Source organism: Parus major, chromosome 6, assembly GCF_001522545.3.
Source record: "Parus major isolate Abel chromosome 6, Parus_major1.1, whole genome shotgun sequence".
Taxonomy (NCBI): Eukaryota; Metazoa; Chordata; class Aves; order Passeriformes; family Paridae; genus Parus; species Parus major.
The window spans coordinates 12,088,255-12,195,454 of NC_031775.1; the positions used below are offsets into that span (position 1 = coordinate 12,088,255).

The following is a 107,200-nucleotide window of genomic DNA, read 5'->3' on the forward strand; positions in this document are numbered from 1 at the left end:
CGCGGGCGGGCACAGAGCGCGGCCGGGCGGGACCCGGGCTGCCCGCGCCCCGCGGGGCTGGCACACACCGCGGCCAGCAGGAGCGCATGGGAGCGCCGCTCTTACGAGGTGGAATTGTAATTGATATTTAATTTTGATCTATAAAATAATCTGAAGGCATTTGGGAAAGCGGGACGCTGGGCTGTGGAGAAGTAAGTTCTGGAGCGCAAGTCCTGGGAGCAGCAGGACAGCTGTTGAGCATGGAGAGGGAGAGGCTTAGGGGAGACCCTTATCACTCTCTACAACTGCCTGAAGGGAGGCTCCAGCGGTGTTTTCTCCCAGGGAACCGGTGACAGGAAAAGAGGACATGGCCTCAAGCTTGGACACTAGGCGCAATTTCTTCATGGAATGGTCGATCAAACATTGGAAGGGGCTGCCAAGGGAGGTGGTGGTCACTGGCCCTGGAGGTGTTTAAGGAAAGACTGGACGTGGTCTACTTGATATGGTGATGTTCAGGCAGAGGTTGGACTCGACGCTCTCAGAGATCTTTTCCAAGCTCATCGGGTCTGTGATTGTGTGAAATACACAGGCCCATTCTCTATGCCCCTCACACAAGCAGCAGGAGCGCACAGAGCCGCAGGGGCCCAGACCAGGCGCTGAGGCAGCACAGCCGCACCTGGACCTTGTTCAGGACAAGTTTTCTGTCAGTGCTGGCTAAGACAAAGCCCACAAACCTTCCTCCAAACATGGACCTACCTCAAAGAAGAAGTCCACAGTAAAAAACTGAAACCAAACAAAGCCCCCAATCCAAAAAGCTCATGGTATTGAACATTGATCCATCAGACGACTTTTAAATTAAAGAAATACAGTAAAAAATGTCAAAAGCTATCATATATATTCTTTTTAAAAAGTAGGGAGGGCTATAGCGTCTCAAAGAGAGACAACAAATAAGCAGACAGAACACATGACATGAGCAGGGACTCCCTGCCGTTGCGTGTCATCCATGCTTTGTAGAATGACACAGAAAACAGATTTCCCTGTTAGCATCATACCTATGCTAAAGCATGTGGTTTTACACATTCTGTCTACCTTCCCTGAACATATTTCACATGGTACATTTATATGAGTGAAGCCTTTCCCAGAGATTCAGGAGGTAGTGCATGCACTGTTTCAGTAGAAGCAAGGTCACTGCAGAGATACAAAAACCCATGCAAAAGCCATGCTTGTATTACACACACACATACAGACCAAAAAAAAAGAGAACCTAGACAGTTTTGATAACACCATATGTTTCTTTCCAGTCACAGCATCTCAGTCCAAAATAGAGTAGCTTACCCTTGGGAGACACAGAGAGGAGACTTCAGCATCTTCAGTTTATTCAGTACTTAAGTCTCTCAGTCAGCAACAGGGCCAAGCAGAGCCATCTGCTGCAGCAGGGTTTGCAAGGCATGCTGTACAAAGAACAAACACTTCCCCAGGCCTGCCAGCTGGCACCTGAGTTTGGCGGTTTAGTTGATGTCCCTATAATTGGCCAGACCACTTAAAATTTTACAAGTGATTTTATTATCTGTTCAGTCCTTGAACTCTAATATGCATCAGAAACACTGTTCCCTTTCCCTCCCAAGCACTTCCTCAAGTAACCAGCAATCTGCACGTATGCTGTTTTCTTCTCTGGTCTCTTCCAGTCTTCAGATTCAGTGTATCTCTCATCCTGGGTGCAAACAACACACACCACAGGCTCACCAGCACAAAATACAGATACAGGGGCTTCATACATTGAAATGCAAGAGGCTGAAAGCAACTAGATGAATCCAACCTATGTGGAACACAGATTTTGGTGGCTGAGCAAGTGCATAACTGTTGGCCTGTAAAAGGCTTGAAAGACATGTCTGCATCCAATTGTTCACCTGCATCAAACAGTAAAGACATTTTAGTGTGGTTCCTTTTTTCCTTGATAGGGTGAGAGTCTTGCAGTGGTTGTTGGTTACTGAGATCCCTCACTAATCTAGCAACAGTGAGACAGGAACACCTGAAACTACAGCTTCAATTCCCCTATCTTAAGTAGTGCAGAAGGGGCCTGAACAGACTGCATTTATAGTTTGGCTCACTTTTCCCAGCTCACCTCTCCTTCAAACCAGAACCCCACCAGCATTAGGCTTTATGTGATAGGTCAGGTCAGAGCAATGAAGTATCTAAGTCTCAAATGGGAAAGGGACTGAAATGCTACTTATGAGCTGCTTTTCTGGGATTCAGATATAACTATCTTTCCACAGCACAAACAATAAATATCCAGCTCACAACCATGGTATTAGGATTCTTTAAAGGCAAAATCCCTCCCATAGAAGAAACTTGGCTATAACATGGAGAGGATGCAGAATTAAAACCAGCTTGGAAAGATGGATCCCTGGGCTGCTTCAGTCCAAGAGTGCGGAAAGAAAATTTGCATGATACACATAATTTGCTCTTCATTTTCTGCCTTATTACAGTTTTACCCACATCCTACAATTCTACTTTATGTTGTACCTGGCAGATGTGAAAGCAGACAAATTCCTCTTACCACATCACAGGTCCAAGGGCACAGCTGCAGTCAGTACCAAGAAGATAGGGAAATTTTGAGCAAAACTAGGGAGCTGTGTGCAAACCAGAATATGTGGCAACTGAAAACAATCAAGCTCCTGAATTTCTTCTTTTGGTTTATCTCTTTTATCCCTAATTTCTTCACCTATCCTTGCCACTATTTTCCTCATTTCAGCACCAAAACCTCCTTCCCTCCTTCCAATGTGAGCTAATACTGCTGGAAACCATGTTTCATTCCAAGAAGAGCAAAGGAAAGCAGCTCTCACTTCACCCTTCCCCCCTGGCTACAATGAGAAAAAGCAAACCTGCTCTTCTACAGATGAAGGAGAGCTGACATGATCAGACAGAAGCTCTACATGTCCTACCTATACCAGAGAGATCACCTAAAACAGATGCTGATTTTCAAGCCATTCCCCCTCTTTCATCCCTGAAAACAAAGTATGTAATGAAGTTTAATTATCTGCCCTGAATGTTATCTCGCAGAATTCCTATCTGTGTCACTCACAGACAACCAGAGCCTTAAATCTGTCTCCCAAGGGTTGGGATATGCACAGAAGATTTTAAGGCCTGGAAGAGAGTTAAACCAGGAAGCTTCCTTAAGTTTGTAAACCCTCAGGCAGAAAAAGGCTGGACATAACTGCTGCAGGTTCACATTGGTAGAAATGAATAGTAGAGCAGAGTACAGCCCCCAAGCTGTCTGTTTTCACTGCAGCCAGCTAAAATACAGCTGGTGTTTGTGAGAGGTGTGCACTGATAATTGCAGACTCACTATTGTTCCAGAGTATCAAGTGAAATGCCTTCCATATTGCTGCTATACTGACCACATGTAAAAGACACAGAACACAGCAATACCACCAATTCCTTCTCTAATTTGAGAGCTCAGTCATGTGATTTTGTAACACCATACCTGCACCCTGCCTGAAAAAGGTTTAAGTACAGTTGGTTTGTGATACAGAAGGTCCCTTACCAGCTATCTTGGGAATTTTCATGGTGAATACAGCACACACAACCCTTTTTCTGTCCTCTTCAGGGAGGGAACAGGAAAAGGAAAGGCATTTTCAAGGCTGTATGCAAGATACATTCTTGAAGACAATTTCTCATCCCCCCCATGGTTTAATAGCAATTGCTAAAGGGGGATGCTACTTTCTGAAAGGTCAGTATAATTGTATCCAAAATGTTATTCCAAGCAGTAATACTTTCACCTGTCCCTGCTGTAATGATCATTTTTCAAACATCTTATTTTCTTTGGTTTTAAAGCATTTTTTCCAGTCAAGCCCTGGTAGACTGTATTGAGAGGTTTGGTAACAACGCTAATCAGGACTTAGTTCCTAAAAGGACACATGTGCTTTCTTGATCAAATGGCATCTTCATGTTGGTGCAGGGCTCCCAAGACACACATCAAAGTTCTTCCCAATGATGACACCTTTTCTTGAAGCCCCAAAGCACCAAAATTCTTCCAACTAAAAAAAAATTACAGAATGCAAAAAAGTCCCTGTGAAAATGATGGGAAAAGTCACCAGAGCTTCAGGGAGGATAAAGGGGATGAAATCATTTGGGTCCCACCTATAAATAATTTAAGATAGCCCAAAAAATATCTGTACAAAGACATATATAAACAGAAAAAAATATCTCATATTCCACAGACGTTGAGATTCAGCGACCTCTTGGTGGCACAGGTGGAGGATAAAAGCTTTCACAGCTTACAGGCCTATAAAAAGACAGAGAATGAAAATGCAAGTGAAAGTAGAAGAAAATAGAGTTCTGGAACAACACATTGCATGCAATAACATCATATATAAGCATACTGTTTCATCAATAGTAACACAAGAAGAAAAACAGGTTGATTCAGCAACAGAGCAGATGCCAAACAGACAGAGCACTGTTCCTGTCCAAGCTATTTCTTCTGCTCTTCTGCTGCAGTAACTCTTCTATTACTGGAAAGAGATTCTGTAATAGTTGGTTGGAATAAAACTTTGTTAGTATGGAGCTTCTCCTGAAATGAAGATGCAATAGAAAGAGATCAAAAGATTCAAAACCTTTTTTCAAGCTAACTGCAGATAAATTCCAGCTATATCCTTACCAAAGCCAAGGCAACAACACAGACCTTGTTGTTGCACCCAGTGGAACAGTGGCAATTGCAGCAGTGGCAATTACTGCTTTAACAGCTGGAGAATTTTATCAGTATCTGTACTGAAAGAACTTTTTGGGGAATAGATTTAATTGACTTGCACTGGTTGAACTAAAAGGAATGTTTACAAGTTACTTAAGTTTATGATCAAAGCAAGGCAAAAGTCCTCAACACCTTTTATAAAATCAGTGCAGTTCTTTCTTTGAGGCCAGTAATACAAGTACACATATATTCTTTGGAGAGATCAGAACCTTGTAAAAAGAAAAAAGTCCAAGAGAATGCCAAAAGGAACCTCCTCCTGCACTACACTTTGTATTTTCCAAGAAGATATTTTCGGGAGGGTCAGGTACTGAATATCTGCCAAGGGCAGGATGCGATTCCACTTGGGTCAGTCTTACTGTGGCAAGCGTTGTGTGCTTCACTGGTGCTGCCCCTTGCTGTGCATGAACCTCAGTGACAAGACTGCAACAGCCTTGTTACCAACTAGGAAACAGATTCCTCCACATACAGACAAGAAACAATGACCTTACAATTCTTAACTCTGCGTGTTGACAGTCTGGTAGATTTTTTTCAAAAACACGCTCACTTTCTGCCTTGTTAACTGCCTTGCTTTCTGTCCAAAGCTTCCATATGGATTCAATGAAAGCACACATTTTAAGCTGCATTTTAGCTTTACCTGCTTGCACCTCGAGGAGGCACTCTGGGAGGCCTTTCTGGGAAAGGAAGCCTCTCTGCTTGGTGAGAAACTGGGCTGTGGCTCCTGGCTGTTTCTGGGACTTCACTGTCCTACAAAATGAAGAGAAGTGTTTACAGAACAGCATAATTTGGTTCTTGGTGTCTTCACAAAAGAAGTGGCTATGTTTTGGCATTTCTCTAAATGCAATGCCAGCTCTGAGCTCTTTTTTTGCATGAAAACAAAGGCATGTAGTTAGGGACAGCAGAACAGTACACAGCAGTACACAGAGCTTACCTCACTGTCCCCTTCCATCCCACTGCTGACACTCAATATACTCCGAGTGCTGGAGCGGTTACTTGCACTACCTGGAGTAAGCAAGACAAAAAATGATTAATAAACCCTGATGGATTTAACAGCAAATCCCTAACTCAGGGCTCTTTCTAACCTCATGCTTAATTCTTGCACACATAATGCTTGTTTAGATTTGTTTATTTTCACTGGCTTTTTTCCTGTGTTCAGGATCCAAATAACAACATTTCATACAACACAAACCACAGGACCAAGCCATTCAATTATGCTTTCTTCCTAGAAGATTTCTGCCTTATCTTTCTTTATCCAGTCTTCTGGTTAAATACTCACAAACCATAATCCAGCTGAAAAGATCCAATACCAATATCATCTGGCAAGTCAGGCAAGTATTTTCACAAGGGTTACACACTCAACACTTACGTACATTTAAATTAAATTATCAGTCCCCATATCTTTAACAACTGCATGAAGATAGATGGCTCTGAGCACTGTCACATATTCATTCCTGGAGTGACTGCTTAAGAAGTTATTGTTACAAATAAATAATTGTTTACTACCCCCTCTTACAACAATCCTCACTCATCACAGGAAAATTTCCTAGTCTGTTCCCAAGCTGAAAACAAGTTTGTTCAAACAATCTTCAGCACACATCTATGTAAACCCATTTAACTGTCATGGATTCAGAGTCGAGATTGTTTTTGCAATTAGTCATGCCAACTCCAAAAGTGACAGCAACTCACACACATATCCTACACTGCTATGGCTGGTTTCAATCATAAATAGATAACATTCTATAGGGCTATGAAATACTGTGACACTAATATTCAGAAACCTCTACACTGAAATGGTGGCTAGAGAGGTTTTCTTCTAAGATGCAGTCCCCCCCTGCTAAGTTTCATCAGCTGGTGCAAACAGCAGCACTTAAGAGTGCTAAATACTGTGGTAGGGTCCATTCTCACAATCACACCATGAGAAAGAGCACCAAGCTGCACACAGCGAGCTCTGCAGACTTGTTAACACTTCTCACATGTACCTGTATGCAAGTTACTGGCTCAGCCAGCCAGCCAGCCCTGCCTCTGACACCTATTCTGGATGTATGCCAGTGGCATCATGCCAAGAGTCACTAACATAGTAACCTCACAGGAAGTCAGGTTTCCTTTCAAAGGACCAAATTGATCCTAAATGATTTCTGCAAAAATAGCATGCTCAGTCTGCAGTAAAAGCAAGAATGCAGGGATTTAATTTGCACAATTAAACGTAATGAAAAGCATGTGCAGACTGCTGAAGTCACTCAAGAGGTCCCACAGTTACCAATGAAAAATGCTGTCCTTTATGTAAAACAATTGAAGAAACAGCACGTAGAGACTGGTTTCCAGCCTGAAATATAACTGCCCTTCAGGCCAGAAGAGCACACAGCCTGCTGGCAGTCACAGCATGGGAGCATCCTTTCCAAGAAGAGAGCAGCTGCCATCTAATAACTGAAGATAGGTGGTGTGCTTTCCCTGAGAAGGCTCAAGAGCATCTTAAGCTCAGCTTTCAGGTTCTCCTCCTGCAGAGATGCAGACAAAAGATGCCCAAACCACTTGATGCACACCTGGACTTGCTTTTACAGTTTTGAGAACAGCTGGCCTGAGGCATGCAAGATTTGAGGTGGCATTGTCAATGCTGGGGTTCAAGAACAGAAATCCTGTCCCCTGGGTTGACTCCAGGGTCAGGCATGCGAAGTGTGTTCCATCCAGCTTTCCTGCAGGGATGCTGACACTCAGAACTTGCTTACTTGTTGTGCTGGATGTGCTTTCTGTTTTCCAGTCTCCTCGTTTTAACTCCTTTTTTTGTGGAAAAACATTTTTCCTGGGGGTATATTCATATATTCCACATTCTGGCTTCCCAAAAGTATTAAGAGAATGTCGAATGGGTACTGTAATTTCCAAATCTGGAAGGGAAAATTAACAGCTCAGAAAGGTCTATGCAATTACAGCCTCCAAGAGCCAGTTCTGCACTTAAGGACAGAGTTAAACACAATTGCATAAGTATAATGACAACTTTACATGAATGAATCAAGATACACTCCACAGATGTGAGCATCCTTTTCTTGGCTGTGAAAGTAAGGAGCAAAGCAGCTTCCCTAAGTTTTTGCCAACTGGCACATGGATGTGTATATTAAAATATCACAGAACCACAATATACACTGACACACAACTGCCTGAAGAGCATGTTAATATGGTCAGCTGCTTCATTACCAGAGAATATCAGAATCAAAGACTTTTACCTGCACTTTTGTCTTTTTTTTGCTTCTCCATTTGCCTCCTGGTTATGCTGTCTCGTAGACGTTTCAGATTTTCCTAAAAACATCACAAGATATTCAGGACTTTGGATAAAGGAAGATGAGAAGCTTTCTGACAAAAACCAGTATTATATTTTAGCTAACTTTTCAGGAAAGCTGTGACAAAGCTTGCTAGACCTGGCTGAAGTCCAAACCATGTCAACAGGTTTTAATCTATTCCTTTCAGAAACCCATGTGTGTCTTTCAGAAGCCAACTTTTTTCTGACGTTCATTATGTATGTTAAGGTCAAGTTCACATACTCATGGGCAGTTGCAGATAAGCAGCAGACTGGGTTTAGAACTCCCTGTATTTTCTGTTTGCATTGCGATACTGGCACAGAAACAAGACCCACAATCAAGTAACTGCACAATGCTTTCTGTACTAATGAATTCTGAATACATGGACAGGAAAGGTTGCCATGCATCCCAGAGTGTGAGTACAACTCAGAATTCAGGATATCCCCAGTGAAGAAATGTAACTGGGAGCAAAGACTCTTCACCATTGTGTGGCAGCATATTACACCTTACAGTACAAAAAGGTAGGGAGAAAAAAGACAACTTTTTTCAGCAGGGAAATATGTACAGATCTGAGACTAGAAACCCCTGGACAGGTAGAGAAGCAGATGAAGCAACTGCTGTACCATGAAGCAAAATTCAGAGCAGAGACTTTAAAAGCTGCTCATGGCATGGGGCACAGAGCATGCCACTTTGTCTCTTCTACAGCGATTTACTTAAGTAGCACTGTGCTCTTCTCTGGTAGAAGAAGGGACTCCTCTGACTATTTCTGGGTAGAGAGGACATTTCCGAGTGAGAACCAGGAGGAGAAAAGCCTTGCCTTTGTTCTGACAACTTCCAAAACCTCATCCACTGGAGACCAGACTGCCACAGCATGAACAAAAGGCTCCAAAAGAAGCAGCCAGTGGTTTTAAAGAGGGAGCCTCACTCTAACATGAAAATGAAAATTTTAAACTGTAACTAATAGTTCCACTAGTCATTATGTCACTGCTGCCAACAAAATGACTCCCTCTTTCTGTTAAGCCACCCAAACATTGTGCATTTACTAACAGCCGTTGCTAGACCTTGTGCAGCTGCAAAGAACAGTCCTGCAGTTATCAACAAACAATTGGAGAAATCAGATCATCTAACAACTAGGACTTGACAGCCAATACACCATCTGGGACACAGAATCGTCACTGATCTGAAATGGATGAGAACCAACAAATTACATGTTCATCACAGAAGTCCCCTGCCACCAGGTAGGTGCTAGGTGACCTCTAGAAAGGTGATTTAGCCAACTGGATTTGATCCAATTCCTTGTATACAGGTCTTCAAAAACTGACAATATTACTGCAAGACAAACAGATCTGTAAAACCAATTGCTGCTTACTGACAACAGCTACCCCATGTCAGGAAAGAACTCTGCTGGCTGGGGAACTATGTTAGCTGTCTTCCTGCTCCAACCAGGAAAAAGATGTACCCACACTGAGAAGCTTGTGACATCTACCTAGAGAGACAGCTGTATTTCTTAAACAGTAGTGTAAGTCTGTACCTGCTGGAACCGGAATGATTCTGATCTCTTTTTCTGGTTCAGTTGCCACTCCTTAAAATGAAGTACAGCTTCATCCACAGTGAGCATGCCCATTTTCACTTGCTCCTGTAATGTAATCAGCTGCCGCTGACCTGGGGTTTTCATTCCAGCAAATGGATCATAGATACTTGATTGAGACAGGTCCCTTACAGGCCTGACTATTGTCTCTGAAGAGAGAACACCAGCAAAAATATTATTAAACTTGTAGCATCTACCTTCTTCACTGAATACAAAGAGATCAAGCACTCTTGACCCAGCAGACATTTAAAAAAAAAAAAAAAAAAAAAAAAAAAAAAAAAAAAAAAAAGTAGTGCAGACTACCTAAGAAGTGTTTTCTTCTTAGGTCATTCTACTATTTCTCAGGTCTAAAAGCCCACCTGAGAGGTAGCCTTTATACAAATATATCCCAGGGATAAGCTCTGCTCTTAAAAATGTAATTTAAGTAAAGAGCATAAAACATATTCCTTAAAGTGCCCTGCTTCATCAGCAATTCACAGGAGAGAGCTTTTACCTTAACAGTCACAAAGCTAGACTCTATCTAGATAATCTATGTAGTTTAAGCCCAGAAACCGAAAACTCATTCTGCTGATGTTGCCATTTTCTAACTCAGTTGTAATAGAAAGAAGAGTTCCCAAGACATGAGATGTGCTCCCCTCATACTCTGCACTTATAAAAGTTTCCAGTGTCACAAAAGGTCAAAAAGACTGTGTCATTCATAGAGGACTGTTACCCCCAGAGCTTTGCAAAACATTCTATTCTGTCATATTTCACACAAAGGAGCTACCGTAACAGATCTGCTTCTGGATTACTAACAGGACTTTCAGGGTGAACTTCTGCCTTACCTTTCTTAACCCTTCCTCTAGGGACATAAAGATTCTCAGGTCTTTGAGCCTTCTGTGCAAAAACTGCAAAAGAAACATTCTTTAGATACTGAAATGCATTTCATGAAGACAGAAATAGCAAGGGTGAAGATGGCAAGCATACACAATTCTGCACCTCATCACAACTTCTGTTGTCCTTCTAAGCCCATTGAAAAAAATAAAGATTTGTACAGTAGAATTCCCTTTTCATTGACCTCAACCACCTCTAAGAGAAATCTAAGAGAAATTCCTCCATAGTCCTGTCACAGTGGGAAGAAGTCACTGAAATTACTCACTCAAATGTCATTGTGGTTCTTGTTAGAATGTCCACAATATATGATCAAGATTTCCAAAGCTACCTAATGAACTAAGGAGAACAATCTTCTTCAATTTCAATAAAACCCCACCTCAGAGGGAGGCATTGAGGTATAAAATCATGTCCTACACAAATGCAGTTGAATCAATGATACCATTACAGATCAGCAATGTCTCAATTTATTAGCCTGATCATGTCCTTATAATATCAGGGTCTTTCCTGTTTAGTTGGATTTGTTTATACCGTTTGGGGGTAATCTGTCATGCTACTGCTTTCACGAAGAGTAAGCTTAGGCCAAGATCTTGGGATATAACATCCCCACATTTTCAGGGTATGTAAAAGATGAATAAACAGATATGGAATTGGATCCCAAAGGCAACCTAACTCCAGAGTCAAATAATCCAGGGATCCTGGTATTTATTTGGCAACTGGAGCCCATGTCAATGCCATTCTACAGTTAACTGGTCTCCATTTCCACTGGCAACCAACTCACTTTTGGAGATGTACAGCTCATTGTCTGGCTGTGGAGAGCTAGATTCTGGTCTTGGAACAGGAACTGGAGGCCTGTTAGCCATTTCCTGTGGAAAAGGGTCTTGTTCCACGGAGTAGTACACATCTTCACCATACTGCTCATGACCTCCTTCCTCAGAATCTGGCACATCCATGCTACCACCTACAACAGAGCAGAGTTTGTCAGAAAGCAGCCTGGCCACTTCGCTGAACACTGATTCCCTCATGTGAACCATCCCTGAATGTGATGCATTATGTACCACATTCTTATCAAGTTGGCCATTTCACAGCCAAAACCATGCACTTTTGCAGTACCTTAAATGTAACAAAGACCTGCATGACAGGACTTGATAAAGTCATTAACATCTAGTAGCGTGTAACAGTTTGCCACTATGCCTGTACCATCTGTTTTGAAGAAATAGTGAAAAATCTCCTAACCCTCTTTAAGAATTTGAGAAACAGTTATTTAATCAATTTCAGTTAATTAACATACTTTAATAGTGAACAAATCAAACAGAACAATGGTTTCCAAAAGCTATGTGTGATGGTCTACACAGTACTACAGAGAACTAGTTTTTTCTCTGAAAAAAAGCCAGTAGTGGACTACCTTCTATCCCGAAGAGGTCATGAAGAAATCTCAGTTGTTCTATTTAATTGCTTTAACTGTGCTACTGCCATCCATCCCTCAAAATAGGTCTCACCTTCTAAAAACTTGCGGAGCATCGAGTCTTTTGTAGTTATAGAAACTTCATCTCCAGCAACTGCAGTGTCTGGCTTGGATTGAAGCATCTCTACATCTGAAAGAAATCCCCAGAAAGATGCACCTGTTAATTATATCATTCAATACATGGAATGATGTAATGTGATATAATAAACTGGACCTTTACTTTATGATGACAATCAAAGAAGCTGGGCGAATCACCAGACGTTTTCCCCAAAAAACCCTTCTAAGTTGCTATGTTCAGTCTACGCTCCACAATTTTTTTCCAGCTGCCTGATGCTTGCACTTGAGTATGATTAAAAATGCTATTGAGAAGTTCTGACTAGGTTTCAAGCAGGCACTGAGTTTTGGCTATTTTTGAGTGTGCATTGGCCAGGTGAAAGTTTTGGTCTCTGTAGAGTGCTCCTGAGAGGAAACTGTGTAACTTGGAAAAACAAGACATTAAAGGTAATTTTCCCATGACACATAAGATAGTTTGTTTTATTTATTGGAATAAAGTCAAAATAGTTGGCTGAGTTAATTGCTTAGATCTGGGAAGTGTTTAGAGGGTCAGATGACAATTCAGTATTGAGGAAAGACTGACAGCAAACAATAAGGTGCTTTGTTAATTCAGCATTTTGACATAAAGAATTCTGATTTTAAAGAAGAAGGTCAACCTCATTGTATGCTAAAACTAATCTTAAAATGAAAAGAAAATGTTAGGTAAGCATGTTCCTATGATCTTAAAAACAAGAGATATAAATGGACTGCTGAGGCTTATTGATATAAGTGAATTTTTGAGGCATATCTATTTCTATGTCATAGATCTACTCCTATGTAAACTAGATAGTTTGGGTTACATGTGAGAATATGAAATAGTTCTAACTCATTACAGTGGCTCCAGTCCTCTGTTACCTTATTCTCAAACAAGTTCCTGCCAGAAAAATTGATCTTGTGGTATCTAACCTTCCTTTGATCAGCCTTGGAAAAACTGTGGTGGAAGCACGTCTTGATCACAATAAAGGGGCACACTGCCACAGTACGACTACACCAAAATTAGCCCTGGTATTATCCTCTACACCACAGCCATATATACTCACATAAGGGTAATTCCTAGAAAAAGCACTTCAAGAGAAATTAATTATGATTTTCTAGTGAACCATCCTCACAAACCTTCAAGTCAGTACAAAAGCTTAAACCCTTTATTTGTGATGGCAGCTCTAAACCAGCCAGCACTGCCATTAATTTCATTCTGATTCACAGGAGGGTTTGCCTGTATGCTGGTATTCTAAATAATATTGAAACACTTTCAGTTTGAGAGAATCGATCTAAGTGCTGAGAACTGTGCCAATTTAAACTTATTTGTTACAATATAGGTAGATTTTAAGCACTGTTCAGACAAACTTGCTAATACTCTTCAGGCAAAGGCTAACAGACCAGGTAAGGAAAACAGAGAATTTGAATAAAAGACTCCTGAATAGAAGGCAGCAGAGCTTTGTGTGTAAAGGCGACACACTAGAAGTCCATAAGAAGCAGGAAAGAAAGGCTTTTCAGAGTCCAGTTCAAAAGTGCTAAATTAAAGGGAGCTCCATTTCCAGGAAAATTCTGTGCATAGTTTCTGGGAGATCTGGGCATTTCAGACCTCGAAGAAGGGAAGTTTGGTTTAGTAGTGTTGAGCTTGTTTTTTAACCCTCCACAGGCTTAGTGAATCAACCCCATTCAGAAGTGCACTGATGACAGGCAGACCTACCAAGCGTCTAGAAACTCTAACTTTCATTACTGCAAACAAAAGCAGCTTTGTTCCATACAAGTCCAACCTGATTTACTGCTTATCTCCACCTGAAGGCAGAATAATCCTGGTCTTGATAGGAAAACCATCCCTGCAGTGGCCAACAACACTTAGCAGGAAAGAGTTTATGATTTCAAGGAAAGAACCAACACAGTTATCTGGACTCCATAATCAACAAAAATGTGTTTTATAGTATCATTTAATTGAAAAGAGGAGAAAAACAGCCCAAGACAAATATAGCCCATAAACACAAGTGTTTCAAAAAGAAAGCCTTTTCACTGAAGCAGTAAACTTAAAAACTGCAGAAACACTAGAAGTCCTTAAGTACCTTAAGGAGGTACTTAAAATAAAAGAAGCTAAATTTGATGCTCATTATGGGAATCATAAAACAGACCAGTGGGATGGAGTCAGACCAAACAGGTGAATAAGAACAGCAAATTTACAATTGCTTAACATAGGTACTTAATCTGATATTTTCAATTGGCCTCACTGAATATCAATGCAATAATGAAAAGGTTAAACATATGCATATTTATCAGAATTAGCTCTTTATTTTTAGCAATAAACCAAGGAGATTAGTATAATGACTTTTTCATTTATAATCTTTTGGGTACACATATTTCTAGATGTTTGCTTTCTTTTGCTCTCAAGAGATAGAACCTCAGCTCTTGTTTTTCAGTTTCCCAGTTGTCAGTAAAATCACATCTTACATAGTGTTTATTTAGTTATTTAGCTGTCAGTGTCAGAATATGCCTAGGTACCCAGTCCTCAGGAGGAAAAAGCAGGACATGGTAGAAAATTTAGTCTCATTTCCATATGTTAATTTATTTGCTCAGGGTTCAAGGAGTCCTTGAAACACTGAAGAAATAGCTCTTGATCTTTTACACTAGTAATTAAAAAAAGGTATAGAGCAATTTTATCAGTCAGCCAATGTTAGAACTGCAGCATAGTTTCCTTGTGGTGAGAGCAGAAAAGCTGTAAGTGAGGCACTACTATGTATAAGAGAGACAGGTCTCTGAGCAATCTGATCTAAAGATGTCTCTGCCCATTGCAGAGGGCTTGGAGTAGGTGATCTTTAGAGGTACCTTCTAACCCAAACCTTCCCATGATTCTGTAATTCTATGAATATACATACAAAGATCTTCTGGGGCACCGGGGGCAAATCCAGCCATGGATTCATAAAGCTCTTCATCAGAGCCTGGATTCAAGGAACATTTCATTAACAGATCAGTGGACAGATGAGCCATGGACTCATAAACAGACTCATCCTCCTCGCCTTGCATCAGCTCTTCCTTAATGTGACTCTTTAGCATATCTGCAGTTTCCTGGAGAAGAAAGAGGGCAAGAAAAAAAAATCAAGTCTCTTTTAAATAAATAGTCTAGAGAATAAAAGCAAGCAAAATATACCTCTCTTTTTCATCAATGATGGAAAAAAACTCTGAAGACAGCTCATTCCCAAAGATTAAGGTTTCTCAAGTGACTTAAATCCCCACTACAGCTATCTGGGACAAACTTTGGAGATCTATGTTGTATTAATAAGTAACAGAGCTGAAACAAGGGCTGCTGACACATTCTGAGTAGCCATTATAGCCTCTCACTCCATCACATTCATGTCCTACCCAATGTCTGCAAACTCCCAGAACATAAGCACAGCTCATTCTAAAAATACAAATGCTTGTCAAAGGCTATTTTGGGGCACGCATAGCTAACCATAAGGCGGAAAGCTTATCACATACAGAGCACCTGCAAAATAGCAAAGTTTTAGCTTTGATGTAGATTTAGTTTCAGTTTCTTGGCATTAGCAGCAGCAGGTGACACCCAGAGTGGGAGCACACAGACCCCTTTCTGTGATATTAACAGGAAACCTCATAGCAGGCAGCAGTTCATGTAATACAGGCAACTCCTGATTCCCAGGAGAACAGAATGCTTTCTTATGCATTTACAACACAGACCAGGGCGGGAAGGCAGAGCTTCACCAAATCACACACAAGGAAGCAAAATGTAAAGCTTCATCCCATCCTCCTTCCCAAATTCCAATTATGTCACAAGCACAGCCATCTTAACAGTTGCAATACAACGAGATATTCTTCCATCCACAAATGTCGACTCATGGGCCCTCAATCCACTGGGCACGTGTGCCAAAGCTGTCTACACATGCTTCCTTCTGCAGTCAAAATGGGTCAGGCCAGCAGTTCATGCAACAAACTATTCTTACAGAGGTGCAGAGGAACCTTTGCCAGAGAGAAAATTAGGTGAGTAAATGGGTTTACTGTGATTTTCAGACATCCATACTACTGGTGATAGTGGTCACTGCCTTGCAGTGGTCACACTGTTGCAGATGATTAGTGTGCTTTGTACTGTGCTGCACATGGTCACTAAGGAGGACCTGCTCTTAACACAGCTCTGTCACTGTGCTGGTGGAGAGAATATAAGAGGAGCACAGTACTGCAATGAGAGGTTGGAAGGACTTTATGCACATCTCTCACTTACCCCGATGCAAAGATTTTGATCACACAATTTACAGTTTCTGCAGCCCTCCTGATCTCAGAATATGGAATTACTTTTATTTATCTCTAATGTATAAATTCAAGAAGCAAGGCCCAAGTCCAGGAACTACCCATGCCTCCTAAAATAGCTTAAATACTACAGTAACTGGCAGGCAGAACCACTCTAAAGCAGGAAGATCTATCACCCAGCACTTAGACAATGTTAAGGAAAATTAAACACAACTTTTCAACCTAAAGCAAAGGCAAGTAGAATTCATGTGACCTGAGTCAAGGACTTCCTTTTTATTTTGAAGCATACAGGCCAGAAACAGCTCAAACTGAAACAAAAGGAGAAACTCTATGCCTACCCAAGTACTGCACAGAAACTATTGCTTAGTGCAGCTGGAGTCAGGTCTGTGTCATAATCTGGAAAAGTCAGAGTTCTGTTTTCTGGGGGTGGGGTTAGCTCAAAGAGAAATGAATTGTCAGTTTGGATCCCTGAAAGAACAAATAGGGAATGGACAACTATACCAATGCAAGGAGAAATGGCTATCACCTGAAACAGATACACAGGCAGACTACACAGATCAGCTGTGAATGAGCTTGTAAGCAATCCTGACCATACTACAACTAATAAGAGAGCACCTCAAATTGTATCTTCCCAAACATTTTCTCTTCTCATATTACTCCCTAAAATAAGCTGGATGAAGGGGCTCTTTTCCCAAGATCAGAACTAGAAGAGTACACTAGGCACCAGCCACACCCCTGCAGAAACTTCATCAGATGCGTGGAGGAATGGAAGCCAGCATGACAGTCTCTGCTTCCATCTTACTTGCTCTGTGCAATAGCCCCAGGAACTTCCCTGGTTCCAGAGACACAATTAACCCTCCAGCCTGAAAGTTTTCAGTGTGGCTGGATGCCTGTGCTCTACACCCTACCACAACACACTTTATCATCCCAACACTCTTGCTGAAGCAACACTAAGTGCCAAGCTGGTGACAGAGCTACACCAGGTGTGGGACAAGGCAGAAAGGCTGCTCAGCTTCCTCTTACCACATATTCATCAATGAATTGGCGGAGATCCTTAAAGCCATGCTTTTCTGCTATGGTGTTTGGATAGTGGCCATACTTGTTGGCTACGCTGTAGGCCTGCAGTGCTCCAGGGCATGTAAGCAGCAAGGCAGTAAGGTTCTTCAGCCCATATCTTGCAGAGAAGTGAAGCAGTGTTGGCAACTCTTCATCCCTCTGATCTGTGAGAACAGAAGCCCATTAGCACGTAAGATTTTCTCTGGTAGCAACAGATCCAGTAGGTGAGAAACAGACACAGCAAACACAGAGACCAAAGCAGCCATGAAATCGCTGAAAATATATATATATACATTTTCAGAATCGAGTTAACTGCACAAATTATCTCGTGCATCTCCAGGCTTAAGTCCTATAACCTTTTAGTGGGGAATGCGGTGCTGTAATAGCTTAGAGGTATGTAGGATCACAGACTTGTAAGGGCTTCTTAGACCATAATTACAAAAAGACAGCATGCCAACCCAACTTCTCAGTGCCCACTGCGTATCTTAGAGTTATGGGGTTTGGGGAAAAGGACTGGGCTGTGGAGAAATGGCACATGAGACAGAGAAGAACAAAGCAGAAAACGTGGGAGACATTTGAGAAACATCATCCTTTCACTCTGTTTTGAAGCTGTCCACATAGCATCTGCCACAGTGCAGGGAAGTGAGAATGATACATGTAATAAAAAAAGGGTCACCTGACTCAAATGGCAATCTCCTTTCTATAGATATCATCAGAAATTAAGCTTTCTGGCTGAGAGCTGAGGTTTTTGAGACAGCCTGTGCAGGTACCACACACTGTAGCATTAAGGTGCGTCAAGGTAAAACAACTGATGCAAAGAAAATATGAAAATAAACCAAGATTCTAAACTTACTTGCTGTCATATCTTCTTCTTCCAGCTGGTTGATTCCAAACAGGTGTAGACCACTGGCAGGAATGTTCTTCTTGAGTGACTCAGTCAACAGTTTGTCCAGGGCTTCTATGCTATATGGCACAATTTTAAAGGCCTACAGATAAATGGAAAGCACTTTTGTTTGGTTGAGTCTGGAGATTCAGTCAAGGTGAGACTTATACAGTGTTTTTATTATTTAACACAATCAGAAAACAGTAGGTACACAGAAGGTAGAAATGTTCACATCAAACAAAGAACTTGGATAGCTTCCTGGTGCAGAAACAGAGTTATCATCAAGCTCAGTAGATGAGAACTGTATACTCCACAAGACAGAGTGCAATGAGAAAGTCATTCATGTAACAGGAGGCACAGAAAACTTGGTTCCTACTTTCTTGGCAGGTACATACACTTACTCTTGAAGCTGTTCCAATGAAATGTCACTCCTGCTTTAATTATACACTAGTCCATTTTGAATTGTTCTGGTACATGCTCTAGGTTTGGCTTTTGAATGGGTTCTTTACCACTGGGAAGCAGGCATATTCCCCAAGCAGAGGCATCAACCAGTACCAACTGCTCCACAACTTGAACTAAAAAGCAAGGGAAACACAGGCTCCCCTGCCCCAGGTATATTGGTGACTAACAAGACTACTCTGTATGCCTACCCTGTAGGCTTCCATTACATGGCAGATCATGGGATCAGGAACACACAGGCAGGCAACAGGCAACATAGCAGAAAACTTCCTTGTGCAAGCTTTACCCCTCTAATAGGGTTCAGGTACCCCAACTGAACAAAACAGAATAGGAAAACTGAGTGGTTGTATTGAAAAAGTAAGTGTTAAGAATCAACATATTGTTTTATGCTACTCTGCTTCCTCCAGCTAATAGGAATCATTTCTACTATTTACATTTTTATTTTTTTAATAACCCCTAGGTGCAAATTCCAAAACAATTTATTTCTTTGTGGTACTTTCTGTTATATCAACTTCTGTAATTCCAATCTTTTGAAGTCATCAAGGTCTAACTGTGGGTGTTGATTGACCGCATTTTTTTTTCTTAGTTTGATAACCTGACTCACCTTAGGCAGCTATGCACTCCAGAGATAGAAAAAACACCCATGCTTTCAATAAAAGGGGATATTAGAGTTAGGTGAAAATCCCTAAATAACCTTGCATGTCTTCATTTCAGAAGAGCTACTTCATGGTAAGCACTTTTGCTTATGCCTACTTGTCTAGCCTCTGAAAGAGCTGGTTTCCAAAGCAGCTGTTTGCTGAAGTCCTTACCTGGCACATGAACTGTACAGGGTTGGCTGCATTAGCCAACAGATTGCTGATTTCCTCCATGTCAGTATGGTAAGTGACACTTGTTTCTCCCACCATCAAGTCCCCTGAATATATCTTCAGGGGCACTGTCCCAGAGGTTAAATCTTTGAAAAGAAAGAGCAAAAATCACCATTAGCATGAACAATGGGCATGAGATTCCATGATATTCTGAGAGGACAGGAGGAGTTTGGATAGACTGCCAGATGGGTATCAGAACAGTTTTTACTATATAATCAATTATGATGTCTTGAATTAATGAAAAGTCAGGAAAAGAGTCATGATCTTGAAACACTAGGTAGGAAAGTACTTTGGAACTACCTTCGTTATAGCTATGTCAATGCACACAACCTGCCAGGTCCTCTGCTAGCAGTAGACTGGATCACTAATGCTAAAAGTACTCCACCTTGAACTAGAAAGCCTCACATCTCTCCACCCCTGGCTTCCCTGGAGCGGTCCATAAAGCCATACTACAAATACAAAGGAGCTGGGGAAGAAGAGGAGAGAAATCAGAAAAGTTACTAGAGATTTTGCAACCTCTGTTAGCCTCACTAGTCTCTGAGTAAAATCAATTAAAAGGAATTTCAACTTAGCAACTTTACCCATGCACAGGGTTATTTTCTACCTGCACTTTGGAGCTTCTTGATGTTTTGTCTAGTATGCACTTGTAAGTCTGAACTTTCTCTTTGAAACACAGGTAATTTGAATCCCACTAAAAATAGTCTTTCCCTGTTAACAACTCAGGAGGTGATAAAACAGTTAATAACATAAAGGAATTCAAATTATTCATCTTACTCTTAGAAACTTCAGAGCTTACATTGTATACTCCATCAATGTGAGGGCCATGTTTATAATTCAAAGTACAAGTTAGTTTCCAGGTCAGTGTTTATATCATAACTCTTGACTTAAGACAGATTAAATTAAGCCTTTATATGTTCATGAGATCACCTTCTTTAAATCAACCCACTTCACTGACTTTGTGGTAGTTGCTATAATGACTATTAGTCTCTATTCTCAGGGAGAATGGCAGAATGACTCTTCAACAGGTCAGACAAAATAGAATAAATAAAATAATGCTGGGAAAATAATATCAATCTTTAAGGGTCTGAAATCATGCCTTTAAAGTTCAGTGAACCTAAAATTTAGACAACCTTCAGTTTTGTAAATGTAAATATTTAGAGTGACACAACATATCTAAATTAAAAGGCAAGCCAGAATAAATAGTTTCAGCTATGATCACAGAGATCACTACACATTAAACACATGCCGTTATAGTCATGTAATTATTTACCGGCACTTACCTTCTCTCTTGGTGCCCTGCCAATGCTAATATGGTGGTCATAACACACAACTAAGTTCAAAGTGCTCCACAAGCTGCAATCCATTCTCAGAACTCCCACCAAGGTGTCCCTGCAACACTACTGCTGCTGGAGGGAAAACAAAGCCCACAAGCAGCAGTCTCTCTCAGTTCCTCATCAAAAGTATCATGGGTGAGAATGCAAGTTCAAGATTTCCTGGACTCAAGCTTTTCTGCATTGCAATCCCTTTATCCCCCTGGCAGCTCTCAGGACAGATAGGTCGAGATAGAAATGAAGCAATGAGTAAGGAGAGGGAAGGGAAAAAAAATCTCAGTCCATCTTACTTGGAGCCTTTACAGAGATTGTGTACTCATTCTCCATCTCAGCCAGCACACGCACAGAGGATGCATTCTCTGGAGAAAATTCAACTTCAGTTTTCATTTCACCATCTAGTTTACATTTCATGATAATATAAATTGTTGTCTGCACCTAAGACAAAAGACATTACAACACACAAAACAAAAACACTTAAGTCCATTTTCTAGGGATTTTGTTCTCATTGCAACTAACATATCAATTACCATCTATCATTTTCACAATTTTGAATGGTTTTGAGGAGCATCTTCCAGTCACAGACTAACTGGGCAGATGACTTCTGCTACAGCTTGTACCAGTATAGATACAAGCATTAAACTGATAGACTTCCAGATTTATTAGATAGATTTATAAACTGATTAGGGCTAGATTTGTAAAATTATTTACTTTCAACTCAATCCATCTCTTCCCTTAAGCAGCACAGCCACATTCTAAACAGAAACAAAAAGAAGAAACTTGGACTCTTTCCAAGAGAAAAGTATAGCATATCCTCTTTCTGAGGATATGCTATACTAAAAAGTGCTAGTTTTCAGACAAGAAGCCATGATCCAAGCTTTTCAGGGTCACTTGCAATGCATGCACCACAATTGTCATATTAGACTGGATGCTGGCTGTGGAGTTAGTAAGTTCATTAGATTCAGCTTACTGCACTTTCCACCAGAACAGAGGAAGGGAAGAGTGTGAACCTCACAGCACCCAAGCCAAGCAGCTATGTTAATGAGACAGTCATTAAGTGACACCACAGCCTGGACAGCTCTAAGCACTGCACATTACCAAGCTACTCCTGGGCCAGGAGAGCCAAGTCCATGAAAGATGAGACATGGAGGACAGGCGGCTGAGCAGGAAGGTGACAGAAGAATAATTCAGGACTAATTTCCAGGCCTGTAAAGCTGACCATTACAAAGCAGCATAATGAGTTGCACCAGCTCACAGTAAGAACATAGCCCAAGGAGTGGACATACAGTACCCCACATTGTATGCGGTTGGGCTGCACCAGTGGACGGTCCCCAGTGCTCTTGGATGATTCATGTTCTTCACTCATGGCAAGTCTGTGGGAGTCAGCTGGATTCTTCTCGTCTTCTGTTTCTGTATCAGTCACAGAGTCACAGCCTGAGTCTAAAATAAAGTATACAGAGTTCTGTTGCATCACTCCCCTTAGCTGAAAATGCTTATCACACACATCCATCCTGAAAAACAGCCATGAAAGTGGTGGGGTGGAACTTGCAATTCCGCTCAAAGTAATGCTCAGAAAAGGGGATCTAGTTGAAGAAAGGGAAACTACAGAGTTTCCTCCTTTTCTCCCTTAAGCGGATTCAAGGGGGAAACTCACAAAGACATAAAAGCAGTAGAGTAGCACTGAATATGCTTACAGAACAACAGTAGCACTCTTTGCTGAGCTGGATATTCCCCTCATGTTAGACAGGAAAATTAGCATGTGAATGTCTAATAAAAGAATGACCAGTATCTGAACTCATCTGACTCAAGCAGCACTCTAAATACACTGTAGGATAGGCAGCAGCCTTTAGTATTACATTCCTAAAGTAAAACGTGAAAACCAATGTTTCTGTCATTTCAGTAGCATCGTTAGTTTTCTCAATGCTGCTTACCCCAACTCCCAAGCTCAGTATTGCATCAAAAAAACCCCAACGTAATAGTAGTTTAAAGAGGTTCTGTTCGTTGAGCAAGAACCATAAATTCCAGTATCTATACAAGAGTGAAATTGAAAAGTACCAGAACCTTTGCATTGAAAAGTAACAGCATCTTACGTAAACAGAATCAAGAGCAGAATAAGCACATGTAAGCCTACAATGCATGTGTAGACAAAACCATGCTCTCACTCTCATTTCCAAAAACCATCATGGATATTGACAGAAGTGCAAACAAATAAACAAAAACTGATACCACTGGCTGAAAAAAACCTAGCCAGAATGAAAACAGATTATCTATCCCTGCCAGGAAATACATTTCTCAGCTAGAGAAAGGAAACAAAAGACAAGTACGTAGCTACTTTGTACAGAACACTTTTTTAGCTAGTTTCTACTTCTTGATTCACATGGTTCACACCATTCCCGCCTCCCCATCTCCCAGAACACAAGGTGAAACTCACTAACTCAGTTTTGTCAGAAGACTACCATGACTTCTTAAAACAATCTCCTGTAGTCTGAATTTCCCAAACTGTGTAAGCCCGTGAAGCAGTCAAGGATTTAAGACAACATTTTGGAACTTACGTGTTTTTTACTACTTACTATAAAACACATCTGTAAGGAGTAGTACAAATTACTTACCAGATAAAGTCTCAGACTTGGACTGTCATTGCTCTTATATTAATAAGAAATATTCAGTTTAAAATGCTCAGTCCTGATGAGAAAGACCTAAGTGATGTACTGTGCTGCCAAACCTGTGGCATCCATAGGGAGAAGCTGCCAAGAATTCAGATTTCATTCAGAATGCCCCAATCTCAAAGTACATCAATTTTCCACAAATCAAGAGAGCCAAAATAATTATAAGTGGGGCATCATTAGGAGTTCATGTCTTCCTAGTTTCAAACTGAAGCTAGAAGTCAGTCAGGAATTTTAATGTAGATTTCATTATTATTGTTATTATTATTATTACCACCAAAGACTTGAACTTGGGATACTTGAAGTGCTTTGTCACACAATTCTTTAAAAGGTATTTTCAGTACATTTAAATGGGATTTTAGGAATTATATTAAATGAACTTTGCTCCCAGGAGACAAGTTTTAAGCCATGAAACTTTAGCAAATCATTCAGCTAAAATGTTTTTCACAAACTGTGGTGCACACACACTTTACCAAGTATGTGAATCTCCCCACATGGCAAATAAGCCTACTCACTTGAGTACAAGTAGATTGCTGCTTTAATGTTTGCTGTAGAAAGAATAGAGCCAAAAACTTGCAACTCAGAGGTTCAAGTAAGGCATGACCACTGATATCAATGTTTCTTAAACAAACCTAGAACAGTACATGTAATTTAGCAAACGGATTTTCATACTGGACCAAATCTGAAGATTTTACTAAGCAACTGCTTTGACGCAAGGCTGAAGGCTGTACTGGAGGTCTTTGGGATTTTCAGACTGGTACCAAGTATTAGAGAAACATTGCAGAGGCATTATATTCCTTAACTCAATATTTCAATCAATACTGTTCAAAGTCATCAACTGCAAGAACCATTTTGGGAACCTTTCTCTTAGAGAAAAATAGACTTACTTTCACCTGGGAGTGCCAGGCAGTCCTTCTGTATACAGGAGAAAAAGCACTGGTCCCACATCCCTCCCTTATATGTCAGCTATCAATTCAGGTGTTCAGTTTATGCAGAGCTAGATGCCATATCTTTTGGGGGAGAAGAGGTAACTGTTACTAGAATAGGGTCTCTGTAATCTCTGTTGGTTATTTCCAATATGAGTAAATCAGAAAGTCTAAGCTCACAGCAGATGAGAGAGATAATGATGACCAAAACACAGCAACACATTGATGCTCCTGCAACGTACACACAAATGGACACTTGCCAGCATCCTGATCCTCAGGGCTCCATCCCCAACCCAATACAGAATCACTACTGTGGTAATTTTTACCTCACTTGGCCAACATGCAGTCCTTGAGAACATGTAGTTCCTGGAGAAAAATCAAACCAAAGCTGTGGATCATAGTTACAACATACACAGCAAGCAAGGATAAATGGCAGGGCAAGAGAGAACAAGCCCCCTGGTCTTTCTGTTTTAACAGTGTTGTATGATACTAGAAACAACTTACAGAATAAAGAATAATGAGAGCTTTTAAGAAGTTCTGGTATTGCACTTCTGCATTCTTGTAACAGAATTGACTGCCTGGAGGTCATGTGAACAAAGAGCTGTTAGGTAATACAGGAAGAAGCACGCAATGTTAATCAGTAATTGGATTAATAACTGAAGGAACTGGCACGCAGAGTTTCAGGTATGAATTATTCATTTATTTTTTCATTCAGAAAATACTGAAATTGCAAAGTATCAAATTCCCACATAAGCAGTGAGGTTATCCTATGATTCATCTTGCAAGTTCCAGTCATGTGCTAGTGACTGACTCATGAACATGCAAGCACTGGAAAAGGAAATCATCCCATTACATGTGATAATATCCATGCTCTAAAGCATTGTTAGAGCAGGTTTCCCATGCACTAAGATTCTTGAGTAATGACAACCTATTTGCATATACAGATTCAGCAGTTATAACATTGCAATAATAGCCAGCCTAGAGAGGCCATCACTGAGGAGATTAACACTGATTAAAGTTAAGTGAATACCTGAATTAAGCTTCTCCATGATTATGTGCTGTAGGTCAACACTCGTGGTTGTAAGAGGCTCTTTTCTGTTCCCTTTTAAACAGAGGCTACCTCAGGCCTCACTTGACAGTCTGTGAAATACTTGTGAAAACAGCAGCAAGGGGAGGAGATGCGGTCCAAGAAACCCAACCACATTTCCCCTTGAAGAACATGCCCCCCTCCAGGACGCACCAGCAGCTGAGCTGCTGACAGCAGCCTCATGCCCTTCTTGCCTGCCCTGCTGGGTTCCCTGCACAGCTGTCCTGCAGACACTCACCCCAGGGAAAAGCCCAGGGATGTGTACTTCAAGAGCCATTTAGCAGCTTCAGAAACTCATATGAAGCAGCCAGTTATTTTGACCTGCTGCTGTGGTGCACACACAGCTTGCCCTATCATCCATTTCCTCCTGGCAAAGCTGGAGGGCTATCGGCATGGAGCCGACAGCTGTGGTTTCTCACAAGTCAGCCCTTACACCACAGGACATGTGAGTGCATGGAAGAGCTCAGCAGTCAGTCCAGAGCACTCTGTCACCCAGATATTAATGCTAATGGCACAAGTGGGCAAGTTCTGTGTGTGGAGACCAGCCCCTCTCTGACATTTGTAAACACCTCCCATTCTGTCCATCAATCAGTTGAGACAATTAGCTCTCACAAGGCCTCAGACTTTCACTTCACTATGCTTAGAGCAAGAGGGAAGACCCTTAAAGAGAGCTCCTGCTTTTACCTGAAGCTAGCAACTGGCCAGTATCCTTTCTCAAGTACTAACAAGGACATTAAGTCCCCCAAAGCAACTCCAGCTGCCTTTGCAAGAATCAGACAAGGTACTGACAAGTAGTCAGGGGAAAGCAGGGAAAGTTATCTTTCATCACACTAACATCAGAGCCCCTCCTTTACCAACGGGATAAATGCACATCAGAGAAACACCTTGTGATAAACCCTCAGAACTGGGTGATACTGTAGCAACACTTCCCGTTTCAACTGAGTGGAGAGAAGCATGCAGAAAAACAGCAAGTGAGAAGAACAAAACACGGGAAAATTTAAGACTTTGTAAAGTGGTCCATACAGAACAAAAAAAGTATGGGACATCTCCCCCTTCTCTCCAAACCCCTCACCCCAATAGCTCATCTAGAAGCACAGCACCTACAAACAGATTTTCAATTCTACAAAGAGCATAGTCATGTTTCATATGTTGTCCAAAGCTTGAAACAACAATAAACTATTTCTCATCCTTCATCAAGGAAACAAGGTGTATTTTACAATGTCAAGTTTTGCTAAGCTTTTTGCAGGTCTAGTGTCAATTTGTGACTGGATCAAGTGTATAAACCTAAAGAGCTAGCTGGGGTGCACAGGAACAGGACACAGATAGGGAAGACATTGAGGAAGAAGCAGGGTTCTGGCCATGCAGACAGCAGATATTGACACGACCAAAATCTCAAGCAAGAGAGACTGGAATAGTTCACTTCCACGACTTTTGGCAGAAAGAGACAACACATACTGACAAGGCATATGCATGCCTCTTACGACTTTCAAGGGTGCCAAGAATCACATTATATTCATTACTGATTCAAGTCTTGCTGAGAAGCCGCAGGTAAGAAACATGAACATCCAAACTGCTAATTCATTATCTCCTCTTGCAGTACCTTCAATTTAAGCACAATGCATAACGCTTGCATGACAGAAAAGACAGACCCCATCAAAACCTACAAACATGGAACTCCACCTCAGAGAGTTGGGCAGCTGTTTGGAAATATCCCACCAGTCACTGTTTGACTGAATGTGCGGTTCTATAATTGATTTCAGTAGATCTTAGACCACATAACTACTGCAAGGGCAGTCATGCCTGCCCTCTCCTTCAAATAATTTCTCTTAGAATACCACCCTTGCAGTCCAGCGCCACACCCAATCATCCAGACAGATGAAAGGTGGAGAATAAGGCAGACACTCTTTTGCAGTATTCCATGCTGAGGTCAGCCTATGACACTAGTCAAACTTCCTCCTGGAAAACTCAAGATACACTGTTAATCTCAAGTCACTTGAGTCAAGTCAAAAGTTTTCTGAAGTAATAACAAACAGCCATGAAAATCTTACAAAATTCAACCCTGGAAGCAAAACAACTGTCCAAGTACACATGCAGGGTCTGTGAAATAACCTGAATTCTATTCCATACATCACTTCAGACCCACTCTGTAAGACATCTTTGTCTTGACCACATACTTCTGCCAAGATTTTTCAGAAATTACTTCAGCTGCTCCAGACTTGAATGTGATCAGTGATGGCCACTGGTCTCTTACTTTAAGCAAGTGTCTTAAAGCCTTGCATCATTAGCAGATACCTAGAATTAGTCTTAGACATCACCATAAAGCAGCCTGTGAGGAGATTGTCAGAACCACAAGCCACAGAGAAATACTATTAGTATTTACAAGGTGTATAAAGACTATTATAGTCTGAAGCTTCTTAACCACAACTGTTTATGTCCTTCACTATTTCTGGGCTATCATTTCATTGTCTCTGTTTAGAAAGTTATGCACCTGTGCTAGCACTGCTTGAATTTTATACTGCCATGAAAGAAAACCCATGAAGTACTGCTTTTTATGTAAATAAATTGGGACTTTATGAAACACCTTGATGACAAGGAATTAATCAATCCTACAGCTGGGAAGATTATTTTAACTACTTGATTCCATATGCTATAGATGGCTAAGAACATCCATGCATTTCTCTCTGAGAACTCTCACTATCACTTGGGGGCTTAGTTAAGGTTTCTCCAATTGCTTTAACCAGCCCTATAAAGTCTCTAACTTTCCAGCATCAGCCATGTATACTCATGCATGGAGAGGCATGCTACCAGCATGTTCTCTCAACCTGAACTCCTGTGCAAGAGCATCACAATTTCCTCTCCTTGATAGGCAGTGAGAAGCAGCCAGGCTGCTGAGCTCCCATATAACAAAGTGGGCTCTCATTTGCACCCAGAGGGCTGACTAATAGCTCACCTGCTCCTCTAAAATGAGCAGGGTAAAAGAACCTCATCTTATGTTTAAACACAATAGGCAGTTTTAAGAATTCACTTAATTTTACCCCTTAGGTAAAATTAAGAGGAGGGAGAGAGAACTGCATGCTACCACCTCATGTCTTCGAGGCCACTTCAATAAGCTGGAAGAAGTTAATACTGGATGTAATTTGCTGAGATACTAATAATTTCTGAGAACTACTCAGCAAATATTCCTCCACGGAGCACTGAGACCCAGAAGTAAACACCACGTGGCAGTTCTTGCCAAACTTAAAAATACATTGTGAATTTAGGTCTCTAGCCCAAAGTGGCAAGTATTAGCAAAAGCAAGCAATCAAATAATTACAGAAGAATAAAGCTGAAGGAAATCTCACATGTACTACAACTTCACCTGAGCTGAGAAACAGTTGAGAACATCTGTCCAACATGATCTTAAATTCTGAGTAGCTTATTGCAAGGTTGCTTTATCTTTACAGCTTGAGTCCAGCACAGGACCATAAAGTTGATTAAGGAACCACGGCATCTTTCAGAAGAAGAGAGGCTACAAGAGCTGGAACTCTTCAGCCTGGAGAAAAGGAGACTCAGGGGAATCTTATATTGACAAGATAGGAGAAAACGAGAAAGAGGGAGCCATACTCTTTTCCACAGTGCCCACTGACAGGAAAAGAGGCAATGCACACAAACCAAAATGCATGAAGTTCCATCTGAACACAAAAAAAACGTTTTGTTACTCTTGAGGCTGGTCAAACACTGGAACAGGTTGCTCAGAGAGGCTGTGAAGTCCTGCAGAGTCTCCACCTGCAGAGACAGTCAAAACCCAACTGAAAATTGTCTTGGGCAACCTGCTTTATCTAACTGCTTGAGCAGAAAGTTTAGATCATCTCAAGAGGTCCCTTCCAACCTGGAAGATATGCTCTCAAGTTTCATCTGTGGTTTCATCAGCGCAACGGAAGAAAACCAGGAATTTAATTTAATTTCTTGACATGAACAGGAGGAAGAGTTATACAGCTTATGTAGTTTTTTTATGCCATTTCCCTCTCAAAAAAAGCTTACTGCCCTGGTCTCCAGCATCTCTCAATGAAGCCCTCAGAAAATGGAGTAACATTTCAGCTCTTCTGATCTACAAAGCTCAGTTCTCATCTTCCTTCTTACTGTCCAAGGCCCTCCATCTTCACTGTATGATTCCTTACACTGACTTCTGACCCTCTTATTTCACAAAGAGTTTATTGGTACTCCCCTTTCATTCTTGTCCCAGTGCTGAAGAGCTCTGCTCAGCCAAGGCAGCACTTGCCCTTCGGCAGCACAGTTCACAGCTGCTGAACTCAGCAATCTCAGGCAGATATGGACTTCCCTGTGCTTTTACCCACAAGAGATGGCTTGAATACAGAAATCTCAAATCCACTGATTAATTAGAAAATGCTTTGGAAACATCAGCTTTTAAAGTGGGAAATTTGAAATGTTTCAAAGCAACATAAGTAGGGAGAAATAAACTGGAGCAATTGAAATGTCAAGTGAGCTTGAGAACACATGAGGAAGAGAAAGATCACTGACTCCTACTGTGCACCTCTGACTCCCAGCTGCTCAATGCACACAGCAGATCTATCACAAGCCAGGCAAGAGGGGTTAAGCAGCAGGCTGGTCACCGCGCCCTGGCGAGTGACGATACCCTGCTGGGCCTGAGCTGGTGTGTACAGAGACATCCTGAGCAAGACTGTTTAATCTAGAGAAAAGAAGATTTGGGGGGGAACTTACTGCTTTCTACAGCTACCAGAGAGGAGGCTGTAGACTCTCTTCTCCCAGGCAACATGCAATAGGACAAGATGAAAGAGCTTCAAGTTGCTTCAGGGGAGGCTTAGATTGGATACTATGAAAAATTTCTTCACTGAAAGGGTGGTCAAGCATCAAAACAGGCTGCCCAAGCAAGTGGAGGAATCACCATCCCTGGAACTGTTCAAAAAAATAATGTAGATGTGGTATGGAGGGACATGGTTTAGTGACAGACTTAGCAGTGTTAGGTCAGTAGTTGGACTCCATCTTGAAGATCTTTTCCAGCCATAATAATTCTTTGATTTCAACCTCCCCTTACCACAGTTATTGCATAATCTGAAAAAGTCCCCACAGATAACAGGAGTACCTGTAAATGCAAACTATCATGTGCTCTGTAGATTTCCAGAATTGAGAAACTTGAGAAGTAAAAATACCACATCTACAAGAGAGCAAGAGCAGGACACAATTGTCAAAAAGACTAGATTAATGGTTCCTCATTTCTGAATTCATAGTAAACTAATAAAAATTAAAATAGGTTGCAGCATGTGATGTCTGGAGGGTGTCATGTTCCCATGATGCCCTAAACAAACCACAGCTAAGAGCTGTGCTAGAGGCAACATCACAGCCTGCACAGGACCAGTGTGAAGCCTCTGGAGAAGAATTTGCCCTAACCACGTCCTGTACCACGCCTCACTAGCTCAGGATTCGGCAATTAGGAAGCTAAAGCTGAGTCATTTCAGCATCAGGCCCAGTTTTGACACTGCTGTTAGAAGTACAGACAAGTGCATGTGAAGAGAAGTATTTCCCAGAGGAAGACATCCAGGCCCAAATCATTTCAAATATGGTCATGAACTTTTTCTGCTAAGTGCTGTAAGAATTAAGGACTGCCTTAATCAGGAAAAATTCAGATTTAACTATGACCAGAGCAGAGGCTGTGTTTCTTTGTGGGAGAGGTCTGCTGTCACAAACATTTTAAGTTACTCATGCTGCAACCAAACCATACAGAATATTTTTTTTTACCAATCAAGAAGAAAGTTTTCACAGTTTCACCCAAAAAAAAGGAACTATCTACACCTGGGGCTGTCTTCAGGGAAAACATCAGAACATTTGCATTTGAGGCCATTCACAAAACTTGTGTAGAATCACAACATAGAGGAGGTCACAGAGTAATTTTTTCCCCACACAGAAGTAGTATTTGATATGTTCATCCAAATACTTTGGCCATGAAGGTAGCCCATCTTAAATAGTTTCTTCCTTCACAAGAATCAGAGTGACAGCAGAGGGCTCACCTTTGCAGCTGCTCTGATGTGCACAAACCAAACACCTGATATGGCATGCAGGTGACAACCACATCAGCTGTGACTGCCATAACAGTAACAGAAGTCCAGAAATTCTGAACCTTTGTGTGCCAAATTATCCACAACATGTTACAGCAGACTCCACAGCAAGTGAGTTTACTTTTATCCCATTTTTTCTCTCAGTCAAGTAATTTCCAGACACGCTGGAGTCAGCTTGAGATCAGTGTATTCTTATTAAAGCGAGAAAACAGAAAACAAGCTTATTTTTTGTTATGTAGAAACAGCAACAAACTCCCTTTCAAAACACCACCTACATAAAGCCAAAGCACAGTTTGTTTCAGCACGTGCTAATTTGCAGCACAGATGGAGAAGATCCAACTGTGAGAAGTCAGACTCTAGAGCCTTACCCTAAGTTTTGCAATAGATGTCTGGCAGCCAGCCAACTAAAGAATCAGGAAGCCCACTAAATTGCTGCTCAGAATGCAGCAAGCTTGGCAGCAAGGCTGGCAAGAACTGCCTCTGGAGAAAGACTTCAGAATCAACATACCTTTGTATTCTCACACACTCTTCAACTATACTAGAATTCACTCCTAGTCTGGCCTAAAATAACTTTGACAGTCCGTGGGTATGTTTAGTAACACTATTAACACTAATAAATCTCCCCAGTTTTGAACAGAATATTTTAAATCAACAAAATATTGGTTCTGTGTTCTAGACCTAAGTTTGGAAGAAAACAGTACCTAAATTTTGCTTTTGACAGAAACTGTCAGAAAGGCTAATTTAATCTCCATTTGGTTTTATTTTGCAGAGTATAAAAGTTCAGCCACTGTTTTCTGTCTTCTTTCAGACTGAAAGGAAAGGAGCCAAACTACTTAAGCTCTAGGTTGGGTTTAGCTCTAGCATTGGGAAAACAAGATGTTTTAGAAGTGTGTGAAAGGGAGATGCAAATTTCACTTTATGATTTTTAAAACATACTAAGAATTATCTGTTGCGACCTGGTTACCTGAGTGACATCTTCAGCATAATTCCTAAATAATCTTTTTTCAGGGAAACTGTTTTGGCCAAGATCATACATTCAAAATTTATTTTTATTGTGATAAATTTGTCATCATGATTATTGCAGTTGTTGTATCCTGTCATAAGGCATCTTTATGCACACAACACTAGACACACTGCCTCATTTATGCCATGATATAGAGATAAACCAAGATGCAACTGCAGGATTCCAGTCTTCCTGAGGCTGACAAAGAATACTATAACTGTACCTATGGTAATGTCATAAAAATACACAGAGCAGCATGACTGCCCAGAGCTGCCATCAGTGCAATTCTTTAATCAATCTCTGCTTCTCATTGTAAGTAACAAAGTGATCTGTTGCCAGTATGGTTACATCTTCTACAATCTACATTCTCTTTCCCAGTGCTAGAGAATATTTATTAGACTTTATTTTGGTTCTGATATGACAAAAACAAGTCAGAAGAAAAAGAGAATTATTTTCCTTAAACTATATAAATATAAATAAATTTATATTTTATATAAATTAAAGACAATTTTCCATTAATTTGTCTCAATAAACTGCAGAATACAATATTTACAGGCAGAAATTTAAACATAGAAAGTTTTCATTTGCAATTTGCTTCAAAAGCAGGCACCCAAGAAAACCTCAAATTCAGAAGTTCTCTGTGAGTTGCTGGTAATTTCTCCTGAATTAGGGACCAACTGACCAGGCATAGAAAAAACATGTTTGCATAACTTTCTAGTTTACAAGGGTTGGACAACTTGCTTTAGTTTAAGTAAAGCACATTACCAGTGTTAAAATAAGAATAAACAGTACCATGTATCTCCCTCCTCCAACCAGAAAGCACAGCTCCTAGCTATAGTCTTACCTTCTGAAATAGCCTTCTTGACAGCTGCAAGGTAAGCATCAGGCTCATCATCATTTGTGAGTTCTTGCCACTGAGACCAGTCCTTGAAAAAGGTCGAATAGTCGTCACAGTCCGTAACACCACAGAACAGCTTGACTACTTTGTACGGAGGCCATAAAGCTTCCTGAAGGCTCTGCAGGATGTGAGGAACATAAAAGCTCTGCACCAGCTCAGCAGAAAGCAAAAGGATGATACTCCGACTTCTGCTGAACAGGGCCAGCTCCTGGTGGGAGATGGCAGAGTCGTCTTCCAGCTGGTAGCTCAGAATGCGATGCTGTCGAACATGCCAAGTAAAGAGGAAGAGGTTCTGGAGGTACTGACACCATTCAGTGGCATCACTCGCATACACAATCAGCACGTCATATTCTCCAGGGGCTCCTGAACAGGTGCAAGATGACCACAGGAAAAAGGATTAAATTCAAACCATGAACTGACCCACAGCTTTGCAACCAAAAAACCCACAGCACTGTCTCTAATTCCTGTCAGAAACTACAAAGCATTTCAAAAGAACAGTAGATCTATCCAAAGTGAGGTGTTCACAGCCACAAAGCAATTCTTAGGGTGAATGAACTTGCATCTACTCCATTAAATTTAAGTAGTTTTTTCATTCTTAAAAATGAAAAAAATTAAAATGCTCTTCCTATAAATAAGAGCATTTCCTATGTAGTTTCAAGTGAAATAAACTACACATAGGGATTTATAGATTTAAAGTGTTCTTATAGGAAAAAAAAACCACAAAAACCAGACCTTCAAAACAAACTAGCTTGAAAAGAGGAGTTCACTCTCACACTAAAAGTTAAAATAATTTTAGGCAATTATAGGGTCTCTGCAACACAACTGCAGATCATTACATGCCCAAGTGGAGCAGACACCAAAAACAGCACACCTAAAATAACAAAATCCTTTATTTAAATGAGGTCACACAATGCTTACAGGAAGTCACTATGGCCCCCGTGGTGTTAGATATTTGCTCTCATTGCAGCAGAAAGCAAACTGCCTGCAAAACATGCATGCAACTAAGGGAACATCAGCCCCAGTGCCCACACCACAGCCACTCTGTCCTTCAGGCTTCAGACATTTCACAAAGCCATGTTAGGGTTCTTTCTCTAAACTGTCACAGAAAGTTTTCCCAACAATTTTTGGAATGACAAACACTCTCTTCAGAGGGAAAGAGCTAATACAATAGTGTTAGTCATAAGACAGTCCAAAATATGCTCACCAAAGTTGACTTCTCCCATAATTCTCTAGAGACAGCTTGTACCTACACACTCATGCATTTCTGTGCACTGGCACAAAAGCACTTAAAAATGTTAACAGCTTTTTAAGACTAGATGCAAATTGAACCAGTGTGACACGATGCAGTGCTCTTCCACCAATCTCAAGGAAACTTTCACGTCTAAATTTAATTTTTCCATTTACCTGTGAAGAAGTTTACCCAAAATTGAGGTTTACAGCAGAGGCCCATGGTAAATTCCAGAGCTGAGCATTTAAAATCTTGTTAACAAATTGTCTTCTAATTCCAGTTTGACTCTTCAGAAATGTCAACATTTCCAACTCATCTCCATCATGAAGCAAGCAAAGGCAATTTTTTCCAATTAAAGCAGAGAGCAATGCCTAAAATTTGGCATCCAAAAAGAGGATGAGAGAACTGAAGATGACAGTTTTGCAGTCATCTTAGAAAAATTCAACCAAAATTGCACAGTCTCCAAAGACTTTATTCTATCACCTTCCCCAGAAACGTCATTAAGACTGAAACGATGTCTAGGTTGAGGGATCCCAGCCCTAAACTATAAAATTAGCAGCTTTAAACTGTAGTTCAGCAGCAGTGATATGATTGAATGGAGATGTGCTCGGTGCTCGACTAATAGTGTTATGGCTACCTGCATAAATAAGGAAGTCTCTAGCAGTGAAAGGATGATATCCTAGCTATGGAGAACATGGACAGTGCACTGCTGACATTCACCAGGACAGCTGCATGTTTGTGTGTGAGTACAGCTCCTGAAGCACAGATGGGGGCTTGTAGGAGACAGCACTCCCAAAGGAGAGGATCCAGCAAAACTCATAAAGCAGAGTCCTCGGGACTCAAGACCTTGGGACCTTTAAGCTAAGAGTGCAGAACTGCTGTGAAAAAAGATGGCTTTCACACCAGTGAGCACACCACCACTGCCAAAATATCACCAATGGTGGCTGAACACCACCTGGCAAAGACAACAGAATTACATGAGCAAAAACATGAAAACCAAGCAGAATTCAAGTTTTAGTCTAGAAAGGGAGATGTACCACAGACTTCTGTTTCCACTGCCCTGGGCTGATTTACATGCAGTACAGTGGGAAAGGACAGCACAACTGTCTGCTGAGAATGGAGCCCACACACTGCACCATGGCCAGCTGAGCCCGACCTCAACAGATGGGGAGAGCACACAATGATTCCCTGAGGTGTGCCCAAAGCTCTTAAAGTCCTACCCTGGTGTCCTCTGGCATCAGCCCCACTTCCAGTCTCTGGAAAAACCAGTAATGGCCTCCTGCACACTTTAACATTCTGTAAAATGGAACAACTAATCCTGTCATTCACTTTTAGGAAGCACACAGCTTCCACAACTATACTTGTGGGCCAACAGGTCCTTCTCCAGGCTTTCAATGTAAGTAAGCAGCTGTGCACAGAGAAAGGGTGGAAGAGCCATTGAATTTAAACGTGCCTTGCACTGCAGGGGTACAAAGTATCAAAGAACCCCTCCATTCACCACTATATAGATAAAGGATGCAAACTTGACAGACTCACTGCAAATTCCCTGCCAGAGCAGTGCAACCTTTGCATCCAGCAGGAAGGAACTTTCTCTGGTGTTTAGGAAAGGTATTGATTTCCTAGCTAGCACTGCTCTATGAGAGCACCATTCCCCTGAACAGAGCTGTACCAGCTCTCCTCAGGCCTTCTTACCTCAGCTTCTACAGCCTTTTACACATACACAATAAACTGAGGAGCAATGCTCCTAAAACAAGAAGTGAGAAATAAAATTACTGACTCCACTTGTGGAGACAAAGTAACATCCCATGTTCATAAGCAAAAATACTGGAAGTGGGTCTTGCAGAGCTTAAGTCAGCATTGGGAGTGTTTAAAAAAAAACAAACCAAAAATCTAGAAATAATTTCAATTGCAACATTCTCCTTTAAAAGAAGAATGACACAGGACTCTCCTTCCTGGATCATGCTATTATTTGTCTAACCAAATAGCTGCCTTTCCAGCATTAACTACTGTCCAGTGCTCAGGGAACAGTGTAAAAAGAGTACAGAACACTACAGGGAGGTTTTTCACAATTCTTCAAACATCACAAAAACTCACAGAGCACAGTTCAAAACATAATATATACTCTGCCTATTGTACACATATAATATAAGGGGAATCCTTTGATGAATACCTAACATTTTATTTCCTTAAACCTTGCTCTTAGATGGATGGTTTGACAAGCTGGTTTTGGAAAAGTCCTCAATTTAAGGAAGAAATATATGAACACTACATACAAGATGAAGAAAAATGGTTGGCTGGCACAAGCATATCTTTCACACTCTCAAGTGTGATCTAGTTTAAATTTTAACAATACCTTGTTACTGAAGTCCTAAGTTTAAAGTATTAAAAATACTCTTACCTCTGTTTACAAAATGTTGGCACTACTAACAATACTGCAGGGCATGTTCATTTATTTCACAGAAGATCATGAAGATGCAGTTCTGTTGCAGTTTGCAATGATAAACCATAACCTTTGAACTGCTTTCCAGCTGTAACTGCTTCATTAAGGTTTAGCTGCACACTTCACTATACAGCAATGATAACAGACTGACATTACAAACCAGTACCATAGAAATGCCTAAAACCTATAACTGAAGTGTAAGCCCCCCAAATTGAAGAGCACAAACAACATGATACAAAGGTTTCCCTAGCTTACAAACTGCACAGAATGGAAGAGGATGAAACAATTCAGTAAAAATCACATATGCTCATGGCAAGAGAATAGAAGTATGCATGACCATGTCACATCTTCACAGCCCCTCTCTGGGAAGCAAATAAATCAGGCTCATCTTCAAATTATGTCTGCAGGTAGTAAGGTGATGATCTTCAAGTTCAGCCCAAACATGTAATAGTGGTTTATGGCCATATCATAAGGTTCTGATTACCACTGAAATAGCTAAACAGTACTGTGGGAAGCTGGAATATCAGCTCTGGGTAAGACTGCATCTTACATTATCAACTGTTACTACATTATTTCATTCCATAAGCCAAAAGGTTTGACCCTTTTTCAATTTATATATAATGAAGTTTGCTATTGTACTTGTGGGCCCCATGAAGCATATTCAGGGCTTGTAGTAATACACATCTTTTCTGTGTCATCTTTCACATATCCCTATAAGTAGATCATGACTTCTCATTGTTCACAGACCAGGTAAAAAAACTGAGACTAAATCCTTCACTCCAACTCAGAGGGATCATATGCGGTGGCATATTTTCATCTGCTAGAAAAAAATCCATCTCCAATTCTGACTGCATAAGAAAGGCATTATGTAACCTATCCCAGTGTGTTTTGCAATTCATTATATGTATGTAGGATACAGAAATATTGCTGTCCAAAATAATAGTCCTTGATAGATAGGAATTCACTCTTCATGAAAGACAATTGTCTATGGTATAAAGGAAACACAACTCAAAGTGTCTTAATAATCATATTCTTAAAAGAGAGAGCACTTCCAGGAGGTGATAGAAACTGCTATTAGACATTTAAGAGAAGTCCTCGGCACCTTCCACATTTCAGTATGTGAAGTGTGTGTATTTAAGTGATGTATGATGAAATAAATACACCCTCTGCATACATGGAATGCACAGTAATAGTGATCACATGCAATAATTATTAACATCCAAGTAAGACTTCTTATTTCGACTGGAATAGAAAATCTTCACTTTAAATAAAATACTGTGGACAAGCGAGAGGAAATGGCAGAATCAAAGCAGATAAAATTTCTGCAAACCAAACTTCACAGAGAGGAACAAGGGATTTGCATTATGATACATTAATCTAAAGTTGTTCTCTTTTTAAGGGTCTCTGTGAAATCACCTTGTTTATAAGGAGAAAAGTAGTTTTGCCCACAAGTCTCCTGAGGCCGACGTTTAGCTTATTTTTACCTCACAAGGAGATATGCGTCAATGAAACTCAAATGTTGCTTCACACCCTGAGAATGGCACGTTTTTTCCTTTTTTAGATGAAACCCATACGCTTCCCTGCAAGGAGAGGAACTTGCAAATCGGGCATTAACAAGACTTACACAATACAGGCTAAACCCCTCTCCCCTTGAGTTTGCAACTCTATTTTAGGTACTTTTACCTGCACATATGATAGCTAAAACATTTTAAACTATGGCAAACTAGCTCAGCTTGTGATCCTGCGCCACTGTGGCAAGGGCCACCAAGTCATAAATCCAAAAGGAAATGGTGCTGAAGGATAAAGACGTATTTAGAAAAAACTGACTTCTCTATAAAATATCACAGAAGAACATGCAAGTGGTAAAGGCGGACAGGGGCAAATGACACTACAGAACACTCTCCCTCAGAGCTCGCTGATCGGCCAAGCCGAAATGCACTTAAGCCGCAGAGAAAGTCTGCCAGCAGGCGCCCTGAACTCCAGACAAGTGAAGCAACAGCGCTGCAGCCCGGCTACGAGTGAAGGAGCCGCCGCTGCTCTGAAGGGCGCCAGGGTTCCCTGAACGCGGAGAGCGGACCCCCGTTCGCCAGCAGCGGGGCGCCAGGGGCGCGCAGAGCCCCGCCGGGGGAGCGCCCCGGGCCCCGCTCCGCTTGCCGGCACCTTGGTGCGGGGCAGCCGCCGAGAGCCCCGGCCCGCCGGAGCACAGCGGGGCCCCGCGCAGCACGGCCGGGCGGAGAAGCCCCGCCGCTTCCCCTCAGTTCCCGGGACGACAGCCGCGGTACCTACCGGGGGGCGCCATGGTCCGGGGCTGGCGGGGAAGGGGCCGCTCCCCTTCCCTCACATCGGCGGCGCGGCAAGGCGGTGCATCCCCCCGCGACCGGTCCCTCGCCCCCGGCACAGGACACGGCACAGGACACGGCACCGCGCTCCTCCCGGCCCCGCCTCCCGCCCGCGGCGCCCCCTGCAGAACCGGGCACGGGGCTGCTCCTGCCCGGCTCTGCGTCGCCTTCCCGGTACTCGGCGGGACTCTTTCCCAAGGAGAGAAACGGCCTTTTCCAGCTACGCTTTCCTTAGGTGGCCGAGGAAACAGCGCTACAACGAGGAAAAGTTGTGTTAGTGATTCAACGGTCTCGACAAACCCGGCGCGATAGTTATGGGACAGAACAAGCGATACCTGCTTTATCTTTAACTTAGGTTTTATCTTCTGGGAGCAAGGAAAACTCCTAAGGGGAAGCAATGTTGTTCCCTACAAAATAAAGTAGCTTGATGTTCTGTGTTTTCCTCTAGAAGATGCTGTCTTTCAAAAAAGATTTATCAGTTTTTGTAAGACCATGCTCATGTTTGACTACAGAGACAATAAGCAGCAGAAGGACACTTACTGTTCACAGAGGACTCAACTGATTAATTTTTGTTACTGAAGACAAAGTAACAGATTCTGCCTAAATTATTCAGCCTATTCCTTTGCAAACATAAAAAACCCCACTTGTACAGGTGAGATCTTTCCCTGATGCATTTCAGCACAGCAAAAGCAAACCCCTTACAATCTGGCTTCCCAGTCAAGGCAGTCCTTCCCAAGCAGTCAGTGCACATTCTGTATGCAGCTTAATGTCACCAGTAATGCTAGAACAGAAGTGGTTACAAGCAGAAAGGAAGCAACTATTTTTCATTCATCAACTCCTACAAGCTGGTCAAACTCTCTTGTTACCTTCAAATCTTTACTCAAAACCTACTTCAAGCTTACAAACCGTGTGCCACTGCCTGTCTGCCAAAACCAAGGTGTTTGTTCTCTCAATAGGAAAGTACTAGGACAAAAAGCACTTCCTGATGATAGAGCCTTGTGAGTAACTCCAGGTATGCAAAGAAGAACCGTAACTTTCCCCTCTGAATCATCCCAAAAATATACACTAGAATAAAGAACACATGGGTACTGGAGAAGTGTGCAAATACAGAACCAACATGGGATTTATGTGAAAGACCAAAGTTAACTAGTTGAAAAATAGAGCCTCTAAGCAAATTATTTTACTATTATGGAACAGCAAGTATATATTAAGAACTATTAAAACAGATGAATAACCACATGTATGACTTTATGACTGCTCCACATTATTCCCCTTGTAAAGCTGTGTATCTTCTAGCTTCCAGTATAAAGTTAAAAACAACCATCTCTCTGATGTTAGATGAGAATTTCAACATGCACTTATGAAATGAGTTTTTAAATTCTCTCTCTTTAAAGCCTTGCAGTATCACAGAAAGGGCTAGCCGAGTCAGATTCCAGGAAAACCCACAGGGCTTCTCCATGTCTGTCAGTGTCACTTAGGATACTCTGCATTTTATTTAATCAATGCAAAGCCCACAAGAAACCTCTTTAGCATTTAAACTTCCCAAGTCTCTAAAGTGAAATTAATGTGCCTCCACAAATGAGCTTAAATAAAATAACTGCTGGTGTTGTTTCAGCAACCTCCAGCTAAAAATTCAGATGACAAATTGAGGCAAAAGCCCCTTTGCTCCCTAGAACAGGAAGGCTTAACAAACACAAACCTCCTAAAGAAAAAACAAAACAGAGACAGAAAATGGAGCATTTTATTCTGCCTTGCCCAAAATTGACTTTAAAAGTTCTTCCTCACTTCAGTTCACTGCAGCACATAAGCACAGCTGCATTTGCAGATTATTCTCAAGGGGGTGTCTTATCCCTGTCCAAAGAAAACGACTAGATTGCTCTTTCTGGAGCCAATGCTTTTCTTGCTTGGTAGTTACAGGCATTAACAAGGAAAGGATTGAGTGTTTGAATATTCACGCTCTCTTCACTTTTTCTCGCTCATGAAAAGAGTGGAAAGGCCAGAAACTTCTCATGGAAATGTTCTCTTTTGAGACAAGCTGGGAAATGAGAGAGGCTGGAAAGCAGTGCTGCAGAAACGGACCTAGGGGTCCTGGTCGATGGCAAGCTGAACAGGAGTCAGCAGTGCCCTGGCAGCCAGGAGGGGCAGCCGTGTCCTGGGGGGCATCAGGGACAGCATCGGCAGCTGGGCAAGGGACGGGATTGTCCTGCTCTGCTCTGCACTGGAGCTGCCTGACCTTGTGTGCTGGGGACAGTTTAGTCACTGTAATATTAAAAAGATCCCATGCACAGCTCTCCTTGCAGCCTTAACAACAGAGATACGGCAGCCAAGGGGAGGACTGAAAAGAGTTATGAGGAGTAGGTGAGAGGAACAAAGGAATTCACAAGCAGTAACACAAATGAGTTGAATTTGCTTGCTTTTTAGATCTCAGGATCTCCCACTACTCTTGAGGAATACATGGACAAAACAGCTTTCCCTGCCAGTTCATCTGGACAGGTGCAGGCACAAGGGGAACACACCTAGAGAGACGCACACCTTTGAAGAGAAGCTGCCACACAGCACAGGGAACAGACCAAACTGAAAAGGCCAGGCAGGAGAGGGAGATACTTATTAACCAGAGGAGAAGCAAAGTGAGCCAGTGAAGCAAACACAGTGAGAAATTTCCCTGGTTCGTCACAGAAGTTATTTCACAGAGCAGGGCTTAAAGTAACCATAGTTTATCAGCAAAAGCTGCATCTTTTCCTTTCCAATGCAGGCAAAAGTACAAAAGTTAACTGAGCTTTGCAGATGAAGGTTTCAGCTGTAGGTTACTGTAGAGGGAAACTACAAAAACTAAGAAATACTAGTTCCTGGAAACAGTTTCCTTTCTGGAACACAGCCCCATATTCCATACATAAAAGGGCAGGGCATCCCAAAACCAAGTAAACATATCTAACCAAACCTCAGCTGTACACTCCTTTTCTGCTACATAGGCAACAGCACCTGTACAAAATGACAGAATCTTACAGTACAAAATACCACAAGAGCTGACTTCTTTTTCCCCATGAGTGCAAACATGGAGCCTTCCAGAAACACCAGCAACAGGCATGCTTTGCTGAGAACAGAGCCCACCCAATTGTGTATGTTCATTAGGCACAAAGGCAGAGAACATCCAGACAACACAGAAGAGCAATATTTAGAAAGGGTTAAGTGAAGAGGGCTAGGTAGGGGAAAAGTAAAAAGCAAAACACTGCCTACCTACCACTGTTTTTTTTTTTTACCCTGGCAGCCCTAAATCTAGACTCTAAGCACAGGACTCTTCTTCCTCGGCCATCAGCAAGCTTTATAGCACACACTGTTGAAGAAGAGTGCCATCCATCACAAAGGCAGAAATAGAGAGCTACATCCAAAAGAGCAAATCTCCAGTTTTACAGGAAACAAACTTCCCTGGAAAAGTAACTAAATCCGCAGCAGTATACAACAGGTGAATGAAATGTCATCCTCATCAGGGTTCTGAGTACACTAACATGCTAAGCTTGTCCTGCTCAGCCTCGTCTGGGGGTTCCACATCCACCCTTCTGCGTAGGTACAAAAGCTCCATTTAAGCTTTTTTAAGTCCAAGTCTTCAGCATTTACTTGAGCTATACCTGTTTCATATCCTACCTCCAACCTTGAAGCCCTTCAAGCCTATATTGTAGATAGCCTTGTCCCGAATTCCTTTTCTGTCTCTCCCTTATAGGCTGCCACGTTAGGATCATGGTGCTATTTTTACCAACTCCCTTTGTTCCTGTATGAATTTAGTAGGAGTATACAGCGTGTTCCTGTAGGGGTTCCGATGCTTCACATCTCCTGTTTCCTGAGCCTATCGGTGAACCCTGCGAGCAGCGCCCAGCTCTCCGCGGGCCGCGCTCCAGCCGTGCGGGGCTGTGCCGCGCTGCTGAGGACTCTGCCCGCAGCTCTCAGCTGCTCCCCCCACAGCAACCCAACTCCTGCTCTCCGGCATTCCCCCGCCTCCTCACTCCCGCTCCCCAGCGCTGTCCTTTCAGTGATTTAAAACGGATTACAAGTAGGAGTAAACTGGCGAGGCTTAAGCGGACTTAATTCTAAGTCTTCCCGCTTCCAGAATCGAGTGGGCACTGCCGAGTTCCCAACCCCTCTCCTGCCTTTGCACCACAGGCATCCGTTCGGCACTGCGCGTTGCCTTGACGCAGGCACCAACGCTGAGGGGCATTTCCCCGTGCCCTCACGACACAAGTGTCCCCGTCCGCGCTCCGTCCGCGCCACCACCGAGCCCCGTGGCGGCGCGGCTCGGTAACTCAGCAGCGGCACCGGGGCGGCCGCCGACGCACGCACGCACGCACCACGCAGGCACGCACGCAGGCACGCACGCACGCACGCTGGAGTCGGCGCGTGCGCGCGCGGCACGTGTCAGCGTGGGCATCATGGCGGAGCGGCGGCCCGTGCCCAGCGACCTGTTCCCCCTCGTGCTCGCGTTCCTGCGCGAGAGCGGCTGCCAGGGCGCCGCGCGAGCCTTCGCCAGGGAGGCGGCGGCGGTGAGCGGGACGGGACGGGACGGGACGGGACAGGGCGGGATGGGACGGGACGGGACGGGAGGGGAGCTCAGTGACCGACCGACTGACTGACTGTCTGATACTGGCTGACGCGGCCTCTCTCGCTTTAGAAGGAGCAGGACCCCAACGCGGCCTCCCTCCTGGACATCTTCGCCTACTGGCTGCGGTAAGTCCCCTCGGGATGCGGGTGCCCTCCGCCCGGGCCGCCCCCGCAGGGCCCCGCTCAGCCCCTCTGCCCACAGGTCTCCAGAGGCCAGGAAGAGAAAGCTGGTCCCGAACGGCGCCCAGGCGAAGAGGAAACCGTCCGCCAGCAGCAGCTCCAGCTCCAGCGAGGAGGATGAGAAACCCCCGGCCAAGAAGCCGGGTAGGTTTATGGGCGGCCCTAGTGCAGACCGGAGTTGTGTTGGGCATTGGCTTTTCACGTGCTTTTAGAGCTCAGCTTTACTAGCTCTTTTGAGTTCTTTCAGCAGCTGTAAGGGATTAAGTTTGTATTGACTGATCTCGGTTTTGGCATGGCCTTTTGCCCATGACATGGAAGATTTGTTAATTTTACTGAAGGGTGGTCTCTATCTTGTTAAAATTTAGGCACAGCAGAGTTTGTATCCCATAGGTTTTAGCCATTCCAGAGAAATGCCAGGCATCCCTGCTCACCTGCTGCTTGTGTGAGGTTGCTACCCTTTTTTTCTTTCAAGCTCATGTACCAGTGCTGTCAAAAAATACATCCCTGTGCTGCACTTTGCTATGTGGTGAGCTAAATTTTTCCCTTTTATCTGAAATTGTTCTTGTGTCTTTCATTTATCACTATACACAAGATTGTGTATGTCTAGAAGTAGATTTGCTGGAGAGAAGGAATGAATGAGGAGAGGGAGAGACACAGTAAGAAAATATGTCTTCAACTTGAGCCATCCTAAAGCTGAATTTGAACTTAGATCTGATTTTTATTTGATAAGGGCAGTTTTAAATATAATATGAAACAAAACTATTTATTTTACTCCATGTTATTAAAAAGCAATCAGTAACCAGGGAATGGATTTGGCTAAAACACATTTAGATATCTGGAACCTTAACATGGCATTGCGGTGATTCTCTTTGCAAGCACCAGTCTGTACTTGTTCAGCAGGTTTCTTTAAGCCAGAAGGTGTGCAGACCCAGCTAATATTATCTCAGTTTGGGGGCTGCTCTTTCTTTGTGGGCTGTCCTTTTGGTGATAGAAGCCTGCACTTAAATTAGTGTGAAACAAAGTCTGGAATTGCTTTTATCTTTTTCCTTACCCATTTTGGAGCAGTCTGCCACACACTGCTCAAGAAACAAAGTAAGTATTATGAACTTCATTCATGGTTTAATGACCCTAATATATCCTTTTGCTCTGATATCTGCTAGTGCAGGATATAGGTACATGAAAATTGTGAATTAACTTGTCATCAATGTATGCTGTCTCTTATTTGCAGCTAAAGCATCAGCTGTGCCCAAAATAAAAGCAGTTCCTGCAGCCAAGATGGCAGAGAGCAGCAGTGAGGACTCCAGTGATGATTCAGACTCGGAGGAGGAGAAGAAGCCAGCAAAGGTTGGCTTTTGTTTCCAGTATCTTTAATGCACATTTGACAGTGATCAATAATAGCAAATTTTACTAGCAGAATTGCATGTGAAATTTGGCTTACTTGTCCTGAACTGTGAAGTGCGCAGGCTGCTGCAGATGCAAAACAAAGAGACATTTCTGTAGTGCCATTCAGACTGGTCCCAGGAAAAACTAATTTTTTGTCCTACACACACTTTGTTTCATACCCAAATCTGGTCCTTACTCTTATCCTAAGACTGCTAGGGCTTGTTTCTTTTGCAAAGAAAGATTTACTTACAGTTGTTACTATAAGTTTGATTTTATATATATATGTGTGTTTATGTAAAAAGAGAATATTCTCTTTCCTTTTTCTTGCTGCAGTCATGGTCTTGAAGTGGAGGCAAGGAAGAATGATGTCAGGGAAGGAAGAGTGATAGCATTGTACACTAGAGGAGACCAGCTAGAGTTGCCCAGTCAGTATTTTCAGCCTTCAAGCTAGTGTGATCTGTAGAAGGAAGAGAAGTGTGCTAGCCTCAGACCTGCCCCATTTTGAGGAGGCAGAACTGAAGACTGATGTGCAAAGGAGGCTTCCAGTGCATTTCTGGGAGTTTTTCTAGAGCAAAGCTGTTATCCCAGGATTTTGAGACCCTGAACATGAAGCAGAGTGGTGTTTTCAAATCTCTGTGAAAGAGAGCTGTACACTCTCTGTATGTGTCTATCTTACTAGCCTTGTTTTCCCCTCATGACTTAAAGGGTTAATCAGTTTTTCCTGCTGTTGTTTAGAAGGGTGCAAAACCTGTGGTGAAGCCAGCTGGAACCAAAATCCAGCCTCAGAAGAAAGCAGAGAGTTCCAGTTCTGACTCAAGCAGCTCAGATGAAGGAGCACCAAAGAAGCAACCACCAAAACCAGCAACACCTAAATCAGGTACCTGTTAATGTCTGTCATGAAAAAGAGCAAAATCAAAAAAGCAGAGGAGGAGTGCTGGGATCTGTACCTATATATGTATTACCATAGCAGTCTCAAAATCTGCTTTCACTGCCATTTGCACTGCAGTCTAGTTTGTTCTGACATAGAGGTGTAGAACTGAATGGAAATACAGCATCTGGTCCTGAACACTGCATTGTTTGAGTAACTGTTTATGTTTTGCTTTTACCATGGTCTTCCCCTCAAAATTCCCAGGAGATCTTTACTAAGCCTTTAGTTTTGGAATTTCCCATAAGTTAGAAGACACAGTTTCCAGAATACTTCCTCTGAGGTTGCAGTAGGATAAACCAACACTTTTGCAGTACTGCCTTAATCTTTTCTATAGGCTTCTGTGGTTCTTTTCTCTCTGAGATAGTCACTGCTCAGTGTAATTTTCCCTCATCTACCATAGCATGTTTTGCAATGTCCCTTTTTACTTCTCTCAAAAGGAAGTAAAGCTGCCCAGGCAGCCACCAAAGTTGTCAATGGAAAAGCAGCAAGCAGTAGCAGCAGCAGTGAAGATTCTGATGAGGAAAAGGCTGCACCAAAAAAGGTACATTAGACTATGAAAAGCTTCATGAACAGTGTAGAAATCTAGTAAGACTGGTTGTTATCATCTTGCAGGCACAGACTACACAGAAGCTGTGCTCGACATACTTACACCTGCTTCTCCTTCATACATTATGTGTTCTAGCATCTCTCCATGTACTGCTTTCTTCCCTGATCCCTCCCTACTGCTTTCTCTGCTCCTTCCTTTACCAGGAAAACATCTTCTTGTGCCATAACGACATTGTGCCTCTATTATATAAAGTTGCTTTGGCCTGACTCTTTCATGTTTAGCTGTCTGTAAATTTGAGTTTTCCACTAGTGAGTGTTTAAAAATGTTCCTGCAACACATAAATAATCATACTTGTTTTTAATCATGTGACAGTTGCTAAATTTCAGTCAGTCCTTGGCCCTTTTGTCCAGGGGAGTTCCTTCTTAAGGGTTCATGGAGCAGAAAACAATAGCAGAGGAGCTAGAAAGATAATGGTGCTATACATTTCTTAAAATTCGCATTTGAGAATCTCTGTTAATCTTTTTCCCTTTGTCTTGAGAATTTGCTCTTAAGTGAGGTGTGGAATTAAGCAAGATCCACATTCAGTTGTCCTCACAAGATTTCTGCAATTTCGTTTTTTAATGTATATTTCTTTTGATAAGGTTGTTCCCAAGAAATCACCTCTGCCAAAACCTGCAGCCACTCAGGCATGTCCAGGGAAAACCAAACGTGCCAAGAAGAGTTCTAGTAGTGAGGACTCATCTGACAGCTCAGATGATGAAGAGCCACCTGCAAAACAAAAGCCAAAGTCTGGTATGTAAAAGATACTAAATAGGTTTTTTTTGTGAAGTATCCAGGGCCATTCAATTGCAGTCCAGCTGATGGGCTAAATGGGCCTCTGTTCAGTGTGGTATAACATCTTTAGGATTCCAGTAGAGACCTGGTGTGAGTATAGGGCCTATATCCAAGGTCAGTCTGACTCTCTAACCAGAGGATTTGAGAAGGCAATAAATGAAAACATTCAAAAATTGACATATCTGGGTTTGTTTATTTTTTTTCTGAAAAAGTTTGCTGATAAGCTCCTGTTCTTCTAAAAGTGCAGAGAAAACTTCTGCAGAGATGGTTGGGTCAGCTGAACCCCAAGAGGAGAGTTAAACTCAAAGAGTAGAAACAAGGAGGTAGCAGCGGGGTGGGTATAATCTTTCAAATTAGAAGCTAGTGTTGGATCTTAGCTACAGAAGGGGAATAAATGGAAGTGAATAGCAGAAGTGCTTTATTCTAACTAAAACTTCTTGTGCTGCTCACATTATCATGCAGGCATCTGAATGCTGTGTTTCTCTTCATAGGTCCATACAGTGCTGTACCACCTCCTCAAGGAACACAGACAAAGAAGGGCCTTGCTAAGGCTCCTGCAAAAAAGGCTGAGAGCAGTGACTCTTCAGACAGCAGTGATGAGGCAGAGCAGGTGCCCTCAAAGGCAGAAGCAGGTGTGTTGTGAGGAGGAGAGGCTGCAGGGGAAAGTACTGCATTGTGCCAACAAGGTTTTTGCAAGGTCTTGGTTTCCTCAGAAGAGCCATTTGTCTTTGCTCTATGTTGCTATTTGCTCTTCTGGATGCTTCTGATTAATTTGAAGGTTTCACAAACAAAACTGTGTGCAACTCGTGGATCTGAACTGTGGTCAGGTTGGATTTGCCCATGCTGATTTGAAAAGTCACTGGGATCTAGTTTAGTGGGAATAAGCCAAGTTCTTGAATGGCTTCCAGTGGGCTGGCTGAGTGGCTGGTGTAGTGAGAGTGGAGGTTTTTCACACCTGCTAAAGTTTGGATCTTGGGACAAAGGTTTGGTGTGGATGTGACCTATGAATTTTAAACTTGCTTTTGCAGGCAAAGCAGCAGTAGCTAAAACAATTCCTGCCCCCCAGAAGAAAGCTGTGACTAACAAGAAGGCTGAATCCAGTTCTGATAGTGACTCAGGTAATTCAAGAAATTGAGCTCTGATTCTTTTGTGTTAATATTTTTACTGGCCAAGTTGCCCCATAGTGGTGTGTCTGAGAGCCTTAGCATGTGAGCTTAAAAGCTTCAGAGTCTCCATGGCTAGCAAGATGTGAAATTGGAAACCAGCAGCCTGCAATTCAAGGTGGAGTGTGACCATGAGACAAGACCATTGGCAAGTGCAGAAAAGTCCCCATATTGCTGGATGAAAAGGGCAGGGAATTGTGAATCAGCTTTCTCACAGAAGTTTAATGGTTAAACTCTTCTGGAGCTTCTGTGTCTTGAGATTTTTGGGATTTGTTACTCCATTGTGTTGGGAGAAGCTTCTGAAATAAAAATGTAGTCACCATATGAAGTTCAAAATAGACTTAGAAGATGCCTGCCTTCTCCTGATGTGACACTACAAATGGGAGCAGTGTACTTTGTCTCTCCTGTCGATCAGGTTTGAGTTTTGGTATTTCCCATCTAAGTTCCCTTTGTGCTTCAATTTCCCTCTGAGTTCAGGATGCTCCTGTGGCATATCTCAGCATCTCTGGTGCCATGGCAGGAACTGGGTGGCAGCTGCCAGTCTGTCTGCAGTCAGCTAGTCCTAGCACTTGTATCACTTGTGTGACACTCCAGTGAGTGTCAGCAGTTCTGTGTTTTCTGGTTTTGTTACCTAGTTTCTCTCAAAATTGTCAAGTTTTTGATTGCTGTTTAAAGTGTTCAGAAATACTGGAATAGATCAGGTTTAATATTCCAGATTCATGTAACACAATACAGAAGTGTATTTGTACTCAAGGAGTCTCCGTTTTCAAGCTGCTGCTATCTCATCTGATAGAGGAGGTAGCTAAAATGAGATACTGTGCTCTTGCTGCCTCACTTTTTATGCTTTGCCAACTCTATATCTTAATTTTTTATGGTTTTTTTTTTTTTATTCTTACCACATAGATTCTTTTTTCAATGTTTCTTCTCCCCAAGTTTGATGATGCTGGTACTTTCTCTAAAGTTCTTTACTCAGTACCTCTTCTACATTTTTCTCCAAATATTTACTTCTTTGTGTATGCATTAGTGAAGAATTTAAACTGTTAGTTTCCACTTTCTCACAACAAAGAAGATGTGTGGAAAAATGAATGTTTTCCCCTTGCCTTGAGCCACAAGCCATTTTGCTTTTCACTTACCCATAAATTACATACATGTTACCACTAAAGTAACTTGCACATTAAGCCTATTAACTTGCAGAACATTTCTTGGTTTTTTTTAGATTCCAGCTCTGAAGATGATAAAAAGAAGGTAGGGAATAAGTTCCCTGCTAAGCAACCTGTGATAAAGAATACTTCTAAACCAGCAAAAGTAGTTGTCAAGCCTGGACAAGCAAAGAAAGACTCCAGTTCTTCCTCAGACAGCTCAGGTATTGGGATGGGAGGAAAGGAGAATTTCTACATGCATGTTGTTCTTGTTTAGACCTTTCTATTTCTAGGAGGGTGCAGTTGGACAGGAATACCCACTGAAGTGTTGTTTCAAGCAGATGTACTGTGTACAATGCTGAATCTGAATGTTAGCCTTGTGTTACAGGAATGGGACTTAGTCGTGATTGCTGTTTTTCTTTCCATTCTAGATTCTGATAGTTCTGACAAGAAGGCAGCTCCTGTGAAGCCCACAACTAAAGCAGCAACCCCTGCAGCAAAGAAGTCACCAGCTGTCACAAAGAAAGCACAAAGTAGCTCTGATTCAGATAGCAGCTCCAGCAGTTCTGAGGATGAGAAGAAGAAGAAAGGCCCTCCAGCTAAACCAGCTGGCAAAGTGGCTAAGCCACTGTCCAAACCTTCTACTCCAGCTCGCAAAGCAGACACATCTGACTCTGATAGCTCAAGCAGCGAAGAAGAAAAGCCAGCAGGGAAACCAGCCACCAAATCTACCGGGGCAGCAAAGGCAGCTGTGGGGAAGAAGGCAGCTGTGGGGAAGAAGGCAGCTGCTTCTAGTAGTAGCAGCAGCTCATCAGACAGTTCCAGTGAAGAGGATGGGAAGCCCAAAAAGGCAGTGAAGGGGGTGCAGAATGGTTCTAAAGCCACTGCCTCCACAGAGAAAGCAAAAGCATCTGCAGTGGCTGCAAACAACACGAAGTCTAAGCCAGCTGGTGGCAGCAGTAGTAGCAGTGAAAGCAGCTCTGAAGAAGAGACTGGAAAAGTCAATGGAGGTATTACCAGCAGTCTGGGAAGTGGGTCTGTCAGGCAGTGTTACTGAGCTAAGCATGAATGGAAGACTTTCTGAAATAATACTCATTCTAATTAATCTCTGTGTGTTACCGTGCCATCTGGTACAGTAGTAAGAGGGAAGGGTTAGTTTTGAATTTGGTGGGATCCCTTTTTGTCTGTACTGCATAGCTGCTGGCAGTGAAATTTATGGTAATGTGAAGTACATTTCAGTGTAGTTGTTGCCAGTTGCCATCTGGCCATGCACAAGATTTAGTGGCAGCAAAGCAGACTGCTGGAGGACCTTATCTGTGTGGAGTGAGAGACCACAGTTGATGCCCCAGTGCACAATATCAATCTTTAACCCTCCAGGAGAAAAACAACTAGTGATGCACTAGTGATGTGCACAAATGTGCTCAGATATCACAAAGTGATGTGCATGTGATATGAATCCAAAATTGGCAAATTTTGACCAACAGAACTCTCTCAAGTATGAAAAATCATTCATATAGAGATACCCTATTGCATAAAATTTTATGTTTTAGGATAGGATGGGGAGGTCTTTGCTGAATTTGTTAGTGTCTGGTACAGCAGTCTGTTTTCTGGGTGAGGTAATGCAGGCACCAGTTCTCACACCTGACTCAACATTGGGTTTGCTTTCTGGGGAACAGAAGCCATTGCTTTTCCCAACGCTGCCCTTAAAGTTCTGCTGCTGTACATCTAACAGGCACAATCGGGAAGAAAAAGAAGAGGGAAGATGATCAGGAGCCAGAAACACCACACAGTAAAAAAGCAAAGATCAAAGCCCAAACACCACACACAGTTCCCAAGGTGAAACGGGTGAGTGAGGGTGGATTGTGGCAAATGCCTGAAGAGGCATCTCTGCCTTCTAAACAAGTAGGCTGTTTTGGGGTTTATCTGAGTGGTTGGGCCTACAGGATTATTTGTATTTTTACTCTCTCCTTAAGCACTTTAACCATGTCTGTAGAACTCTGGGAAGTGCACATAAGAACATAATATTATTCTGGCCAAAGTTGTTGGATATACTTGCACAGGAGCACTCATGAGCTGCCTGATCTGAGGCAGGGAAAAAATAATGAATCTGAGAAACACTCAAAGATTGAGATGACATGACCAGGGTTCTGTATTTGCAGGGCAAGGAAGGAGGTTATTACTAAAGGAACATTGTGTGTTTGTATGTGGTTACTGCATCTCGTTTTCTTTTTCAACAGGCGTCCTCTCCATTCCGCCGCGTAAGGGAAGAAGAAATTGAGGTGGATGCTCGTGTGGCTGATAACTCATTTGAAGCAAAGGTAGGGCTAGGTGGTGCCAGAGTGCTATAACAGTTGGTCTCTGGAAGTACCTGTCTGCAGAGCAGCCTCGGTGTGCTTCTGGGCAGTAGTTTTGGTGAAAACTTCTTCCACCAGGAGGCGCATAGCAGAGTGGTATCAGCTCCTGTGTGAATGTACTGGGCTTTTCTGGGTCTGGTGAACTGTGGAGCATTGCCTTTGCTCTCTTGGGTACTGACTTGAATTTCCTTTTCTCCCCCTCCATCCCTCACAGAAAGGAGCAGCTGGTGACTGGGGTGAGAAAGCTAACAACATCCTGAAATACACTAAAGGCAAATCTTTCCGTCATGAGAAGACAAAGAAAAAACGAGGCAGCTATCGTGGGGGCACTATATCGACCCAAGTCAATTCCGTCAAGTTTGAAAGTGACTGAGAATATTGGAGTTCATAAACCATCTGCTCACCAGAACATCTTGGATGGGCATATGGACATTATGGATGTCAAGCCTGCCTGGAACGCTACCTCCCCTAGCTCCTTGTGGGGCAGGCAGCTCCGGTGTAGGGATGTGGGAGAATAGTTGGATGTTTCCCCATTTTATTTCTAATTTTGTTGTAGTCTCCTAATTTGAAACCATCCTTAAACTGGTGTTATTTGCACTGCTAGGGTAACCGCCAAGACTTATATTTTCTACAGTCTTATTTTAAAAGGCTGGCAGTGATGTTTACTTTTGGTTTCCTGCCCATCTAGTAGAAGAAAGAAATCATTGTCCTGTGTTTTAACCTCCCATTTATTTTTCAGCCAGTTTAACTCTTATCCCTTTGAAAAGGCAAGTATTTTCACTTGCCTCTGACTAGTTACTGTAAGAACAACTGCTTTGAGCACTCTGGCTGTAATACCCAGCCCGACCTGACATTTCAAGTTTACCCTTGTAGTGTGACAGGGTTCCTTTTCTGTTTTGATTTGTGGTTTCACCTTGCAGTAAATACCTACTTTCCTCTTCCTTTCACTCCTGTGGAGGTCACTAACCAGAGTACTTGGAGAAGCAGTCTCCAAATATGGTTTTGTAGTTGAATAACAGTATTGATTGCACTTGCAGGGTGGGGGCTATTGTCAGAAAGACCAAGGTTTAGAGTACTGCTGTGGCACTCTAGATAGCACTTCCATTAGTAGCTGGGGAGTGAAGTTGTTCAGAAACTGCATGGGGGCTGTGAAGTTTCACTTGGTGGGGAGGGAAAGAGAGACTAAGGAGATAGAGGCCTCTTAGAAAAAGGCAGAGGTGGATAAACTTTTTGTTTCAGAGGTTCTGGCTGCAGTGTGAGCTGCAGCTTATTAGGAGTCAAGATGATTGTATCATTAATGCCTTAAATTTCTTTTCTGAGTTGGATTGCTTGGTCTTTGAGCTGTCTTCTATCTGTTAAATCCCTCTTGGGAAGTAAAATACCCATTTCCCCCTAGCACAAAGGCAAACCCTGGGGCTGTAACGTTTGAAGTACCAGCTACAAGTGTATATTCTGTAAGGGGAGCCACAAAGAAGTTGAGGAACTTGCAGCTTAAACTGAGATTTCACGAGCAACTGACGGTATAATGGTGTGCTGGGGTGGGCTTGCATTCACTCAGTTGTGTGACTGCTTCCTTACTTAGGTGCAGCCTGCATCTGGCAGAAAATATTCCCCCAAATACTCTGCCCTCTGTTGGGTGAGTAAAGTTAGTTTGAGGAGCAGTGAGTTAAGTCCACAGCGAGTGTGAGTTGGATAATGGTAGGGCATGTTTAGGAAATGGAGTAGTGGGCTGTGAGATATACTTACCCAAGTGATGAAACTGCCAGCCACTGAGGTGATGCAGGGCCTGATTTCCATGTTTCCATTCCCTCCCCAAAGGGTGCTAATGAGAAGAGCCTTGTTACAGGAAGCTATGTTTGTGTACAAAGCAGTGTCACCTAATTGAGGGTTGGATGAGACTTGATGAGCCACCCCCATGTACATGAGTGGCAACTTTTCCCAGTGAGCATTTTTCAGGACTTTCCCCCAACTTGCACAATCACTGGGGCCTGGATTCAAGGCTACAGTGCAGAAGGGCCCAGGAGACCATGGTTATGACAAAGTAAAGGTTAGAGACCAAAGGAAGGTGGGAAGAGTATTTTCTGCTTGGGAATTTGAACATCATCCTTGTCATTTGCCCTCTTTTTTTCTGTTTATCAGAAACTTACATTTGAAACTCTTTAAAATTCTTTTATGCTTTGAAGTTTTTTAAAACATCTGTAAAATGTGAGAGTTAACCATGTCCGAAAATAAAGATTTGCTGCCTTTGTAGTCTGAGTGGATCTGGTAGTTAAAGATAAGGAATAGTGGATGGGAAAAGGGAGGGTACCAGTGCTTGGGGGTAACTGTCTCTACATTAGTCTACAACTACTTCTTGACATCTTCCATAATTGTGGACATGTAACAGACCTTCAGAAGTGAAAGGTAGCCTGTACAGCTGGCTGGTGAGTGACTGAGAGATCTGGGTAAGATGCTAGAAGCTTATATCAAAAACCGAGGCTGTTCAAGTCCCTTCCTTTCAGAATATTTCATTAGGTCTCAAATATTGCTGCCAAAGCAGCTGTATGGCAGTTGGCCAGATAAGCACCAGCATATAGGAACAAAAAATAGGCATAACTGAAAAAATCCTATATAGATCTAGTTAAAATAACTGATTTGTGTGTCCCCTTAGATTTCTTTCTCCTATGTGTGTAAGGAAAATAAACTTGATGATAGGGCCTTGTGGGGCTCTTGAGTGCCGTAATGCTCAATTTTACCTCTTGCACCATGGTTCCCATTATGGTGGGATGGTGCACCACGTGTATTGGGCTCTCTGTTGCTCTGTCACCAACACTGCCACAGTTCCACCCTGAACGTGATGCTTCTCCTGTAGGAGAGGATGTAAGGCTGTGTGAGGTTTCAGCACAGGATGTAAAGAACGTCCTTAGCCTTGCTGGGGATCAGCACCTGACTGAGCAAGTGCAACAAGCGGGGTGGGAAATGCTTGGTGACACTCTCAAAGTGACGTGCTTGACACTCCTGGGAAAAACTGGTCCTTTCACAAGATTTTGCAGCTGCTAGACATACTTAGCCTACATATCTGCTCTATCACTGTCCTGATGTAGAGGCCTGGTTTCCCTGTGCAACAGTGGTGCAGTTACAGCTATTATTAGTGCTGGAACTGGACCAACAGGACCTTCCCCTCTGCCCTGTGCTAGAACACTCCCTCACGTCCCGATTCCCTTGTGCACCATCCTTTCCCTTTTGCTGTCCTGACTACCGTGTTCCTATTGCTCTCCTCTCAAGGGGGTTCTGGCCCCGGGGGTGTCCGGGCAGCGGTCGCTGGGCAGATGCTGTGACAGCGATCAGACGCACCGGCCGCTCCAGAGGCACAAACTGCAGCTGGCGGGCGCTGCCCCGCTGCCTGTCGAGCTGCCAGGGCAGCAGGTGCGGCTCTCTGTGTCCACCCCGTCCCCCTCTCGCCCCACCTTCATGCCACAGCCCCGGGCTCGGCTCGGCCCGGGGAGCGGCCCGTGGGCCGGGGCTGCGCCGCCCGGCCCCACCTGCGCCCGGCGGCTTGAAAGGGGAAGGCGGGCGGGTGGCGGCTGCATCCCTCCCTTCCTCCCTCTCTTCCCTCCCACTTCCCGCACCGCCGCCTCTCAGTCGGGCCGTGCTCCGCCGGGACTCGCTGCAGGTGGGTGCCGGCACCGCGGCGGAGGGCGGGGGCGGCCGGCCCGGGAAGAGCCGGCTCGGCAGCACCTGGCTCGGCAGCACCTGCGGCCGGTGCTTCTCGGCCCGTCCCATCGGGCCAGGCTTCTCGGCTCCGCGGAGCGCTGCCCTGCTGCCGGCTGCCGTGTCCTGGCCGGCTGCCGTGTCCTGGCCGGCTGCAGTGCACGCAGGGCTCCTTTGGCCCCGCGGCGTGGCGGGGTCGGTGGGCTGCGGGCGGGGGCTGCCGGCCACGCTCCGGGTGAGCGCTGTAGGGCTGAGCTGATGGCACCTGAGCGCTGCCCGGCCGGGGAGATGGGGACAGGGACTCGGTCTGAATTCCCAGCTGTCGGCCTGGTCCCGGCTCTGCCCGGACGCCTGTGTGCAGCCCGGCTCGCTCCAGCGAGGCCGCTGACGGGCGCGAGTTCAGCATCTGCTTCAATGCGCAGGACCAGAGACTTGGCACAAAGACGCGTTCAGAGCGCTTTTGTGTAACTTGCTTCATCTTCCTTTAGAAGATTACATCTCAGGAATATCTTCGATCTCCTGTTCTGCCTCCTCTTCCTATGCAACCCTCTTCAACCTCTGTTTACAGCAGCTCAGCCAGGTCTCATTCTTCTGGCGTGCTCAGAGCCAAGAAGCTCTTTGGTTTGCTTGTGGGTTTCTTTTACAAGAGGGCGTCAATTGTTTCATTGAAGATAAGACTCACCCCTAGCTTCTCTACTCCTGTAACTCTGTCAAATGTGATCAGACTTGTCTGTCAGGACTTTATCAGTCCCCATAGCTTTCTCCACAAGATTTCACAACCTTCTGGGGTGTTTAATAACTTTTCTTTAAATGCGGTGCTTCTCTGCAGAAAGAAGCTGAAATGACAAGGCAGTAAATGGGAAGACTCATTTCCTCCTCTTGACTGCTTCTATAAGGATTAGTGGGTGCACCTGTGTCTTCTGAGTTTTTTCTCTGCCATCTGAAGAACTTATTTGAGTGTCATACAAACATAATTTCTTATTAAGACCAAATAGTTCTCTGCCCTGTCATGGGCTCTCACTTTGAGGTTTATGGCTCACATGACTACTTGGAAACAGCCCCAAGCTGTTCTTTCTCTTTCATCCAGGAATTACAAATAATGTTCTGACTTGTTTCCACACTGCAGACCTCAGACCACTCACAAGGGGCACAGTCTCACATCAGCTGCTTCTGTCTTGCAACCACGTTGTAAGCGAGGGAAAAAGGTTGTCTGGAAGAACTTGTTATTGCGGAGCACCCTGGTGTCACAAACCATCTCTGTTCCATTCAGAAGACAAACAGGAACCCTGTGGACATTGAATGGGGGAAATCTCACTTACTACCTAGACAGATTTATTGTATGAGGAGAGGTCAGGTGGGGAAGCAGATGTGTGGTGTCTGACACCATCCCTCAGCTCAAGATCTTGAAGATGTGTGTAGTTTCAAATACTGAGTCAAGCTGAGATCCAGATCTTTATTTGTTTTCTCAGTTGTTGTGAACCAATATTTCCTTTGCTGTCATAGTTCGCTGGCAGTGATCTATCATCTGGGAACCTCCTGCTAGCCCACCTGTTCCCACCTGTGGAACTTCCTCAATATAACTCTAATGAGACAGGAAGGATGTTGAAGATGGTCCAAAGTACCAAAAGTTAGGAACTGTTTGGGGGATACATCAATCTTTGTCTAAAACAGATGAGCCAGAGCACTTCTGGTGTTTTGTGACAGCGGCAGCACCAATGTGGTGAAAAGTATAAATCATTCTGATGCTGACCTGATCACTGCTGTGATTGTTCCCTTTGGCCCTTTGGGGATCTTGACTTCATTCTCTGTGTTTGCAGTGGGCTGCCATGAATATGTAGAAGGAAAAATGCTAGAAAGGTATGTTGTTTTGAGCAGACCATCTTTGCACTATTCAGTCTGTGTGCAAACAATATTTTAAAAAGCCCTCAGGGTTGTAGACTTCCAGGGGATGCTTATATTTGAAGGATTGTGGTTTTTCCTTTATAATTTTTTTCTATACTAAAATACTGATTCTAGTATTGGTGTACTGTGATATAGTGCTAATATGAATGTTTTAATGTAACTTACCCTGGTGACTCTGGTTAAGTCAGAGTCTGTAATAAACCAAAACCAGAGCACATAAGCCCACCAAGCACTGGGCTGGATATGATTGATGGTTAAACTTCCCTGTTTCAACCTGTGCTTTGTTTGTTTTGTACAGTACTGAATCCCCTAGGTTTTTACTAGGGATTCTCTTGGCAGCCCCTGCTTGTAGTGCAACATCCTCCTGCAGTGACAAAGTTGCTCTTGGAGCTGCATACCTACCTGGTTCAGAGTCTTGGCTTCGATAAATTAGGTGCAGCTAGGCTGGCTGTCATCAGCATGATGGTAGCTGATGGTCCTGGTTTTTCTGGATCATACTCAACAGATCAGGCACACTTCAGTATCTTATTCCAGGAAGAGTTTAGAGCATCCAAGTGAAGATATCTTTTGCTTTTGGTTTTCAGTTAGTTCTGCTGCTTTGTTAACTCCTGAGAAGTTTGCAGTGAAAACATTTCTTACTGTGGGCAAGAGCTGCATAGAGACTAGGATGCAAGAGGGGAAATAATTCAGCTCCTTGTATGTGGGCTTCCAGGTCCTGGGCAGGAAGTAAGTAATACAAAAAAGTGAGGGAGAGGTATAAATGGCAGCCCTTGCCTTTGAGCCTGTTCATAGCACTTTTTTTTGTGGGTTCTTTGCCTAGACTGCTTGCTGTCAGAGGTTTTAGTACTTTAGCCTAATAAAAGGCATCCAAATTAAATCAGAGCTGTAGCTGTTCACTTATTTCACTTAAGTTGATCGGTGTAATTTTCCATCAATACCAAAGCCATACCATGTCAAACACTTTAAACATTTTAAATCATGGGACAAATTTCAGCCCAGTAAGAGGTTTCTGAGGAGCATTTCTGAAGGCTGTGCTTTCTCTGCTCCCTTCCTGCTGCTTCACTTTTCAGTGCCAATGCATTGCTGTAGCTTTGAAAGCAATCTCCCAGCAGCTGGATGTGGACAGGTGTGCAGGGTAGACAGGTAGGGGGGATGCTGCTGCTTGCAGTGAAATCTTGCTTTCCCAGGTCTTGCTCTTACCGAGATGCCTGCTTTGCCCTGAACACTGTAGTGGTGAAACTTAAAACATTTGTGGTGTGGGCTTTTCTAACAGTTCCCTTGAACCCTTACTCTGGCTGCCAGTGTTAATTGTGATGTTAGGGGCATTGCTCTGTGTAAATCAGCCAGCTGGCATGGCACTGCCAAGCACTTGTCATGAAAACAGGGAAGGGTCTATTCTCTCTTTACAAACCTTCCTCTTGCAGTGACAGGGTTATTTTTGCAGTATTTATGTGATGTAGCCACTAGGACTTCCAGACCACAAACAAGGAGGTGGTTCTGTCTACTGTGCTCTCAGCCCTAGTGTGGATTCTGTCATTTACTTTTTGTCATTTACTGGATTTTACGCCTCTGACAAGGCACAAGTTGTGAATTTACCTTCTCAGAGAATCACATTCCCATGCCCAGGTGTTTGAAGGTTTCTGTTGAAGACTGCCTGTCTGCATCCTGCAGTAGCTGAGCTGAGTCTTGCTGCACTGGCCACAGCAGCTGCCCAGGCTGGGGGATCCTGCTGCAGAGCTCATGTACCAGCTTTTTTGTTCAGTGTTAGTAAGAGGTAAACCAGCAAGGTGAGCAGGTGGATTTTGAGCCTTCCCTCAACTGGGCCATTTAGCCCTTGTCTAGGTCTGGGACTTCCTTCCCCTTTGCTATCACAACCTGAAACTGCAACAATGACTAGTTGGTGGCACTAGAGGGACAGAGAGCCCTTGTGCCCTTCTTGCTGGTAGTTAGCCTTCATTATATTCCAATAGCACTAAAAATCAGGGATATGTCTGGTGTATCCAGCAAAGCTTTAGGGCTGGAGCTATGACCAGGATACCTGTCTGGGCACAGACAGAGCAGAGATTCTCTGGTGGTATTGAGCTGAAGTAGGAAAAAAGGTCTCTTCCTGCATCCTCTCACATCTTAGCAAGATTTGTAGCCTTCCTTGTTGCTTGGGCAGGGAGAAGAGGTTCCTGAGCCAGCACCTTTAGTGATTGCTCCTAATTTTTGGAAGAGATGAAACCACCAAGAGCAGTTTGCAAATCTCACTGCATCAGCACCTGCCCCTGACCTGAGGGCTGAGGTTGACATCTTACTTGTCGTTTGGATTTTGGTAGTCCCCAGAGGGGACTGGCTGAGCTGAGGGTCTCGGCAATGTCTGGCACGCAGGTCCATGGCAGAACACAGTCCTTGCTGAAAGTGGGTGGCAATTTTTTGCTTTAAATAACTATACCTTTTACCTGAACTATTTCTTCATCTTTTACTTGTTGCCCAATGAGAAAACACCCTACCCCACATATAAAACCTCTTCTGTTCTTCTTGGCATACTTCTGTGCATGTATGACCCACTAGGTGCCCCAGGACAAGCGTATGCCTGATTCTATCCTTGACTCCCTGCCATCCCAGAGTAGATCAGAAGTGCATGGCTGCCATCCTTCCCTTGCTTCCTGGAAGCAGCATGTGCTCCTGGATCTGCTGTAAATGTCGTAGCCAAGTGCTTTACCTTCCCTGGTGTTGGGCAAGGAAAGTTCCCTTTGGGCCTCTCAAGTAATCTGAGCGGCTTTGTGGGCTGTAGCTCTGTTGTGACCAGTACTTTGTCACAGCCTGTTTCCTGCTGTTAGAGAGGCAGGATGCTTACTTCCCTTGCAGAGCTTATGCTTTCTTCTCTCCAGCCCATTGCCTTTGCATTCTCCTGGAGCTCTTTTTCTGTGGGTTCAACTACCTTCTTGGTGTCTGTTAGCTTTTCTTGTGCTTCTTATCACACCTGCAGGCACAGCCACACAGTTGACCCTGGGTGGGAAGGGTGGGAGTCCAAGCACTAGCAGGAATTGTCTTTGAAATGGGAAGGTCCCAACCAGCAACTGCTCTGTTTCTCTCCCATGTCTGCACCTGTATGTGCTTCATTTTGCCAGAGAGAGACCTGCTGAAGGTAGCCTGAAGACTGTATTTAGCAGAATCTTGTCCATGCCTTCCTTTCCCACCTCTTAATTGATCAAGCACTAGTGGAGAGGCTGTCAGAAAATCTTGTACCAAATTCCACTCTACCACATCCCTGCAGCCCCACCAGGGCTTAGTGTGTGTGGGCCATCCAAAATCCACTTCCAATTGTTCCCACTGTAACTTCTTCCTCTTCCCACTGCTGCTTCCTAGCATGTCTGAACTGAGTTCTCAGAACACTACTCTGCTTCTGACTATTCCCAAACAATTATCACATAATTCTTCTCCCAAAATAATGCTAGGTGTGGGTGAGGCGCGTTCGCTTCCAGTGATGTAGCAACATCCCTTACACAACAGAAATCTTGGGTGTTTCACTAAACTGAAGAGGGGATGACGGCTTTAGGAGTGTGACTAAGGGGCGTCAGTGTGCCACAGGTGTTGCATGTCATCTCTGGGATTGCTTTCCGGGTTTGCCTTCTTCTAGTGGATGAGTATCCTGGCACCTGCTTTCCTTTCCCAGCCCTTCCCCCAGAGCCTCCCATGACTGATCCATACTGGAGCAGCTCTCTGTCCAGACCATTGCTGTACTCTCTGGGATTGCAACTCCTCTCAGTGGGTCCTGCTGTGACCTGGACTTGCTCCCGCCCTGTTTGTGCTGAGCAAGGTGCCTTGCCAGCCATGTGAGGGCCAAAGCCAGAGCACACCTCTTGGCATTTCCACCAAGCTCTGCAGGCCACCCAGTGAGCTTGCACAGACGTCAAGGGCTCAGAAAGAACCAGCTGTTCTGGCTGGACAGAAATAAAAATAAAATCCAACTGAGCTGGTTCTGTAGCGGTAAATAGGGGCTGAACTGCAAGTGTCCCTGCTGGTGCTGTGACCCAGCATAGCTCCTCCAGCCACTCACCCTTGGAAACGCTCTGCGAGTCAGTCTGACAGTTTTTGAGCCTGAGGAGCATAGAGAAGAGGTTTTCAGGAAAACTCCCCTGATATCTTACTTTGGTTGTTGCGATATTTTTTGTGGGTTTGTTTCTGTTGTTTTTTGGGTTTTTTTTAGGGCAAGGCAGAGTGGATGGGGATGGTTGTTCCCCAGTGAAGAACTCCTGACTGCTCTCCTTTCCCAGCTCATGAGTCCTGGCTTGCAGCTACAATTGCGACTGTTAGGTGCTGGGTGCATGTCAGAGATGCTACATTAATGGCGTGTTTGTCTCCTTGCAGTGATGAAGATGATGAAGGTGCTACCGTGCCCTGCTGCTCTTCTTTTCCTAGTGACTGCATTCACTGTGGAGCCATCTCACTGTGCCAAGGTGCTGATCATGCCCACCATAGTCTTTGACAGCCACCTGCGAGTCTTCATGCGTGTGGCAGAGGCACTGACTGACCGGGGCCATGACCCTGTGCTGCTTCTTCACGAAGGTCGGGATGTGGAAACCTCCCTGCCCGGCTTCCGCGTGCAGAGGTACTGGGGTACCTTCAGCACAGAGAGCGCAGATGCCTGGGTGCAGGAGAAGATAAAGCGTGTCTTTCAAGGGAAGATGACCTCTCTGGAGGTGTTTTCATTTTTGGAGAAGTACCTGGAAAACTGTGACTTGGTACTGGGAAATTCTACCCTTCTGCAGAAACTCCGCTGGGAGCACTTTGACCTGCTTTTGGTGGACCCCAATGAGATGTGTGGATTTATCCTGGCCCACATCCTACACATCAAATATGCTGTGATTTCCACTGGTTTCTGGTTCCCAGCAGAAATTGGTGCCACCTCCCCCATTGCCTATGTCCCTGAATTCAATTCCCTGATGACAGACAGAATGGGCTTTTTTGGTAGGACTTGGAATCTCCTAGTCTACATAATCACTCGTGTGGCTACAAAACTGGTCATCCTGCCCAAGTTTGAACGTCTCATGGAGAAGCATAGGGTGGAGCCCAAGACATCCATGTTGGACCTTGTTCATGGAACTAGTCTTTTCTTCCTCTGTAATGATGTGGTGTTGGACTTTCCCCGTCCAACACTCCCACATGTCATTTTCACAGGGGGGATCCTTGCTGAGCCTGCAAAGCCCCTTCCAGTGGTAAGTGCAAGAAAACTTTGATCTATGTTTGCACATCAACTGGGGAAGCTACTAAATACAGATCTTCTTTGGAAGAACCTTGTAAAAGTTCTGAAGTGTCTGGAAAGCTGCTGTGTTTTGGTGCTTGTGGGTGCATTGGCGAGACAGAGAACACTGAAGTCTGCCGGGCTGCAGGGAGGATGTAGAATTAAGTGGTCTGCTCTGAAGTGGGGTTTGGCCTTACTGTCCATGTAGAATGGTGTGTGGAATTCCTAAGATGGAAGTGTTGCCCCTGGGACTTGATAATGAATAGTTTGTTTGCTCCTATGCTAAAGTGGAAATGGGAAGAACAGTTAATCTTCCTTGTTTCATCACTGATCTGTTAATCCAGAATTTCCTCCTTCACCCTATTTCTCACAGAGCATTTCTGCCCTTCGGCTTGTAGTCTTAAGAAACCACAGGGGAGAGCTTGTTCCTTCATTAAATTCAGTGCAGAATCCCAAAATGTAGAAAAATGAAGGGTATCATCCCCTTTTTCTCAGGGTTCAGTCCTGACAGGTCCTCTCAAGGCTTTGTCCAGCCTATGCCACACTAATCTGCACTAAATTCAGAAGGACATGCTCCTAAAGCCTCTGGCTGAAGACAGTATTGGAACAGAGTAGGACTTGTCTCACCACTTTCACAAACATTGAGGGGAAATAAACCTGGATTATAAAACTTGGGCAGTCAAGTGGCTGGTGGCTTGACTAAGGTCTGAAATGGAGATAAGAGTTCAATTCTCAAATTATTAGAGGCCTGTCAAGATCCCTGATGGCAACTTTAACTGATGCTGTGGATGCCAATATGTTTGGGTTAAAAAAAAAGGAGATCAAATGCCTTAAAAAGCAGCTCTCCAGATGTGTCTGACTGCACATGAGCCTTGCCCACATGGCACAGCCTGCAGGTAATGAAACACACGTAGGGTGCTCCGAAAGCTGTGTCAGAGGGTGGCTGCCTCACAGCTCTTGCAAAACTCTGGCTCGGTCCAACCTGGCCACGTACACACCTGCCTTATAAAGAAGGGAGTTGTTTGCTACGGCATTACTCATGTGCTTCACAGCTTCCAGAACAGATCCCAGGTCACCAAAGAAAAGAATGATGGAGATAAGTCCAGAGCCCTGCAGTAGGTGGTGGCTGTCATGCCAGCAGGTAGGCATGTCTGTGTCCACATCATGGGATGCCAGCAGGAGAGAGGGCCTCTGGTGTAACCTTAAAGAATGTCCCGTCTGAAATTTAATTAAGTGTTTATTTCCTCCTATTTGAAACGCTATGATTTTGATTGCTTCTAATTAGGACTTGGTTAAATATAGAGAGAAAGTGAGAAGATTTGGTGGTCAACCATGCCTCCCTGGCAACTTCAATGCTGTTTCTGAAAGTTAAATGTCATGGCCCAATTGTAATGGATGACATAGTCATCTGGTTTAGGAGTCATCATACTTTTATTTAGAAAAGGAAAACCAGTACTTTCTCTTCTGTAGCAGTTTCAGTGGTTGTACTGCTCAAAGGATGTGAAACTCAAAAGAATGGAGAAACCAAAATATCTCTGTTGCAAACTTTTTGATTCTTGGATTGTTTTAGGGCACTCTAAGCATTTCTGAAAAGATAGACTTGAGTCTCTGAAGCATACAACAAAGGAGAGATATCCCCAGAGAGTAACACTGAGATATGCTTTGTAACTCTTCCATGCTTTGATCCCCTAACTTTTAGACTACAATTAATATTCGGAATTAATCACTTTAGTTTTCTCTTTTAATAAGAGGGTTTTAAAATTTTTTTATTAATATTCTCCTACATGTTTATTTTATGAAGTATCTATATCAAAGATATATTTTTATTAAACTTCCCTAAAATGCTCCAGACTGGGATACATGGGAAACTTGAAGTAGGGCAGAATTCATAATGAGCAACAGACTCAGCCCAGCCTGGAATACGAGGGAATAGTCCATGTTTGCTTCACAGATTTCTTCTCCCTACTACCTTCTGGCCTTGGTTAAAAAAAGTACAGACTCTCTTCTAGATACAGACTTGTTTATGGAACATTACAGGTTGCCTCTAAATGAAGGACAAATAATTGTGGGTTTTACTGGATCTGTAGCTACCTCTCCGTCGAGTGATCAAAAACTAAATCTGCTGTCTGCAAGTAGCTATCAAGGATGGGTAGAAGCCTTCTGTCAAGATGGCAAGACCTTATGGCACCAGGAGCCTTTGACATTGGAGAGTTTGTAGGAACTCTCCAGAAAGTTGTTCCTGACTGTGTGATGTTTTGTCTCTTGTATCAGCCTATGTCTGGAGACCCTGACAGGCCTCCTATCTTAGTGGTAATGGGAAAATAGCCTTCCTCTTTTTACTCTAATTTCCTTCTCTGCCCTGACTGTTCCTATGTGGCTAGTCTGTTTCCAGAACTTTTCTTGTCAAAGAGTAATGATCTTACTCCAGTGCAGGAGATAATGCTATGAAATGCAGGTTTTGGACATGACCCTGCAAACTCCCAAGAACAGCAGGTGCACAAGTAATTTCTACCTGGCTGGGTGCAAAAATCACAGTGGTTTTAGAGTTCATTGCATGGTGAAAGCTGTGTAGCTTTGTGCTCTGGGTGGATTTGGCTTCATCTCCTCTGTGGACAGCTTTCTACTGACAGAGGCAAGAGTGGGAAGGGCCTTTCTGCAGCAGTACTTCAAGGCAGCTCTGTGTGTTTTGCCCACAGGGTCTGCGTCTCTGGGTGGAAGCAGCAGAGGCAGGAGTCGTTGTTGTCTCCTTTGGCATTGGGATCCGAGCTCTTCCAAGCGATTTGGTGGAGAAGATGGCTGGTGCATTTGCTCGCCTCCCGCAAAGGGTGGTGTGGAGGTGAGAAGGGAATGGGATTAATTTTCACTTGAATTAAATGAAAAACAATGTTGAAGGGTGGTTCATTTCAAACCACAGAATCTGCTTTCTGTCTCTTGATCTGATTGAATTTATTATTGTTCTCTGTGTGTTTCTCTTCTCCTTTTTTCCCTTCCTCTGTCTCCTCCCACAGATATTTTGGTCAGAAGCCAAGAAACCTGGGTGAGAATACGCTGATGATGGGGTGGCTGCCCCAGAATGACCTGCTAGGTAAGGCTGGGTTCTGTGTATGTGTGTGCCGCTAGCAACACCCCTGGAGTTTGGCCCAAACCACAGCAAAGGCACATAGGGATAGCAGCACCTGTGTGGATCTTAACTCTGTTGCTTCTTGTGTGTCCGATCTGTACAAAACATGGTCCTCATCTAACACCTACATGAAGCTGCTTGGCTCCTTATCTCCCTTCTCCTCCAGGGTCTACTCAGCAATTTTGGGCTGCCAAAAGCCAGTTGTATTCCCCAAGGGCAGCATCCACTCTGCTCAGCCTGCCTGTTTTTCCTTAAACATACACCAACTTTGTGTGTTGAGGAGCCCCCTGTTAGCCCTGTTGCAACATGGAAGGGATTGACTTGCCACTATTTCTTTACCTGCAGGCCACCCCAATGTGAAAGCTTTTGTCAGCCACTGTGGGATGAATGGTGTATTTGAGGCAATTTATCACGGTGTGCCAGTGGTGGGATTTCCTTTCTATGGGGACCAGTTTGACATCATGACCAGAGTGCAGGCGAAGGGCATGGGTATCCTCATGGACTGGAGCAGAGTAAAAGAAGAGGAGCTTCACCAGGCTGTCATCACAGTCATCTCTGACCCCAGGTGAGGCACCTGGAAGCATCAAGCTCTTCCTTGGTGCAGACAATGTGTAGGGACCAGTGTGTCTTTGTGTTGACTCCTACACCTCCTGTGATGGCTTCTGTACCAAGCTCAGTTGCAGGCTTTGCTCAGCTGACCAGATGTGTCAGTGCCTCAAAATCCTCTAGATGCAGTTCAGGAGGAGATACTCCAGCATTTGCTGCTAAGGAGTGTGATTTAGTCCTGTTTGACTGACTGTAATGTTCTTAGAAAGTTTTCTGAGATACTGGGGAACAGATCTCTTCTCTTAATGCCAGCCTGTCATCAGGGAGAGTGAGATCACATTCTCCCATTGGGACCTCTGTGAACTTGTCTAAAAAACTTTCTGTAGAAACAGAGAGGGAACAGCAGGTATTGTTCCATCTGCTCCTTCTGTCAATCACATACTCTTCTTTTTCCTAGAACTGAAGCAGGAACAGAAAAGTGGTACAGGGCTCCTGTTTTCTAACAGGACATGTGCAACTGCTGGTTTTTGAAATGCTCTTTGAGAGCTTGATTTTTATAATATTTTGTATTTCTTACTATTAAGAGGTGTTGCAATTTGATACCTGGAAGGGTTTGGCCACTCCTCAAGTGTGTAACTTTTGCTTGATGCTGGGTGAGGTCTTAGGGTGCAAAATCCCCTCAGAAAGCATGTACACATGAACTCACTGAACAGGTGCTTTGCAAGTCAAACTGTCAGTGTTGTTAACAAAACATAAAGTAAAATACACTCTGTCTTGTGCCTTCATGGCTGGCAAGTGCCATCAGAGTGGCTTTCAGAAGAAGAATTGAAGAACTTTGCCCTTCTCTCATGGTATTATTTGGGACTTGAAAGCATCACTGGATGTCTCAGGCAAATTCTCAGATATGAAGTTTCTGTCAAAAGGTAAATGTCTTGTCATCTTCCCTTGCAGCTATAGAAAAGCAGCCCAGCACATCTCAGCTCTGCACCTGGACAGACCAATGCATGCTCTCAACAGGACAGTGTATTGGCTGGAGTACATCCTTCGTCACAATGGGGCACCCTACCTTCGCCCGGCTGTCTACGACCTCTCCTTGTATGAGTACTTCTGCCTGGACATACTGGCTCTTCTCCTGCTGTGTCTGGCCGGCATTGGATTTGTTCTCTACAAATCTGTGGTGTGGTGCAGAAGGAAGAGGGCCAGCCCTGTGTATCAGAATGGCAATTGCATGAAAGGCCACTTCACAGATGAGAAAAAACTGCAGTAGTGGCCAGTGTGTTCCAGGGCATATCCCATCACTGTGAAATGAACTGCTGCTGTGCCAAGAAATGTATGGCATGCAGGCACAGAGAGAGGTGAAAGATCCGCAGGTCTGGATGAGAAGAGAGTGGGGAGGGAGGAGTATTGCAAAGGCCTGTGTCTACACCTCTGTGTATAGCACCTGTGGGCGGGGGGGTGAATTCAGGCGTGGGTGGGAGCACTTGGCCAGGACGCTGGGAATGGGGCATAGGTAGGTAGACTTCCAGGGAGGAGTGCAAGTTGTTCCTTTTGTATTGCACATTGGTTTATATGCTGGTGTTGCTCTTCTGTTTTTTTGGATCATGGAGGCTCTGGATATAGGAACAGCATTTCATGTGCAGCAGACACCATTTCTCCTCTCCCTTGTTACTAAGAGCCTCAGGAGTCAGGATACCCTTACGTGCAGATGAGAACCTGAAGCAGAGCTGTGGACAAGGAAGGGCACTGAAAATATCATCTACAAGAGAGAAAAATTGGTCTGTCTTAAGTTCTGTGGATAAATATTGTTCTTTCTGCTTCAGTCAACACTCTGCAATCCTGTTTGTGTTTGAGCTAAATTATTATTTTTTAAAATAAACTTATATTCTTTCTCCTGTGTGGCAGTTCTCTGGTCTTGGTTTAATGTGAACCTGTGCTTCTTGTAAAAGGAAATGGTTCAAGCAAGATTAAAGTGCTTTTTCCTTCTCATTACTGCTGCTATGGTCTCCACATACCTCCGTTAGCAATTTTTGGCCTTTCTGCAGCATTTTATGCATGCCTTCCCTCCTCTGCCTTCATGCGGCACACACCCGTGCCCATAGCATCTCCAAACCTCTGATGAAAGAAAAATCTGGAACAGCTGCAAGTGGCAGGGCCACAGGAGCAGCAGCCAATAGCTCAGAGAGCTGGTCATAGGAAGTGGGCCATACACATTTATAGAAGCAGTAAGCTCTGCTCATTTCGACATGAACAGGCAGTGCTATTGCCCCCCTGGGCCATGGTATGGAGTGATACCAAATGTGTTTTTACTCACACTGGACTCTAAGGTGAACCTAACTGGAGTGACGCTGCCCACAGCGTCATCCAATGGTCCCACAGCCAGTACCCCACACTGAGGAGCAAGGGCTCTGCTCCATGCTCCCACTGGGGCCACTGCAGTGCCAGCAGGAGTTGGAGAGTCACCTCACTGCCACAGCTGCCCTTGCTGGTGGTTTTAGGCTCTGCTCTTGCTTGCTTTTCCATGTGTTTTTTTTTCCCAGATGAAAGATGTGTTTCTACTGTACCTTGTGAAGCAATAGTTTGGTTGGGCTGCACTAGGTTGGAATAGTGCCTGGCTCTGATGTGGAGAGTCTGCTGAAGCCAGGCAGTGCTGTCTTCCCTCCCCAGTCCTCAGCTTGCAGAGGGGCTAAGGTGAGGGTGACTTTGGATGACCCATCAACCTTGCTCTATAGCAGCACTTCGTGACTTAATGCTCTCTGACCTGAGGCTGTGGACCCTAATAGCCCTAGTGGCAGGAAGAGGGAGCAAGGTGCTAAAAGATATTAGAGGGGAAATGTGCATTGTAGATAAGCAATAGGAACACTGTCTACCTGACACCTTTCTGTCTGCAAGTTGAAATTAAGGGGTTGATGGGATTTGGGGTTTATTTTTAGATAGAAAAGATATTTCCACAAATTTTCAGCATTCCTGCTTGTTTCCAGTTGCACTGTGTTGACCTTGTTGTCATCTCCAGATGAGTTTGGACAAGGTGGTGGAGGTGGGGCATTTTGTCATCTCTGAGGTGGAAGGAGATCATTACTGCTGCCTACATGAGAGTTTGGATGTTTAGATTAGGTTGAATATAGCAAGAGAATTGGCATGCTTGCAGCTTGGTGACAATGTTGGATTGTTTTGAACTTGAAGGAAAAAGAAGCAGAGGACAAACACATCATGTTTGCAAACTGGTGCATCAATGGAGGCACCCTGGCCTGATGAGGACAGAGACCTGTACATTGCTTTGTTTGCAAGCAAAGGAGGAAACGGAAGTACTTGAGGCCCAAGAGCCTGTGTGGACTTACAAAAATGTGAGCCTATTTTCCTATGCTTCAGCCTTGCTATTCACAATTTCAGAAAGAAGTTCAAGCAAGCACCACAACCAGCATTAGCATATTGTCTCCTATCAGATATGTTCTAAACTTCTTGAACTTCTCATGGCTGCTTTCATTCCCAAAAGTATTGCAGAGTTAGGATGCATGTCTATCCAGGGAGTCAAGATATATACAGTCTGTTAAAAAGTGATTCCACAATTTGGTGACAATTATTTCTAATGGATTAAAGCACTAACCTGCCCAAGGACCCTGTGAGTAAGAAGTGGACATTCAAAAAGCACCCCTGAAGTAAAGAGTCTTCCCTGGGAAAAGCTGTGTATCAGCTTAGAAACCATCAGAAGCCATTCTGTAAGTTATAAGGTGCTTTTGTAGAAGTATTTGAATATGCTCATTAAATATGAAGGCTCCTCTAGCTTTTCCAGCTTTATTTCTGTCCTCTGTAAATCTTCTCCTAATCAACACATAACTTTCTCTCTTTACTTTTCTCCTTGTTATTCCTTCAGTATTGAATACAGAAGAAAAGTATAACATGGCATTAAGCTAGTTATTAAGTTAAATTAGGACTAATGAGCAGCCTGTCACACACATTAAAAGCCATGGTGGAGGAAGGGATGTAGGTGAGCTTTATCCTTCATGCAGCTCTACCTTCAGCTTGGCGCCTGATCTCAGGGCACGGTGCCTGCAGTTACTAAATGCTCTCCCTGTCATAGGTACTGAGGCAGGCACGCAGGGCTGTGGTGTAACTTGGGAAATTAAAAAATTGAAACTGGGGTTTATGAGGCAGCAGGCAGGGAGCAAGCTCTCTTTTTGCCTTTTCTTTTTTCCCCTCAAGGAAAAGTAGGACATGAGTCAGTACTTTGCAGAAGACTGAAGAAGCCTCACCCAAGAGCTGCAAGCCCAGCTGAGCTGTGCACAGGGCAAAGCTGTCTTCTGCCCCTCTGTCCTGTTCCTGTCAGGGCAGGGGCATCATGGGCGGGGTGCAGCAGCACCTGCAGGATGCAGCAACACCCCCGTCTCGCTGCTGTGTGCGGATCTCCCTGCAAGGGCCCAGAGCACGGCGGGGAGGTGTTCGGGGCACGCTTGAGCCAGCTTTTCAGGTTCACCCGGCCCCACAGCTCCTCACAAAACTACTCTGCGTGAGGCACGGCAGCCCTGTGATTGGGAGCCATCCTGGCTTGGAAACACCCTAGGTTTGCAAATGAACGTGTTTTCCAGGTGATGGCTGCGCAGCTCTGCCCAAAGCCTGGGCTGGGGGCAGCTGCTGTGCTGGGAGCTGCTCCTGGTTGGGAGGAGGGAAGGGGAGAGGCCACACGCTCGCATGGCTCCTGCTGTGAGCGCTCAGCCCAGTGCCGGCAGCTGCAGCATCGCTGGGGCACACAGCGGGGCCTGGCACTGCCTCGGAGCCTGCTCCCCTCAGGGACTTTGTGACCAGCTCGGAAACTCCTGCTGCTCCAGCCCCAGGGTTGGCTCTGGAAAGGTCCCCGCACACCCCTGGCAGCATCTCCATGGGATAATCTGGCTGTGGGCTCCCGAACAGCCACATCCATTCCCCATCTGGTTTTTCCAGCCTAGTAAGGCGGCGGCACCAGACTGTGTCAACAAAATTTGGCTAATAAAGAGGAGCCGTCTCCCTCTGCAGGTGAGTGTGAGATCGCGCCATCATAGCAGAAGAAAGCGTAGAGAGGACGATTTTTTTCTTACCCACCGTTTAATAACAGTAAACAAAGAGCACTTCTATGGCACGACCCCCTTCCCTTTGCCATGGCTCAGCCCCAGCCTCTCATCTCTGCCTGTGGGTATCTCCCTCATGGCCCCCATGCACCTCTCTGATGCTCCTGAGAGTGTGGGCAATGCTTTTCTCTGATGCTTCAGGTTACAAATATTTCCCACATAGGAAGGCAGCAAGCCAAGCTCTGCGAGCCCCCGGTCCCCAGCCGTGGCCATTTGCCATTGAGAGCACTGATGGAGCAAGCCAGTCGCTAAGTGCCCACCAGGGCCTTCTGAGGGCTGTGTCATGGCAAATGGAACTGCACAGCAAGCCCTGAAGGCAGTGCAGTGGAAAGAAGCTTTCTCCCAGGTACTCAGACAAGGTATGATCTCAAAACCAGAAATGCCCATGGTACCACCCAAGCTGTGCTTTTGGAAGGGCTTCCCAAATCCTTGCAAAACCAAGCAGAGATTACACACCAGGCAGGAGCTGGACACTATGCCTTTCAGGACAGCTGAGGGCAGCCAATCACTCCAAATAGCTGCTGTCTCAGGATATGGAAAGCTCCTCCCTTCTCTCTCAGCCTCTTCCCTCTTTTTCAGGGACTGCTGCTAAGATGCTTCTCCCTCTCCAGCTGAGCTCATTTACCCCCATCAGGACCACTCTACCAGCTGCTGTAAAAGACTCTGGGTGAGATGCAGCTGGAACCAGCTGTTTTTCAGGTTCTTACATCTACTCTCTGTGGTGTCTATAGTAGGAATGGCTGTGTATCAATGTTTTTAATGAAAACTTTTGAATTATTATTTAGTAATATATCTGTGCTAGCACCATGGTAGTAGTGCTGCTGATTAACCTCATCCTGTCTCCTTTGAATTCAGTTATAAGAGATTCTATAAGGCAAGTTCTTCCAAAATCAAACCATGTGCTGATGTAAAACTCAGCTATTTTAGTAAAGAGCTTTGCAAAGTTGAGTTTTCTTCTGTTATTTGCAATCCTTGAAAACCAGAAGGATCCTGCTTTATTGTGAAGAGATAAGTGTGGTTATAGTCATATGCAGAACCATACCTCTGTACTTCAAAGGAATTAGGTTTTGAGAAATCCAAGATAACAAGGAAAGCTGCAGGAGTTATTGAAAACAGAATGGTACGGTTCACAAGGGCAATGCAGCCCCGCATAGCTAATGTTTGCTTTTAGAAAAGTACATTGATAAATGGAAAAATAATATCCAAACCATTATTGAAAACAACACAGATTAGCCTGTGTATCTTACTGGGGAAAAAAGAAAAATAAACAACATTACACATTCTGCAAATAGTAAACTCTGTGTTATAATGCCAACAGGGTTCAACAGATGCTTTGAATGGTGTTGAACCTCAGTGCCCTTCCTGCAAAGCTTTGGGTCATCTATCAGTTCAGGCAATGGTAATGCTGGAATTTGGGCTCTAGGCAGGGAAATATTAAAGGCTATGTCCCGAGTCCACCAAGGATCTACATGGACTGCTATTAAGAACAGTCTTTTTAAAAGCAAAACTAACTGAGAAGAAGAGTTGAATGGTTAATTTTCATTAAAACTAAGCAGGTAAGAAGCTGAGGGCTGTGGCAAGAATAAAAGACAAAACTAATAAAAGCTGATCTTAAAAACCCTGCCTGTTGTTTGGGTTACAAAGTGGGGAGGAGCTGAAGAAACAACTGCAGACCTTTTGGGCAGCACAGAGACATCTTTCAAAGTTGTGTGTTTGGATTACATCCCATCCACCTTTCTCCAGGACTGCCCAGTAGCAAAAGGAGTCAGCACCTATACTGTAAGAAGAGGTTGTGTCTGATCAGGGAAGTTGCACTACAGTAAGTTTTGTGACAAATCAATTGAAAAAACCCCAAATGCTGAACAAAGGCTTGAGGACTCTTCTCCTTGCAGGTCATACCTTGCTAACCAAGGAGTCCTCTAACTGTATCAGTTCAGAGCTGGGTAAAGGCATGTGGGTCCTCATTATCAGGACTTTCCAAAAGTGTTTCAAAAGGGGCTCTGCAAAAAGAGTCAAGTAACGGGTGGTGGCAATCCAAGCTTTACTGGTGATCAAATTGATCTCAAGGCAGAAGCAAGTAGAATGCATGCTCACTAGTTGAGTTTTGTTAAAAGGCAGAAACAAGCACTTTCTTCTAGGGTTAGAGGAATAGCATTTTAGTCCCATTTCTGTAGCCAGGGGGTTCTACAAAGCCCAGTGCTGAGCTTTGGTTATGTGCTCTCAGTGTCACCTGGGATTTGCAAATTTACCTGGATTCTGCAGTCTTGATAAACTTCAACCAGAGGAAAGAGGGGATGTTTTGTGCGTGTCTGGTGTTGGTGTAACTTCTGCTAACTATGACAGCAGATGATTAAACTGGGGACTGGAGCACAAGAATGATTAAGTGGAGAGCGGTCAACATAAAGATCTTGGCAAAATCTGGCTGTGAATGATCCTGGGGCAATTTTGCTTAGTTTAGCAAAGCAGAAGATGCTTTGTATTTTTGAGAATGCAGAGTGGAGAGCTCTTACACACCATGACCAGTGTAGGCAACAGCTCACACTGGCAATTTTGTCAATGCAATAATTGTTATTGTGCTGTGGTTATCTTACTCTTATTTAAGGCACAGGACTAATTCTGGTTGAGAAATACTGAATGTTTGTACAAAATCTCTCTCTAATAAACACTTCAGAAAGCACAAATAGGTATGTGCATGCATGCCTATGGGTGTTCTTAAACTCAGCCTGAGCTTTGAGACTTCTGTGATAAAGGCATAGCTGATTGGGTTGTTCAAAGGACACCTTTGATCTTAATCAGAAGTCCTTCAGTGAGACTTTTGTACATGCATTGGTTCAAGAACTTGTTAGTTAAGATAGTCTCCACCTCTAAATTTTCAGCTGTGAAAACAGACACCAAATTAAATTAGAAGATTCTCTGCTAATCTCAGGTTTTCTGGAGTCTCTATGTGTATCCAACTATTGTTGTCTGAACAAAGCTTGAAGACATAGCAACTCCAGGCAAAAGCCCAGATGCCCACTCAACGTAGTTGTTTTAATCAATGTTTCCAAACACCAGTGGGCCTACTTACAGGCTTTAGAGAACAAAAGGGTTTGTAAATGATAGGGTATCAACAAAAGAGCTCCTAAGAAGTGATTTGCATAATGGATGTTTTACATGGGATTTGTAATCCTGAGCTTAGAGTTGATAGCATTATCGTGAAGGGTCATTGCAGATTATGACATCTTTGGGTTAATAGCTCCTGATGTCAACACCATTTCGTTTAACCCTTAGGATGTTTAACTCTTAGTCCCTTTCATATTTTTTATTCAAAGATCTTTCAAAGTGGTAACAACTAGGTCAGAGATCAAGAAATAACTTGGCCACTAGTACGGACTCCAAGTGGTCCCTTCTTAGAGGTCTCATATTCCCATCCAGGGCACCTGCTTTGGGTTTTTTCATGCTTGGAAAACACTTGCATGGCAGAGGCAAGGCAAACACATCCAGAACACATCTGTGTTCCCCAGAAGGCATCTTTAAAATATATCCATGAAGGGACAATACTTTGTCTTCCTCTATGCAAAATTGTTCTTAAATGCCCAAATTTCATGATCATCATACACATCCTTGAAAAGGACCATGCCCAAACACTGTACAGTGAAGGTCTGATAGAGATACAAGGGCTGCTGATTATGGCTGTATCCTGCCAGGCTACAAAGAAGAGATGCTATTGCTGAGCTGTGTCTCTTAATGGCCTCTAATCAAACATCATGCAGGGAGATACAAGGAAGGATTGTTTCCTCTGATACTGTGTGGTTGTTAAACCCCAAACTATTTGTACCAGCCTGCTTGGGTGACTCTTGCAAGGCAGTGAAGTTCATCTGAGGCTGGGGAAGCAGAAGGAAGACCGATGGACTGCTTGCAAATAGCAGGGCATCCTCTCTTCCTCCTGGGCCTGAGGACATGTTTCACCAGGGCAGGACAGCTAACACCTCCAGAGTCAGGAAGAAGCACAGCAAACCTCCTCCCTGCTCTTGTTTTTGGGTCTTTGTTCAGGAGGTGATGTCTCCCTGCACTTTTGCAGTGTTTTCTCCTCTCTAATGGCCAAAGATCTGAGAGTCCCTTGGTGGAGACCTTGGTGTCACGGGCTGTGGTGGCTGGGGCCAGAGGGTGCCCTGTGCTAGCAGACCTGTGAGGCATTGAGCCTCAGGTCCAGGCATGCTCACAATTACCCAGCACTGGGGTGGGGTCTCCCACAGCTTTTCCTGCAGCTCTGGTTGCTGGTTTATCCCTGTATTCTCTTATATCTCCAAAGGAATGCACCTCTGCCATGGTGACTGGGAGAAAGGGTTATAGCTAAACTTTACAAAGCAAGGCAGTGAAGGCAAATTGCTAAATCTGAACAGGTCATAGTCCTCCCTGAGTCAGTGTCTCCTGTCTACCTCCTGACTGAAGCTCTTTGTCTCTGACACTTGCATTGCAACTCTTCCTCTCCTTGTAACAAGTGATGCCCACTGCCTGGGTTTTACCCAAGCCAGCTCTTAATAATTTTCTGCAGACTGGTTTTTATGAAGCTTCAATCTATGCAAAATTGTGTGTTCTTGTGTGCTTGAGGCTTTGGTTTTCAAACAGCTGTGTTATTTTTTGTCTTGCGTTACTTGCTGTTGCCCTTTCTAAACAAAAGCTCATCAGAGCTGCCCACATGTGAAGTGCCAGAAAATGTAAATAATATAATATAATATAAATGTAAATAATATCTCATTTTGTATCAGCAAACCCCTAGCTTTTCTATCTAGAGGTTGTCATAGGATATTTTGGTTTGGAAGGGACCCAAACATCACCCAGTCTCAACACCCCTGAAATGAGTTGGTACATATTTAACTAAGTCAGCTTGATGAGGGCCCCATTCAGCCTTGAATGTTTTGAGACACAGGACATCTACCATCTCTGGGCAATTTGTTCCACTGTTTCACCACTTGTGTGGGCATAAGTTTTGTGTTAGCTGAGTGTAAGCCTAATAGCTCAGGGTAACTCCTCCAGCAGTTTCTGTCAAGCTCTTTGCTGCAATATGTGTTAAAACCAGGCTGCTCCCCAAAGTCAGGGAATCAATCAAGGGAGGTTTGTTTCCTTATCCTTACCATTTCTTCTTACCTATTAACCTAATTAAAACAAACGGAGATATGTGTAAAATCATGCCTTACCTGCCATTCCACTTCTATTGGTGCCAAAGGAGTTAAAAGATAATTTGATCGAGGTGGCCCCTGGGAGGGCCCATATATGAAGGTATATTCTCTGCAGTCAAGAGTGTCATATGGAATCAGGTCATTGTCCTAAGTTTTGATGAAAGCTTGCAGTGCTTGTGCAAGGAGATCCCTCCATGTGTTTCACTGCTCTGATGTGTAAATCACAAGTAACAATCACAGGCAGTACAACAAGCTGATTTGGAGGTGGTTATGTGCAATAGCCTTGTATCGTGGCCAAAAAAACTCTCTGTCCTCTGCACTGTGGGGGATGGCAGTGTAACTCAGACCAGAAAGGTGCAGCTTGGGTGAGACTGACTCTGTATGTACTCTTGTCCTGCAAGAGTCTCATATTTAAGGCAAATCTGAACTGGCATATCATACCTATAACTAATTTTTAATTTTATTTTTTTTTTAAATCAGCAGCTCTGCCTCGTTTCCCTGTCCCCACCTGTGTGGATCAGGCAGGTAGTTGGTGGCAGTACAGTGACAGTCAGCTAGCCAACAGGCAATTGAAGATTTTAGTGGCCACATTACCTCTGACCCACACGGCTATAATATTTTGCCCTGTTGTAGTTATTGAAGCTCATGTCTTGACTCCTGCTGTGTACCCACTATGTTTAAGTCCTACAGACTTCTCTGTGTCATCTTTTTTGTGTCAATTGCTATGGAAGTGGTGAGGCTAGGAAGCTGTGAATGCTTGTTCTTTATCTTTCCTAAAGCTTTGGTTTGTTAATTTGCAGTATTCTTAGAAAAGAAGTTACGCATTCTGTCTTTCTATAAACCACTTCCTGGACTTTGGATTGTACCAGCATTTGGCATGTTGTTACTCATTCTGAATGGTACCTGGAGTCTTTCACAAATATCTTTATGCTCTCAAGTCTTGACAGAAGGCAAATGTGCTACCTACCACAAAAGTAGTCTATTTGTTGTTTACTGTCCTGTTACAGGAAACTTTTTTCAAGACTTGAGATACAAAATGTGATTTTGTGCAAAAATCACTTCTCTTGTACTCTTGACCACAGGGCAAATAAGAGTGTAGCTGATGCTCAGTCACCATATCAGAAACTAGTTCTCTCTCCACGCATCAGTGAAAAAGTGAATCTTTACCAGAAAACTGAAGCTCTTGTTGAAAATAGCAATTTAAGCTTTTAGTGAGAATTTAATCTATTTAGGGCTACTTCAAAGAAGAATTATTTCTGGAATTCTGTAGAAGCAATCTAATGGGACCCAGCTCTCCATAAGGATCCACAATGTTATTTCATGGTCCTCACAAAATTTTCTTTTCTTTTGAGGTCCTACCTAGCCATTTTGGGCTCAAAATAAAGGCATGAAGGCTTCTGTTCCATAGGGTCTCTGTCTCCTTCCCACTCAGTTGGAAGACAGAAGAATGAAGTGCTCCCCTCCCATTGATTCAGGACTGCAGCCCTGATGTTCCTGCTCTGTGTGAAGTGTTGCTGGGCCTCCACTTCCTCACCTGCAGTGGCTGAGCTTTGTGCAATTCACTGTGATGTGTGAAAATAAGCTCATCTCTTTATTTACAAGTCACTCTGAAGTCTACATTGCATGTCAGCTTCTAAAATGTTCTGAGTCCAACAGTGCTTCTGACCAGGCATTGGACATGGCAGCTCTCTGTGTGCTAATCCACCCAGATCCAGGAGTGCAGACAGATGTATTTGACAGTGGGGAGAAAAGATGATAACAAGAATGTCACAACTGCATCTGGATTGTGCAGGTGAGGTTTCACTATGTGACAAAGCCTGCCTTATTAAGCAAGAAATGTGTCTCAGCAGGGATGAGGCTCTTGGCATCCTCTATCTGCTTCTGTTCTTTACATGTGTTGTTCTTGTTCCCATCTGCCAAGGAGACAGCCGGGGAGGGCTGCCAGCTGCCTGCTCAGGTGGTACCAAAGAGCTGCAGTCCTGAGCTACTTCTGTAACTGTACATTCCATCACCTAAGAGATGGATGGACAGACCTGCCCTAGGAGAGGCATTGTTCTTGTTCATGTGGCATGAAACAGTTTCAAAAGGAAAACTTTGCTGAACCTATAACTACATTAGGAATAAGAAATTATGTCAATATCAGGAAGTTTTCTACTCAGCTAATCCAACTCATCCTTGCATCTCTCAACAAGTATTTAAAGGTCTTTTCTTTTCTTGTATGGCATCTTACATAAAGAAGGCCTTGCTCAACAGTTGCTAAAACACAGGTGAAACAAGCAGATATTTTGTACTTGTAGTGCCTCAAACAGCTAAAAACTGCACTCTGTCTAAGAACAGTGAATCTACAGACAATATGCAGGCAAAGAAGTCAGCAGCAGTGAGACCAGTGTCAAGAGCATGGAGAGGGATACATTTATAAGGTTCCCAATATGGCTTTGCTGCTAAATAGTGAGACTGAACATCGACTTGTATGCATTAGAAGTGCAAAAGGTTTGTATTGTTGTGCTGCCTCTTCTCTGCTCTTACCCTTGGCTTTATTGGTGGTTGTACCTGTTCTTGTGGCATACAGAAACCCTTGCAACAGATTAAAGTTTTCTTCAGCATGTACCTAATATTCTGCCAGGTTATGTTACTGCCCAAAGTAGGCAATGAAAGATGAAAGACAAGTGACCTAGGAATGGAGACTGCACAATCCCTGCCTGCAGGCCTTTGGAAGGGGAAGGGCCTCCTTGGAGCTGGAAATACTAAAGTGAGAGCTGTGCAAGGTATAGTGGGAGCTCATGCTATGCAGAGGGCATTTTCCCTGTGTGGGGTATGGTAAAACCACTGCTGCTGACATGTGTAAGCTGAACTTTCCACAGATACATGCAAGTGTTCTGCAAAATGGGAAGTGCAAGTCAGGGGTGGTACAAAAATCACCAAGGGATTTTAATTCCTACATGTCAAATTTGTTTCTGATTTTCTCATACTACTGCATTGCCAAAACCAGAGACAATTGTGGATGCCCAAACCCTAGAAGAGTTCAAGGCCTGGCTGGATAAGGCTTTGTGTAGGTTGGTGTGGTGCAAGATGTCCCTCCCCATGACAGAGGGGTTGGAACCAGGTTATCTTTAAGGTCAGTTTCAACTCAAACCATTCTACAATCCTATGAAATGTCTCACCCAGGTAAATGTTCACCTGTTTGAAGAGGCAGCATTTAAGCAGATGACTTGTGTGCAGGTGCAGTGATGCCTGCATGAGGCAAACCCTCCTAAGTCTGTGAGCTTTGTAGGGTTTAGCTGTTGCATGTGTGTAAAGACATGACACTTGGGAGAGACACCACCATGAGTGAAGTGACCGGGGGTGTAATGAGATATGCTGCATTCAGGGGTCTTTGTGCTGGAGCCATTTTCAGCTACAGGAATTTAAGTGGGAGATTACCTAGATGCTTCAGCCCATGGTGAAGAAGGCACAATACCTAACCGCAGTCAGGGTAAGGGAATTTCTGCCTGCTGCTGGTCACAGCGTTGGAATCACCTTGCCCAACTGCTGAGGAACGAGCTGGGCTGGATGGGGAACGCGAGGACCTCCCGCTCAGCCTTGCTGGGTGACCGGAGCCTCCCCCTCCTTACCCAGCACAAGGAACGGGAGGCTCCGGTCTCCCTGTCGGACCGGGCGGCTCCCAGTCCCGCCCCCGCCGCGGTGCAATGCTGGGGCGGAGCGCATTCCCGGGGCTATATCCACCGGTGAGGCGTGTGGGAGTGCCTCGTTTCGGGTCGCTCCCGGGGATGCTGAATATGGAAGCAAACGTTGACCCGTCGGAGCTGCAGCCGCTGGGGGAGTATGACTTCGAGAAGAACTTCAATCACCTGGCAGCCAGGAAATGGATGGAGGAGAATTGGTGAGAGGAGAGGAGGTTGCTGACCTGGTGCATTCCTGACCCTGGGTAGCCCTGTCGGGTTCAGCTGCTTTTAGCAGATCAGGCGTGAGGAACTTCAGTTCCGAGAAAGAGAAGGTTGGGGGTCGCTGGCTGCATGCCTGAGGCTGTGGAGGATGGGATGCAGCAGTACATGTGGCAGAGCAAACAGTGGTCCAGGTGGTTCTGCAGCTTGTAGGGAGACGGTGACGTGGCAAGAGGACCAAGAGCACCCACGGATGGCCACTGCAGCCCTGGCGCTGGCAAATAGGGCACTCAGCCCTGCCGTGCTGCACTAAAGCCTTGGAAGGAGTGGGATGTAACACAAGGCACTTGAGTCTCTAGCTTACATGAAACTGGCCTTTTCAGACATCCTGTACAGACATCTTCTACCTGTAGAGTCTCATGTGTAAAAGGATAAGGTGCATTGATGTGTTTGCTTTGGATCCTGCTCACAGGCTACCAGAACCTGCCTCATCCCATCAAGGTCTTGTGGAAATCTCCATGATGTAGCAGTTCGCTTTCTTTTGTACAGTCCCCAGGGTTCTTGCTTGGTCACTGTCAGGGCAGGCTTCTTGTGACCAAACCCAACTAGAATAGGAGATCTTTTGTTTCTTGCTGAGAATACTTTTCTGGGGCTACAGAAGTCTGGATAAAAGTTGGTCAGTTTGGGCCTTTTCCTGACTATTCCTTCTTCTCTACTTGCAGGCAAAAGTCTTTTATTTTTGCTGTTATTTATTTCATCCTGATCTTTGGTATCCAGCATTTCATGAAGGAACGGAGGCCCTTCAATCTGCGTACACCACTGATCCTGTGGTCCTTCAGCCTGACTTTGTTTAGGTAAGAGCCTTTGCTAAATCTGGAGACAGCTGTAGACCTTCCCTCAGAACTAGATTGATGGAAAGTTCTGGTTATCCACTATGTCACTAGGGAAATAAATTTTTCCTCTTGAAGGCCCTTTCCACCTAGGGGAGTGACCTGCTTTATACAAGTCATTTATTTCTCACCAGAAATACTCCAGCAAGTCCAATGAGTTTCAAAAGGATCACTGGTGAGAGTACTTGAAAATCACTAGTGGGTAGATTTGAAAGTGAAGCCTGCAAGAGCAGACATTTTCCCTCACTCAAAGGGTGCCTGCCAATTAGAAGTTTATTTGAGGTCTAATTCTCTTTAAAATTTAGATTTCTTTCTCTTCCCCTGAACCCCCCACCCCCCATTTCTCTAATCCCATTGTATAGGAGGTGGGGAAAATTCTGCCACACTCACAGAAGTACAAAAGATTAATCTAAAATGTGTTTTCAAACTGTCCAGTCTTATGGTAAAGGTTTCCTGCAGTGGCCATGAAAATGTTTCAGCCCATGCTCTGTATTTAAACAAGCGGATGTCAGTTTTAGAAAATTCCCCTCATCTCCACAACTTTTGCTGTATATTTGGTGGGAAAAACTAGATTACTGCCTTTGTAACTCCAATTGGCTTTGACAAGGTCAAAGGGACACTGGTTGTCCTCTGTCAGGGTAGGGTATGGCAGTGGTCTGTAAAACCACATGCTGTGGGAGAGGGTATAGCTGTTCATGGTCTGTTCAGAGACAAGCTTGTGTGAATGAAACATACAGGTTGATAACAAAGAAAAATGGTATTTATTCTCATAAGCTGTAGGAGTTACCTGCCACAGGAGGTTATAAGTGCTCCCTGGGCCTGTCCTGTGGGCCCGTGTCAAAAGGTGAACATCACCAAAATTGTCCTCCATTTTTCATCAGGGAGGGCAGCTTCTGCTCTTGTGCCTCTTCAAGCAGGGGGTGTAATGAGGAAGCACTCTTCCATGCTGCTTTGTCTTGCAGGAATAGGCTTTAAATCCTGGATAAAACTTGTTAGAAAGTCTAAGAAGGCAAAAGTTTGTTTAAATGTCTCTGAGATTGCCCTGAGCATCAAGATGGAGTCAACTGAATATCCGTGGATGCAGAGCTGTCAGAGGCTATGTTGAGGCCCTGGGCACAGTGTTCAGCTCTCTTCTGGTTTTCTTGCAGTTTGATTGCAGCCTGTCGGGTCTGGAAGCAGATGGCCTTCCTCCTCCTTACCAAGGGATTTAAGCAATCAGTGTGTAGTCAATCTTTCTACATCCACCCCGTTTCCAAGCTTTGGATGTATCTATTTGCACTGAGCAAACTTGTCGAAATGGGTGAGTCTGAAACTTCTCCTTATCCCATGTGTTTATAACCACTTTGCTTTTACAAGCAGATTTTCTTTTGTAGAAACATCTGTCCAAATGTTGCTTGGAGAAAAGAGCTGCTTAGCCTTGCATATGTCACTCATTTTGTTGCTCCCTATTGCTCAACTCAGATGATACGCTTGCTCCCCATGGGGTTGCAGCCTGATGTTACTGTTGTAGCTTGATCCCCAGGCCAGTGCCTGGACTAGGCAATTCTGCACTGGAATGACCATGGTGAGGGGACAGCAGACAGGCAGGGAACTGTGCTTTATGCACAGTTTTCATAAAAAGAAGTAAAGAGCCAGTTGGAAATGCAGTGCAGGTAGATCTGGGAAAGCAAGCCTGGGGCTAGGGGCTCTTATACTACAAACATGCCAGAAGGTAGGGTGCCCAAATGGTCTTTTTCAATACAGATGATTTCAATGGGAACCTAAGTTTTGGTGGGATCAAACCACATAATGGCTTCAGCATTGAAGCTTGCTTGGTCTGTTTCATGTGAAAACTCGTGCAACTGCTGTGCTTTCACTTGATTAATGATACACCTCTCCCCCAACCCCAGGTGACACTCTGTTCATTGTTCTCCGGAAAAAGAAGCTCATGTTCGTCCACTGGTACCACCACTTTTCAACGATGATTATGAGCTGGTATGGCTATAAGATTATGGCCATTGGTATGGGGTGGAATGCAGCCTTGAACCTCAGTATCCATTCTGTGATGTATTTGTACTACACTGTAACAGCCATGGGCTTCCGGGTACCGCGCTCCATCACCATGCTAATCACCACTTCACAGATGCTGCAGATGACAGGATTTGTAATAATGAACATCTTTATCGTCTTCTGGATGGATGATAAGCTCTGCCAAGGTACCTGGGCAATGCTTTTCCTTTCATCGAGCTTGTATACCACTTTATTGGCCCTCTTCTTCAACTTCTTCATGAAAGCTTACCTGAGTAGCAACCAGAAATCAAAGTTAAATTAAATTAAATTAATGCTTAATTTAAGCAGCTCTGTCCGCAGAGTATGTCAGGAATTGCCAATTGTCCCAGCCCATGCCCAGTCTCATGGGCTGGGAGTCTCAGAGTCAACTTGTCTCTGGGTGCATCTTCCACTGGGTGATGTGTTAAAACAACTAATAAATACTGTCATGTATTGATTGATTTGATGCCTTTTTCATACTTGATCTTTGTACAGAATTGTGAGAGGACTGCTGCCTTCTCTATCTTGACACTGTGTCTTCCTGAGGGTTAGCAACATGCCCAGCAGGCTGTCCCTTTGTGCTCACCCCTTCTGCAGGCATCAGCCTCTTGTGCTGAGTGCGTTTGCTCACCACTAGGGAGCCACAAGTGAGAGAGAGAGATGATAAAAAATTCAGGTTTTTGTTTTACCATCTGAAATGAGCACATCAGTGTGCTTCATAAAACCAAGATGTGCCTCAGAGCCTCACTCTTAGGGTCCAAGCCTTTAGGTGGGTGTTGGCTCCTACCTGGCGAATGAGATTTGGCATTTTAAGGCAGGGGACTGGAAAGTTACCTCAGGGATCTGGGCTGTACTTCCAATGCTGGGAGATGGCAGCAGCCTTTGCCCTGTCCAGCCTTCCCTGACAAGGGCTCCTGCTCTGGACTTGGCAGCACGTTGGGTAGTGGTGTAATAGCACCTTTCTCAGCTGTGGGAAAGGCAGGAGCAGTCAGCTGAAGTACTGGGGAATAAACTGGCTTCCACATTTAGGTCTCTTCAGAGAGGGGATGGAGAACATATGGGAGTAATGGGGTAGTCTCTCTCCTGTATGGTGCTATTTGGGGCCCTTTCTGTAACAGCTGTGGTCCTGGTAAAGCAACTGCCAGCTCTCCAATCTGTCTACAGCTGCCCCAGGCATGCTCCCTCAGCTGTGTTGGGCATCTGTGCTGAATCACACAGAATCACAGAATCATCAAGGTTGGAAGAGACCTTTAAGCACATCAAGTCCAACCATTCACCCAGCACTACCACTGTAACCCCTAAACCACATTACTCAGCACCAGGTCCTGATGCCTCTTAAACACCTCCAGGGTGGTGACTCCACCATGTTCCTGGTCAACCTATTCCAATGCTTGACTACCTTGACAGTGAAAAATTTTTGTAATATCTAATCTGAGTCTCCCTTGTCTCAGCTCTAGGCCATTTCCTCTTGTCCTCTCTGCAGCCACACAAGAGACTAGTCCTCACTTCACTGCAACCTCCTTTTGGGCAGTTGTAGAGAGTGATGAAGTCCCCCTGGAGTTTCCTCTTCTTGAGACAAAGTAAACACAGCTGCCTCAGCCATGCCTCATATGACAAGTTTTCTAGATCTTTCACGAGTATTTCTGGACATGCTCCAGCACCTCAGCATGCCCTTTCTGAAGTGAGGGGGGCAGAACTGAAGGCAGTACTTGAGTTGTGGCCTCACCAGTGCCAAGTGCAGGGACACAATCCCTTCCCCGGTCCTGTTGGCCACACTCTTCTTGCTATAGGCCAGGGTGCCACTGGCCTTCTTGGCCACCTGGCACATTGCTGGTTCATATTGAGCCTAAGTCCTTTTCTTCTAAACAGCTTTCATGCCACTCCTTCAGGAGACTGTAGCTGCACCTGGAGTTGCTGCAACGCAAGTGCAGGAACCAGCGCTTCATCTTATTCAACCTCCTGCAGTTGTCCTTAGCCAACTGATTGAATCTGTCCAGGTGTCTCTGCAGAGCTGTCCTACCCTAGAGGACATCAACACTCCCACCCAACTTAGTGTCATCTGCAAATTTACTGAGGGTGTATTCAATCCCCATGTCCAGATCATCAATCAAGCTGTCAGGACTGGCCCCAAAACAGAGCCTCAGGGAACACCGCTAGCAATTGTCTACCCCCTGGATTTATCTCCATTCACCACAACTCTCTGGGCCGGCCAGACACAAAACATTGAAGAAATGATGAGTTCACAGTTGCTCTTTTTCTACCTAAACTGCCTGACATGGTCTTGGTGCTTCAGAGGTGATGCTCTATGGCATGAGGTGAGCTGTCTAAGCCACCTTGCTCTGCAGGCACTGCCCCCACTCAGCAGTGCAGAGCAGGGCTCTGGAGGCAGGGCTCTGCATCTCCAGAAGGCTTCAGCTAAGACCTCTTTGTAGATCCTTCCATCCAGGCTGCTGGAGTGGAAAGTACCTTTCAAGGGGCAAGAATCAACCCAGTAGAAGGAGGGTTTGCAGAGAGTGTCTTGCAGGAACCCTCTCTTCCCCTCCAAGAGGCATTGCAGCTTTCCAAATAGCCACATCCCTCCACACAAGATGAGGATACTGCCTTTCCAAATGCTGTCAGGCCTTATCCCCCCCGTGCCCTGTGCCTTCTCCAGAGAACGCTCACCATCAGCCAGCCCAGCATCAACCTCTTTGGTCTGCTGTTCCCTCTGGCAAAAGAAGAGAGAAATAAACTTCACAGACCTAGCTAGGCAAATCTTTCACATTGTTGTTATTTGGTAAGTTGTCTGGAGTGCCTACCTGTGTGTGTGAGGAAGTTGGCGGTGCTTTCTGGAGCTTGGGGGCTAATAATAGCACCCTTCTTTCCCAGGTCAGTGCTATTTCCCTGAAGCTTCCTAGAAATGTCTTCTCCTGATACTCTGTGAAGAAAAATCCTTCTTATGTGTGCTGGTGAGCTGACAGACAGCAGGCCTACTTTGGAGGGGATATATCTTGAGGTTTTGTCTATTTTTGTTACGTTGTTTTTTTGTTTTTTTTTACTTCGAGGGCACAGAGAGAAATCGGTTGCCTCCCGTGGAGGAATCATTGCTCAGGGGGAAGCCGTGGTCCCCGCTGAAGGTGTCTTTGAGGACCCTTGCACAGCTGGAGCAACTTGTTTTAGGGGCGGATGAAGGGATCCGCAGGGAGTGCGGGATGCAGGGGTGCAGCCCGGCGGCTCTGTCACGGGCCGGGCAGAGGACGTGCTGCAGGCACGGGGATGTGGCGGGGGCCGGAGCAGATGGAGCTCCAGGCTGCGAGAGCCGGTGAAGCCGGGCTGGGGAGTGGGTGGGAGCGAGTGGGCTGGTTTTTTCCCGGAGGCCGTGTGGGTGTCCCGCTAGTGGGAATTTTTTCCCGGAGGCCGTGTGGGTGTCCCGCTAGTGGGAATTTTTTCCCGGAGGCCGTGTCAGTCCCGCGGGCGGGAGCGCGGCGCCACGCAGCCCGCCGCTAGGTGGCGCCGCCGCCCGCGCTGAGGGCGCTGCAGGCCGCGACGGGCCGGACCCACAGTGCCGGCGGCGCCGGGCCCTGAACGGCGCCTGGGGCCGAAATTAGAGCCACTTCTCACGGTTGCGGACCTATCTGAGCCCAGCCTTAACATGTACAGCAGCGGCTCGGAGTGCGCATCCACTCCGCGCTTCGGGGCTCTACTGGCAGCACGCACCGAGCACGAGGAGCCGGAACACCCCCCCGTGTGAGCAGGACGCGAGCCGGGAACGGTGCCTGCTGCTTCTCGGCTGAGGGGAAGAAGCGCGGCAGTGCTGAGGACACCCAGTGTCGGTGCGCTCCGTGTTAGCCTTCAGACACAGCTGCGGGGGAGTGGAGAGCACAAGCCGTGCTGTTCATGGGGGCTAAAGCCTGGCCTTGAATAAAAAAGTGCAAGGAAGAGAGGATTCAGATAAACGGGATTTTTTCAGACCCTCTCCGTGTGGCGAGCCTCATACAAAGCAATCCGAGAATTAGTCATTGTTATCGATGAGAATTCCCGAAGAAGTTTCCCCTCTTCAAAATGGGGACTGAGGCCAAAAGCCAGGAACTGCACACAGTTAAATCCCCCACTCAAAAAAAAAAAAAAGAAAAACTCCACTCCTCCCAAGCAAACACAAAACCCCACCAAAAAAAACCAACAAAAACCACCAAAACCAAAACAAACAAACCAAAGCAAAACAAAAAAAACCCCACCAAACCCACAACAACAATAAAAACCCCACAAAAACAAAACAAACCAAAAAACCCGTAACAAATAAACATAAACAAAAAAAACACCAACCAACCAACCAACAAAACTGGATCAAATTATCTCACTATGTGTAAGCAATGGAGATGAGCGGGAGCTCTGTGGACATATTAAGAACAGAATCTGGTCAAAATAATCCAATTTTCCTCTCTGCCAGAGAAAGACATGGTGACGGAGAGCTTTGGCTGCCAGTCAAGTGTCTTTTAAGAATGATCAAGATGGGATTTGGGTTAGTACAAAACCCACTGGATAATTATACCCAGAAAGTTATCCACAGTTCACTGTTGAAAAGGAAGGGGTCTGTTGAGTGAAATTCAGGGACATCTGTTGTAGGTCTGTTTTTGCTCAGCACTTCCATTAATGATCTGGATGATGGAGGAGAATGTGCACTTGCTAAATCTGCAGATTGGGAAGTAGCCAGTGACAAAGTTATTTGCCTAACAGGTCTCGAGAATAAGTGGGATCCTGCTAAAATCACATGCTTGGGGTTGCAATATCAACATCTGGGGAGCTACTGGGGGCTCGTGAGAGAGAAGTACTGGATCAGGTCTGTAGAACACCTGCTGTGTTTGTGCTGGACCGGAGAGCATGATGTCCAAGTCCTGGCCCCATGGGGAAGAAGCTGAACGTGAGAGGCTGAACTGGTTTAGCTGCACCAGGCAGGCAGGTGGCATTTGTCAGACAGGAGACATCTCCCAGAGCACTCTGCTGCCAACTTGCTCAATTAGTTATTTGCTGTTGCTCATCTCCATTTTCTGTAGATATTAAGGTTTTTCCCATGGTTGTGTCTCTTGTTAGGTACCATTGTGCAAAGTGCTCTCAGCCAAGAGCTGGTGTGTGGTTTGCCATCTGGTCTGGATTCTACATGGTGCAATACCTCTGACTGCAGAAACAGACCCCACCATCTTCTCCATACAGCATGGGAAGGAAAAACTTGAGCCAACTCGTCAGACTGCAGAGCCACTGGCCACATGTACCAGTTACCTTGTGTGGGTACTGAGTCTGTCCTGCTCAGGAATGAGAGGTATGGAGTAATGTTAATTTAAATGACTGCATGAAAAACCTCAGGAAAAATCAGGACCTAAACTAGGTCTTGACTTTTTCCCACTGGCTCCCAGAGGAGAAAATGAGAACCATGTACTGGAGTTGGCCTTCTGCTTGGCATAGTTGGACATATCTTACATCCACTGAATCCTGGAACAGTCAGCAGCCAAGTCTTGTACTGCTTCCCCCAGCCAAACATCATCTTCTCTGTGTGACAAGTAGAGTACCTTCACAAGCATCAGAGCAGCACAGAGAACCACCAAGCACAGGGTGGAGAGGCAGTGTGTGTGGAAAAGGAGGAGGGGAAAGACCAAGTGTGCAAAGAGATCAAAGAGATCAGCTCTTCATCAATGCAGTGGGAAAGGATTGTGGCACCACACCTGTCTTGGGTTACCAGGGAGAAAAGGTGGACTCTGCTATGAGTTGGGTATTAGAGAGAAGCCCAGGCCCTTCTTTCTTCCCCGAGATGGAAGAGTCATGTCAGAGAAAGGAGCTAAGCGCAGCAGCACCAAGATGAGGTGTGTATTTGGTGGAAAGGTGGCTGGATGTCAGTTCCAGCACAGAATGGAGATTAACCACTGAATCTACTTCAACAGCACTGGTGTCCAGCAGCAAGGTAGGATCTGGGTTACAATGAGACATATGGTCTGGGATGCACTGTGTTTATGTTTTATATGTTTACATTTGGTCTTTGAACCCTTCCACAGGTAGCTGATTCAGTGCAGGATATTTTGGCTCCCAGGTTTTAGATTAGCTCAGAGCAAAGAATAATTTGTTACAGTGAGGATGGGCTGACACCTGTGACTGCTTTCAGCATCTGCTCACAAATACCTTCAGAAGCAACTGCTCCCTGTGGAAGAGACTGGCAAAAACTGAGTAGTTATATGCTTGGTTTGTGAGAACCTCTCACTGTGTCCTGGTGAGGATCCATTCTTAGCAAAGAACCTGCTTTCTCTCTGCATGCTGACGACATTGCAGAACATGGGTTGTGTCAGATTTGCCTGTCCTTTCTGGCAGGACTGTTTGTTGTGAGGATACTTAAAAGATGTGGTTTTTTTCTATCTAAAGAGGAAAATAAAATATTGGAATTGTGTCTTCCCATTAGAGCTTGTGCTTGATGAAGGGAAAGGTGATTGCACTGGGTAAAGATGTCCTGCTCCCCTGCTGCATGTGGAGCTTCCTTGGGCCCTTGGAGGGATCTGCTGCCTCGCTTTACACTGGCTGAAGCATCAGCTTTTCTAGGTGCCTGTATAGCTTGAGAGGGCTGCCTCTGTTTTACAGCTTTCCCAACAGAAACTGAGCAGGGCAGATTGCTGCATCTGCCATCTCCCCTGGGGACCCCTGCTCAGAGCCAGAGTACCTGATGGGATTCCCCTGCCCTGGGCTGTGGGAGCCCAAAGGCACTGGCCCCACCCAGCACAATGGCAAACCCTGAGCCAGAAGAGGCTCAACCTTCCTGCTGGACCGGGTGCATGAAGACAGGAAACAGGGAGGGGGCTTGTTTTCCTTTTCCTACTCTCTGTGTGGACTTCTGTTGTTCTGAGGAGCCAGGCGTTTGATACGTGAGAAACATGAACTACTCTTCCAACTTCAGCTCCTGTTCCAACTCAGATTGCCTCATGCTGCTTCTTTTAAGGATGCTTACCTTTACCTGGGCTACTGGCACTTGATTTCAGAATCTTCAGATGCAGATTTGTGCTTTCAATAAAAACCACACATGCAGAAGCTTAAAGGGTTTGTGCCAACTTTTATTATCTTTTTTTGGAAATGGGATTTGGGGAAGGGAAGGAGATGTGCAAGGAGGAGCTGGTTGTTGCAGATGGGGATGTTTGCGATGTATGCTGGCAGCAGTGTGTCTGACCAAAATGACTGAAGCAGTAAAGCATGACAGCCAGGGCACTGCCTCAGTGGATGTGCTTCCTTTACATGGTTTTTGGTTTTAAGGTCTACTTTGTAGGTTATTTCACATACAAAACAAGAAAGCATATTTTAATGTCTCTATATGTATTTGTATATATATATAAGATATATATACACACACACACATATTTTATATTCTTACAACCCCCAGCTCCTAAAGGTTTCAAGTCTGAAGGGCCATGTGTATATATGCATTATAAAGAGAGGCTAATTGACTGAGACAAGGCTTCCTTACAGGCTGTGTGATAAATAAATGGGCAAAATATCTTTCGTTGAAGTCTTGCACGTGTGCAGAGAATATGGTTCAGCCAAGCACCAACTGGCAACCCCCTTCAAGCTGTCCTGTCTCTGGCTATTTCCTGCAGGGGTGGTGTGAGGCTGCCTGTGCTGTCCCAGGAATTTGGGGGGGCTCACCCCTGTGGGGCTTGGAGGCGCAGACTGAAACATAGTTGGTTGTGCTGCCCATGGGTCAGGCACCCTGCATGTTGGGGCTCCTATTTCCCCATGGGGCTTCCAGTAGACTCTTTAGGTTTATTTTACCATGGAGGAGAAGGTTTGGTGGGCAAGAAGGGAAGGGGTTTTGAAGGGGAAAGACAGTCAAAATTCACCATACAATAGACAAATCTTCATAAAGGTTCGTCTGCCTGCTCATCCTTTTCTCTCTCTCTCTCCCTGTCTCCCTCTTATGCTCTCAAGTTCACTCTCATTCTCTGCAGGACGTACGCTGTTGTAGGGCTAAAGGTCTCCTTTCGTCAGGCTAAGGTCAAGTCCCTGGTTGGCAGAGGGCAGCCCTTCATACGGGCCTGTCCACAGCGTACTGGCAAGGACTCAGGTTGGAAGCTGCTGTCTGCACCGCTGGGTAGGTGAAGTTGGCGTGCTGCTTGGCCTTCAGCCGCAGGCTGGCCAGGCTGGAGTTGCATGTGTCCCTGTACATGTAGGGGCTGGCTGTAGAGGCGTAAGGACAGGCACTGGATGACACAGCAGAGTTGAGGCTTGGGCTGTTCAGATTATTGATGTTTCCCAGGTTGTTGAGGCTAGGGGCCGGTACTCCGGTCACCGCAGTAGGGACCATGGATGAAGGCATGGTCATTGAGGTGATGGAGCTGGGTGGGGAAAACATGGGCTGGGAGGAGAGGGGACTGACGTTCATGGAGTTGAAGAATGGAAAGCTCTTGGCCGAGAGTGGACTGCTGGCAAGCCCCTTAGTGGCCCAGTTGTTGTAGGAATAGCTGGAATACATGTCATCATAAGGCTGCATCAGTCCATTGAATTGGGCTCCAAAGCTATTCTTGCACAATTCGGCCTGTTGGTTCCTCTCTCGTTTCCTCCACTTAGCTCTGCGGTTTTTGAACCAGACCTGCAAAAGAGAGAGAGAGAGAGAGTTGCTCTAGCTGACCTTGTAAGGGGCCTTGCCCTGGTTTCTTTGCCCAGAAAGACAAGAGCAGCTGAAGGGCTGGTGATGCTCCCAGGGAGATGGGAGGCTGAGCATCAGGAAAGAGCTGCAGCAAGATGTCTGGGCTTCAGGGTCATCTCCCAGCAGGAATCACGAGGTGGTCCTCAGTCAACAAACAAAAACCCAAACCACTGCCATTTCACAACACACAGAATAACCCACCTCACTCAACAGATGCCCTTTATACAGGAAAAAGAGAGGGAAATACTTGCTGTATTTCCAAGTGACCACAGCCAGGAGGAGGGGTTGGGATTCTGTGACTTGGGAGCAAAGTATTTGGGGGATGTGGCTTGAAAGCTACTGAACAAAGGAAATAACTTCTCTTCTTTTGACTTTACCTCAGGACTGCCTTGGAGTAGGATGTTGCAAGTCTGTCTTCTAACAGGAAAATCTGTTAGTGTTAGAGGGGTTCAAACAATATAACTTCCTAGAGAGCATGGAAGCTACTGGAAGGCTATTCATGGTGCTGCTAACTCATATTTCTGGTAGCAGAGAGAAGCTCTCACTCCAGCTGGAGCACTGCCACACCATGCCTGTGACTGCACATTGGTTTGGGAACCCAAGAGTGCCCTCCAGCAAGGGTAACGTTGGGGAGTGATGGTACTGCAAGGAAGGGGTCTGCTGTGTCGAGGCAGTGAGCTGGTGGAGCTCTGTGGGGCAGAGCCTGAGCTTTGTATCTACCTGTGTAATTGCAAGGTGGCCCTGGATGGAGAAGGCACCAGCAGCAGGTGTGCCTTCCTGTATGTGGCAGGATGTGTCAAATCTCAAGTACAGACCCTGGTGAGGTGTTTCCAAGACAGGGACATTTTCTAGTGCTCCTAATTCCTTCCTTGGTCTGGGAACAGCTTGGCTTCTTCCCCACAAACTCAGGCCCAGGAAGGTGGAAGGGCTGCAGTCCTACCCGGACTCGTGCCTCTGTTAAGTTGGTCCAGACTGCAATCTCCTCCCTGGTGCTCATGTCTGGATAACGGTTTCTCTGGAAAGTGGCTTCCAGCTCTTGGAGCTGCTGGCTGGTGAAGTGTGTCCTCTGCCTCCGCTGCTTCTTTTTGAGCGAGCCGTCTTCAGGGTTGGAGTCGTCCGTCTGGTTTTGCTGGGACTTCTCAGTGTCTGTGTGAGAAATAGAAAGATGAGAGATATCCCCTGAGTTAACTTGAGGGCTTGGATGAACTTGGGGAGCCTATCCTTGGGGCAACCAGTGCATGCTCAGTGAGGTCCCCTTCCACTGCAACCACCATGAGGGAGTGGTCCCATCTCCCTCCCTTGTCCTTGCAAGCAGGCATCCACCTAGCACGAAAACCAGTGTCCCCTTCATGCAGCACAACTTGCCTTTGTTTATCTGCCATAACAGATGTTAGCTTCCAAATGTCTGGATTTAGATTTTCTGAACTTCCAGTATTTGGGTTTCATTTATCACAGTTCACATGGGGGATAGTGGCAGAACTTACCCAGATCAGAAGGTTCCTACTCTGCTTAAAACTCCCTGCCTAAGGTGTCCTTTATAAAAACTGAACAGAAATTGACACCTATGACACAGCAAAAGATCCACTCATGTTTCTGTGGACAAGTGATGGGAAAAGGCATATTGCAAATTGACACCAAGCTGAGGCTCTTCAGTTAATTCAACCTGAGAAGCACAAATTTTCACTCCCTGTCGTGCTTAGGTGCACATGTTTTGATTTTTAAAAAATAGGGTAAGGCCTCTCTTAGACCTTACCATTAATCACTCCAGCATCTCCCTGTCTTTCTGCTCCTGCCTTTCTCCTGATTCACAGATCCCTCTCCTAGAGGCAGTGTCTTTCGTTTCACTGCCCATTGAATGAACATCTCAAAACTCTCCAGTGTTCACACTGATATCTCACTGAAATGTATAGCTCAGGCTCCTTCTGGGTGTCAAGTCCCAGAAGCCAGCTGCTTCCCTGTGCCACAGCGCAGGGAATACAAGCAGGCATAATGCAGACATGGGGAGAATGTAAATACAAATATCTTCAAATATTTAGTTGTCCTCCACAGAGCGCCCAACTGCTCAAATGTGACACTTTCTTTAATGACGGAAGAAAGCTATAACTTGTGTTTAATTCTGCTGGGAATCAAGACAAGTCATCATAGAGGAAATTTTTTCCAGTGAAAATAAATAATTTCTGATGTTCAACTCCTTCCTCTGATCTAGAATGCAGGTGAAGCATTTCCAAATGAAAATCAGGTCTTCAGCAGGGAGAAGAGTTGTTCTTTTACAATGGGAAATAGTCAACTAAACTAAATAAAAAGTTTTGCAAATAGCTCCCAAATTGTTCCACTTGAAAGAAGAACCTTTAAAAAAATCCTGGCATCACTCTGCTAAAATTGAAATTTTTGTTTGGTTGCAGTTCTTTGAGTGGAAGCTAGTTTCAAAGGCTTCAAAGTCCAGAAAAATCTCAGCATGAAGATGTTTGGTACAGCCCCTTAATGAGTAGGGATGCAAGGAGACAGCATTCTGGAATACAGTTGAGTCAGGGAAAAAAGAGATTCCACAAGTCAAATGGATGTGCTCTGGAATAATTGGCTCTGTCTTTTCCATTTAGTTTTTATGGGGGATGCAAAAGGCCTATAACACCTGATCCCCCACAGAGACTGCTGCAGGAAAGTGCTGTGCCAACAGCGGGTGCTTTAGTGGGGCTCAGACCTGGAAGATGCTCCCATCTCAGGAACCTGGTGCCACTACTCTGTTCCTATGACAGCCTGTTAATTCAGAAATATTTTCCTTCTGTTCTTGGAAAATCCTCCTTGTACTTGCCTTTCTTCGAAGGGAGCAATGCTGGAGTTGCAGAAAGCATTTGCAGGAAAGGTGCTCGCTCTCCAGGGATGAAACCCTGGCTGCAGTCAGTGGTTTGTTCCCCTCCAGCCACTTCTGCTCCAGTAGCATGTCTGATGCTATCCACCAGCAGAAATGTGAGTGCAAGGACAGTGAGATGGCCATTGCTCACAGCAGTAGGGTGTAAGTTGGTTCTTCTGAGCAGGAAGGAGCTATGTCCTGTCCTCAGCATCAGGACCAGTTTGTGTTCCCATCCAGGGTGTACCTGCACAGGAACTTTGCCAGCACACTCTTGAAACAAAGCCATAGGAATTGAAAAGTGGAATGAAAGAGCTTGGTTGAGGTCTTGCAGTACTCTTCTCATTTTCATGAGCCTCTTTGTTTGTGGATCCCATATTCAGCAGTACTCTTGGAAACATGCTCTTAATGTGGATTTTTATAGTGGTTCTTGCCAAGGAGATAAATCTGATTTATCTAGCTCAGTGCTCTAAACCAGTATTGGATGCAGGAGATTCCTGTACTATCCATCTCCAAAAGAGATTAAATGGGGAGTGATTCCACCCATCTGAGCTAGTTGTTAGGAATGGCTCAATACAGATGAATGGGCAACATTTGGTTTGCTCATCTGCACATTAATTAGGAGTTAATTAGGAGCCTGATGCATACAGGGAATGTGTTCTCACCGAAGTCCCTGACAAATATTCATTTCCAAAGGGACTGCTGTGAAGCAGGAAGCTAAGTCCAATACCCTTCTTCACTCATGAAGGAACTATACCAAGAGGGAAAGAAAATGGAGTGAAGAACTGGCTTACAGGCTGCATCTAGGTGAAAGAGGTCACAATGTATCTTGTTTGGTATTTGTCTTCTCAACACCCTCTGGTATACCTACTTTTCATAAATCTTAAGTCTAAGGAGAAGTAGGAATCCCAACTTCGAGCCTTGAAAAATCTCTGCAGTTCATCTTGGTGTCCTCTTTGTTTCCATACCTGCTACCTGTGTTTCTTCCTGTGTGTCATCCCTTTTCTGTTTCTTCTATAAGCAGGGAATAGGTGTCCTCTGTAAAAGGTACAGAGTTTTGACTGATTGCAGTGAGGACCCAAACTGTAGCAATACAGGGAAAGAAAGGAGCCCACAGAAAGGACGTGGGTGCCTTGAATCCATGCTGAGGAGCACAGTATGGGGAGATGTGGGGCAGTTCTTTACCTGCCTCACTTCTCATCCTATCCCCTGACCTGTGCTACCTGATGAAACCTAACAGAAGGGGGTGTCACCAGCCATGCCGTACAATTGTAGGACACTTGAGACCCCTGAGTGCTGAGTCCAGACAAGCAAGGCTTGTGTTCACTTCCTCAGGATCTCTTACTTGTGTGGATGAATGAAGCAGGGCCAGGGAGAAGTAGAGAGGCTGCTCTCTTGAGGGGAGTCAAGAAGTGCCAGAAGTGAAGCCCTGCCCCTGTCTCAGGAAGCCCTTGTCTATTCTGCCTGACACTGATGATGCATGGCTGCCATCAGCCTCTGGTGCAAAGGCACAAGCTGCCAACATCTGCACACAGGTAATGCTGACAGTCACCTCCCAGAAACATTTTATTTCTACACTGCTTAAGACAGTGGGGAGTGATGTAGCCACATGTCCAACACTTATTGTCACCCCAAAATAGGTTGTAGAATATATCTTGTACATGTTCGCCCACTCAGTGAAACTACTGTGGCCATAGCTGGAATTAGCTGCTCAGGCCTAATGGAAAGAAAAGTCAATGCCTAAATTGGCACTTCTACCGCATGCCAGGGTGGGCTCAGTTGGGAAGGCCACTTGAATGGAGACACTGCCATGCATCCAAAGCAGCTGACAAGGAGCCACTGAGCTTGGGGATGTGCCCAACTAAGGTACGTGTGCAGTAGGGAATTTGTCGGGTGGATTCTCTGACTCTAGTTATCCCAGCGTAACTCCCTTCATGATACTTTCTCTGGGGAATTTTAATCTGCATCATTATCCTTATTAGCTTTTGAGTGCGGGTGAGCCTGGAGGCTTTACACGGAGAGCAGCGGGCTGTCCCCGGCCTTCACTCCCTCATGCTGGCACTGGCAGAAGCAGCTTTGCATTGTCCTGACATCCAGAATGACAAGAGGTAGAGTGGTAATGGGACAGATGTAAAATCCAGCGGAAACCATAGCATTTGGTAGATGATTTCTGAACAGGTGTGAATGGTTTATCAGGCTTCTTATTCAGAGCCTGATGAAGAATTCAGCCTTTGGGAATGGTCAGAACCACCTCTGTGGGAGAGCAGCAGAGCAGTGCACCAAGGCACAGGTGAGGAGAATTTTTCAGTTAAAGCAGGAGCAAGACAGTGCTTCCCTTTCATCTTAATGCTTGAACCTGGAAAGTTCAGCCTAAGGTTTACCTTTACCATGGAAAGTTTAAACCCAAACAATTTAAACAGAGGTAAAAAAAAAATAAAAGAGCAGTTTAAAATTAGGTGTAGTCTTCTGTGCTTTGAATACTTCCTATGTAGTGGGAGAGCTCTTCTGCTCTGGGGAGCCTGCTTAGGCAAATACAATAAAATCTTAATTGGGCTATGACCTGACTTGCCTGGCTCTGGCCTGCCATGGGCTTGTACCCTTGTGAGCAGTGGCTTCCTGCAGCCAGGGCCAGATGTCCCCACCACTGGGTTGAGGTTCTCACCCTCCCAATAGCTGTCATTGCAATATGGACCCTTACGCCTTTGCCCTGCTTGTTGGCACAGCCATGCTGCTATGGCATTTTGCTGGCTCCCAGTACAACGGGAAACTGTCCCTCTGGGAGCACTGCAGCCAGCTCCTGCAAGCCATTGGCCACCCAGATCCCCCCACAAGGATGGCTCAGGGCTTTTCTCGTATCTTGAGCCTCGCACTCACCGCTGTGGTCCTGCCCTTTGCAGCTGTGCTCGTGTTGAGGAGTTCCAGAGTCTGAGAGAGACAAGGCTGGGCTGCGAGCCTCTGCGTCTGCCAGCAGGTTGAAATCCATGGGGCAGGGATTGGTGGTGGAGAATGAGGAATCTGAAAAACAGTAGTCACAGTGTGATCAGAGAGATCAATGTGTGTGTGACCTCTCCTCATCACCTCCAGTAGGGATTTGCCTTGAGGAAAGGTCTAGGAAAATGAAAGGATCCCAGTGTGATCCTTGGACACCTTTGAGTTTCTTGGCTGGAAAATGGACATACTGGGCTTTCAGCTGAGCTTCCCTATAAATCAAAGATCATCTAGTGACACTTCTATTTGCAGCCTTCAGAGAAAGAGCCTCCAATTTATAGGTGACATTCAGACTGAAATAGCAACGCCGGGAGCATGCTGTGTAATGGAGATCTGAGGAAGTGGTTTTGGGCCAGCCAAGGGCTGTTAGCACCTTCCCCAGTCATCCCACCTCTCCCATCCTCCCTGCCCAGCTTCCCTCCTCTTTCTCCCTTGTTTCTCCACAAGCTGGTGAAGCCTAAGTAAAGCTGTTCAGAGAGTACTACATGCACACATCCCAAAAGAAAAGTATTCCTGTGCCTAGCACTGATAGAAAGGCAGATCTGCCTGCACAGCCACTGCTACAAGCAGAGACCCAGGCAGTGCAAGTAGACTCCTTTGAGGTACACAAGGACCTCTGGAACCTGAATTAACATGGGAATCACATTTCACACACTTAGGTGCCTGGGAACGAGTGGTCCTGGCTGCAGCAAGAGCTTGCTTCCAGCATTAGATCATCCTGACTGGACGCTCCGCATGTCCCCTCAAGAGACTGGCCTGTGCTGGTGAGCCATCTTCCCTGGCTGAAAGTATCCCAACTGGGAAGCTGTCAGTGCTGCTCCCCACGACTGCAGGAAGCATTGCGACTCTTCTGCCACCTCTTTCACAGCTCTCTGTCCCAAAATCAATTCTTTTCATCATTCACTTCCCAATGGGACCCTGCACCATCTACCTGTATTGCCTAAAGGAGCTCAGCTGAGAGCACCACTTTGTTCTGGACCACATTAGATGCTCATGAAGAGGCAGGCATGAGGCTTCAGTGTTCCAAGCCTGGCTACATCCCCTTGAAAAGGTGAGCTGACCCTGTGTTAACCCCTATTATGAATTTTGGATCATAATCCAGCAAAACACAGGATGCTTCACTGCCACTGGTGCACAGTTTATGAAGGCTGGATCACTTTGAGGGGACCACAGCAGCTTCTGAAACTTTGGCCACTCCCAGCTGACACCTCACCTTCCCAGCTAGGGATCCTTTTCCTCTAAGACACAACAGCTGATACACTGTGTCAGGATCTGGGACCTCTGGGTTTAGGGAAGTTTGGACCAGGTATTTGGGATTTTCAAACTTTAGGAGGAGACCAGTTGAGAAGGCTAGATCCTGGATGGTGAAGGATTGCCCAGCCCCTCAAATCCATGCGTGTCAGGGAGGGAACGTGCTGAAGACAGTCTGGACCATGTTAGTTTTTAGACATGTAAACAAAAGATTAATCACATAGCTGTTGTACCTCATTTGGAGGTGGATGACAGTGACTAAGAATGTATTTTCAGAGCTGTCTAAAGCCTCCTTCAGTCAATTTGCACAAGGCTGCTGCCAGGGCCCTTGTCAGGGCTGATCCCCATACTTGTAGTGTGTTTTCCAGGCTGTGATGAGAGGGAAAGGAGCCATTTCTAATGGTTATCTGGCTGGCTTCTGCAGCAGATCTCACTCACAAAACCCCTGCAGTTTTCCTTGCTCTTCACTTTGCTTGACCTCCACTGCCTCTCCCAGGTACTGGTGGGGTAGTCTCAATACTAACCTCAGTCAGTGCTCTCCGGAAGCAGCACAAAATGAACCAGGATGTGGTTCTGGATTCCCAGAACCTTTGCCTTGCTCTGGGCTTCTTCTTTCCTATGGGAGAGAAATGGCAGGACTCTGGCTTTGCCATGAGGCTGGTTTCCATTTCCACTTTGTGGCAAGCCTGACCTTTGATGTCTGCTGGCTGTGTTAAGCTCCTGGCAACAGCCAGGCACAGCCCTGTTGCATTCTGCCATGTGTACATACATGAAGTGATGTGACAGAGGCTGTGTTTTCTTTAATACCTTTGCATGGAGTAGGAGAGTCCATCTGCTGCTGATATTGCCATGGCTTTTAGCATTGCTCTCAGAATTATGCAGAAACGCGCGGTGAATTAATTCCATGGATTAAGTCTTGATTAAGATGTGTGTCACTTTGCTGTCTCAGAATTTATTAAGAGCCCTTCTTGAGTCTGCAGCAGATGGAATTTCTGCCCAATGTTTGTAGATGATAATTTCCCCTCTTCTACTGCCATTTGCATATGATTGCATCTGTCAAGCACAATTTCCTCTCTTCTAGAGCCTGACTCTCTACTGGACGATTTAAGGAGGAATTCAGATCCTTGCCTTGCTGTAACTCAAGGACAGTGTCCTCCTGTGCAGGGTCCTGTTTGCTCTTTTTTCCACATCTCGCATTGCTTTCATCTGTACAAACTAGAGCAAAGATAGGAAAACCCAGGGGGGAGTATCTTACATAGACAAGGGTCCATAGGCATAAATGACAACACAAGGTACAAGGCTCAGGAGAGCCTAGTCCTGGTATTGAAAATTTATGCCCCATCCTGGATTGCACCAATGCAGTGGTTGCAAAGTTCATCCAAGCTGCTGGACACAACATAGCATGTTTGGCCTGCCTCAGAGATACAATGGGCACTTAGATTAAAACTGGTTATGAAGTGTGGCCAGTATTCAAGTTTAACCTGGGACTTGTGGCTGAGCACAAGTTTGCTTTGTGAACTGAACTAAAAAGCAGGAGGATTTCAGAGAGATGTTGTATGTTTATATGTAATTGCATAACCTATTACATGTGCCATATGTGGTGGCATCAGGGAATGTCTTCTCAATTTGCTCTGAGCAGGTCACAGAGAAGCAAAAGCATGGGGAGAGAGGGATCTTCTCAGCATGATTATAAAAGTAGGGAAAATCTGCAGTGGTGGCTGCATGTGTATTTACCCAAAGGCAACCCCATGCTACTGACACAAAAGGCTGTAAAGTATTCTTCTAGATTATACACCCTTTTGGATTTTAAAAAAAGGAGCTTTTGTCCACATTGGCTAGATCTTGCTGTAGGCAGAGACATTAAGAAAGTCAACGCTAACCTTCATGGCATTTCTACTAAGTTGTTTGCCTGGTCTGAATGAATCAGTGGAATTGGCACCTCAGAAATATTTTTAGATTAAATCAAATTTACCATCTTGATCTGACCCTTCATCTCACTTTCTTTTAACATAAAAGAACAGTTTCTTTAGGGACAGCTCCTGTATTAGCAACAAGCAGTCAGGCTTGCTCAGAGGCTTCAGCTTTGTAAAACTAGCCATGGCTCCCAGTCTGCTCCAGCACCAGTAACTCCCTCCATCGATGTATGCTATTGCCCCTGAGATAAAGGTTCCCAAACCTGTAACAACCACATCTCTTCTTCCAGTCACTGCCCATGTGCACCCTCTCCTTGGTGCCCGTGTGAACTTGCTGTGGCCACCTGTGCAAGACCCTTCAGCCAGCCAGGGAATTGCCATCTCTGCTCCACGGATGTGGTGGAGGGCAGGGGAAGAACAGTCCTGGCTCTAGGCCTTTTCTCTTTTAAAAGGATTCCCTTTCTATTTCTGTGTCAGTTCCTGACTTGCCAAGCTGGGGTCATTTAGGCAGTAGAAGAAGGACACTTCTCCATGAGGAGGGCAACCTTGTTTATCTGAAAAGAGAAACAAGGGTCCCTGTGACCCACCTCCTAGTCCTCAGTAAATCACTGCTCCATCACCTGGGAGCAAAGAGGTTTTGCTTGTTTTTTTTCCCTTTGAAGGGGTGGGAAGGAAACATAAAGGCTGACTTCAAGCAAAGTAAGGCTAATTATAGGCGTGGCTTTTGTGATGTGAGTCTTGTCCATGGAGAGCTGCCTAGAGACTGACTTTCGTGTGCTGCTCAGCTCTCTGCACTGCCATTGGCAGCAGCCTTCTTGCTGGACTTGCTTTGGCAGGTTGATCTGGAAGTGAAAAGCTGCCTCTTGCATTGTTTCGATGTTATTTGACTTCCCATGGGCACACAGGGGTGCTTCAGCAAGGACCTGATGCTTCAGGTTCCAAGATAGCAGCACAATGACCACTGATGGCCCAAGGATAGGAGGGAAGCTCTAAGCTGGCCTCTCTGGAGCAGATCAGCACAGCCCTATGGACCTGTGCTTTTCTTGCCTCCAGCCAGGGCCAGAGTAGCTGAATCTTCTGCTTGGAATTGCTGATCTCCACAAAGAGTTACCCCTCAGGCTGAAAGGTGCTCTGCAATCATCTGGGGGGAAGTGTCCTTTCATTCTTGCATCCCCTGAGGTGAAGGTATGATGTTACATTAAATTCTTAGGGTCAGAGCTGTCTCCTCCTGCTCCATCAATCGCAGAAGTCAAACTACTGCTGATTGCTTGACTCCTCCCATGCTTGTGTTCCCTGTGTGCCGGCTTATTTTCACAAGAGACAAACATTTGGGACTTGTTCATGGAATTTAAATGTGCATTTTCAGGAAGATGATCTGGCTCTGTACTTTGGTCCCTGTGAGGGGCTGAGGTAAGGTGGAACAGGCCCTGCCTCTCCCTCTGCTCCTTGTCAAAGAAGAAATGATTGTGAGTGTGCCTGTTCTCTTGTGGAAGAGCATTTTGTTCTCTGGATACATGTGTTTGTTCAGGCGATGGTGCCATCAGAGTGCCTGTGGGCTGGAATTACAAGTGCCACATCAGCACAGCACATGAATCGTTCAGCAACCAAGAGTCAGATTCTCTGCTGGCCAACACAAGTGCTGCCTGTGAGGGGCTCTTTCCCCACTGCTAGAAAGCAAGAACAATGGGGTGCAAAATGAGTTAATATTTGTTTCCTTGAGACTATAGAAATATAACTATGGGGAGACCAAGGTCACCCACTGCTAAACATCTCAGTGTAGCTTTAAATCTCTAATCTTAATGGAATTGCAGCAGGAACCAAGAGCAACCATTAATCACTGGAAGATAAACAGCAGCAGCCAACTGGTGACCCGGAGCGCAGGGCCATTATGGGACAGGAGAGCAAGCTGCCTGCCTCCAAAAACATCAGGCTGTGCACAGCCTCAGGCTGCCTGAGCAGTGGTTTCGGGTGCACACTCAGAAGTGGATCATCGACCTCCAGCAAGGGCTGAGTCACAGGTTATAATAAACTTTATTTCTCGATTTAGTCCCTACAGCTGGGCACTAACCCCTGAGCTCCTGAGGGTGGCTTCGTAGCGGTGTGCTGCTTTGAAGCTTGGAACACAGTTTAGGGATTTTATTCCTCTCATCAGTAGGAATTGCCAAAGCTCCCTGAGGCACATAGTGGCTTTGTTGTCAGAACAAGTTGTCTGGCACTGCCCCACACATGGATTGGGCTGCAGAGCACTAAGAGCTGTGCGTGGTGCCACTGAACTGCAATAGCCCAGGCTCTCACTGCCAGGCTTCCTGGCCACAGCCGGCAGCAAGGACCTGAGAACTGGCAGCTCTCTGATGAGGGGTCCACGTTATTTCTCTTTTTGTGCATGGCTCTAAAGAGAAGTTCCCAAAAATGTGAGGGGGGAAGAGGGTGAGGAGGTAAGGTGCTGCCACTGACTTGTCTTATAATGTAGGTAAAACTATATGACTGATCTGGGATTGTACCCTTCATCTCAGAAATCACATAAATGAGCATATCTGAGCTGGTGGAGGTAATGAAGTTAAATTATTTTAAGTGCTCCCAGATCCTCAGATAAGAGGTGCTAGGAAAATGCCCAACCATGCTGGACACTGCCTATTGCATTTCCTGGGGGCTGGAGGCAGCCTGCAAGATGAGATCAAGCCACTCACTTCCCTCACTTTGACATAAACCTCCAGCTGCAGAGGAGGATGATGGCTGAAACCGCTGCTCTGGGTAGCAGAGGGTTAATAAACTGCCTGTATTCCAGAGGATTATCACAATGGAAATGTCCCAAGGATTGACAGCTCCATACCCATGTCCACAGCAAAAAAAGCCCACAATGGAATGTGTCCTGTTCGCTTATTTGATGGGCTGCACTGTGCCCCTGTTGTGTGGAAGAGCCCTGATGTCACCATGCCCCATACACAGTGCATCGTTCTCCACAACAGGTGTGTCTGCAGTCCCCTGGACTGGTGCAGACCCTGCCAAGGTGAAGCATTGGGTTCTGCAGAGGCAGGGTAATGTGCTTGGGCTTGGCTTAAAGCAAATTCTTTGCAGTATTATCTTTGGACCTCAGTGCTACCCTTAGCATACCTGGATTGTTTCTGAAATAGCGCACAAAATTTGGGAAAAATAGCTAATCTTAGCATAAAAGAAAAGCCCTGCCAGACTTTCTGCAAAGTTGTTTTTTCCCCTAAACTAAACATTCATAGTTCTTGCATTCTTGTTAGCATTGTGCTTCAGGTCTCACTGTGTCCAGCTGTTTTTCCAGTGTCCCTTGAGCTCTATGTCGCTGTGGGGTGTTTGGCACCTTGGATCTATCAGCCAGAATTGGGATTTTCTTTCTGACAGATGTGCAGTTATATTAATAAAGCTACGCTTTGTTATGGCTTACTTTGTTTGTTAGGCGTCTGGAACAAAGTAATTCAGTAAAAAACTCAGTTTTGCCCAAACAACTTTCCATCTCACAAAGTTGCTGGCATGGTGTGGATCCATCATGCAGGAGTGCTAGGAGTGAGAGCATGGTCCCACGGTTATGGGAGAAGGAAAGTCATTTAGGGAAATTAATACCTTTGTTTTGGGGAAGGGAGAAAAAAGACTGATTTCAGTATAGAAATTACTGGAAGAAGAAATGCCTGGGAAAATCTTGCAATTGAAAGAAAGGATCTTCTTAAGTAGAGTGTCAGCACTGGCCTGGCCAGAACATACCGACTCTGTTCATCCCCACCTCCCCCTGCCCACTCCTGCAGCACCATCGGGCTGGCTCCAAAGCAACTTGTGGCACTACTGAGGGATCTGTCTGTGTCTGCATGAGAGAAATAGCTGCACAGACACAGTGTACAAGGGATCGTGATCTGCTCTTGCAGAGCCAGGAGCAAGATGAGACAGTTGCAAGCCAGGATCCCGGGCAGGAATGAGAGGTGCAGGCAGCCTGTCTGCAGCTCAGCTGAACATGCGCTCCTCATGCAGCAGCAAAGGCCACCGGGGCCTGGCATCAGCAGATAGGTATGTGTTGCTGTATTTAGTTAGGAAATTGTATAAATTTGACTAATTATTCTGACAGTCAAAGGAAACTGGCCTGATTCCTATGGGGGCTGTGCTTGCAGAAGCTGAGCAGGGTCATTTCTGTATCTCTGTGGCTGTAAAGTTGGCTCATTTTAGGGAGGCCCAGATAGCTCTGTGACTCCAGCTGCTGTTAGGAGATTTGTATGCAGATGAAGGGCAGTGGATGAATTAGATGTTATCAAAGATGTAAATTATTCTCACAATTAGTAAACAAGCTCAAGAAAGTTCCTCATCAAGTGGGTAATGCAGGGGGTTGAAGGTTGGGATGGATACTCTGCCACCAGCATGTCACACCACTATGGCTGTCTGACCTCCGTGCTCTGTAGAGCTGCCAGTGTCTGCCATCCATCACCAGTTCTGGAAATCCTTTCTGGAGAATTTCAACTTGATCATAAACATTTGTTCTATGACAGAACTCAGCAAAGCCAGCAGCTACAAAGAAGCTTTTTTGGGGGAAGGGGTGGTACTAGATCGTTGTTTTAAAACCTGTCAGAGTGGGTTGCAGAACTGCAAAGGGAAAAGGGGTAACTGCCAGGAGTTCTGTGATGGCCCCACCAACCACCGTGGCCAACAAGGAGCTCTGTTGGTTAAGGAAACGAGCCCAGAAAGTGCTAGCTTGCTCCGAGGGATGTGTTGTCTCAGTGCAAACCCGCAGTGCTGGAGAGAGCTGATGTCTGCCGTGCTTGGCTGTAAAGTTTCCTGATGATTTGTCTTTTTTTTCCCCCCCAAGTAATTTGTATTTAAATTTTTTTTAAAGCTCTCTGGCAGGCAGCTCCTTGCAGAATGAAGACTGCCGTGAATAAAACAAGTGGATGATCTCAGCTCAGAGTATCCCTCCCCTCTTCCTTTCGATACTGCAGCTGCTAGGGCTGGGGCAGGAGGGGGATGGCTCCGGGAGGGATGCTGGAGCTTGCTCCCTCTCCACACTCTCCATCTTTATGGACCTTGCAACATGCCCTGAAGGTCAGCCTGTTTACCCAGACACTGTTTGAAGGGGCCGAGGGAGGCAATTAGCAAACACACGGGGCCGATCCCGCAGTGCTTCGCACACGGCCTGTGCCGGCAGGATCGGGCCCGCGGATCGCCCGGCTTTCCTGCCGCGGGCGTTGTGCGTATCGGGGACGAGGAGAAGAGAGGGCGGCTGGATAAGCAGAGAGGGCTAGCAGCCCTTCTCCAGGAACCTCTCGCCCAGAGGCCCCACTCAAGGCCGCGTGTGTGTCGCGTCCCTAAATCCAGGACCCAGCAGCCACTGCAAAAGCAAAACCAAGAGGTTTGACTTTGGGACTCCTGAAATGTGGGA

The 107,200-nt window shown here is 44.8% G+C and overlaps 5 protein-coding genes across 9 annotated transcripts in view; 3 read left to right on the top strand and 2 right to left on the bottom strand.

Moving 5' to 3' along the window:
- Window positions 1–1,338: 1,338 nt before the first annotated feature.
- On the bottom strand, window positions 1,339–43,798 carry PIK3AP1 (phosphoinositide-3-kinase adaptor protein 1). Of its 4 annotated transcripts, none has more exons than XM_015633563.3 (17): window positions 43,658–43,798; window positions 33,458–33,874; window positions 22,155–22,303; window positions 21,157–21,301; window positions 19,479–19,621; window positions 18,181–18,313; window positions 17,295–17,491; window positions 14,891–15,080; window positions 11,968–12,063; window positions 11,250–11,429; window positions 10,423–10,485; window positions 9,542–9,747; window positions 7,939–8,011; window positions 7,447–7,602; window positions 5,655–5,725; window positions 5,361–5,470; window positions 1,339–4,264 (listed from the first exon to the last, which is right to left on the bottom strand). In XM_015633563.3, the coding sequence occupies exons 3-17, from the start codon at window positions 22,227–22,229 to the stop codon at window positions 4,210–4,212; spliced, it is 1,893 nt and encodes a 630-aa protein (XP_015489049.1). In that variant the 5' UTR covers window positions 22,230–22,303; window positions 33,458–33,874; window positions 43,658–43,798; the 3' UTR covers window positions 1,339–4,209. The 4 variants fall into 4 exon arrangements, with proteins under 4 accessions (XP_015489049.1, XP_015489050.1, XP_015489047.1 ...); XM_015633564.3 differs by lacking the exon at window positions 43,658–43,798 and adding an exon at window positions 43,559–43,575; XM_015633561.2 differs by lacking the exon at window positions 43,658–43,798 and adding an exon at window positions 39,466–39,619.
- A 104-nt stretch (window positions 43,799–43,902) lies between these two features.
- Window positions 43,903–54,883, top strand: NOLC1 (nucleolar and coiled-body phosphoprotein 1). Of its 2 annotated transcripts, XM_015633814.2 has the most exons (14): window positions 43,903–44,047; window positions 44,176–44,231; window positions 44,308–44,429; window positions 45,514–45,629; window positions 46,404–46,545; window positions 47,034–47,137; window positions 47,785–47,935; window positions 48,469–48,609; window positions 49,006–49,095; window positions 50,357–50,503; window positions 50,711–51,289; window positions 52,012–52,124; window positions 52,517–52,597; window positions 52,848–54,883. In XM_015633814.2, the coding sequence occupies exons 1-14, from the start codon at window positions 43,937–43,939 to the stop codon at window positions 53,004–53,006; spliced, it is 2,112 nt and encodes a 703-aa protein (XP_015489300.1). In that variant the 5' UTR covers window positions 43,903–43,936; the 3' UTR covers window positions 53,007–54,883. The 2 variants fall into 2 exon arrangements, with proteins under 2 accessions (XP_015489300.1, XP_015489301.1); XM_015633815.1 differs by lacking the exon at window positions 52,012–52,124.
- Window positions 54,884–56,210: 1,327 nt separating this feature from the next.
- Window positions 56,211–69,105, top strand: LOC107206597 (2-hydroxyacylsphingosine 1-beta-galactosyltransferase-like). Its single transcript, XM_015632491.2, has 6 exons — window positions 56,211–56,285; window positions 62,579–63,426; window positions 66,149–66,288; window positions 66,461–66,537; window positions 66,919–67,138; window positions 68,071–69,105. Exons 2-6 carry the CDS (start codon window positions 62,581–62,583, stop codon window positions 68,384–68,386), a joined length of 1,599 nt encoding a protein of 532 aa, XP_015487977.1. The 5' UTR covers window positions 56,211–56,285; window positions 62,579–62,580; the 3' UTR covers window positions 68,387–69,105.
- An 11,995-nt stretch (window positions 69,106–81,100) lies between these two features.
- Window positions 81,101–84,634, top strand: ELOVL3 (ELOVL fatty acid elongase 3). Its single transcript, XM_015632552.2, has 4 exons — window positions 81,101–81,254; window positions 81,978–82,109; window positions 83,294–83,445; window positions 84,035–84,634. Exons 1-4 carry the CDS (start codon window positions 81,142–81,144, stop codon window positions 84,454–84,456), a joined length of 819 nt encoding a protein of 272 aa, XP_015488038.1. The 5' UTR covers window positions 81,101–81,141; the 3' UTR covers window positions 84,457–84,634.
- A 6,579-nt stretch (window positions 84,635–91,213) lies between these two features.
- PITX3 (paired like homeodomain 3) overlaps window positions 91,214–107,200 on the bottom strand; it is a 22,009-nt gene continuing 6,022 nt past the window's right edge. Inside the window, exons 2-4 of the mRNA XM_015632493.2 lie at window positions 98,540–98,680; window positions 93,761–93,966; window positions 91,214–92,763 (exon numbers count right to left, since the gene is read on the bottom strand). Of these exons, the coding sequence (XP_015487979.1) occupies window positions 92,200–92,763; window positions 93,761–93,966; window positions 98,540–98,648 (879 nt within the window). The 5' untranslated portion in view covers window positions 98,649–98,680 and the 3' untranslated portion in view covers window positions 91,214–92,199. The remainder of the gene's footprint in view (window positions 92,764–93,760; window positions 93,967–98,539; window positions 98,681–107,200) is intronic.

Coding starts and splice junctions, on each gene's coding strand:
- PIK3AP1 (XM_015633561.2), bottom strand. Junction 17,492..18,180: donor AGAAGAAGATATGACAGCAA/GTAAGTTTAGAA, acceptor CTGTTCTCACAG/ATCAGAGGGATGAAGAGTTG. Junction 8,012..9,541: donor AATCATTCCGGTTCCAGCAG/GTACAGACTTAC, acceptor TGATGTTTTTAG/GAAAATCTGAAACGTCTACG.
- NOLC1 (XM_015633814.2), top strand. CDS start 43,937: ATGGCGGAGCGGCGGCCCGTGCCCAGCGACCTGTTCCCCCTCGTGCTC. Junction 44,232..44,307: donor ATCTTCGCCTACTGGCTGCG/GTAAGTCCCCTC, acceptor CTCTGCCCACAG/GTCTCCAGAGGCCAGGAAGA. Junction 44,430..45,513: donor ACCCCCGGCCAAGAAGCCGG/GTAGGTTTATGG, acceptor TCTTATTTGCAG/CTAAAGCATCAGCTGTGCCC.
- LOC107206597 (XM_015632491.2), top strand. CDS start 62,581: ATGAAGATGATGAAGGTGCTACCGTGCCCTGCTGCTCTTCTTTTCCTA. Junction 63,427..66,148: donor CTGCAAAGCCCCTTCCAGTG/GTAAGTGCAAGA, acceptor TTTTGCCCACAG/GGTCTGCGTCTCTGGGTGGA. Junction 67,139..68,070: donor ACAGTCATCTCTGACCCCAG/GTGAGGCACCTG, acceptor CTTCCCTTGCAG/CTATAGAAAAGCAGCCCAGC.
- ELOVL3 (XM_015632552.2), top strand. CDS start 81,142: ATGCTGAATATGGAAGCAAACGTTGACCCGTCGGAGCTGCAGCCGCTG. Junction 82,110..83,293: donor TTCAGCCTGACTTTGTTTAG/GTAAGAGCCTTT, acceptor GTTTTCTTGCAG/TTTGATTGCAGCCTGTCGGG. Junction 83,446..84,034: donor GAGCAAACTTGTCGAAATGG/GTGAGTCTGAAA, acceptor CCCCAACCCCAG/GTGACACTCTGTTCATTGTT.